The sequence below is a fragment of the Bubalus bubalis genome, chromosome 23 (genome assembly GCF_019923935.1).
Source record: "Bubalus bubalis isolate 160015118507 breed Murrah chromosome 23, NDDB_SH_1, whole genome shotgun sequence".
In the NCBI taxonomy this organism is placed as follows: Eukaryota; Metazoa; Chordata; class Mammalia; order Artiodactyla; family Bovidae; genus Bubalus; species Bubalus bubalis.
This window is the reverse complement of record NC_059179.1, coordinates 21,800,443-21,926,323: the sequence shown is the minus strand read 5'-3', so window position 1 is coordinate 21,926,323 and position 125,881 is coordinate 21,800,443. Positions and strand designations below refer to the sequence as shown.

Below are 125,881 nucleotides of genomic sequence, written 5' to 3'. Positions count from 1 at the left end.
ATCTACTGTTACCATATTTTTATTGGTGGCATCCTTTTCGGACCTATAATTTTCCTATTCAAGGCCATCACTAACATACATGTCCCTTCTGAGTAAATTTTAAATTAATTAATTAATTAATTTTTGCCCATACCATGCAGCTTATGGGATCTTAATTCCCTGACCAGAGATTGAACCCACACCCTTGACGGTGAAAGACCAGAGTCCTAACCACTGGACCACCAGGAAATTCCTTTGAGCAAAATTTTTTATAAGGAAGCCCCTCTGGCCAGAAGGATTGTAGAAAAGAGCTTCTTGAGTTGACAAATTACAGAATAGTGCTCTCTTTGGGAAGACTGATTAGTAAGGGTGTCTTCTTCCCCAAGATTTGATGCACCCCTTCATCAGAAATGTGACTTGGGAAGCAGAGCACTAAACGGGTTTTGGTTCTCACTTATGGTCCCCACACGAGACATCTTTGGTCAATTACACAGCTGTATGTGGTATACCTGTTCTAGTTCCTGTTTGTACTGGTTCCATGGATACACGGCACACCTGTCATTTTGGGTTTTTCCTTCTCCATAATTTTGGTGATTCCCCTCATTTTTCTCCTGTGTTAGATCTTTTGCTTACTGAGTTGCAAGTATTCCTCTTTCTTACTTTGGCCTTTTTTTTTTTTTTTTTTTTTGGCTGCACCATGTAGCTTGTAGGATCTTCATTCCCTGACCAGGAATGGAATCCAGGTCCATGGCAGTGAAAGCGCAGTCTTAACCACGGGACTGCCAGGGAATTCCCTAGTCATCCAGTAATTTTTAAGGAAAGAAAGCATGGGGATTTTTGGAAGCTTTGGAATTGTGAAAAATATTTTATTCTCACACTTGAGTGATATTTTGTTTGAATATAGAATTATACATTTGAAATCCTTTTTTCCTAAGAATTTTGAGGATATTGTTCTTTTATCTAATAGTTCCATTGTTGCTGTTGAGAAGTTTGCCGCCATTATTATTTTCAAATTGCTGTATTTCTCCTCTTTCTTTCATTCTGGAAGCTTCTTTTTAACTTTCGGTGTTCTAAAACTTTATTATTATGTGCTTTGATGTGGTACTTTGTAAATCCTTTGTGCTGGGTATTTGATTGTCCTTTTCAATCTAGAAATTTCATGCCCTTCAACTTGGGAAAATTTTTGGAATTATTTTAAAAATAATTTTAAACTTTTAACTTTAATGAACCTTTTAACTTTCATTTTCTCTGTCCTATTTTTTTTTTTTTTCTGAGAGTCCCATTAGATGTTTATACTTTCTGTACTTATCCTTTATTTTTCTTATTTTTTTCCTTTCTAATTTTATCTCTAAGACTATTCTTCTACCTTCTGGATATTTTCTTAACTTTACCTTGAAAATCTTCTATTAAATATTTTTACTTTTGATGTTATGTTTATGAATATACACCTATTCATATATGCACATATCAGTTCAGTCAGTTCAGTCACTCAGTCATGTCCAACTCTTTGTGACCCCATGAATTGCAGCATGCCAGGCCTCCCTGTCCATCACCAACTCCTGGAGTTCACCCAGACTCACGTCCATCAAGTCAGTGATGCCATCCAGCCATCTCATCCTCTGACGTCCCCTTCTCCTCCTGCCCCCAATCCCTCCCAGCATCAGAGTCTTTTCCAATGAGTCAACTCTTTGCATGAGGTGGCCAAAGTACTGGAGTTTCAGCTTTAGCATCATTCCTTCCAAAGAAATCGCAGGGCTGATCTCCTTCAGAATGGACTGGTTGGATCTCCTTGTAGTCCAAGGGACTCTCAAGAGTCTTCTCCAACACCACAGTTCAAAAGCATCAATTCTTTGGCGCTCAGCCTTCTTCACAGTCCAACTCTCACATCCGTACATGACCACAGGAAAAACCATAGCCTTGACTAGACGGACCTTTGTTGGCAAAGTAATGTCTCTGCTTTTCAATATGCTATCTAGGTTGGTCATAACTTTCCTTCCAAGGAGTAAGCATCTTTTAATTTCATGGCTGCAGTCACCATCTGCAGTGATTTTGGAGCCCCAAAAAATAAAGTCTGACACTGTTTCCACTGTTTCCCCATCTATTTCCCATGAAGTGATGGGACCAGATGCCATGATCTTCATTTTCTGAATGTTGAGCTTTAAGCCAACTTTTTCACTTTCCACTTTCACTTTCATCAAAAGGCTTTTTAGTTCCTCTTCACTTTCTGCCATAAGGGTGGTGTCATCTGCATATCTGAGGTTATTGATATTTCTCCCAGCAATCTTGATTCCAGCTTGTGTTTCTTCCAGCCCAGCGTGTCTCATGATGTACTCTGCAAAAAGTTAAATAAGCAGGGTGACAATATACAGCTTTGATGTACTCCTTTTCCTTTATACATAGGTATTAATATCTAGAAGTTTACTAATTATTATTATTCTCTGAATGTACCTTAAAAATACACAATTTTTGTTTCACAGAGGTCAGTTTCTTTACATCTCAGACTATTAATTATAGATGGTTTCTTTTGGGGGGGGGATTGTTTTTAGTTTTATTCTTTTCCCTGAACTGACTTTGATTCTTTCACATTTTTTTTGTGGTAGTTAATTCTGGCCTTTATTTCAAGTTAGAAGCTTATTTTAAATCATTAGTATCCTTTCTAGTCCATCAACACAAAAGTAGGGCAATAAAAGATTGAAAACACTGTGTGCATGTTTGAGATCTGTTGATTAGTAGATACCATTTAAAAGTGATAAGGTGGGGACCCAGATGTTTTGTGGAAGACCCCAATTGCCAGAATCTAGAGGTATTTTATTTTGGACTGGTCATTTTCTTCAGAATCTCTATCTTGGACAACTAAGCAACTGAATTTCTGAAAAGTCAAAAGAGAGGAGACAGTGATCCCCAAATTTAACTAGTTTATTTTAATATAAAAGTGGTTTAAAATTTTATTATTTCAAACATATATAAAAATAGAGAGACTAGTATAACAAGCACAACTAACAATTATCCATTTATAGCCAGTCTTGTTTTATATAGTTCCCCACCACTCCAACCCCCAGACTTGTTTCATAGCAAATCCCAGACACCATATCATATAATCTGTATATAAGTTTATATTTCTAAAATAAAATGACTTCTTAAAATGATCATCATTTCACTAGCACATCTGAATGTGTACTTTGTGTCATATTTATTTTTTCCTGATTACCTCGTAACTTCTCTTCCTAATCCTCTTCCTCTTTTTAACTACTTGCAGGATTCAAGTATATTGCAATTAGTGAATATGTTTCTTAAGTCTCTTTTAGTCTACCCTTTTCCCCCCTTGCAATTTCTTCATTGAAGAAGAGATTATTTGCACTAAAGTTTCTCACAGTCTGTGGAAACTATGCAAAGAAGAGCCTAGATCATAGGACTTCCTTAGTGGTCCTGTGGCTAAGATGCCATGCTTTGATTTGATCCCTGGTCAGGGAACTAGATCTCACATACCACAACTAAGAGTTTGAAGGCTGCAACTAAAGATCCCGTGAGCTTCTACTAAGACCCAGAACAACCAAATAAATAAATATTAAAAAGAAAAAAGAGAAGAAGAAGAGCTTGGATCAGATTGAATCCTTGCAATTTCTCTATTTGCTTATTTTTGGCTGTACTGGGTCTTTGTTGCTGTGCTCGGGCTTTCTCTAGTTGCAATGAGTAGGGGCTACGCTCCAGCTGTGGTACACGGGTTTCTCATTTGTGGTGGCTTCTTTTATTGTGCAGCATGGGTTCTAGAGCATACAGGCTCAGTAGTTGTGGTGCACAGGCTTAGTTGCCACACAGCATGTGGAATCCTTTGTGATCAGGTTTCAAACTCATGTCTGCTGAATTGGCAGGTAGATTTTTAACCACTGGACCACCAGGGAAGTCCCTTGTGGTTTCTTTGTTTATACTGTTTTCTGTAAAATAGTAGTTACAGCTAAAGGCTTGATCAGATTCAGGTTTTATTTTTTTTTTAATACTACTTTTAAAGATTTTTTTGTTTCTTTGTATTTTCATTAAGAGGCACAGAGTGTTCTGTTGTTTCTCTTTTTGTGAAATTAACAGCCATTGATAATCACTGAAATCTGTTACTCCACTGGGGTCGCAAAATGGTGCTACTCTAATTTTATCCATTCCTTCTTCATTTATTAGTTGGAAGACTTCTATAAAGAGAAACTTCCCTTCTTCCACTATTTGATTTCCTGAAGTACAGTTCTTATAAGAAACATAGTAGAAATGCTTGATTCCTTTTATCAGTTCCCCAAATAATGAGTTAGTTCCCTCCCTCCTCTAAAGAAGATCATGAAGATTTTTTATGAACTCATGGATTTAAATATGTCTGATGAATTTCAGTCAGATCAATGATGCTCAATTATCTCATTATTGGTCAATGGGAGCCTCTAATGGGCACCTAAGTCCTTTTAACATGATCCTAGTAATCTTTGATAGCTTTCTCGCTTCCTGTTATGACAAGATTTCCTTGATCATCTTGTCTATTAATTTTTCAAATCTGACATCTTCCATTTCCCCAAAGAGTCCTGGTTGCTTTTAGTGCAAAGTGGTATTTAAAGACCAGAGTCTAGGAACAAGAGGTGCTTACAGCTATCGAGTTGGTTAGTTTCTTGTCCTTTTCAGTGCACAGAGCCAGGAATTGCATTTTTTAAAAGATGAAATGCATCAAGAGTTACTATTAATACATCCAATTAAATCCAGAACTATGGGGATTTTACTTATCTTAATTGATCTTCCATTTGGTTTGTTTGTTTTTCCCACACCAAAAAAAAAAAAAAAAAACTCCAAGCATACAAATATCATTGCTTATTTGCTTAATCAGTGTATACCCCACTAGAGAATATATATTTGGTCAACTACTAGGTTTCAAATTACTTGGAATAATTTCTCTATATGTGGTTATGATACCAACTCAATAGAGAGTTAAGTTCATTTGTTTTATTTGGCTTTTGCTTTTGGGGGGATTGCTTATTGATTTAATTTTGTTGTGACATTATGTAAAATATTTACATGGTTCTAAAGTCATATCTCGGAGAAGGCAATGGCACCCCACTCCAGTGCTCTTGCCTGGAAAATCCCATGGATGGAGGAGCCTGGAAGGCTGCAGTCCATGGGGTCGCTGAGGGTCGGACATGACTGAACGACTTCACTTTCACTTTTCACTTTCATGCTTTGGAGAAGGAAATGGCAACCCACTCCAGTGTTCTTGCCTGGAGAATCCCAGGGATGGGGGAGCCTGGTGGGCTGCCGTCTATGGAGTCGCACAGAGTCAGACACGACTGAAGTGACTTAGCAGCAGCAGCAGCAGCAGCAGCAAAGTCATATCTACAATATAAGATATCAGTGATGGCAACCTTCTACCCTGTCTTCTCCATTTTGTTTCCTCCTTTCTTCTATAGATGAATGTTTTAAAAAACCTTGTTATCTTTCCATTTTGTAAAATGATACATTCATAAAATATGCATTCATATTCCTCCTTTCTTATATAAATACTTGCCTATTATACACATTTTATCCACCTTAATATTGACCTTTTAATAAAATTTATGTCTAGGAATATGTTACATATTTATGTTGTGATTCAACTTGTTCCCTGTTTTGCTTCTTACCTAGAGGGCCAAACTTCTTAAAGCAGATAACGCAATGTCAAGGGCATGGATGTACTTTAAAAGGGAGATGGACCTTGAATTCCAGCTCTACCCCTTTCTTGCCACATTACCACAATATAACTTCAGATTGTTCACCAGGAAGATCACCCATCATTTCCTGGTTGATATTAGTGAATTGTTGTATGGTTATCCTGTTTTGGGATTATGCCACTACAGCCCTACTGAATCACTTATACCTGGTGGCACATCTTTACCACATTATATTATATTAGGACCACAAGAACACACAGAACTATACAAACAGGTCTTAATGACCCGGATAACCATGATGGTGAGATCACTCACCTAGAACCAGACATCCTGGAGTGTGAAGTCAGTGGGCCTTAGGAAGCATTACTATGAGCAAAGCTAGTGGAAGTGATGGAATTCCAACTGAGCTATTTCAAATCCTAAAAGATGATGCTGTTAAAGTGTTGCACTCAATATGTCAGCAAATTTGGAAAACTCAGCAGTGGCCACAGGACTGGAAAGGGTCAGTTTTCATCCCAATTCCAAAGAAAAGCAATGCCAAAGAACGTTCAAACTACTGCACCATTGTGCTCATTTCACATGCTAGTAAGGTAATGCTCAAAATCCTTCAAGTTAGGCTTCAGCAGTATGTGAAACGAGAACTTCCAGATGTACAAGCTGGATTCAGAAAAGGCAGAGGAACTGTTGCAGGAAGGGGAACCCTTTCCAGGGCCCGAAACTGGGCTCTTGTCTAACACTAAGAAACGAATTGTCTGAGGAGACACATGTGTTGACAAAGCAAGAGATTTTATCAGGAAAGGGCACCCAGGTGGAGAGCAGTAGGGTAAGGGAACCCAGGAGAACAGCTCTGTCACATGGCTTGCAGTCTCAGGTTTTATGGTGATGGGATTAGTTTATGGGTTGTCTTTGGCCAATCATTCTGACTCAGAGTCCTTCCTGGTGGTGTACGCCTTTTGCAGCCAAGATGGATGCCAGACAGAAGGATTCTGGGAGGTGGTCAGACATATGGTGTCTCCTTTTGACCTTTCCTGAACTCCTCCGGTTGGTGGAGGCTTATTAGTTCTGTGTTCCTTACCAGGACCTCTTGTCATAAAATAACTCATGCAAATGGTTACTATGGTGCGTGGCCAGGGTGGGCGGTTTCAATCAGTGTGCTTCTCCTAACAGAACCAGAGATCAAATTGCCAACATCTGTTGCATCATAGAAAAAGCAAGAGGCTTTTTCTGCTTCACTGCCTAAGCTAAAGCCTTTGACAGTGTGGATCACAATAAACTGTGGAAAATTCTTCAATAGATGGGAATACCAGACCACCTTACCTGTCTCCTGAGAAACCTATATGCAGGACAAGAAGCAACAGTTAGAAACAGACACAGAACAATGGACTGGTTTAAAATTGGGAAAGGAGTATGTAAAGGCTGTATATTGTCACCCTGCTTACTTAACTTCTATGCAGAGTACATCATATGAAATGTTGGGCTGGATGAATCACAAGCTGGAATCAAGATTGCCAGGAGAAATACCAACAAACTCAGTCATGCAGCTAATACCATGCTAATGGCAGAAAGTGAAGAGGAATTAAAGAAGAGAGTGAAAAAGCTGCCTTAAAACTCAACATTCAAAAAACTAAGATCATGGCATCTGGTACCATCACTTTATGGTAAATAGATGGGGAAAAATTGAAAACAGTGACAGATTTTATTTTCTTAGGCTCCAAAATCACTGTGAATGGTGACTGAAGTCATGAAATTAAAAGATGCTTGCTCCTTAGAAGGAAAACTGTGACAAACCTAGGCAGCATATTAAAAAGCGGGGACATCACTTTGCCAACAGTTTTTCCTTCTCCTCCTCAGATCAGCCCTGTGTTTCACATGCATCCATGTTGCTGCACAGAGCATGCTTCTTCAGATCCTGGGTTTTGCTCTTTTAGCAAGTCCTGGCCATTTTCTCTACCATTCCAACCTCCAACTATCTGCAGCCTCCTGGGAACCCACCCAGCACAACTGACTTAAGTCAGTCTGATGGGCTCACAGATTGACTGAGTGTTCTCTGAGGGTTTCTCATCTTTCCAGCCACCCCAACATATCTTGGGCTCCCAAGAGAGGTCTGGCTCTGAGGAACATGGCTCCAGAGTCAGGCCAGGCTTAGGGCCAAGACAAGATTAGGCTTTTATTCTTTCATTTATTTATTCAACAAGTATTTTCTGGTTTCTATTAAGTGCCAAGCTCAAAGGATAAAGACATGGAGTCCATTCTCATGAAACTTAACATTTGGTGGAAAGAGAGAAAGTGCTGAAGTAGGGTGACATGTTGATGGATGGGTAACTTTGGGAGCTGTGAAATCTAATCACGGGTTCAGGGAAAGCTTCCTGGAGGGAGTGACATTTAATCTGAAATCTCAAGGATGAATAAGAGTCAGTCAAGTGGTGGGGATTGCAGGGTAGAAAGAACTTTTCAGGCTGCAAGAACAGTGTCTGCAAAGGCAGGAAGGGAAGGTCGTTGGGGCTGGAGTAGAGAAAGCAGGGGGGAAGTGTGCTGGAGGCAAGGCTGGACTGGTGGCAGAGGTTAGGACTTTGTGGCTTGCGAGTCAAGAGTTTGGACTTCACCCCCTGCAGGCCCATGGTGGTCCACCAAAGAGTGTTAAACTGTGTATGTGTGTGATGGCGGGGGAGTACACCAGAATATTATTTGCATTTTTAAAGATAACATTAGCTACAAGCAAGAGAGAGCAGGCAGAGTTGCTGAACGTGGTGATGGGGAGCTAGAAGCAGGTGGCCCAGATTTGCTGTTTCCAGGAGGCTGAACTGACAGGACTTGGATTGGCTGAGTGGATGAGGGAGAGGGAGGAGTCAAGGAGAACTGGTAGGGATCTGACATAAGCAGTTGAGTGGAAGATGGTGCTATTCTCTCAGATTAGGATCAATGGTTGAGACAGTCATGCCTTGGACTCTGCACAGAGAGTCACTCAAGATGGTTGAGGGTAATGATGGGGGCACATATGGGGCCTAATCCAGTCAAGGGGCCAGAGAAGCCTTCCTGGTTTAGACAGCTGATGGCAAGGCCTTGACTAAGTGTGTCTGAGGGTCCAGGATATGAGGTTGGGCCTAGGGTTGGGATCTGGGGACACCTGGAAGTTGTGGGGGCAGGCGGCCTGGAGACTGAAGTTGTGGGGGCAGGCGGCCTGGAGACTTGGAAGTGGACTTAGGGTGGCCAAGTCCTGGGTGACTCTAGCCTTGGTTAGTGACAGACGGCTGGGCTGGGCCGGGCTGCCCTCTCCTCCACTGATAATTAATCCCGCACGGGGGCCGCGGGCGATGACAGGGCTGTCTAGCGTGCACTTAAGCATTAAATGACCAATTTCTGTCAGACTAACTTCCCCAGCCTCCCCGTCCCCTCCTCTGCCGCCCACCCCCCGCCCACACCCCCTCCCTCTGCTCCCTGCACTCTGAGTTTTTCAGCAACTGATGGCTCCTGGTTCATTTCTGTGGAATTAATTGGTCCCTGAATGAATTCTGTTGACAGGGCAATTTATCATGTGTTTGGGCTGACAGTGCGGGTGTCGGGGGGTAGGGGGGTGGGGAGATGAATGGGGGGGCTGAGATGAAGGGGAGGAGGGGGTCTGGGTTGGGGTGAGTATTGACCGTAGATAGGGACCTGGGAGGTGCCAGCCCCAGGGTTTGGGGTGCCAAAGAGCACCCCCAATCATGGCTGCATGCTTTGCTACACATCCTTGATCCCACAAGTTTGAGAGAAAGCCCTAAATTGGAGAGGACCTCCAAACTTTATCTGACTTCTCCCCTACCCTTCAATCATCTCAAATGGGGTGTCTTCATTGGGGGAATTCAGCACCATGCTATGTTAATCCTCTGAAGGCTAGAATGGTGCTGGGGCTCTGGGATAGAATAAGGGAATATGTGTGTGTGTGTGTGTGTGTGTGTGTGTGTGTGTGTGTGCATGCTCATGCACTCAAGGAGCAAAGGGACTGATTAGTCTGGGGGGGTAAGGGGGCTGGTCCCCAGGGAGTTGGGCGCTCAGCCGGCCTGGCTAACAGGGGCCTAAGGGACTGGCTAATTAGAGTATTGGGATGATCTGGGCTGGGGGGAGTGTTGTGGGGAGGCAGGACATGTAGTTGGCCCCCAACAGCTTTTTTCTTTGTCTCCCTCCCATGTACCTTATTCTGAACCCTCAGTGGTCTCCACCATTCACCTAGAGATCTCTGGGCAGACACTGGGGAGAGAGAGAGGGAAAGGCAGTAATGACTCCCAGGTGGGAGAGATGGCAACAAATAAATCCATGCCTCCTTTCCTAGCTTAAAAAGTCCCCCATCCCCTTCCCTATCTGAATGTATCCAATCTTCTTCCACAGAGCTTTCTTGAACTCCTCCTGACCATAGAGATTAAAGGCTACCTACCACATATAACTGCAGAAGCTTAGAATGTCAAAGTGGGAAGGCATCCTAGAGGCCATCTGGTTTTACACAGGAGGCAAGGACAGAGACCCGAGGGGCTTGTTGAAGGTCACACGGTGATCACGGGAGCCAACTTCTGGGTTCATGCTGCTCTCAGCTTGGAGATGCCTCTGTACACACATGCTTTTCGTTCTGCCTAGAGGATGCATTTCCGGTCTGAGGATTCCTTAGGGAAGGGGTGGCTCTTCTATCAGTCAGTTCAGTTCAGTCGCTCAGTCGTGTCCGACCCTTTGCGACCCCATGAATTGCAGCATGCCAGGCCTCCCTATCCATCACCAACTCCCAGAGTTCACTCAGACTCACGTCCATCGAGTCAGTGATGCCATCCAGCCATCTCATCCTCTGTCGTCCCCTTCTCCTCCTGCCCCCAATCCCTCCCAGTATCATAGTCTTTTCCAATGAGTCAACTCTTCGCATGAGGTGGCCAAAGTACTGGAGTTTCAGCTTTAGCATCAGTCCTTCCAAAGAACACCCAGGGCTGATCTCCTTTAGAATGAACTGGTTGGATCTCCTTGCAGTCCAAGGGACTCTCAAGAGTCTTCTCCAACACCACAGTTCAAAGGCATCAGTTCTTTGGCACTCAGCTTTCTTCACAGTCCAACTCTCACATCCATACATGACCACAGGAAAAACCATAGCCTTGCTAGACGAACCTTTGTTGGCAAAGTCATGTCTCTGCTTTTCAATATGCTGTCTAGGTTGGTCATAACTTTTCTTCCAAGGCTCCTCTATAGGCCTCTTCAACCAGGAAATTGAGGCTGAGCCCGGGCACTTGGGGATGGACAGTCACAAAGATCAGGCTGTGGGAACATACTGAGATGCTGAGATACTGAGATACTGCTGGGGTTCAATCAAGCAGGGAGACCACACTGAGGAGGATGTGGGTCAGATGTGGGAGGGGAGAGCAGTGTAATCTGGGGGCCCTGAACCCTGGGTTCTGAGAGATGGAGCCAACCAGGGCAAGGGGAGCCCTGGATCAAGGCAACAATCTGCCACCCTCGTGTGCTCTCCTGCTGCAGACCGGCCACGTGCTCATGCTCTCACAGACCACCTTCTAAATCTCCCAGGTTCTTCCAAAGCTCCCTACCCTCCACAAGGCGGGACCCAGTCCTGCTCCCCTCACTCTCAGCAGATAGCAACTGTGTCACTTGCAAGCTTTCTGAGCAGCTTCTCAGCCCTATCCCCTCATGATCAGTTTCCCAGCAGAATTCTCTGATTCATCCCCACTCCTCAAGCTGCACCCCATTCTTTCAGGCCTGTTTCCATAAGCTCCTCAGTCCATCTCTCAATAGCCCCTCCTTCCCCACTCAGACTCCACCCTCTGCCTCAGCCCCCAGGCCGGTTCACATAGCCCTTAGCTTGAAAGGACTCTCCCTCGAGCTCACTGACCGCAGCATCTCCTAGCCCTTCTTGTGCCCCCTTCCCTTCCAAACTTTTCAAAACAATTGTTGACCCTCTGCCTCCATCTGCTTCCTCGGTTCTTAGCTACCCCTCCCCCAGCAGCCCTTCCCCCACTTTCAGAATGCACTAGCTTTCTGGTCACCAGGTGACCCCTATTCACCAAATCCAATAGCCTTTCCCTCAATCATACAACAAAAAAGCAAAGTGTAGTTTATTCATTGAACAATTATGCTTATATGTGTCAAGGATATGGTAGTCTCTTTACTTTTGTTTTAATTTTTTGAAACTCAAAATTACATTTCGAGAAGCATACTCACAGAAACCTCACCCTTACCTAGTCACCCATCCACACTGTTCCCTGCTCAGAGACAACCATTTTTTTAGATTACTATTTGTCTTTCCAGTGTTTTCATATATATATATATATATATATAAGCAAATGTGATAAAAATCCTTGTTTTCCTTATTTCCTACACAGTGTGTCCATTATTCAGCACTTTTCTTCTTTTACTTTAAAACTCTAATCTTGTACAGCTCCATGTTGGTGTCCTCGTGGGGCTAATCCTTAGTGTGGCCTCCATCATTTCCTGCCTGGACCACTGTGGTGGGTTTGTACAGGCCTCTCTGTGCCCATTGTCTCTCTTTGTATCCCACTGTTCATGTTATGGACAGAGAGCGCCTCCAAAAATGCAGGTCTATTACACCACTCTCCCTTGCTCAAAAACTTTCCATGACTCTCAATGCCTACAGCAAAAAAGTCCAAGGTTCTTAACAGGACATTAGTGCCCCCCCAGAACTATTTAACTCAGAACTTTTGGGTTACAACTGGCAGACACTCAACACATTTGCTTAAGTGATAAAAAGGAGAAGGTGCTGGCTTAGGACCCTAGAAGTGCCAAAGTGGCCTTGCTTCAGGCCTAGCTGGCTCCAGAGGCTCGAATGACACCAGCACAGCTCTCCTTCGGTCTGCCTCTCAGCTCTGAGTGTCCCAGCCCGACCCTGAGTGTGTCTGCACTGAGCTCTCAGGCAGGGACTCTCCACATGGTGAGGAACTGTCCCTAGAGATTCAAAGCCCTCATCATTGCAGCTCACAGCCCAAAGAAAGAAGGGACCCTCTCTCTTCCAGCCCCAATAACAAGACTTCTGAGAGGACTCTTCCTACCTTGATGTGCTTTGAACAGGGACGTGGGGGTCCCCATTGGACAGACATAGGTCTCAGGCCCACATCTATGGTCAGGAGCTCATGGGGCATTTTGACTGACAGTCCCATAAGTACTACACAGGATGGGGGAGGGACAGTTTCAAATGGAATGGGAGGTGCAGAGACCTTAAAGAAGTGGGGAGCTAGTCATGGGACTGCTTGGGGCACATTGAGAGCAAGTGTCTTGATGTCTTGAGAAGGCTCATGCTTGATGTAAATGAAGCACAGCATAGAGCCAGCTAGCTCAGAGCACAGTGAGCTGGGGGTGGTGGGGGGTGGGGGTACAGGGTGGACAGCCAGAACATGTAGGGCCTTATAGATCAGATTTAAGATTCTGACTTTGGCTCAGAGGGAGAAGGGGAATCACTGGGGGGCTCTGAGCAGAGAAGGAGCATGCTCTGCTCTACACTTTGGGGATCACTCTGCTGATGGGAGAGTAGACTGGGGTGGGTGAGGCGAAGATGGAAACAAGAAAGCTATTTTTTTTTTGCAATTCAAGGTGAAGGGTCATACTGGCTTAGACCGGAGTGGTACAGTGCAGATCATCAGAAATGGTCAAATTCTGTTAACCGTTTTTTTGTTTTTTTCCCCCTTTGGCTGCACTTTTTCATGTAATCTTAGTTCTCTGACCAGGGATCAAACCTGAGCTCCCTGCAGTGGAAGTGGGTAGTTTTAACCACTGGACTGCCAGGGAAGTCCCTGGATCCATTTTAAAGGTAGAGCTGTCTGATTTTGCTGGTGGATCAGATAGGGGATGGGAGAGACAGGAGCAGTCAGGAAAGACTGAAAACCTCACATTCTAGTTTGAGGTTTTGGCTTGAGTGACTGGTAGAATGGAGTTGTCCTTGACTGAGATGAAGAGGGCTGGAGAGGGCTTCCCTGATGGCCAGTGGTAAAAGAATCTGCCTGCCAATGTGGGAGGCATGGGTTCAATCCCTGGTTGGGGAAGATCCCACGTGCTGAGGAGCAACTAAACCCGTGGGCCATAACTATTGACCCTGGGCTCTAGAGCTCCGGAACCGCAACTACTGAGCCCACGTGACACAACAGCGGAAACCCATGAGCCCTGGAGCCCATGCTCCGCAACTGGAGAAGCCACTTTAATGAGAAGCTCGAGCACCACAACTGGAAAGTAGTCCGTGCTCTTCGCAACTACAGAAGAGCCCGTGCAGCACTGAAGACCCAGCGCAGCCAAAAATAAATAAATAAAACAAAGGACTGTGGAATCCCCCAGTTTCCACTGGGCTTTGACTATATATCACAGCAATGGCACCCTACTCCAGTACTCTCGCCTGGAAAATCCCATGGATGGAGGAGCCTGATGGGCTGCAGTCCATGGGGTCGCTAAGAGTTGGACACGACTGAGCAACTTCACTTTCACTTTTCACTTTCATGGACTGGAGAAAGAAATGGCAACCCACTCCAGTGTTCTTGCCTGGAGAATCCCAGGGACAGAGGAGCCTAGTGAGCTGCCGTCTATGGGGTCACACAGAGTTGGACACAACTGAAGCGACTTAGCAGCAGCACCACCAGCAGCAGCATGGTCAAATGGCCTTATTCGCTCTGCTCCTCCTAGTTTTGTGTCCTGAGAGAGTGTACTGATCAGCCTAGTTCAGTTTTGTGTATGAGTCCAATTCTAGTAAAGTCGTTGGTGGATATATGGTCAGGATGGGCTGTGAGTGGGACAGCTTCCTTAAAGAAGCCGTGAGTGATGGATACCATTTGGACATTTCTAGTGTCCTGACTTTCAGTCGCTTTTAAGTTTCATCTCTTGCCTCCTCTCCCAACCCCTTCTATCTTTCCCCAGGCAGCTGATAGCCCAGCCCATTTCATCTGGTATATTTGCATGCCTCCATGTCTTTGCTACTGTTGTTTCCTCAACCCAGGACAGTTTCTAATTATCATATTTGGTGAACCTCAGCTAGGAACTCTGTGGGAGCAGGGTGGGAACAGGGATAGCAGAATCAGAATTAGGTGAGTTCTGAGGAGCAACAGAGCTGGGGGAACAGGCCCTGTTTGTGTTTGGGACTGCATTTAGAACAGGCAACTGCTCAAGGATTGTAAAGCATGTTTTGGGCCCCTCAGGCTGATTCTAGGAGGGACTATTCCCCAGGAGGGACACATAATAAAAGTTTTTTTTGGGTAGAGGTGGTCACTGTTGACAGCAGGCCCTCAAAATCCAATTTGGTGTGAAGGAGACCCAGAAAGAGAACAGAAGGTAAGAAGTTCTGGTGGGACCCAGGTGAGAGGCACTGGCTCCCAATCTGATGAACTGAGCAGGACAGGGCTCCCATTCTGGGGCACCTGAAGGCAAAGCCAGGCATTGGGGGCCAGAGAACCACTCCACGTGATGTGTATGGCATTGCCTGGGCCAACCCAGTGCCCTGGCAGCATCCAGAATCCACTTGCTTGACTTCAGGCAATAAAATCAGGAGTTCTGCCACACTGGATTTGGATTCTGAGCAGGCTCTCTGAAGTGGGGTAAACATTTTTGAGGGGTTGTAAAATAATCCATTTAGGCATGAGAAGAGAACATTGGAATTTCTTTGTATTCCAGTCTCATCCTTTTTCTATTTTATGTCTTATAAGATTTTTAATATGTTAGTTGAGTTTTTTATGGAATTTGTGAGTAAGTAAATATACTTATGGGCTTCCCAGGTGGCGCTAGTGGTAAAGAACCCACCTGCCAATACAGGAGACATAAGAAACACTGATTTGGGTTGGGAAGATCCCCTGGAGGAGGGCATGGTACCCACTCCAGTATTCTTGCCTGAAGAATCCCATGGACAGAGGATCCTTGCCTACAGTCCACAGGTTCACAAACAGTCAGACACTGCTGAAGCGACTGAGCACGTATGCACAAATATATTAGGAGTACAAATTCAGAATTCTTTTTACTGCTAGGATGTATGATCAAAGTAGTTTAAAGACCATTCTTCTAAGAGACTGGTGATTAAAAGGAGCAGTAGGGGCAAGTGGAAGGTGGGGCTGTCATTTAGTAATATGGGATTAGGGAGGAGACACAAGTGGTGATGCAGAAGGAAGCCGATGGACTTGACTGCTTCGGGGCTGGTTGATTTGTTGGGGTCCTGCAGGATCACGAAGTGAGTAGGCTGGGAAAAGAGGCCTGGGGAAAGACAGGCCTGTTGAAATCCTGATCGGAGGTAGAGGTCTAGGAGACAGTGTCCCCAGCCAATGGGAAAGGTCACTCCTTAGTTTGTCTCCAAGTCCTGCTTGCAGCTGCCCAGCCACCCCTGGCAGCTCAGAACTTCCAGAGTATTTCAAGCGGGAGGAGGCAGAGATGGAAGTTGAGCTGGGAAGGTTTCCCAGGGGTAGCGAAGGAAAGTATCCTAGGGCAGAGACCAGGTGGAGGCTGTGGCCTTTGTGGGAGGGCTGGCGCTGGAGGTTGCTGAAGGGATGGAGGGCAGACCCCTTCCAAATATAACAGAAGTAGGCTGGACAATCACTCCATCTCTCCCCTGAACAGGACAGAGAGACATAGGGACAGACACAGTCAGCCTTCACTGGACACCTGGGCACAAGAACAGTCAGGGTGTCTGAAAAAACTAAGAGTTCTCCCATTTCCCTACCCCTAGACTCACACAGGAACATGCAGACCCACGCAGAACAACAGAAATGGGAGCCGGCGACCGGCTGCTTAATATGCGCCCTTAAGATACACCCAGACCGCACCGATCCTAGCGGCTGCTCGCCCGGGCGGGGACTGCGCAAGATCCAGGGGGCGCGCGAGGTCGCTTGAGCCCGCAGGTTCCCCCGGGTCTCTATGGGACTGGATGCTGTCCTGGCTAAGAAATAAATGCGCAGCGAGAAAACTGGTGGCAAGCGTTTGTGGTCTCTGGGCGGACTGGGGATAAAAACTGCGGCTGCGCGGAGGAGTGGTGGAAGCAGACAGGACAGCAAACAATCTCCCTACCACGCGGAGAGGGTCTCCGACGGCGAGTTGTGAGAGACTGCACCCTGAGTTTGGGTGTGAGTGGAGAGGTAGAGCGACCAAATCACTCGAAGTTATTCTCAAGTTTTGCAAAGCGAAAACTCCTTGCTCCAAGGGCGGGGTGGGGGTCGGGTGGGGGTGGGGATGGGGCGGGGGAGGGTGGCTTCTGATGCGCCGCCGATAGGTCTGGGCTAAGGGGTGGGAGAGGGGTCGCAAAGGGAATGCAGCTGAGAGGATTATTGAGGGTTTATTTGAGATCGACTAGTATGAGGGAAGGCCTGTTCCAGAGACAGGTAGAGACAAACTTGGAGCCATGGGGAGTGACATACAAAATTTTATTATTATTTATTAATTATTATTTATTATTATTATTTATTTGTCATGTGCACAGAAAAGAAAAGAAAAAGAATCAAAACGAACCGACGCGCTGAAGGTGGCCAAGGAGACCAGAGCCATCCGGGAATCTTTCGAGGGTTCGGCTGGGTCCTGGGTTTGGGCCCCTGTCGCGCCAGCCCTACAGGGACTGGAATGGGCCGGGCCTCGGCGTTTGAACCTCGGCTCCCTCGCCGCCCCGCTTGGGCCACTGGAGCCTGGCTGGGCACCGGCAGTTCCCTTAACTATTCTCTTTTCTCGTTTTCCTTTTCAAATAAAAAGGCTCGAAGGAGAGAGAGATCTGGGCGAGGACCCAAGCCTTTACGGATTTGTTCAAGGATTTTTATTTATTTTTCACTTTTATTGACTTTGTTTCTGTTATTTCGAGTCGTCACGATCCACGGGTGAGGAGACATGCAGGGCGCATCGCCGCTACCGAGAGAGCAACTACGGGGCGGGGCGGCCCGGCCGCCGGTGGCCCAGAACCCACGGGGCACGGCCGCGAGGGGCGAACCTAGGGGCGGGCGCTGCCACCTCTGATCTAGCCTCAGCGGGGCAAGGCAGCCGGGGCAGGGCTGGGGAGAGAGACCGAGGGAAGGACAGAGACAGAAAGACAAGAGAGACGAAGACTGAGAGAGACCGAGACAGAGGCGGAGAGAAGCAGAGACGAGAGCTGGAAAGGGGAGCGATGCAGAGAGATGAGGAGGAGAGAGCGAAAACACGGAATTACAGAGAAATAGCCAACAGAACAGAGGCGAGAGGAGTCCACAGGACCATGTTCGTCATTTTGCATAGAGATTTCTTTTCGTCATTTTTTGTAACATAAAAAAAAAAAAAAGCCCCCCTCCCCCAGGACGTGCTGTGCTTTAGTGGGCGTGTAGCTGTGTTCCCCCCTCCCCCCCCAGCGAGCGGCGACTCTCACAGCACAGACAGCGGGGCGTTATCTACAGGCAAGGCGGGCGGGCACCTGGGACTCTACCGGGAGGGGCGGGGCGGGAGGGGCGGGGTTATATACACGTGGGTTCGCCTTCACAAGACACACACCGTCTTTCTAAAAAGCAGCAGCCTGTTGGGTGTTTTTGTTTTCCTTTTTTGCAAAGACTATCATATTAAATAAATGTAGACTTGACTTTTTGCGGTTCTGTTCAGTTCCTGCCAGAGGAAGAGGATGGAGGTGGGTGGAGTGGGCAGCCCCCCACCTTCCACTCCGCGCAGCTCAGATGCCAGCTCACACCCTGCTCCTACCACCGGCAGATTGAGTCTGTGTCGGGGCGGGGGGCGGGGGTCATCGGGTAACTGCTTGGGGGACCAGTGCCGCGGCCTGCAGAAACTGGTCCTGAGGCAGGCACGGGGACAGACTCAGGTGAGGTCGGCGAGTTAGGGAGGAGAGATGCAGAGCGACGTGGGATCGGAAAAGGACGGGTAGGAGGAGGAGCTGCAAGGTGGGTAGATGGAAGAGACGCCGAGGTAGGGGCAAGGCGGGGGCTGAGAATCTGGTCACTAGTAGGGGCTGCCTGGGCCCTTGCGAACTGGGCAGTTCAGGTGGAGTTGGGAAGAGCCAAGGGTCGGACTCGGTGGGTGCGGGCTGCTGGGGCCTTGTGTGCCTTGGGTCCCAACCTTGGAAACGCCTGACGATCCCCAAAGCGCATCCCTGAAGCCCGGCCCCCACGCCCCCATTCCATTCCACCTTCTGGGCAGGGCACACTCAGAAGGTGGGGGCTATCTGGCTGAAGCCGGGATTCGGACATTTTCCCGAGGTCTCAGCAGGAGGCTCTTCCTCCTTCTGCAGAAAATCGTTTTGTTCTTCATTTCCTTTGCCCAGTCCCTCCAGCGAAGCCTCCCGGCGCTCGCCGGAGCGTCCGAGGCGGGCTGCTCCCGGGCTGGGCCAGGCTGCAGTCCGCGCTGATTGTGTGTCACAGAAGGGTGTCCCCCGCGCAGCGGCGGGCCCGGCCAGAGTCCGGCGGTGCGGCTGGTGGGCTCCGGGCCAGGTCGGGCGAGGCGGGGACGAACTGTGTCGGGCCCTCCTCGCGACGCGGCGCAGTCCAGCAGGCGGGAAGGGGCGGCGGGCCCGGGCCTGAGGGTCCCGCCCGCGGCGTCACTCGTCCTGTCCCGCCTTGGACGGGGTGAAGTGAAGGGCTGGAGGGGTCCTGGGAGGGGGGGTTGGGTCTGGGGCGGTGGCCGGGAGGCTTCGGGTCGCGTCGATCCTGCCTCCCTCCGGGGCGAGCGGTCAGACAGGGACGATGTGGAGGCCGAAGCTGTCGGCCTGAAGCTTGATGTGGTCCCCGCGGTAACTAGTGGCGGTCATAGGCAGCGGCAGCAGCGGCAGGGGCGGAGCCCCGGGGGGCGGCACTATAATAATAAGGGGAACCTGGAAGTTAACACAGGAGAAGAATGGGCTGGGTGAGAGGACAAACAGGAGAACAAAAAAGGAAAGAAAAGCAAAGCAGAGACCTCCTCGTGCTGGGGTCTAGCAGGATCCGTGCAGGGAGACCTTGGCTGAGTTGCGGGGCCGGTTGCCCTCAGGAGAACTGCATTCACCGAGTGGGAGAGGGACCCGATCGGTGACCGCCGCCGCCCGACTGCGGACCTCGAAGGGGGCCCAGGGTGGGGCGGCGCAGAGCCTTGCAGCCGCCGGGAACAGATAGGAGCGAAGGGAGGGGCGGGAGGCGCGGGCTTCCTCTAGGGATCCCGGGGCCTCAGAGCTGCGCTAACGAGCCTGCCCGGCTGGGCGCCCAAAAGTCCGGTGGCGGGCTGTCGAACCCGCGTCCGGAAGCCGCACGGCCGAGCTGGCGGGCTGGCGGACCGGCGGACCGACACGCTGAGCCGCCGGCCAGCCAGGTGGCGGTACTCACTTAGTAAGGCGGGGTTGCTGAATCTCCAAGCCTCGTTGTAGGCCGTGTACTGGGGGTGGCTGTACGGGTTGCCGGAGAACTCGCTCCCTGCGGGAGGGCGGGGGAGTGGGGATCAGACACGCGCAAGGCCAGGGCGGACCCGACGTGCCCGGCCAGGGGCCTCCCCCGGGTCCGAGGTGCAGATGCTTAACAATCCACCTGGTCCGCAGGGGAGAGCCCGTGGTGGTGGTGGTGGTAGTGGTGGTGGGGTGTGTGTGTCTGCAGAAGCACCGACGCGCCTCCCACAGCGCCGCGGAGGTAGTTTCGGGGCGCTCCCTCGGAAGCGCTCCGAGTCACCCAGGAAGGGCTTGTTCTGAGTCCAGGGGCACCTACGCCCTGCGTTGGGGACCAAAGCCTTTTTAGTGGAGACTCTGGTTCTAGGAGCCACAGCCCCACAGGGTGGAAGCGGGGGAGGATGGCGAAGACAGGCTCTCGGGACACTTTGTCCCAGAAAGTCCTGGGAATGGCATCTCAGCACGGTGCCATTGCGAGGGGTGGGGGCTCTGCTGGGAAACACTCCCCTCCCATCTTTCCCTCTAGAGATTTGATACGTGGGCCACGCAGCAGGGGAAGGAAGCGGCGGGAAGAGGCAGGTGGACTGCCCGCGGGTTCACAAGCGGTGAACGGAGGGCCCCGTGGGCTGGGAGCCGTCGGAAGCTGCTTCCCTCCCTCCGCGCGAGAAAGGCCAGGCCCCCGGGTTTCCCCCTCGCCCTTTCTCCTGTGTGATGACCCCAGACTGTTTACAGTGATCCCTAACCGCGGGTTAAGTAGAGGAGAAGGGGCCCTTCTCGGAGAGGGAGCTGGGGTGGGGGTGGGGGATGCAGCCACTGGAAAGCCTGTTTATTGACGAGGAGGGAAAGCATGCGTGCAGCAGGATAATGAGCTTCTGAGCTCAACTGTGACCAAGAGGAACTGAGCTATCTCCTTCCCCATCGCTAATGAAACAAGTGTAATTTCCTCATCAGCACTAGATTCTGTTTAACGACTCCCCCCTTGCCACCATGAGCTCTCTGCGGTTCCCCTCACCCCATCTCCTTGCAGACTACCCCCCCACCCCCATCTCTCTGAGACCTCCAGTCTCCACCTGCTCTCGCCTGGGACCTTCCCAGAAGAATCTCCTTGCACCCAACACTCCTGTTCCCCCTACTCTAAATCTGGGCAGGAATCCCCCTACTCACCCTCAACTCTTTTTACCCAGTTCCTCAGCCCCCTGTTCTGCAACACCAGGCAGCAATCTCCCCCTCTGCAATCCCCCTCCCCTAGTTCTGCTGATCAAGGGCTGTCCCTGAATGGCCCATCCAGGAATGGGGCCAGTCACCCTATTCTATCCACACTCCCCCTTCCATGAGAGCTGAGCTTCAGGGAATGGGCACACAGAGGGTGCCCAGCAGGACAGGATGCAGGGCCAGTGACTCTCATCCTCTTTAAGACAAGAGTTTTTTGGTGTTGATGTGAATAGGAACTTCAACTCTCTGGCTTCAAGCCCAGCTCCCAATCTGGGGTGAGGGGTTGGGGAGAGCACGGCCTCCAGGTGTAGTCACCAGATCCTGCATATGGCCCCTTTCTCTCTGATCCACACAGCCCAAACCCAGCTCCTCGCAGAGGGGGACAGGTCAGATCCCCCAGGAGCAGTGAAGGCCCAGGGCTCCTCTGAGACGTGGAGGCACTCTAGGTTGTCTCTCTGAAGCCAGCCTCTCTGGTTCCTGCCACAGCCTGTCTTCTGTTCCTCTCTCCTTAGGGACTGACTCCCTTCTCTCCCTGGGGTGGGGTTGGCTCCTGGTCTTCCCAGTGGGTTGGTGTGGACCAGGGTGGTTTTGTCTGAGATGTGAGTCCCTTTGACTGACATGCCCCTGCAAATGGTTCTTGGCTCCAAGTTTCCATGGAAACCAGGGCAGGCTCTTCCAAGCAGTGTCAGCTGGCTGGGGGTGGGCTAGGGCACTGAGGGTGGAGCTGAGGCTGAGTGCTCCCAGGGCACAGGCTGGGGTGGGTGGGCACTGCAGAGGGGCCAGGACATGCAGGGGGTACTTCTGCAGGCTCCCTCCATGGGGTGCTCAAGAGGGAGGGTGAGGGACCCCTGCTCCGGCCTCTAGGGAGACAGAGGGATAGAACAGCAGTAGTTTGTGGGAGAGGAGATATTGGGTCTCCCCCCCACCCCCAGTCTCAGACTACAGACCATGCAGCAGTTTACCCACAGTTCGGCTACCCCCACCTAAATCAGGCAGCTACAGCTGGGTCACATACCAGGCACCATTCCTGCCAGGGTGGAGGTGGGGTAGCTTCCCTGGCCAGTGGGGGGCACGTGAGGGGGGTAACCAGGCAGAGTGGTGCTCGCCATGTCACGACCTGGAAAAACACAAAGGGGGAAGGGGTGAGGCCCGGAAGAGAGGGGTCTGCCTCTGCTCACACCAGGGTACTCTGTGGGAAAGAAGTATTGAGTGCAGACACGTGGGAGCAGAGCTGAATGAGAAGGTCCAGGTGAGCCCTTACATGTATCTAGCTTGTCCCCTGAATGTCCCATGATCAGCTGTGTGTATGCACCTCTGCTCAGTGTAGCTCTTTGTGTGTCTCTGTGCATGTGTGTTGTAGAAGGCAATAGCAACCCACTCCAGTACTCTTGCCTGGAGAATCTCAGGGACAGGAGAGCCTGGTGGGCTGCCGTCTATGGGGTCACATAGAGTCAGACGCGACTGAAGCAACTTAGCAGCAACAGCAGCATTGCATATGTGTGTGTGTTTGCCTTTGCTTGTGTCTCTTTCTAGCCCAAACTCAGTTGGAGAAGGGAGGGAGATGACCTGGCTTTACTCTTCCTTCCCAGTGAGATACTCAGCTGTATCTCTCCAGTAGAAAAAACAACCTCTATCATCTTGCTCAGCTCTTCCCTCTCTGGTGCATATGGTTATTCCCTGTCCTCTCCAAGTGAAGCTGCAGGTGCTGGGCCTGGTGGGTGTGAAGAGCAGGGGCTGGCTGGTGGGCTATTTTCCTGTTAGTGTTTATGACATTTAAGTGATAGAAAACCATCTCCAAAGCAAATCAGGAGCTTGAGCCAGCAATACAAGTAGATTAGACCAAGTTTCAATGAGCAAGGTCTGCTCTGCCCACTAGCTGCTAGACTTCTGTCCCTGGAGGTGTCCGTTGCTAAGAGTCTGGAGAGTGGGAGGAAGGGCTTTCCTACTGTCCTGGAGTGAAGGCGAAGCATGCCAGTCTGAGGGAGATACCCATGGTCCACAGACATCTCTGGAACACAGCTGTCCCTGAATGGCTTTCCTTCCTTGCAGACCCCCTCCATTGCCATAAAGTGGTCACTGCCTCCTTTGCAATTTAGCATGCTCCAGTCTCTAACAATAATTTGCCCTCTCCCATACTTTCATGCCCTAGAGACTCATTCATCCTCTCCTGGGTCCCAGGTCCCATCTCTCCTCTCCATATTCCCCTTAGTCTCCTCTTCAGCCAGTGCCACTCTCCCACTCCAGTGCCTCTGTCCAACCCTGGGAAGAGGTGTGGCTGGAAGAAGTCACAGAACTATGCATCTCTGGCCCACTTTCTTCTCATTGATGGCGTTAGACCTCATCCTCCTGATGGCTATTCCAAAGCGCTTCTCTCTCTCTCCTTGACACTCTCCCCTTAAAGTTGACCTCACCCCCAACTTCCCTGAAATGTGTGAGTTTCCTCACTGCTACCTTAACACATCTGAGTGATTCATCCTTCCCTAAACAGACAAAGACACAGCTCAGGCCTTTGCATTCCCAGCTGCCTGTGAACCTTTTCATTAGCTGTCCCACCATCACCTCAAACCTGACAGGAATAAAAGTGATCATCTTCCCCACAGTCAGTTCTACTGACCCACTTGAAGACCATCAGACCAAAACCTTTGGAGTTGTTCTTGACATAGCTCCCATCCCCTCACCATATGAAGTCAGTCACTAAGTGCCGTCAGTTTTCCTTAGCAATGTCTATTACAGCCATTCTCTTTCCATTTCCTCCATTTCTGTTCCCTGCCTCCACATTCTTCTTCAGTCTATCCCACGTGTGGCTGCTTGGTTAGCCCTCATGAAACATTGCTTTCATCACATCACTTCCCTTGCAAAACCACTGCAGATTCTCTGTAGTCTATAGTTTGAGTGTCTCTCTGGCAGTCTAAAGTCTACCAGGCTTTCAAAGCCTCTCTGGTACTCTTCCCACTCAGCTTTCTCAGCTCTGATTCTCACCCCTCCTGGTTTCATTTGACTGCTGTCACTGGCTTGGGTGCTGTGAAATCTCTGCTTTTGCCATGTGATTTTCTTCTTACTATCATGTCCCTCTCCTTCCAGCTCAAGCCTTAAAACCCCTACTGTTCTACCTATCAGAGAAGTTTCTCTCTTCTGAAATTTTCTATAATTTCTGTCCTCCATGGTTTACCAGTCCCTATAGTTCACGAAGCATCAGCCCTATTGTTTGCTTCCTCAAACAGATCATAATGAAACCAAGGGCAGGCCCTGTCTTCTGCTCTATCTTGCAGTTGAAAATATGGTAGATGCTCAATAAAAATTTACTGATTAATTCTCTCTCAGTCTATTGGATTTAATAGACTTAATTAATGGACTTCATTCCAGGTGGGTTATATTGTTTTCTGTTTCATATACGTTGGTGTCCTTTGGAGAGGAAAAGCTGAGCAAAATGTAAATTTTAAATCTGCTTCTTCTGTACAAATAGTTTGAATAATGGATTATGAATTTTTATAAGATGATGAAAGATTTATATAGGATGATGAAAATGAGGGACTCATATGTTGTGAGTCAGCTTTATCATGCCATGGAATGATAGTCTTTCTACCTATCTAACATAGCTAATCTCTTACATTTCAAAACTGAAGAGCAGAACTGTCAAACAGAGATCACTTTGGACTCCCAGAGAGATAGAAGAATCTATGTTTGCTTTGTTGTGGGTTTTCTTTCATTGACTTCTATTGTCAACTAAATGTATGACCCTCCTTGACTATCTCTCAGTGGAGAGGACCAGAAGTGGACAAGTCAGCAACATCTATCAATTTCTAGGGAGATTAGTGATATGGCATTTTGTGGTCAAAAAAGTCCCAAGATAGAGGAGAGTTAGGGAGGATGTAGATAGAGGCTTTGGTAGCTCAGACGGTAAAAGCATCTGCCTACAATGCAGGAGACCCAGGTTCAATCCCTGAGTCGGGAAGATCCCCTGGATAAGGAAATGGCAACCCACTCCAGTACTCTTGCCTGGAAAATCCCATGGATGGAGGAGCCTGGTAGGCTACAGTTCATGGGGTCACAAAGAGTCAGAGAGGATTGAGGGACTTCACTTTCACTTTCAGAGGTTTTGAATTACAAAAATATAGAAGACCAATTCTTGGTCTTTGGTGGCCTAATGGCCACCAAACAGCCAGGAAAAGAAGGACGCTTCTTCTCAATAAATAGGAATTTAAATGCATTTGAATTTTGATTTTCAGCTGCATGGTTCTCACAGCTTGTTACACACAAATTCCTTGCACTCTAAGGTCCTGTCACACAATAGCTTACCTAGCTTCGGGAGAGAAGAGGAAGTGGGATAACCAGAAAGGCATTACCAGCTACCTGGAGGCACCACTATGCAGTGTTTATTTCCACCGGAGTTTTTCTTTTGCAAATGATCCAGCTTGCAGCCACAGAACTGTTGATTGAGAGGCACATTTCTAAATTCTATTTAAAAAAGACAACTGAATCTGGGAAGCGCTATTCAAATATTTTCGAAGTGTGAGATAAGACACCCACGATGAGGAAAAAGCATAGAAAGCTTCCTGATGTTGTGCACACAGCTGTGCTTCTACTCTCCTGGATTCTGTAACATCAGTATCACCACCAAGAAGTGCCTGTTCAGGACCCCTGAGCCAACAAAGGTATAAGCCACTGCATACAAAGCACTCTCAACGGCTTCATTAGCACACAGGTGACAACCGAAGAGCAGGAGCAAATTGACCAAATTCTTGCCAGAGCCATATATCCTTCTGGAACACCATTGTCAATAATGGAAAACACATACTGCAGGAAGTTTTCAAATTACTAAGACCATCATACCATTTGCCCAGCAGCATTCTGTGAGCAAGCCTCTTTCAGTGAGTGAATATGAATGGGTAATGGAATCTGTGCAAGGAAGAATCAACAGAGGACTGGGCCTTGCATTACTACAGATGAGTGGACGAGCAGGAGTGAAGATGGACTCTAAAACTGAGCATAACCACCTTCTTCAAACAAACAGGCAAAAGTGCAGAAAGAGGAGGAAACAGCTTCAGAGAAGAATACATGGCTCTAAAATATGTATTATTTGACAGACATAGGAAGCAGTCAAGCATTTGCTTTGCTCACTGGTGATGCCAGGAACATGAAAGTGGGGCCAAGCATCACACATGAATAAAACCGCACATACTATAAGAGGATGGGCATTTCTCTTTGGATAATTGTTTCCTAAGATGACACAGTTTTAGAGATGCAAGAGCCTTGGAGATGTTGGGTCTCACTTCCTTGTTTTAAAGAAAATGGGGGCACAGAGAAGCATTGTGACTTTCCTATTGCTGCAGAGCTGGTAAATGACAAAGCATGAAGCCCTATCTGTACCACACTGCCTTTCAATGATAACATGAAGCCAGATCCTCCCCAAATGCACCAAAGAAAAGGAAAAAGAAGTCTTCTGACAAGCAGAATCTCATATTGTCACCACTGCTATTAGGATGATGCAAGAAAAACAGGACACAAAGAACAAAATATTGACACTGAAAGTCTGCAGTAAAACTCCATGGGGTTGGGTATTAATCTCCTTTGAGAGTTTTCTGAAAAACAAAGAAGCTCTTCAAGAAACAGGAGTAGTTGAGATTCTAAAGTACCCAGAAGTGTTAGAAGCACTGTACTTGATGAGGATGTCTTCTCAGTTCAACTGCAGAAGTCCCTGAAGATTCTAAAGCCAATTTCTACAGCAATCGCTACATCTGAATCAGACAGTGCACTTTCGTCAGACACTCCTTACCAAATGGGCCAGATCAAATCAACTGTTTGGGAGAAACTAAGTGCAGTTCCTCCTACAAGTACAGAGAAAAGCAAAGTGAGGCTTTATTAAAAAAATTTCGGTCCCTGGTTAATTTATGCTACTTTGTCAGCTCTAAGATCCAAGGGCAGAGCTGTGTTTCTACTTGCACCTAGACTAGCTAGCATTCACTGAGCACCTACTAATTACGCTAGGTGTTGTCCCAAATATTTTCTATATATTATCTCATTTAATCCCAATATCAACCTATGATGTTGGTCTGGTTTTTTTAATCCACATTTTATAGATGAGAAACTGAACCTCAGAGGGGACAAGTATTATGTTCAAGATTTCACAGCTCATAGATGACAGAACCTGGACTACAGAACAAACAGTATACTCGGAAATGGGTTCTAGAATGACATTCTCAACTACTGTAGACCCAGAAATAGGTATTTGGTCCAGGAAAGTAACCTGGGATTATGCTAAGCAAATCCTTCCTATAATAGAACATTGCGTCACTTCTTGTTTCTTGCATATTTCAAGTTCTTCCATTTTCTACAGCAAGTGTTTTAAACTGGGGATCACCGGTCCTGTAGGGTATCATTGATGGGCTTAGGGAGTCCATATAAAGCTATACATAAGATGTCACAGTCATACTTATGCCATACTTAGATGGCTTTTTATCATGTTCTCAAAAGTATTCATGACTCAAAGATTAGTAGGCAGTTTTTATAAAAAAAAGACCAAAGACACTGATTAGTAAGAAAGACACTGGTTTGTTTGAAACCATTTGAATTGTACCAATAAACCAGATCATACAAAGAACAGTAGAATAACATGTGAAGAAACAGGAAGGCTTATCTCAAGTAAGACAAATGTCAGCATCCAGAAGACCAAGGAAATAATAAAAAGGAAGCCACCAAAGCAGCACAGATGCTTTCATTCACTGATGGCAGGACAACAAGACTTATTAGACACAGATTTATACAGTAAAAGTTATATTCAATGAGCTTAGAGATGCCTTCCCTCAGCATCTTTCTCTGAAAATGAGCACTTTTGCTATCCACTTGACACTACGGAGGACCCTAAGGGGAGAAAACATAACTCTTGTTTTACTATCCTAACCTCAAGTTTTGTCTGCTTCTCATACGGTAGTGAAAATGAAGACATTAGATTGCTTCAAGGTTGGCAGTCTGTGCTTGCATTTGACACAAGCGTTTATAATACTTTCAAGAATGCACAGTTATTAAACTTGTAATTACTGTCTAAATATACTGTACATTTACATTCACTACATCAATTATGATCACTTTAGGACCAATCCCAGTTATATAGAATACACCAAAGCAACAACTTTAAATCTGTAAAAGATGTTTTAATAGGAGAGGGGAAGAAATTTCTACCTATTTCATTTTGTTCTTGATTTTCCAGGTTTCCAGATTCTCTGGAAGGTTTCTCCTGGGGGTCAGAGATGCCTGTGTGAGGGCCTGCAGCCCCAGGCTCTGTCTTGGCCCCATAGCTCCTCATCCAGAGGCTGGCCTGCCTTGGGCTCCAGCAGAGGGGGCTGTTTCTGCAGCTCAGGGCGGCTGCTCTCCCAGCCAATCTGGCTTCCCACCCACAGCTGGACCTCTGTTCCCTGGGGTGTCCTGGGCAGGGATGCCACTCACAGCTATGTGGGCGGAATGAGGCCTGCACCTTGACAGCCAACCTGCTGGACACAGTCAGTCGTGCTGTTACTGCCCTTCTGCCAGCACACAGCCCAACTGGGCCACGCCAGCCTGCTGGCCCAGGGCCCCACAAGAGGTGCTCCTATAACTCAGCTGGACCATGGATGGAGCTGCAGCCTTAGGATCCTGGGAGAAGGACAGGGAGTGCCGCAAGAATCGAATACTCAAAGGACTGAAAGGGAACTTGACTATCCTCTAGTCGAAGTCCCTCATTTTGCAGAGGAGGAAAGTGAGGCTCAGAGAGAGCCTCTCCTCTTTCACTTCCCCAGGCTACCACCTTCTCTGGCTCCACTAGCAAGTCACAAATGAAGAATGGAGTCTTTAGGTGCTGGCACTCTGGAGGCTGGGCCTGGCCTCGCTGATGGGCTCCCAACCCCTCGTGCTGGGTGGGCAGAGGTTAAGCCTGTTTGCACAGTCTCTTGATGCTCCAGGTCTCCCAGTTCCTCTCTGGCTTTATTTTGTTCTCTGAGATTGCTGAATTGTCAGTTCTAATCCTTCCTGAAAGCGCAGCGTTTTTCAGGCACTCTGTGTAAGTGAGACCCTAATCCCAAGGAAAACGGCCACTTAAGCTGCCAGAGCATTAGGCTGCTCTCTGAGCCTACTGCAGGATTTCCTCCCTCCCCAGCCGCTCCCCCTCCCCACTACACAGACCAGAGGAGGAGAGGGGGAGGATTTCAGGCTGAAGGTGTGCAAAGCCCTCTCTGAAGTAACAACAGTGGCAGGGCTTGCCTCCCAAAGCTCAGGGCTGAAAAAGTGCTGGTTTGTTTGTACCGAAGCTACAGCTCAGAACCTGGGAAGGAAGGGTTCTGATTACCCTGGGGTGGGGGTCTTCCTGTCACCTCGTTAGGGTGACTGGCTCTATAGGAGAAACGGCCTTTTACTTAGGTGATTCCGAGACCACCAGGGACATTTCTGAGTCCTTGGTGCCAATACATACCTATAACATTCACTGGGACACCACTATTTAGGCTTTCTGGTCCTTCAGGAAAGGCTGGGCTGGCTGACTTCACTTTTACTTAGCCAACCTCTTCTTCTTAGTACCGAATAATGGAATAAATAGGTTTAGTGCTGGGGGGTCCCTCCTCCCACCTTTGGAGAACTCTCCTTTGGGACACTTCAAGCATCTCTAAATATCTACAGCAGCAGAAAGGTTCCCTAAAACCCAGCTAACCATGAAAACAGTGCCCAGTGTTCTCTCTCTCTCTCTCTTTGGCTAGGTCACGCAGCATACAGGAGGATCCTAGTTTCCAGACCAGAGATCAAACCCTCGCCTCCTGCACTAGAAGCATGGGGTCTTAAACCACTGGACCACCAGGGAAGTCCCCAGGGAAGTTTTCTACTAGGCCACACTTTTTTTTTTTTTTTTTGTAGTTGGCTACTACATGCATTTGAAATAAAGATTGTTGCTCCCTCAAAAATATTTTGATTTAAATTCAAACTGTCCTCTCTCCTTGATCTCTAAATAAATCAGTGAGACCATGCTGTGGAGGGCCAAATACAGTCCATTTGGCATGCTCAGCCTTTGGGTCTCATGGATGGAAGGAGGAGATGAAGGGAGGAGTCAAGAGGAGAAGCCCAAGGTAATGGGCCAAATTTGAGCTCAACTTAGAAGCCCATAGAATTACATCTTTGCTAAGATGCCAGAGGGCCCTTTATAACTTCTTCCTCTTCCCCATGCCTCTCCTTCCCTCAGTGGCTCCATTAGCAGCCCAGGGGGTTTTGTCCAAGGCACCCTGCTGGGGAGGGCAGCCCATCACTGCTGGGATAGCTGGTGAGCACAGTCATGGGTGTAGGATTGGGGCTGGAGATTAGGGTGGCACAGCTTTTATTGTGTTCAAATTTGACCTGACTCTCCCAGTCCTAGAGTAAATTAATGACTTTTATTTGAAATATCTTTTCCCTCTAGAGGTGGACTGAATGAAGGAGGAAGGGAAGGAGCCCTGATCCAATGACTCCCTAGCCTGCAGACCCACAGCACCCACATTATCTGTCAATGTCTCATTGCTATGGAAATGCCCCCATAATTAAATCAGAGTTGATGTCTGGGGGCTGGTGGTCCTTGGGGATGTGTCTGGAGGCCTCAGGGATGTTTGGAGGAGGCTAGCCTTTTATCAGTGGGCCTTCTCAGCTGAGGAGAAGCCCTCTTGGCTTCATTCAGCCGCCACAGCACAGGCTCTATGACTTGCTATGTGTCTGAAGTTACCCTAGCCCTCTCCTTTCAAGGTTGGAGAGAAACTGATGTCTGTGCCCTAAATTCCTCTAGCTAATCAGGGGCTTTGAGCTGACAGACAAGGCTAGGAGACTCCTAGCCTCCTTCAGAAACATTTCTCAGCCTTTATTGCCCTCTCCTCCCCCAAGGGGCTGGCCAAGGGCTAAGCTGTTTGTTTTATGGAGGGAAATGCAGTCGCATTGGAAGGGGGTTGTTAACTACAGGAAAGAGGCATTTCCTAGAGGTCCTCAGGACTCCTGGAGCAAGAGGAGGGTTTCCCAGGGTCCACACCTCTAGGCCACTTTCGCTCACCATCCCAGCTGTGGGTAAGGAGGCTGAACTTTTAATAGTCCTCAACCTTTTCTCAGAAGCTGAGCCCACACAACTCTCTCTAGGCCCCAGGGGCCAGTCCCTGGTTTGCTTTGAACTTTGCCTTACTGGTTTCCTCCACCTCTGCTCAAATTTACCAGCTTCCAGAGGAACCCCATCTTCTGCTCCCTCCCCTGCCGTGGGTGGTATTTCCTGCTTAGGCAGCATCTCCTCCCAGATCTCAGCTACAGGTTCCTGTAGACCTGCAGTCTCTAGGCATCAAGAGAAATTTCCCTGAGCTCTTGAATAAAACCAGCTTATCCCCACCAGGGTGGGGAAGCTAATAAGGCTTTTTAGAAATTTCCCCATAAGGGAGGAATGGACCATCCCTGCTACAGTTGTCCAATGTTCAGACATTTTTCCTAAAGGGAAGATTCTCTGCTGAGACTTAGCAGTATGGGAGCTTGGATAAGAAGGCGACAGGCTCTCTTTCAGGGCTGCCTGGGGGTCCTCTCTTTCCATGCCTCCAAGTCCCCAGAGAACACAATCTAGGTGTCTTCTTTGCCTTTTTAAGGTCACTATTACCTGACTAGTTGCTGAGCAGTGGTGAGGAAGGGGATGTGGGATCCAGATCTGTGATTAACACAAAACATACTTTTAGATGGAGGAATAAATGGCAACCCACTCCAGTATTCTTGCCTGGGGAATCCCCATGGACAGAGGAGCCTGGCGGGCTGCAGTCCATGGGGTCGCAAGAGTTGGACATGACTGAGTGAGTAAGCACATCCACCCACACTTTTAGAAATAATTTTTAGAATTTTAAACACGCTTACTATATAGTTGCTTTTGAATTGTTCTGGATAGTTTTGGATTGTTATTATCTCTAATTCTTGGGGGGTACTAATTGTTCTGCTTATTACTTCTACTAACTCTCCCTCATAATGGTCTGTATTTATATGAGGTCTGTCATTTGTTGTACTGAGCTCATCTGTAGTGGTGGACTTGTTTCTGTGGGAGTCCCATGTCCTCTGGATTGTACAATGTCTCTGCAAAGAAGATTTGCCCTTGTCCTGCTGGGGTTTCTGAGTAGGTTACTATCCTGGATAAATTTGTATGTAAGTTCTTAGCTGGGAGTTCCTGCCACATCCCCATGGTGTAAATTTGGACTCAGGGTTAGGCTTGGGGTCTCCACTTCTCGGAGAGACATTACTTTGCCCTCACTTGTTTCCGTGGGCCCTGGGGATGACTGCGGTTTCCCTTTCATAGACAGTGCTGTCCTGCTTTGTTCCTGACTTTATTTAGGGGAATACTCAGTTCTAGTTGTTGCTTCTCTGGGGCCCAAGATCATGTTTTCTGTCTGGTATGTTACAACCCCAGCCTCCCCCAGTTAGGGTCTGCCTCCAGTGTGGCCTCTCACACTTTGCTCTGGGTTTGAATCTCCCTTTGTTTCTGATACCAGAGGGTGAGGTTTGGTTGTATATTAGCAATTCTAATTGTTATTTATCCAGCTGTGTTTTGGTGAGTTTAGCTTGCCTTGTTTCTGGACTCGATCTCATTTATCTGTTACCCCCTGGGACTTAGAGGGTGGGGAGAACTTTACTTGCATAAAGCTCCCTAGTGCTCAGCACTGAGCCTCACCAGAGGCTGTGAAGCCCACTCACTCAGGGCAGCAGCTCTGGGGCCCAGTGTATCCCTTGGGTTCTAGAGTGAACATGGAGAGCCACTGTACAAGCCCTGACTTCCTCCCACACCATCTTGCTCCACTGGGGCTCCCGGGCAGGGAACTTGCTCTCATTATCAGGGTGGATCTTCACCAGGCAAAGGGACTCTCTAAATGCTCAGAAGCATCTGCAAGTGACTTTGGGAATCCTGAAACTAGTATTCATCTTACTCTTGCAGATCAACATCACTGCCAAGGTCCCTTCACACTCTCTGCAGCTGCAGACCTGGCCAGGCACACAAGAGGAGTCACAGTGAGGAGGTCACGGGAAAGCTCTTTTCTACCAGTGATGGGAGACTTGGAGGCATCAGCACACAGTCAGAACCAGAGTCCTCACTGAAAAGACTCTGACTCAAAGGCCCTTGGGACCACTGAGGGGTTGATGGCAGCCCTGCTCTGAGGTCCTTTGAAAGGGTAAGAAGGTGGTAGAAGGTTGCTACAGCCAGGCAAACTGAGGAAGCTTGGGGCTAGAGTGCCCCCCACCCACTCTCTCATCCAGTTGGCCCCCTTTTCCTTATCACTTAGGAGAGACTCGGCTCTGTTCCAGACCAGCAGCCTAGAGCAGTGGGCTGGAGAGAAGAGATGCTGCTGAGCTGGAGCGGCCCAGCGGCGGAAGGGAAAGTGGGTGATAAATTTAAATAACCAGCTTGACTTGGCAGCTTGCTGAGTTGTGATGCGGTGAAATTAAAATCTCGGCAGAACTTGCAAACACTACCCAGAAAAATCCGTCTCCCTCTCTGGTTCCATGATGGAAGGTGGGGAGGGGAGGCGTTGGGGCCAAGCCCCAGCCTCCAGCAGCCACCCTTGCTTGCAATGTGATTAGCTGTGTCCTGGCCCACTGCGCTCCACTCTCCCCTCCAAACAATAGTCCAGGTTCCTCTCTCTTCTCAGTCCTGACCTTGTGGAACAGCTGCATCAAGTGGCTGGTGAAGTTTGAAATCAGCCTCTAGTGCCAGGAGGTGGCAGGAATATCAATAAGGTCGGCTTGTCGGGTTGGGCTAGGGCTTCCTGAGCTGTTTCCTTAGGACTCACTTGCAGAGGTTTACAGCCTCAGCTGCCTGTCCCCTGGGAGGAAGATGAGCTGGGAGTTTAGTTTAGGATATGGGAGGTGAAGAAGGCTCCTCAAACACCTGAGCACATTCAAGCCGGACTGTGGCCACAGGATGCCCTCTCTTACCTGGAGCACACACATGGCCAGAATCACCTGCTGGAAAGCTCCAGCCCTTTCCTCCCTGACCAAAGCCCTTCATACTATCCAGCCAAATAAAATCATCAAGAATCTTAGGGGAGAATTTTTTCAAATACACCAAAAGCCATTCCTGTATCTGAGCTGTGCTTGGAACCCAGTTCTAGATACCAACATTCTTCTAGAAAAACTCACCCGAAATCCACCTCTCTGATGTCCGCTCTCTTTACATCACTGTTCACTGCTACCCACAAACTCCGGGCCTGAAGGCCAACTTGCTGGACCCAACTCCTGAGATGGTCCAGGAAACCTCTGGGCACTGCCCTGTTTCTCACCTTGACAGTACCTCCAGCAAATTCTGTTCATCCCCATAATAAACACATCATGAATCATACATCTTTAAGAGATTATGCAAATTAGGAGGACATAAAATCAACAAAGATCAATAACTGCAGCCGTTTAATTGCCAACAAAAACATTTTAAGAATGAGCATAATCTGTAGCCCTTTCTTGGGTAATGGCACCATTAATCCAAACCTTGGATCTTGGCCTAAGTGTAGAAAAATCATTCCCTGCCCCCTTACCTCCTCCCATGGCCCCTCCCCCACTTCTCCACACTCTTCTCTCTTTTTGGTAATTTCCAGTTTCTGAGCGAGTTTCCCCGTCATTACCACTGGTGAACAGCTCCGAATGTTAATGGTTCTGCTTTTGTTACTCCTCGCTTGATTGAAATGTCGCATACAGATTGAGATGTTAGTGCTAACTTGCCACCTGGGAATGTCAAGCTGGGTCTGAAATGAACTTTTCTCACACTTGGATCCAGATGGATCAGCCGGAGATGTTCCCAGGCTGAGCTGGGACCGTTCCAGGGCCATGGGGGGGAGGCAGGCGGGGGGATGCTCAAGGTGGAGGCACTTTTCTGCACCAGCCTGAGTTCTCCTGCTGTAGGAACCCTGCCCCAGAGATCCTTATCTCCACTCCAGAAAGCCTCTACCTTCTGGATGGTGGCCCTGGGCCCAGGGAAGCATAGCTGGGGTTAGAGAAGTCTCTTGGACTCTGATTTGCTGCTGCCTTGGGGTGGGCCACCTTTGGGAAGTGACGACTGTAACTCTCAGCAGATCAGAAGAAACGTGACCCATCCTAGGCCATCGCTCTTCCTTGGGTCGGAACGCCCACAGCTCAGAGAGCTTCTGTACTGGGCGATGGACTGTCTCCTGCTGAGGGCCAGTGGGTCCTGTGTTGTGTCCTGACCCAGCTTTTGGCTGTCACTCCCAAAAAGCCTGTCCAGAACTCAAACTCTGACTGCCTAGCTTAAGAGCTCAACTCTGTCCAGCCTGGAAACAGTGGGTCTGGGACACCCCTTAGGGAGAATATGGAACAGCAAGCATCAGGGCTCTCCCAAGCTCCCAGGCAGAAGACGGTGGCCGCTTGCAGCCTGTCTCAGACCTGAGCCGCGTTCAGAACAGCTCCAAGTTGGAACCTGTCCTCCAGTGGGGCCAAGCCCACTCCCTGTCTCTGCTGCTGGCTGCTTACAGCTGGGCTGCCAGGTCCCCAGGCCACCTCCGCTCGCCTTGCTCGGCAAGTAATGCCTCAGCGTCTCCCAATCCCCACCGAGACCCTTTTCAGTCATTCTCTCTCCCAAGGAACAAACGGCACATTGGCTTTATTGTCTCCAGAATAATTAGGTGAATTTTAATAACACCTCGATGTGTGTCTCTCCCACTTGGGCACTTTCCTGGCCCGGAAACCCTTTTCTGCAGTGCCAGCCCGCAGCTCGGAGGCCAGGAGTGTCATCAGCTGGGCCCTCCACTGCGCCGCACCTCGGCCTTCTTCCCCTCTAGCTGCCTCTGCTGCTCTGCATCCACCTGGATTAGGTGCCCCGCCCCCTGCATCGAGGGACGGGACCCTGTCTGGCCTTGAAATCAAGCCTTGGTCTCAGTGATGTCTCTGAGAAGCTGGAGAAGGGCTGAACTAATTGAGCTTATCTATTACCACAGAACCAGATGCCATGCCCTGAAGCCCAAAGCCACAATTTTGGTACTCCCGGGCTGCCCAGAGGAGAGGGACACAGGTCTTCCAGGGGACTTGGGGACATGGGAGTGTGGAGGCTCAACATTGAATGAGCACTCAGGCTCCATTCTTGCTGGCCTGGCTTATTTACCCTCCTTCTCCCATGTACATCCTAGCGAGAGGCTCATAATTCTCACCACCTTGGTAGAGGCAAGAAAAAAAGGCACAGAAAGAGGCAAAAGGATGGGCAGAAAGAACCAGCTATAACCTCTCCTGGCTTTGACCTTTTCAGGCTGCAGCACACAGAGAGCCTGCCGATGGTGTTTTCTCCCACATCTGTACACATCTGTTGAGGAAGTGCCCTGGCTTTTGGAGACTCGCTCTTTCTACAGAGATCATGGCAGGGAGCCCACTTGTCACACTGGGCCCCAGATGGCATAGGCTGAGGCGCCCCCACTGAAAGCAGTTTCCCCACCCTCCCGGAAGCCCCCTTACCAGTCACAACAGGGTATGTCTGCGTGCCTGACACGTTGCTGCCCAGCTCGGGGTTGGTGGATGCAGATAGACTCGACTTGACTTCATCAAGCCCAGGGGTCAGGGCTGGGAGGGAGTACTCATTCCCCTGGGAGGAGAGAGAAAAGAGACAGCTCGCTATTGACGCACACATGCGGAGAGGCCTCGGTGTGCAGATGGGGAGGAGGGACGGGGAGTCCTCCCAGATGGGGTGGAAGGAGCTGGCCAGGCAGAGGGCGGGGAGGGTGGGAGGGGTAGGCTCAAGGGATGATGCAGAGTTGTGTGTGGGGGAGGCAGACCTGACTCTGGGAAGTTGAGGGGCAGCCCGTCCATTCTTGGTGGGTATCCAAGCACCCTTGACCTCTCTGCAGCCTTTCCTGCTTAAGAAGCCCCCAAGGGTGAGAGGTAGCAGTGGGAAACCCCCTGGTAAGAGGCCAGGGGTGTTTTCAGGTGCCCAGGGGTAGGGAGTCTCAGGGAGGAGAGATGAAGCCTGATGCGATAGCAGAGGCAGGAGCTGGGGGGAAGGGCCTAGTGGGGCCTCCAGCCTGGCACTGCTGGGCTGCTGATCGGGTGCTGGCGCCCCTTTTTAAAAAACAAACAAAGACAGCCTCACGGGCCCCTCGCTCTCTGCCTGTGCACTGGGGTATGAAATTGGGGAGGGGGAGAGTCCACATGGCTAACAGAAGGGTGGGAGGGGGCCAGTCATTGACTCTGAAAGGGTGTCCTGCCTGAAACACTCCGGTAATTGCCTTTTTATTGCAGCTACCGCCAAGCCAGACCCCAGAGCTGGGCCGACCAGGAGCCCGCACAAAGCAGGAAAAGTTGCTCTGATTAATATTACGTTAAATTAAAACTGATTTTCTGTGCTTTCGGGTCCGTTTTTTTCTCTTCCGCTTCCTGCCCCCCCCCCAGAGGACCCCCTCCCCTCCTTGGCTGGACAGGATTGCCTCGTCATTTCCAATTCCTTCTCGTATTGATCTTCCTGTAGAAATCAGTTTTGTAATTAGCTGCAAATTAGGCCTTCTACTGGGGGTGAAGCTGCCCCCTGATTTATCACCAGAGTAATTCGCTGTGATCGGAGAGAAATTAAAATGAACTCAATTAGGCTTCGGATTTGCTTTATGGGCCCTGCTCCGAGTTTCAGGGGGAAAAATGACTGTGCTGGTGTTTAATAGTCTAATGAAAGTAAATAAAGGTTATTCATTGTAATACAGCCGGGGACTCGGGGAGGGTGCACCAAGCCGCCCGCCTCGGCCGGCTCCTCCTTTGTTGGTTTATGGCTCAGGGCACCTTAAAAAGACTTTTGATTTTTGTTTTATGAAGACAAACAGCTTATGGGATAAAAGGACGGGCGGGGAGAAAGGCGAATGGCTGAGAGCTGTTGGAGTCCCAAGTAGAACTGTGCTGTGCAGAGTCTGCGCGGCTGTGCTTGTGCATTGTGTGCAGGTGTGTGCTGAGTGTGCAAACATGTCAGGCTGTGCTGTGCCCGCTGTGGGCCTGGCCCGGGCCGCAGTGTGGGGAGAATGTGTGTGTGCTCCCGTGTCGGGGCATGCACGTGCAGCGGTGGGCGGGGGGCTATCCTATCTTCTGGGTGAAGGCGGGCATGGAGGGGTGCTGAGTTGGTGGTCTGGGGGAGGGCACACCAACTGGCTGATGGGCTGTGGGGGAAGGGGTGGGGAGGGAGCAGGTGGGTGGTGGATCATCTGTGAACACATGCACACATGTAAGTGTCAGGAGTTAGGAGATGTGTTTTGTGTGTTGTGCTGGGGTGTTCTGGGTTGTTCTGCATCTGTGGGAAGTACTGGATCTGAGGGGTGGGCTGTCAGCCTGCCTGGGGTCATGATGGACAGCCGGGTAGGGGAGCAGGAGGCGGGCACTGGGCTCTCTTCCTGACACCTCCTGGGGCAAGAAGAGTATCCAGGCTTCCTTAGAATTTCTGTAGGACTCTAGGGGCATTTAGGCAAAGGCTGTTCCTGAGTACCCTATGCCAGGAACACAGGATGGCAGGGCTGGAAGCGACCTGTCAGGTCTTCCGTCCAAGCCCTTCATTCTATAGACAGGGAACCTGAGGACGGGGCTGAAACTGAGACGGGGTAAGACTTGCCTATGGCCATACTTGCACCCAGAACTCACCGTTTCTAACTGCCACATACCATGATGATTTTCTCAGCTTTGTCATAATGTCCTCGTGTGAGGGTGCTTATAGGGTGCGCACACACGGCACACCTACAGGCAGCACATGTGATGCTGGGTGTGCACCTGGCCGACCTGTATGCATGTCCTCCAGAAGCCTTGCTCTGCCCAGTCCCTCTCCCTTCTCCAAGCAGAGCGCTCCTTCCTCACCTGCTCTGATTTGATGTGCTCTGATGCCTGGAAGACGTCAGGGTAGGAAGGACGCTCAAAGACCCGATCCAAAGCTTCCAGCTGCTGCTGGGTAAAGGTGTCGGCCCGCAAGTGCTTCCGCAAACTGTCCACGCCACTCTGGGAGTCTCCATTGGGGACTGAGCCCTCGGACACATCTGGAGGACACAGGGGCACTTGGGGCATGAGCGCAGGTGAGCAGAGACACAGAGCAAAGCAGTGGGCAAAGGGGGTGGGCACTTGGCTGGGCCCCCGGGGCTCTGTACCCCTTCTAGGACTCCTACGCCCAGTTTTGAAGCTTGAGGGGCTGACCCAGGGGCTGGCCATGCGTCAGAGTCCTGATTGAGGGAGCCAGCGCCCCCAGAACGACCTGGGAAGACAAAGGGAAGGTATCACAGCTGGGGGTGGGGGTGGGAAGGACTAGGCAGAGGTGGGGGAGCCAGAGGGGCTCTTGGGACATATCTCCCCTGAACCCCTCCTGTCCCTCAGCCCTGGGTCAGCCTGGGGGGAGGAGCTGGGTGTCTCAGGCCAGCATTACTGAGCCTGTGGAGAATTGAACTTGGCTCTGAGATGAATTTCAGTTCCACTGACTCCAAGGGTGGAAAATCATCAAATCTCCGAGGCTGAGTGTAACACAGAGACTGGGTGAAGTAATTAACTTCACCACTGAGGGAGGAGGGACTCGGGGCCCAGCGGAGGCGCTCTTCTTACGTTGGGTCAGGCCTGAGACTGGAGCAGGAGGAAGGCAGGTGACAGGGAGCCAGGAAACACAACTAGGGCAGAGACTGAAGCCCAGGTCCTTGCAGATGCTGCTGTGCTCTGAGGTAATCGCCCCCTCAGCTTCTGTCCTTGACCTGAACTCTGGCTCAACTCTGCCAGAGGCCTGCTCCTTGGCCACTTGCTTCCTCCTGCCATCTCCACAGAGACCTGAGACCCACCCCAGGTCTGAAATACCAGGACAGTGCCACAGAGTGCCCACTCCCTGGGGCTGCAGGCCAGTCCCATCTGTGTGCTGCTTTCCCTGGGCCTCCCATCACTTGGCTACCCCTGCCTCCCTGGCCCTGCCCTCTCCATCTGACCCGCGGGGGTTTTCAGAGTGCACAGTGGGCCAAGCACCCGCTCAGCCCACATTCCCTGAACCCCTGCCCCTCCACTCCCCGGGCCCAAAGCTGGGTCCTTGCAGCCACCGCGTGGCCACTCCTTTGCTTCCCTCAGCCCAAAACCAGCTGGGGAGTCTTGGGCCTGGGGCCAGCCATGCTGGAGGCCCCAGGGTGTTCCTCTGGGACTGTTATATATATCAGTTTATAGGTGATTATATGATATGATATAATCAATATTGCATTATATACAGTAACACCATACAGTATCATTCAGGAGACCATAGAAAATATTACATATTGATTAACCTCAACCTGAAGCCATCGTCTCTTGCTGGTCTCCCAGATGGAGCAAGGGGATCTGCTTTCCTAATGGGACTTCCTGTCTTCACTCCATCCTGGAGGGGGTGGGAAAGCAAAGAAAGTGTGTTGTGTGTGTGTGTGTGTGTGAAAGAGAGAGAAATGGAGACCAGGATGATGTCTGAGGTAGACAGACAGACACAGGGACAGCATGAATGATATTTCTATGTTCCCTATGTTCCTAAGGCCACAAAACTTGTGTTTTTTCTGTGTAAGCCTCTGGAATGATTTTCTGTCTTAGAGGGAGTGCGTGCTTCTCTCTATCTGAGTTAGGTGGTGACATATATTTATTTTCCCCTTTTGAGTATCTTCTGTGTATATGCGTGCATTTGCACACATATACACATCCAGGTAAGCATCTGGGTATGTATAAGTGGCAGCACAAGAACCTTTCTGAAAAGGTGTGCATGTACGGTGTGACTGCACAGGGAGTGTGAGCCCACATCCCTATGTTTCTCCTGCGCCTGCTTCTCTTTCAAGGACGTGCCATCATCCTAAGGCCAGCCCTTGGAGCTATTAACATCTGCATGTTTCATTGTGTCTAATCCTCTGTTGCTGGAGTCCTACCTTTTTGGGAAGCCTTTCTGTCAGGGCAGAGGGAGACAGTGAGTGTCTTTGTGTGTGGTTACTCCAGTGTCACCAATGGGTCCTGGGGAGTCAAGTGCATTTGTCTGTGAACACAGCCTCACATGCTACATGCATGGGTGCTATGTGCAGTGAGACTCATACTATGCCTCTCTGTAGATTTGTGTATATGCCTGTGTGTGGTTTGGCTCAGCCCGTGTGTGTGTGTGTGTGTGTGTGTATGTGTGTGTGTGTATGTAGGGGCTGAACTGAAGCTTTGTCCTTAGGTCACTGGCTGGAGGAGTCTCTTTTCCTTCATTTATTCAGGGGCCCTTCAGATCTTGACAAATCTGTCACTCTAAATTTGCGAGAGATTATGGTGCTCTCTCCCCAGCCCGCAGAGAGGTGATATATGATATCTGCTGCCCCTATTGATTGCCTGATCTGGTGGCAGAGGCCGGCGAAATGAACTTGAAATGAACATCATGCCTCAACTCATTGTGCGTATAATACACTACTTAATCCCACATTTTTCAGCCGCTATGGAATTCAATTGATCAATCATGTTCCACTGATAGTACTGTTTTAGGGGTTATTGCTGCTCCCTCCACTCACTGACCTTTTTATTTATTTATTTTTTTTCGTATACTCAGGCCCTGGTGATAAGACAGGTTACAGAGGCAGCCACAGAAAGGGGAGGGAGGGAGGAAAGAAAGGTGAAAGGAAGGCTGATCCTGGAAGAGGTGGTGGGGAGACTGGGAACGGGGAGAAGGGGAGAGGGAAGAGGGGTGGGGTGGGGAAGAGACAGAAGGTGCCAGAAGGGCAGAAAAGCAAACCAGGGTGATGGAGGCATGAGGCTGCCAAAGGCTTGAGGAGACCCCCCCAAAGGAGAAGGAAGGTGATAGGGAATGGGAAAGACAGCAGTCGTGATGAATGGCGGAGGAGCACAAAGAAAGTTGTGGGGAACAGGGTGGAAAGTCGCAGGGGCAGGGAGAGGACAGTGGCATTACTGGTGGGAGACAGGGAGGCAGTGCCCCCCGGGTCAGCCCGCGGGCCCACAGGCTTTCACAGGCTCTCCCCAGAGACCAGGGTGGTACCCTTCCCTCGGCTAGAGAAGGGAGGCTGGAGTAAAGGTAGGAGGAAGGGTGGGGAAGGGAGGCAGGCAAGGAGGCCTGGACTCAGAGGTCCAAGGCGGAGGAAGCTCAGTGAAGGAGGAAAGCCAGAGGCAGAGACAGGGCAGAAAGAAAGAGAGGAAGAAAGGGAAGAAGCTTCCCGCAGCAGATGCCTAGAGAAGCACAGGCTGTGCTGAGGGCATTTGCCCACTTGCTGCAGGAATGAGCCCAGCTGGCTCTGCTTTCCTGGAAGCTCGGGGATCCAGATGAGGAGCACAGCCCAGAACCTGGGTCGGGGAGGGGCTGGAGGGTAGAGGACAGAGGAGGAAAGAAGAAAAGAGTAGAGGAAGAACAGAGACCATGGAAAAAGAGAATTGAAAAGGAAGAGAACACAAAGCCATTGCCTGTACCTCCCACTGGCGGGGGTGCATCCTCAGGACGCGGAGAAAGAGGGCCCGGGTGGGCCTTCCCAAGGGTGGAGTCTCAGAGGTGGCATTGGGGAGGGGTGGGGCTGGGCTAGGAGACACTGCCAGGCACTGGACAGCTCTCTGGGGCAAACATGGAGGAAGAGGCAGAAGCGAGTCTTGATCTGGGCTTAAGAGTGAGCAAGAAGGAAAGTGATTAGACAGCATCCACCTTGCCAAGGAGCCAGGCTGGGAGCTCCTCATGGGCAGGAACCATGACTAGTGTGTCTCTATAGCTGCAGTGCCAGGCACGGCGCTGGGCACAGAGTTGGTACTCAATGAATGAATGAATGAATGAGGCTGTCCTGAGTAGCATTCAAAGCCAGACCCCTAGCAGAAGGTCTCTGAACCAGCCACCTGGCTGACTTGGCATCCCAGGACATCCAGTCACTTGTCAGGCAAGTCCCACGCAGCCCCAGGTGTCAGAGGATGTGAGAAGCCCACAACCGGCCCCTGCATCGACTCACACATATTCTTCACCCGCTCCACTGCTTGTTAACTTCCAATAGCATCAACTCTGGTCCCTTCCCACTCACACCAACACCTTCCTGCCTACCTACAGTACCTCTGTCCAAGAAACAGAGCACGCTGTGTTCCCAGTTGAGTGAAACTTGACCTCGGAGCTGCAGATGCCATCTAAGGCAGCCGGCAGAGGCTGCTTGAGAACAGGGCCCAGAGACGGCCCTTACGTTGGACTCCCCGCACCTCGGCTCTGGTCAGAAGGTGTGGGATAAAGCGGGTCTACCTGCTCATTTCTGGTTCCAGGGAAGTCCTTCCCTAAATGACACAGTGGGCCCTCAGCCTTCATCTTGATGGGAAAACTGGCCCAAGCCTTGTCAGGGCTCCAAGAGGAGGGCAGGAGTATGATGCCACATGTCCTGGGCTTTCTGGAGCAATTCTGATTTCCAATATCCTTTCCTACTCTCAGGCCCCACTTTCAGATTGAGGTTAGAAAATGTGGTTGCTGAAGGTTTAGTAACCTTGCCCCCTCCCCCAAGGGGACACCCTGCACTTGTATGTGGAGGGTTCAGCCCTGTTCTGCTGTCCCTGCTCAGCCACCATCCATTAGCAGCTCACAGCACTGAGAGCTTGTTCCATTTAACCCTCCATCTGATCCTCCCAACAACCTGTGAGGTAGATGCTGTGATACCTCTTTTAAAGATAAGGATGGGACTTCTCTGGTAGTCCAGTGGTTAAGAATCCATCTGCCAATGCAGAGGACACGAGTTCGATCCCTGGCCCAGGAAGATGCCACTTGCCGCAGGGAGACTAAGTTTGTGAGCCACAACGACTGAGCCTGCACTCTAGAGTTGGTGCTCAGCAACGAAAGAAGCCACCTCAGTGAGAAGCCCACACACCACAATCAGAGAAAGCCTGCAAGCAGCAGCAACGAAGACCCAGCACAGCCAAAAATAAAAACATTTTTTAAGAAAGGAAACCAAGGCAGAGAGGTTAAGTGGCTTATCCAAGGTCATGCAGCTGGTAAATGAGTTGAGATTTGAATTCGGGTCTGTTTGAACCCAGAGCCTGCCCTCCACATCATTTCATTCTGCTGCCTGGGTTCCAAACCCAGGAGACCCAGCTGAGGGGCCGCTGACCCCATCCAGGATGCTGTGTCCCTCCCAGGGTCCCCCTTTTCCTGATTTGCACCCTCCCTACACTGAAGCTACAGCCTATGAGCTGCTGAGCCCAGACGGTACGAAGAATGATGAGGGGACACTTGGTCCAAACTCCTCATTTTAAGGTAATAAAACCCAGCAGGGTGGGCGGTGAGGTGGGGGAGGGGAGGTGACTAGTCCAAGGTCACAATACGAGGCAGCAGGACTCTCAGAACTGGAGGCCATTCCAAGTGCCGTGTCCACTCTGGCATGAGCCATAGCATATCTGAAGGAGAGTGAGCTCCCGTAAGTCCTTTCCAGAAGGAGACAGCATATAAATAAATTAATTAAACAAACTGCTGAGTTAAAACTTTGACGCAGATTATTCTTTCAAAGGGAACAAAGGCTTGTATTGTCTTCTCTGACCGCTTCATATTTGCCTAGCAGTTAACAGAAAGCTTTCGTAGATCTTATGTTATTTGGGCTTCCTAACTACTCTCTAGGAGAAGGCAATGGCAACCCACTTCAGTGTTCTTGCCTGGAGAATCCCAGGGACGGGGGAACCTGGTGGGCTGCGATCTATGGGGTCGCACAGAGTAGGACAAGACTGAAGGGACTTAGCATCAGCAGCAGCAGCAACTACTCTCTAAAATAGCTAGGGATTATAATCCGCTTTTTACTGGTGGCTCAGATGGTAGAGAATCCGCCTGCAATGCGGGAGACCTGGGTTTGGAAGATACTCTGGAGAAGGGAACGTCTATCCACTCCAGCATTCTTGCCTGGAGAATTCCATGGAAGGAGGAGCCTGGAGGGCTACTCCATGGGGTCCATGGGGTCGCAAAGAGTTGGACCCGACTGAGCCACTTTCACTTTTTACTGGTGAGGAAACTAAGGTTCAGAGTAACTGAAGTGCAGGTTAAACGAGGATAAATGGCTAGATTAAGGGTGTATCTACCAGGCTCTACCAGGGAGCCTGGCACACGGAAAGTCCCTGTGGACAGTTGTGGCCTGAGCAGCAACGAGTAGCAGTATCTGCCGGTCCAGCCCACAAGTAGGGCTCCAGCAGTTGGGCCCTGAACTCCACGCAAAAGAAGAGAATTGTAAAACCAAAGATCACCTTGACCAGGAGAGCCACCCACAGGGTAACAGTGATTACTCCCTGATCATGAGCAAATGCTTTACTTCTCATCTAAGTTTTTCCATATGATCCAGGCTTTGTACAAGAAGCACATACCACTTTGAGAATCATTAATAAAAATGACTTTTACTCCTCAACAAAAAAGGTGTTATCTCCTCATTCACTTAGCCTCGTCACTCCCCATCCATTCCTGGACTGCGTGGGAACACAGCCCTACCTCCCACCCCTCTGATCCCAGGCCAGATCGCTCTGGCTGGCCAACCATGAATAGGGCTGGCCAGTGAGGTCTCAGAATCTTAGGGAGGAGGGCAGGCACTGATCACCACATATTAGGGATGAGGGCTCGAGACAAGGGACAAAACACAAGAGTTCTGTCTTCCTTTTGTGTTGACACTGTACCTGAATTCCCCAATGTAGGTGGGGGTGATGGTAATAGAATAAAATTATGCCATTTCCTTGGTTAGAAAGCACCAAGGTTCATCAAAGTCAATGTGGAATGAACAGGGGCTGTCCACTGAACCCAAGGAAGTAGGAATCAGGCATTTGAGAGGAATTCTTTTAAAGTATAGCAAAGAAGTATATTAATGTCAAATTAACCCAAATACACATGTCTACCCATCTATAGGGAAACTGACAACATCAGGGCTTCCACATACACGCATTAATCCATTCAATTTTATTAGGTATTTACTATCACTATTCTCATTTTTTCAGATGAGAATATTTGTTCAACATCTCCCAACTAGAAAGTAGCCAAAGGCTGGATTTGAACTCAGGAACGTCTGACTCTAAGGCTCTCTCCACTCTATCAGATTTGTTTTCCTTGTCAAAGATCATCATCGCAGCCATTTACTGAGCACTAACTCTGTATGAGGCAGGCTCCAGGTGCTTTCCACACATTATCCCTAATCCCCCACAGAACACTTGCAGAAGAGATACCATTAGTCTAATGTTACAAACGGAGAAATAAGCTGAAGGAGAGTAAAAAACGTGTGTGATCACACAGCTAACAAGAAGCAAGCTCAAGGAAAGTAAGCCTTACTTCACCTGTAGACTAAAAATGACCCGGAAAAGTGATACAGGAAGAAAAGAGAAAAGTGTGGAGGAAGTGGGGACACTAAGTGATGGACCTCGGCCTCTAGGGGATTTGGGGAGCAGGAGCAATCAAGGGTACTGGGTCCAGGTGAGGGCTCTTTCCTGCATCCCATTCTGGTTGGTGGCCTCTACCCCCCTTTCTCTGCCTTAGCTCCTCTCACACCACCTTCTTCCTCTGCGGGGTTCACCCCCAGGCCACCCCCAGTCTCCCCAGCTGCCAGTTGTTGCAGTTTCAAACTCAATTGTTCTCCTCGGTACTGAGGCAAATGGAGTCATTAATTACCTTCTATCGGCTGGGCTGAGTTCAGAACGCGATCAATATCCCCGCTTGTCATTCAGGGCAGCCCGCCTGTGCAGCCCCAGCCCCACCCCCACCCCCACGGCGGCCAGGACCAGAGGTCTGGGCTGCCACCCTCGCCTCCCCTCTGATGGAGGGCCGGGAGAGAAGTCAGAGATGCTGAAGAACCAGGCTGCTCTCCAGACTGGGAGAAGAGCAAGGATTCAGAGAATGGAGAGGCGAGTGGGAAGGAGGAAGGAAAAGGAAGGGGATGAGGGGGTGAGGAGAGAAGGGCAGGAGACCAGAAAGGAAGGAGAAAGCAGGAGAGCGGAGCGCCACATGCTGGGAAGGGGCTGCAAGGGCCGGGTGGGAGAAGGCGCTGATGTAAATAAACACTATCCAGGGAGGTGGGATTACATTCTGGAACCATGGCCTCTCGTCCTTATATTAATACTAGACAATCCGTGGGACTGCCCTGGCCAGGCACCCCAAGCCAAGTCCAAGAGGACAGCATAAAGAAGCCCTTGGAAACCTGGCCTGAAGCTTTGGCTCTGAGCAACAACAGCTTCTGCCCAGCCTTCCAGCCCTGGCAAACCTGCTAATTGTGACCAGGCTCTGCTTCTCAACACTCCATGTGTTCAGGACAGGGTGGAAGACAGGGGGTGGCTACCTGCCTGCCTGACCTCATTCTTACTGTGCCAATTTACACCCATGTGTCTCTGGGGACACGAACTACATCTGTGGTCCTAACATAATACTGGACTAGGAGTAACATTTTGCTGGGCTGAAATTCTACTTTTATCCCTCACCTGCTATATGTCCTTGGCCACGTCTCTCGAGCTTTTCTAGACTCTTTCCTCAGATGAACACCAGAGGGTTGCTAACTCCTACCTCAGCAGGATTCACTTCTATGTTCTCTGCGTTCCAACAAACATCTATCCAAACCTCTATTGTAGAAATAATAATAACTAAAATCGATCCAATTCCTATTATGGTACCAGACACTAAGCCTAACATAATCCAATGATTTAATCCTTACAATAACAGCAGCTAACATTAAGTGCTTACTATATATTGGGCACTCATCTAAGAAGTTTACATATATTAACTCATTTCATTTTCACCAGAACTTAAAGCAGGAAGCTTCTATTATTATCTCCATTTTGTAGGTAAGGAAATGGAAGTGCAGAGGTTCAGGAACTTTCCTAAGGTTACATAGCTAACTAGTGAAGGAGGAGGCAGAAGCAACCCAGGCGACATGCCTCTGGCAGCTGAGCTCATAACCTGGAGAAACTGAGAACTAGCGAGGTTGGGTAACTCGCTCTAAAGCACTCGTTCCAGACAGTAAGTGGCAGAGTCAAATTTAGAATCCATATGTACTTAAGGTTTTTTTTTTTTTTTTTTGATGTTTGTTTTCTTCACTAAACTCTGACTATTTTAAAGCCAGGGACCCATCTTTTTTTCATTTTTGTAAATCTAGCCCAGAGCCTGGCACATAGTAGCTGATAAAAGAATGCTGGCTGCTTTGTAGTATAGAATTCCAAAAGCAAAGATTGATTCATTCTTTACTTGCCTTACAGTTTACCTTTAGAAGGAAAAAGCAGCAGCATAGGACTTTACTAATTCACATAGGAATTCAGTGTTATCACATTTTATAGCTAGAAAGTATCATGGAGATAATTTAATCTGATGGCTTCTTACAGATTAAAAAAAAAAAAGAGGCTCAGAAAGGTTGAGTGATTTTCCCATGTCACACAGCTAGTTATCCTTAGGATAGGAACGAAAGCTCTCAGTCTTATGCCCTTTTCCAGTATTCCAGGCTGCTTAATTCTGATCAAGAAAGAGGAAACTGATCAAAGGGAAGTACTGGGGATTTGGGAAGAAAAGAACCATGTCTAGAGTTGACAGTGGCAAAAGAAGAGGACTCGGGCAGAATCCGACTCGAGGAAAGCAAACTGCTATGCCTTGAGGGAAAGAATGGCTGTGTGCACCCACAGCAAGAGATTCTAGAGGGGAATATAATTCCATGAGGACAGGATGCTCTAAAAATGAAATTCCACTGCCACAAGCTCAAATAATCAACCTGACAAAGTAAAGAGAGTGGGAGTGGGGGAGGGGTGGAAAGAGAGGGCATTTAAGGGAAATCGTTGTTGCTGCACACGAATGAGCTTTAAAATATGATGAGCCTAGATTTTAAAAGGACATGTACATGGAACAGTGGAAGATTATGCAATCATTAAAAAAATCATGTTTTCAAAGAATATTTAATGATATGTGAAAATGGTCCTATATAATGTTAAGTGAAAAAAGTGAGATGCAAGCTGTATATACAGTGTCATTCCAATTTTGATAAAAATTATACATATATATGTAATATATATAATTATACATAATATAAAGAATTATATACACACAGGAGACAAAAAGACTGTAAAGAATATGCCAAAATTCTAACAGTTGTTATCTCTTGGTGATGCAATTATGGGTAATTTTTTTTTAAAACTATTGTATCTTCTGAATATTTTTACAATGAGCATATATCACACTTAGTATCAGACAAGTTATTTTTTTCTTCTTATAAAGGACAGGAGGGAGGAGGGGACCATAACCAGGGATAGATATGAGAGTAGCAGGAGCCTGTCAGGAAGACAAAAGCTCAGAACAACTGAAACAACAAAAAGGGCCTTGGCAACCACATTTGGAGAAAGAACAAAAAGGAAGGCAGGCTTAGGCTCAGTGCTCAGGAAAGGAGGTAATACTGAGAGAAATGAAAGAGAAGGCAGAACTACTCAACCCCTGGCTTGACTTTGTCTTCTCCATCAAAGAAAAGAATCCTCAAAATGAGACCAGCAGGAGATGCCCAGGCAGGCGGGAGCCAGGTCCGTAACTCTTAACCATTTCAACTGAGTTACCTCTCCCAGGCTCAAAGAACTCAAATATCAGGACCTCAGGTGGGGCAGGGTGGTGGGGTGAGGTGGACAGGATCCTAAATTTTTTGTTGATAATCCTTGAGCAGTCACAATGAAAGGGCAAGGCAGTGACAAGATCAATGCCATAGCGAAGAAGGGGGACAGGTAAGCTTATGGAAACAACACTCTAATATATTTACTATTAGGGTCTGGAAATCTTTAGAAGAAATTATCATGCAGGGGCTTCCCAGGTGGCACTAGTGGTAAAGAACCTGCCTACCAATGCAGGAGACGTAAGAGTCATGGGTTCAATCCCTGGGTTGGGAAGATCCCCTGGAGGAGGGCACGGCAACCCACTCCCAGTATTCTTGCCTGGAGAATCCCATGGACAGAGGAGCCTGGTGGGCTATGGTCCATAGGGTCTCAAGAAGTCAGACATGACTGAAGCGACTTAGCACAGCACACACAGCATATCATGAGTTAATTTATGGGCATTAGAAAAGAGGGATACCATGGAGGCTGCATGCACTCACCAAGAGTAGGTTGTAGCAACCTAACTAGTTATCATTATTTAGGTCAAATGCCAGCCCCACCAAGACTTCCTCCACTGCCGTGGTGAGAAGCAACTGACCCCTTCTTTCTTGACATTTATCATTAGCACTTTATACGTTGATCATAGATCTATCACAATCTGCTTGTATAATGGTAAGCACTATCTATCTATCTATCTCCCTACTAGACTAGAAGGTTTTTGAGGTCAAGGACAGCGTCCTTCCTGTTTACCTTTGTTAAGTCAGTTCTGTTATGCTTTATCCATAGCAGACATTCAATCTGCTCATCAACTTATATTGGATTTTTTTAACTGATTGAGAAAACACTGCAGATATGGCAAATGTTAACATTTCACAGAAAATCTTTCTAAACTTTATGAACAAGATGAAGAACAGCAAAATGGGTGACGGCTGTTGGGCTCAATAGTTCCTAAAACAGCCAGGAGGGACAGCTCTACTGGTGTGCCTTGTGGCTCTCCTTTATTTTAAAGGAAAATAACTCTTTAAAAAAAGCTACTTGGATGATGACATAGAAGACATCCTTAAGATCTTATTCGGGTGAAATTAAGAGCCCAAACCAACAAGATGAAATTCAACAGGGATAAATGGAATGCCCTGTGTTTAGGGTTTTAAAAAATCAATTACACAAGTGCAGAATGGGGTAGACTTGGCTTGATAGCAATTGATGTGAAAAAGATCTCGAGGTTTTCGTTGACCACGAACTCAATATGAGCTTCAGTCTGACACGGCTGCTAAAAAATCGAATGTAATCTTAGGCTACATTATGGATGTAGACTCTCCAGATGGACAATGGCAAGGGTTCTACTGTACTTGGCTTTGGCTAGACTGTCTCTAGAGTTCAGTGGTCATTTAAGAGGGATTTTAATGGTCAAGAATGAATTCAGAGATGGGTAACCAGGATGGTGAAGGACCTCCCTTACGTGCAGGGACCACACCATGTGAGAAACTGAAATCCACCCGCGGCTCAGCCCAGTGTCTTTTCAGATGCTCATTAAACCAGATGGAATGAATGGAAGGGAGGGAGGAGGGGGAGAGAGGACTGTCGCATCTTGGCCTCCATTCTGTGTGGTAAGTGTTCTTATCTGTTTTAAAGATGAGGAAACAGATGCAGAGAGATTATGTAATCAGCCAGAGCAAGTAAGGAGCGGAGATGAAGCCCACATCCAGACATCGAGATCCCAAGTCCCATGCTCTCCCCTTACCACCACACTGACTCAGTACAAAGGCCATGTCGCTACCAGTGACAACTGTCCATCTGGGTCCTGTGTCCAGGCAGGGGCCGTGACCTGTCAGGAAGAACTGCTGCTGCGGAGAGTTTTATGTGCATGGCAGATAAGACCAGATGACCTTTAGGAATCTGACTCCTCCTTGTCACCACTCTCAGCCCAGCCACTGGCCTCCCTCCATGGGGGAGACAGCCCTAGGGACAGCCTCTCCATATTTCAGCCATTTCCAGCTTCAAGTTCCATTTCCTGCCTGCTCTTCTAGCCACTTGCCTGGATTCCTACTGAACGCTCAGCCACGTGGCTCAGCATTGAATTAACAGCTTATCGTCTGATCTAGGGAAGCCTTGCCTCTCCAAAGACTGTGAGTACTGTGAGGTACACATCTTGGTTATTTGCTTCTCTTATACATCCCAACAGGGTGGGAACTTCCGCCCACAGAGATCCCCAAAGAGGTCAGTGAAAGCTTTCTCAGTATCCCACAGGCTCTCAGTTCTCTGAAACTGTTTGTGGGAAATATGCCTGTGGACAGAGGGATGGACTGAATGATCATTTAGGGAGAAGGGGGATATATGGAGGAGACCTAGAATCCCCGAGAATGATACCGGTACAGTTACTTTCCCTGTTTTGGATAAGTTAGCCTCCAGTTTGCAGAAAAGAAGTGCACAGGCTCCCGCTGCCAACACACTGCTAGCGTGGTGTGCGTGACCTTCGGTGGAGAAGCAGGAGGGTGAGCAGGGACAGGTAGGGGAAGGGGAGCAAACAGGTAGTGGGAGAGAGAACAGCTGCAGAGAGGAAGAGGAGGGGTGAGTTTTGGGTGGATTTGGGTGAATTCCCCACAGTGATCAACTTTCCTGGCCAAGAGTATGCGCTGTGCCTTCCTGCTGGCTGCGGGCAAAGGCTGGGACTCTGGGCTCACTGGCCACTGGAGGGGAAGGAGGGCTGGCTGGGGTTCTGTTTGGGTGGGACCTGAGGCCTCCTTCGGTCCTGTTTGGGCTCTCGGGAGGGCTGGGGCCTTCTGCCTGGGGCCGGGCTCCAGCTGCGGCCAGAATCAGTTAGAAACCTCTCTGGAGCCAGAAGGGAAGGGGGCTTTGTTAGCTCAAAGGACACAAGCAAGGCGAAAAATTACATACCAGGCCGCTCTAAGTATGCTTGTTTAGAGAAACTGCTTGCATTTATGAAGTCTTTGGTGCGGAAAGCAGGGTTGCAAATGACTGCATCAGAGCGACAGTAAAGGCCATTAATTTCCTGTTATGTTTTCCTGTGTTGGGGGCTTTATTAATTTAATTTTACACTGTTGAACAACAACGAGAGCTGACACTGCCACACCGCCACGGCTGGGGTTTTCTTTTTGTGTGTGTAGCAAGGCTTTGCCTGACATGCAAATCAACGCTATTACCAGAACCAATAAAGATGTGTGGAAGCAAGAGGGAAGGGATGAGGATGCGAAGGGAGGGAGAAGGGGAGAAAAGAGGAGAGAAAGGGCAAAAGCCATCCCTGGGCAGTTTCTGCCTCGCTCCATGCCTCAGGTCTCCTGGCTTCCCAGAGCATCCTCCTCAATCAGCGATTTCTAGCCCCTCTTCCCCTTCCCTTGTACCCCCTCCTCCTTGACTTCCTGCCTTCAGGTGACTCCATCTCTGCTGTCTTTCTCTGTCCCAGCTCCTGGAAGAACGTGAGTAGGGACATGAAGCTCCCAGTAAGAGAGGTGTATGTGGGGGCGGGGGTAGGCTTCTCCCCTTGCCCATTCTCAGCCCAGGCATGTCAAGGAAGCACAGGGACAAGAGACTGGAGGTTGTCCTCTGTCCCCTCCACCTCTCCCCAGCCAGAGGTAAGGCCTCTGCTATATAGTTCCCTTTCCAGTCATTTTTCTTCGCACTCCCCTTTCCTCTAAAGCTAAGGATTCTGGCCTACTTACATGTTATTAGTGAACACACACATGAACCCATGTGCTTGTGCACATGATGAAGAGTCTAGAAAGTGACTCCAGCTTGCTTGTAAGTCCCTCTGAGCACTCCCATAGCCTACCTGGTCAACCATTTATTTCCTTTGAATTCCCAGAAAAAAATACTGTCTCTGATTGTTTCTCCTTAAGAGATTCTTAAGTTTCTCCTTCAGAGCTATCTTCAGTAGCCGCGAGGTATTACATTGGTCTAGACCAAGTTGCCAAAGAAAAATGGATCGCCAGTATCAGAAATACAGGCAGGTTCCTGGGAGACCACTTTTTGGTCCCTTTTCTTTCCAGGACCTCAAGATCACCCACACTGCCCTTCTCCCAGAGCTGCTTCCATAAGCTGGTTGCTCCAGTGGTCCACACTGCACAAGTGATGGAGATGGGGGTGGGGAAGTAAGAGCGCAGGGAAGCACCCGGGGACCCTCCTACCAAACACTTATCCGCATCCCTCATCGCACGCAGGCTCTGCCGTCTGCTGGGGCTGAGAGGGATCTGTGAGAGCCAGAGAGAGAGGGGGAGAAATAGAGTCCGTGCATCTTGCCCTCTGTCACTGGCTTGCTCGCACTCCTGCCTGCACTTTCTGCTTCGGGAGCTGTCTGGCAGGCTTGGAGAGGCTGTTGGACAGATTCCAGCTCTCCCCAGGAGGAAAGCATAAACTTCATAAACTGCATTTACTTTAATGCAGGTTCCTGGGGCTGCTTTCCTCCAGCTTTTCTTTCCTCCCCTTGTCTGCTCTGTCTCGATCACATTTTATCTCTGCCCCTGTGTGCACCCGGACCACACACACACACACACACACACACACAATGTGGCTAGTGCTCCTGAAAAAGCTGAAGTCGGGGCAGGAGGAAGACAGGCATGCATGTTGTAAAAGCTCTGTCTGCAGGAGAAAGCCTAGCCCCAGAGAGACCCTGTGAGATGCCCACACGCCTGTCTCCAGTGGAAATGAGCACAAAGGGTGCTTTGAGGCAAGCAGGCAGGCACCCCAGGGGAGGGAGGGATGCTGGCATTTCGCTGGGATGGCCAAACGAGGAGCCACCTGAAGGCTGGGCCACGGGCTCCGAGGCCGGGAGGGAGAGAAGGCGACGCCTCCACACAGGTTGAGGTCTGTGAGGCCTCCCTTGTCTGGGGCTGTCAAGGTCAGCAGGTTTGGGTTCACCGAAGGGTCAGGATGGTTTGAATTACTGGCTCTGCAGCAACTCTGCTCTGAGGCTCGTGATCAGTCTCTCAGCCCTCCCCCAACCCTCCTGGAAGAATGGGGAGGGTCCCAGAGACCCCTACTGGCCACCAGGGCCCTGAGGAAGGCAAGTGATGGTGGGCGGAGGCTGGGGGGAGGCTTCCCTGGGCCCCAGCGCCCCTCTGGAGCAGACACCCATGGTTGGGAGTTTACTGGGACCCATTCCTCTAGCAGGCTGCAGGGCTGGGTCTCCCAGGCTGCCTTTTCCCTGACCCTTTTTCTGAGGGATCCTCTAGGACCCTGCCCTTCTCATCTGCCCGTGGGCCTGCAGAGGAGACGGTGCCTGGAGGAGGCGAGCCTTCCTGCAGAAGGGCCTGAGGAGCAGCCTCAGGGCCCAGCTCTTCCCTCCATGGCCCCGCCTGAGGGAGAAGGGCAAAGCTGAGGCAGCGGAATTCTTGCTTGGTGCCCTTGCCCATGGGGGAAGGAGGACAATGCCTACCTGCAGGGCTTGAAGGGAGTTACCGAGTGAAGACATTCTGACAAGGTGGGTGTGCATACACAGACGTGGCGGTGGGAGGACCCGAGGCCTCTGCCCAGTGCCCTACTGTGCTCCTGCCACCCCAGTTTCCAGTGGTGGAGGGTCGCACACAGCCCCTCCAATGCGAGTCTGTGCATTCTTTCCTGGGGAGTGGGGTCGACCTATCCATTCTGACCTTTTTGACACTTTACCAAAAAAAAAAAATACATGCTTTTGTGCTAAACCTTAACATACTTCCTCAAACAACCAAATGTAACTCTTCATCCACAGCAGCATGAACTGGCTGGGAAACTAAGGCGGTTAATGACTCAGCTGCATTCGCTGGTATAATTGCAGGTATTTATGTACAAATTCACGCACCTACGTCAGCTACACACAGTCATGGTTAAACCCTGGTTCCTCCCTACTGAAAAAGGTACGTTCAGGTGTACACAGGGCCCCAGGCAAAGGTCTTAATAAAACCTTTAAACCTGCCTCTGTATAATGACCTGGTTGGCGTTCAACAGGCTCGTAGCCAACATTACCCTGAGAGTTTAGCTAAAATATGTGATCCAACTATGATAGAAAAATTCCCCGCTTAGGTATGAACGGTCTAATTTCCCAGGTTACTAGGAAGATATATTCATAACAATGAATGTGTGTTCAGAAGTGGATTTTTCGGGGGCGTGTGTGTCTTAGTGAATGCTGACCTTTGAACCTTAGTTCGCTCTTGGGCTGGATGGACAGCAGCCAGGTTTTGAATATTTGTTGGAAAATGAACATAGGCTGAGCTTTGTTCACGCAAGGTAAGGTCAGGTACCTGTCTGGACGGATGATTCCCTCTATGGAGATCTGGTTTCTGAACTTTCAGAGGACCTGGCTCCTGGGGGGTCAGAGTCTGTGACCTGTGCTAGGTAGCAGGTAGTGTGTGTGAAATCCTATCATTCCAGCAATGATCCACAGAAGCACTTTCCTTACAGAAACTCAAGCTCTGCATGACTTCCCTCTGCCAATCTGTCTTCATGCAGTGCCTGGTCGGGGCCTGGAGGACAGGAAAAGCCAAAAAGGCTCTGCCACGCTCAGCCCATGATGTAAGTTCACTTCAGAGGTGTGAGAGCCCAGAACTTCTGGGTCCATGCTCCCGGGTGGGTCTTCTCTAAGAAGGAGCTGTATGGCTGGGTTTGGCTGTGATTTTAAGGGTTTCGTGGCAAAAAGACATAATTGCGCCCAAGTACCGAGTTTAGGTTAAGGAATCAGTGCAACCTGCTTTTGTTCACCCAACATAGTGCAACCTCACCTTGCCTTCTGGGCCCTCCTAGATCTGCGGACTCAGCAAAACATCCCTAAGATCTTTTCATGAAGGGAGCACTCAGATCCCTCTCTGCTTTCGCCAGCCCCCAGCCTCTGAACCAAAAGGTCAGAGAGAACCGGCCCTGTGGGCCCCAAAGAATTGGCTCCTGCCTCTGCCTCTAGATGTCCACCCGTGCAAACCTGCCACGGAGAACTCACCTGCTGACCCCCTCAACAGGACTGCAGGTCCAGGCCATGGACACCCAAAGAACCAGAGCCTGGCAGCTGGCCAGGGGCAGTCTCTCCTCTCTCCTGGGGTCCTCCTCACCTGCCTTTTCTGACACCAGCACTCCTCCCACTGTCCCTCCAGAAAGACAGCGGGGAAGGGAGCCGGGTGACCAGGGCATGCCTGGTTTACATTAATGAGATACACCGAGGGTAATCCAGCCATGGAGGCAGCCTACAAAAGGAGGTGATCGCGGGCGGCCAGGAGCAGAGCGGCTCAGGTAATTGGTTTATCTATCTGGAAGCAGGGGGAGCAATCTCAGCACAGACAGACTAGCAGTAAAGTCTCTTCCTTAAGGCTATTTCCTTTGTCTTTTCAATTGCTTGCACATCCATGTGAGAGAGGGAGAGAGTGTTAAAGAGAGAGGGAGAGGGAGAAATGTTAATTTGTGAATTAATGGCTTTTCTCAGCGGAATTGTAAATTCAAATGTCACCTCACACGGTGACACCACGGCTGGTCTGCTGAAGAAGCAATGATAAGATCCCCCACCTCCCTCGGTGCCCCTCCCTCCCCAAAGATAGCTGCGGAGTGGAACATGCTACTTTTAATTTGCAATAACAACACAACAGAGGTATGTAGTAATGACTGCCTTCTTCTCCCCTCCTCCTGGCTTCCTGCACCCCCCCAGTCCAGTTGGCTCCCCACTTCCTCCCTCCCACCCCTGTGCTCTTCTGAAACAACACCTCACCTCACTCTGGCTCACCCCCCCCACCCCACCCAGGCCCTGATCACATGGGGGGTGTGTGCCTTTGGAATTGACGATGCTGCAACCCTCTCTTCTCCTTCAATAATCAGGGAATTAATGACCCTGAAGTTAAAGTGAGGCTGATACCGAGGCCCTGCCCAGCGTTGGGAAAAAGCCTTCATTGTTTTCAAGCAGGAGGCGGGCAGCAGAGAGGGAGATTCATGGATGGAGATTGAATATGCAATTTTCTTTCACCTTGCCAAGAGCTGCCCCTGGGCTGTGCCTGGCCTAAATTTTTCCTTTTACCATCTCTGCCTTATCCGGCCCTCCCACCTCCCTTCCATTCTTTCCAGAAAATTACCTTCAAAATTGATTTCCACTTTTACAAACAAATATAATGGGAACACAGGAAAAAACTTGGGCCGTGATGAATTAGGGCTGTCAGGTGCTTCCAGGTCTCCTTTGCTTTTGTTTTACTACCCGATCTGCTCTTTGTTTTTCCAAGGGCTGGAAAAAGTGCCCCCATCCACTGAGGGCCTGACCCTCCAGGCCACCAGGGCCTCAGCCCCCCAATCCAGTAGGGCCCAAGGCGGAAGTGAGCCAGGCCCTGAGACTCCGTTAGCCTTTGGTTTCCAGTGGAAGCCTGGGCCACCTCCTCCTAGTCTGCTCTCTGACCCTTAGGAACCCACTCACTAAAGAGTCTCTAACCGCCTCCCCAGCTCTCTCCCCTGGCCCCCGCACCAGGTTCCCTCTGGCCCCCATACCTCTTAAAGTCCAGACCAGATGCAAACCTCCACCTCCTCTAATGTGGGCAGGATCAGTGTATACCTCGACTAGAGCAAATAAGAGACAGACAGACACTGAGAGATCGCGAAAGGCAGGCAGGTCAAAGACCAGAGGTAAATCCAGAGACTGGGAGATCAGGCTCCTCTGTGAGGGTCCCCAGCCTCAGTCTCCCTTGTGGTGGGGCCCAGGCCCCGCTGGAGGCAGGACCAGGACAGACCATCCTTTTGCCAACATGGTAATGCTGACATGGGCCTTTGGGCAAAACTCTACATGCACATCTGTGTCTCAAGACCAGGCAGCCTGAGCACACCCAGGCCTGGCTCAGGACTCTCCCCATCCCCTGGCGCTGGTGACAGGGACACAATCATGCACCTGCTCACATTTGATCATCTCTCTGCCTGTATGCACTACCCAGAAAACTGTGTGCCTGCCCAATGCATGGCATCCCATGTCCCCTTTCACCCAAAGGTATCAGAAAGGTAGAAAACACACAATACCCACATCTGCATAAACCATGTGAGAAAGCACCTATGTGCACAAATCAAACACACATTTCCCAAGGTAAATAAATAAACGTGTATGTGGGGGCAGAAATACACAGCAATGGATGGAGGGAGGGAAGACTCCATGTTGGGGAAGAGGAGGTCCTGGGTTTATTTACACACATCTGAAACACCTTTGGAGGCTAATAAGAGATGATACATGGCCCAAGCGGATGGCCACAGAGCAAATGTGAAAACAGAGATGGACAGAGCTCCTCCTGGTTACACAGGGAGGCTGGCATCTTTCCTTGGCTGCCCTGGTCCCATCCAGGTTGGTTTATCCAGCATCAGCTTCCCTAGGCTGCTCTGTTTAAAAGGAACCGTACCAAGATGAGGGTGCTGGCACCCACAAAGTTTCCTCTTGACACAACTTCATTTCCCCTTGAAACATAAACCTGCCAATTTTTCCTTCCTCCCCAGACACACAGTGAGCCATCTTCAAAGATGGAGTTGGCTCAGCCCATGTCCGTGATCTCATGTAGTCCTCTCCATGGTCCCCGTGAAGTCAGTGCCGTCACTATCTCCATTTTATAGAGGAGAAGACTGAGCTGATGAAGGCCAAGAGGCTTGCCCAAGGCGCTATGATGCAAACCCAGCTGCGCCTCCCTCCAGAGCCTTTCCCCACCAAGTCACATTGCCCAGCCCAGCCCAGCCCAGCCAGGGATTGCCTGCTGGCCTCTCTACCGAATCCTCCTTCTACATGGGGCCCTTAGCAGCCTTCTCTTGCTTGAAGCCTGGGATCCTAGTAGGGCAGGAGCTGCTCCTTCCTACAGCATAATCCCCTCATCTGCTCCAAGTCAAACCCCAGCAACACACAAGGGACTTCAAGGAGGGAAACTAAGGAAATCACTTCTCACAGTGACGGCTTCAGCCAAAGCAGAAGGGAGCTAATAAAGGCAGTGACAGGGCTTGGCTGCTTGCAGCCATGCAACCTGCTCTGCCTGCAAACGTACAACTGCACTGCCTTGGCACCACTCAACTGCACAATTCATTGTGCACCTAATTAATGGAAGGCAGAATCATGGCCCCTGCATTCCCATGCATCAAAGGATAATACCGACACACCTCCCCTTGCACAGATCTAAAGACTCACACCATACGACTTCATTTGGATTTTTGGACAAGTGATATAATTGTTCTGGGCTTCACCACCACTGATGGACGGCAATGCTTTAAACCATGGCCAAAAGCAACTGGGTGAAGGCAAAGGACTTTGGTCCTGGAAAAATACAAGAGTCCCTGTTCTGCAGTCACATCAGCCAGCTCATGCAATGTTCCGTGATGCAGTGTCCCTAAAAAGGACTCTAACATACCCACCCAGAGTTAGAGCCAAGAAGAGGGACAGATTTCCGGAGGGTACTGAATGGGAATCTACCTTCTCAGACTGATGGATGGCCTGTCTGCCAGGTGCTTTATGACATAACTTCCCCATCTATTCCTGGTCTGTCTACCTGTCTCATTCCAGGATCTTCTGGACTCTTGGGGGGAAGGGGGAGGGTCAAAGCTTCTTGACTAGCACCTTTCTCAAAGGAAAATTCTGGAGATTTTTCCATCCTTCCAAAGGCCAGGGCATGAGAGGGCGTCTCAAGCAGGCTCACAGTCACTGTTGGTTTCCTTTTTCCCCAGAGTCACAGCTGATCGGTCCTTTACTAATGTCCCCACAGATCTGATTGCTGCAGATACTAATAACGCTGTCCATATTCTGAGTGCCAACGCCAATAATGCTCTGGGTATTATCACTGTGAACACCAATAACTACTGCTGAGATTGTGTCCAATAATGCCAGCACACGCCGCAGCGATTGTCCTCGCTAATGCCCACCACCGTGACATTGTTAGAGCTAAAGAATAGGCCGCACACTGTACCCATAGGCAGGAGCAGGAGTGGCTTCCTTGAGGACAGAGACGCTCACAGCTGGCCCCTGGGCTATGACACTGCCAGGGAGATGCCCCCCATGTGTGGGGCCAAAATCAAGCTGGCCTGGCAGGGGCACAGGGCCCTCCAGTAGGAGACCTGTCCCTCCACTCCCTCAAGGTCTAGTGCCTTGATGAGCACCCTTGTTCCCATCCCAGCCCCCCTCAGGTCCCTGGGCCAGCTCTCTCTTTCGCCTGCAGTGCCGGCGGCCCGGGAGCTGAAGGACACACCTGGGTGTCTCTGCGGCCCATGCCCGAGGCTGCCTCCTGCGCCCGGCCTGCCAGCCGCTGTGCTACCTTGGCCTGACTGCAGAGTTGGGCTACATCATCTTGACACTTAATTATCTCCCCTGTTCTTAATCATCTGAGCTGCTCCCTAATGCAAACTGGGCCTGGCTGCTTGGAGGTGCCCGGAGTTGGGGGAGGGGGTGGCTGTGGAGGGTCTGCCTTTCCTGTCCTCTCCCTTCCCACCTGGCCTGATGGATCAAGTGTGTGGATCATGTGTGGTGTGGGGTGTGTGTGTGTGTGTGTGTTGTGGCACAGGATGGTCAGGGAGAACTGGCTTTCCTCATAGGTTCCGGCCTCCACGAGGGAAAGGACAGCTCCATCTGGCCTGGCGTTGGTCAGAAGGAAGGGTGAGTCAAGGCAAAAGAACCTCCCCACCTCCCCAAAAGAGAAGCAGGGTCTCTGATCCTCCTTGCCACTGAGCTAGGCCTTGGGGTACGTATTTATGCAATAAGAGTAAATTTAGAGACTGCCATTACCTCTCACCTAGAATTCAACTGCTTCCTGAGGTGTCTCCCCGCTGCCATCGCTACCACCATGCTGGACCCAGCCCTGCTCTTGTGCCCTTCCTGATCAGACACTTTTGGTGGCTTTTCATGTCTGCAGGCAAAAGTCCCATCTTGGCCTGCTCTCCCATACCCCTAACCCTCCACTTAGCCCTACCTCCACAACTTCCCCTCAGGCCCTTTCATCCGAGCCAAAGCACCCCTGTTTTCTCCGCACAGTACCTTCTGGCCACCAGGCTCAGTCTGTCCCATAGAATTTCAACTACCATTGTCTTTGAATCATGCCGCTTGTCCATCCCTTAAGCCCCTCCTCAGAGGGCAGCCCTTCCTGGGGGCTCACTCCTTCCTCTGTCTGAGTTCCCACAGCCTGCAGCCCAGACCTCCATCACAACACAGATATCCAGATACCTGAGGGGCCTTTCTGCTCTCTGGGCTCATGTGTTTTATACGCCCCCACTAGACTATAAGCTCCTTAAGGACAAGAATCATATCTTGTTTTGCTCTGGGAACCTAGAGCACCAAGCCTTTTTTATGAGTGATGCCCAGAAAAGGTTCACTGAATTGAATTGACTTGAAACAATGAATGTGATCAATTGCTCAGAGAGGAGAGCACTCTGTTCTGCCCACCTGCAGTGGCCACAGCCTCAGGCCAGTGCTTCTCTATCTCCAGCCTCCTTCCTTGATCTACAGGAGTCCAGGAAGTAGTGGACATGCTTGACCCCAACTTCAGACCAGTGGGAAGGAGTCCAAAGGGGGTCCTGTGGCCTCCCCCAGCCCCCTGGTTGTCTCACAAGTGCTAAGGGTTTAAAGGAGAAATCCTCAGGGTCTGAGGCAGACTTCCAGATTACTCAGGGTGCTGGGGAGCTTGGCGAAGACCTGAGTATGGGGAAGCCCCAGGGAGAACTGAGACGCAGGCCCTTTCACACAGCCGCCCCCTGCCCATCAGTGGCTATTGCCAAAACAACCACAATGAAATTTAGTGAGTGGCAAAGGCCGTGGCAGCCAAATGTGTTTGGATATTTTGGAAGAAGGAGAAATAGAGCCAGACAAGCTGTTTTCCTGTGAAACGAGGCCATTAGGGCTTCTGGAAGGAGGCCAGACCCGGGTCATCACTGTCTTGCCAGACCCAGGCCTCTCCTACACACTGTCCCTTTCTGCTGGAGTCCGGGGCTCTCACACTCTCTTTACCCTCAGCCTGGGCCTAGGGAATCTCAGCTTTGTCTCTTTTCTCTGTTCCTTACCCTCTAGAGCTGTCCCAATCAAGGGCTTCTCTGTGCTTGGGATGACTGCAAGATTTACTGTCCAAATAGGACATTTTTGAGAGAAAAAGGAGATGCTGACTGGCCAAGATGCAGAGACAAAGGCATAAATTGAGACTGTCTGGATGAATGCGATATATGGTCCCCCACCTATGTTCATATTTAGAGGGTTCTATTTCATGGGAGATACCCTTAAAAGTTCACCCTCTCTAGACCAGGAAGTTACTGCTTCCCCAGCAGGGACGGTAAGATCAGGGCAGGAAGCAGGCTCCAGACACTGGGGTCTCCCTTTGCCTGGGCCTGCCAGCCCTGCGCCCTGGCCTCATGCATCAAAAGAGAACCAGATGGTCACCAAGGGACCCTTAATGTCACAACATTTGAAAAACACCTTCCCCCAAGCTCATCGCCACCACTCTCTCCTCTGATTTTCTTTCCCTGCTTCTCCTCCTCTTCATCCCTCTCACTCTATAACTCCCTGCCCAACAGCTAGCTGCCCCCAAGGAATTACAGGGAACGAGGGGAAGGGCCAGAGAGGAGCCTTGAGGGTGTCTTCTCCCATAGCAAAAAGCAGAGAGGGCCCATGCCCAGCTTCCCTAGTGGTTTGAATGGGCACAGGGTCAATGTGTTACAGATAAAGCGCAGTAGGGTCAGCTGCATGTGACATAACTCCCCCATTTCCTGATGGGTTGAGATCTGGGGAGGACAAGTCAGTTTAGCTTTTCATCCCCAGGTCAGAAACCAGCTGTCCCCTAACCTCCAAAACCTTCCCGTGGTCCATGGTTCCTGCTTTTCCTCCTGGCATCCCACAGGGATGTTTGGGGTGAATCCCGGGGGAAGGTGAAGCAGTTGGGGCTGCTGAGCAGATGGTGAAGCTGACGGCCCCACCAGCAGCCTGCCTCCCTCTCTCCAGGAGCCAGCAGGGTAGTGGAGGGACCTGGGCTTTGCTACTAAAAGTGATCTCACAGCAAAGCAGCTGCGAAGCTGGGCCGAAACTGGAGCTCTGAGTCCAAGGACAAAGCATACACAGGGGAAGCCAAGCCTCTTCCCTCCTCCCTACCTTCATCACGTTTCCTCTTCTCGCCATTGGAGCGAGGGATCCCCAGGATCCCATTGATGGAGTAGGATCCCACTGGATCATTGGAGGCGCTGGAAACAGGAGGGGAGGCCGTACTGGGAACTGGATGGGAGGAAGGAGGATAATGCCATCAGGATAGTGGTTGTGATCGCAGGCCAAAGCCCCAAGTCTGGGGGCAGAGAGAGGCAGAGGGAATGAGCGGGGATGGGGAGCCCATAGTCTCCTTTCTCTGAGATTTAAGGGGGAACGAGTTGCTGCATACAGTTCAGGCTCTTCAGTGCTGTCCACCCTGGGCTTAGTGGGGACCAGTCAACCCAGGCCTTCTCTGCAGACCTGGAGATTTCATTCACTCACTATAGGTTGAACCCACTCTTGAGGATGGATGGAAACAGCAAAGCGGACTCAACCTAGAAAGTGGTTCAGGGGTCCTGAGAGCACAGCCGCTTCTTGCACAGCTCATCCCCGGATCCCTGGGGCTGGGCAAATCCGTTTAAACAAGTCCCAGCCCATTGTTTCTAGTCTCCTAGGCAGAGTCTTTCCCAGTCCTGATTTAGAGTCTGTGGCTTTCTAAGATCTCTCTGATTCTCTTAGAGACACATGAATGGGCCTGATACTCCCCAGGGGTATGAAGCTCTTCACTCCCACCTGTTGCTTCTAGTCTTGAAATCACCTGAGAAGTTCCTAATTTCCCCTTCAGGGCACAGAGTAGTGAACACATTCACTTGGCAGTGATCAACTCAGGTACAGCTCGATCCAACCCTCCCCCGCAGCACACGCTGCAACCCAGGCCTAGCAAACAGGGCTCCTGCCAATTCCCGGAGGGCTGGGACCAGCCCTTTTCACTTTCTGCTGGTCCAGAGAGAGGGGACAGCTGCCAAGAGGGACAGCAGGAGAAATTTAACCACATCCCAGTCCCTCAAGCTCTCACCTATGGCTTCGGCAGCACTGAGCGCCCTTGGGTCAAAGGGAAGACAGTGCGTGGGAGGGAGGGAGGGGGTGCTGGCAGGTGTTCTGGTGGGACTGGTCGTGTCTCTGCAAGGCTGTGAGCGAGGGTCAATAAATGAGGGGGCTGGAGAGGGCAGAAGGTATGGCAGATGAGAGAGAGAGACAAAGACATCAAGTGAGATGAACTGAGAGGAGAGAGGCCATGAGGAGGGAGGGGTACAGACAGAGGAAGAGGTCCAGGGCCACCTGGACAGAGAGGAGAGGAGAGGGAAAGACAGAAGGGGGAGAAAGAGGAGAGAAGACAGAGGAGGAGAGAAGAGAGGAGGAGAATCTTAAAAATTAACAAAACAAAAATGGAGTAAGCAAGTAGATATGAAAGAGAGAAGGACAGAGAAAAAGAGATGGAGCAGGAGGAGGATGGGAAGGAGAAGGAAAGCTAGAGGAAAGGGAGGGAGAGAGACAGACGCACAGACTGATAAAGGCAAGGAGATGCGGGCAGGAGGCACAGCGCGGTCCTTGTGAGCTGGTCTCGCAGGCAGATCCTGCACCTCTAGAGAGCACAGGCCTTGGACCTCAGACAGTGTGCATTCCCCAGGGCTGGAGCTGCATTGCCCAGCTCTCAGGGGGCCCAGCATTCCCCCTTCCCTAAGTCCTCTTACCAATGGTGTGGCCAGGGGCAGTCACTCCGGTCCCGGCTCCATCCGGCGTTGGGTGGAAAGGCTGCTGAACTTTGGTCCGGATGATCCTGCAACAGCATCACCAACAGCATCACACGTCACATGCCCTCTGATGCCCTGGCCAGCTCCAGCCAAGCCCTATGGAGGTGGCTCCCCCAAGCTCCCTAGCTCCCTCCTCCCTCAGCTGCTCTCTGCACCCCCGCCCTCCCTGACTGCTGCAAGGCAGGAGCTTGCCCTCCTGTTGGCTCTGCGGATCCAGGTTCAGCGCATCCCTGGGCCAAGGCAGTCTGCATTCTATCCTGCAGTGCATTGATCAAATTGCCGTTTGACGTCTGGTAGCAAGGATCAGGGTAGTGGAGCGAGCAGACCACAGCCTCCTTCCCTTTTCTGGGAGTTGGGGCTCCCCTGGTGACTTGCTGTCCACCCTTCCCTTCTGGAGATCATTTTGGAGCTGGCTTTCCTATTGGGACTGTATCACAGTCCTCCAGAGTCAGGGAGGGGGTGACATCTCTCCATTTCCTGAGCTAAAGACAGAGTCAGGGAAGGGCTGGGTCACAGTAACCCTTTCGTCTCCAGGGTTCCAACACAGCACACAGTCCCTCTCAGGCGCTGAGCAACTCCTTGAACCACTTAGTGCTCTCACACCCCACAAAGCCCTGTTGCTGCCCAGCTCGCTGGCACACTGGCCTCCTTCCCAGAGGCCTTACTTGAATCTCAGCTTCTTTACCTGATTGGGTGAAGAGACTGGTGCCTTCCCCATGCACTCCAGGTGAGGGTGGGGGTGAGGGCTCCAGATCCAACATTGCAGGGCTGAGGCCTGTCAGTGATCCAAGGGCCCAGGGCTCAGGGATGCAAAAGACCAACCCTAGGGCCAGCATTGAGGAACATTTCCCTCCACCCACTGGTCCATCAGGTGCCCTTGGAAGCCACTTTTCTGAAGGCAAGTCCCCCTCCCCGCAGAGAGGTGTGTGAGCCAAGTTCATCTCAACCAGCCAGGTGAGTCACAAGCTGTGCATGGACTGGAACACTCACAGGTGGCCAAGATAAGGTCTCTGCCTCCCAGGACTGGTAATAAAATTGGGTAGGGAGGTCACACCCTGAGAAACCTAAGTCACCCCGAGGGAGGGAACAGGCAGTAAGTACCAGGAAGATGCAGGAGAGGAGTCACCTGCTGTGCGTGGGGCAGAGGAAGGGGAATGGGAAAAAAGACACTGAGGAGGTGGAATCTGGAATTAGATGTAGAGCCTCCAAGCAGTGTAAGGCTGAATACACACACACACACACACACACACACACACACACACACGAGCCAAAGGCACAGAGGATAGTGGAAAAGTCAGTGGGCCGCATGTCTAAAGTCTTGATTCTGCCATTAATTGGCCGCATAGCCTTGGCCTCATCATTCACCTTCCAGGCCTCAGTTTCTTCAGTTATAAGGTAAAGAGGATAGATGACAGGCTCTCTAAGGTCTCTTTCCCCAGTGAAACAGCATGCTCTTAACGTGAACAAAGAAGTGGGAAAGAGGTCGTTATAAGCAGATGCTGGAGGAGGGGGATAGAAAAGCAAGGGAGGGAGCAGGGGGTGAGGGGGTAACGCCTATCCAGGAACGCTGGAGGGATGTGAGGGCCTAAGAGGAAATGAGGCTGAAAAGCCAGAAGTGATGATGACAGCCCTGATTTTTCTGTTTATTGAGTGTCTACTATGTGCCTTTATTACTGTACTTATAGATTTTTAATTCTCATAACAATCTTCAAAGCAATACTATTATCCTCATTTTGCAGACTTAAAGTCAAAACTTAAAGAGGTTAAGGGGCTTTCTGAAGATTACACTGTCAGCTTGTCAGTGGAGATTGTCAAAGAAGGGCGTGTTGGTTGGGATGAGAGGCCTAAGGAGGAGTCCCTGGAGGACATCTCCTAACAGAGGCTAAAGTGGAGGGCTAAGGGCAGGGGTGGAATGCAGTCTGAAATGTGTACTTCTCATTACGTTGTCAGACCTCCCCCAGTATATAGGAACCAGGTTACAGGGTGTTAAGCCATGAGTGATTTCTAAATGAAAGGAGACAGGTACAAACCGATGCAGGTAAAGCAACAGTCAGGCACAAGGCCGTAAGGGGCTGGTCTCAGGAAGGAGAAGGAAAGGAGGGGGAAAAGGGAATTCCTTGGTGGTCCAGTGGTTAGGACTTGGTGCTTCCACTGCTGAGGGCCCAGGTTCAATCCCTGGTCGAGGAACAAAGATCCCACAAGCCACTCAGGGTGCCCCCCCACCAAAAAAAAGAGAGAGAAGGAAGAATTTGCAAGACACAGTACAGGCAGAATGGCCAGGATTTGGCAACTATCTGGAGTCAACCATGACTCCACTATTCTGCGGCTCTGAAACCACAGTGGTGCGTAACTGGAAGGCTGGTGGTTTGTCCAGCTCTCAGGAAGAGGACGCAGCATGGTGACTGGCTGGTCCTTGACATGCCTCATTTGAGGAGGCAGGTGAGTGCCCAGGCAGAAGATTGTTCACTACCCAGCACAGCAGACACAGATTTAGGAGACTGTCAAAGAAGGGCGTGTTGGTTGGGATGAGAGGCCTAAGGAGGAGTCCCTGGAGGACATCTCCTGACAGAGGCTAAGGAAAAGAACCTGACCTTGCACAGCGCTCAGAATTGGTCGTACAGGAAATGGCAGAACCAGGATCAGGCAGTGTTAGTCAAGTCAACAGAGAAGAACACTTCCAGAAGGAGAACATAACCCACAGCCTCCATGATGACACCATCCATAGTGACATAAAGTTTGAAGGGAACTGGAAATAAGAAGAGGCACAGATTTGGGGATTTTGGGTGACCACTAATGACGTTGTGAGAGTGGTCTCAATAAAGCAACTGAGGCAGAAGCCAGACAGGAAGAGATTTGGGAGTGGACAAGAGGAGAGGGAGGCAGTGAAATAGATCATTGCTTCAGAAGTTTGTAGAAAAGGAGAGAGATGTGTGGAAGCTGAAGAAAGCAGGTGAGTGGAGGGAAGCCTGTTCAGGGCAGGAAGGGCCTGGACATATCTGTAGGCCAAGGAGAAAGAACTGATGAAGAAGGAGAGGCTGAAGTTGCCAAAGAGAATGTGGATGACCTCCAGACAAGGCAGAAGAAGGAGAGAACAGAATGGTGGGCACAGGGAGGAGGCAGCGAGAAACGGCATGTGGTGATGTGGCCCAGAGTTTCTGGGTTTGGAGCATGATCACGATGGCAAAGACCCGACAGTCGCTAAGGGCAGTGTAGTCGGGTCTACAGGAGAAGTCTAGAGGCTGAGCAACTCAGAGCAGCTGCTCCTAATTCACTGCAGCAAAAAGTTTCTGGGGTCTCAGGGGGCTGGTAAGTGGCTCTGATTTGAGGGCTGCTGAGCTGTGGACAGAGGGAGCCCCCAGACTGAGGCTGGGTGAGACAGACAACCGGGTGGCCTCATGCAGCTGCTGTCTTTGTTACCCAAAGCCTCTGACCCCTGGGGCGCTGGTGCAGATTTAGCTGAGGCAGCAAGTGATGGAAAATCACTACTTCCTGACAGCGGCTTGGTGGTGCACAGGAGAGGAGCTGGGCAGGATGCCTGCTGTGACTTACTAATGTCCATCCATGCCCCCCAGGCGGTGGACACTCACCAGTCCCCAAAGCTAGATCTCAGAATTTAAGGACCAGGACTGTGGAAACCTGATGGTCATCCATCACCCTCCTGCATCCCATACACAACCCAATGACTCATGGGAATATCCCTAAGGGTTAAATGGATACAGAGGTTGCTTTGGGTGACTGCCTGACACTATTTCCCCCTGTTTCTCTTCCTGTTCCTTCAATTCTTTTTCATTCTTGGCCCCATAAGACAGCCAAACACATGTGTAGCCTCCGCAGCTCCAGGCAGAGTTGGCCTGGAAAGTCAAGTTCCCACACATGCATCCTTGGAGGAGACAGTCAGGAGCACATTTACTGGGGGCCAGGAGGTGCCATTTCCTGCAGAAAGCCTGCCCTGCCAGGGTACCTGCTCTCCACTTCTCCTCCAGGCACACTTTCCTTGACAGGGATGCTCTTTCTCCCCCATCTTCCAGGGAACCTCCTGGACTTCACCTTGGCTCAGCACAGGGCCTGCAAGTACTCAGCATCTCCACTCATGAGGCTGTGAGCAGAGCAAAGGGGAGTAGAGGGTGGGCTCCGGGCTCAGTCTGCCTGAGCCCAAGTCCCAGTTCTGTTACTTATTGTCCGTGGAATGAATCCCAGGTGTTTCTCATTCTCTCATCTGTAAAATAAGATGACACTATCTACCTCATAGGACTGCTGTGGGGGTTAAATAGGATAATTCCTGTAAAATGATCAGTGTGATGCTTGGCTCAATAAATGCTAACTGTAACTACTACTACTATTATTCCTGTGGGTGACCCCCAGGTCAGGCTGCTCTCTATGGAGGGGCTAAACCAGGTGCAGGCGAGGAGGCCACTGAGGCCCATCTGCCCCTGCCTGGTCAACGCAGCTGCTTCCAGGACCCTGGGAGGCGCACTGAGAAGACAGGAAACAGGAGCAGCAGGTGTCAAGCCTGACCTGACAAGAGATGCATCAGAGACTCTTGGGAAGACAGACTGGGGGCCCCGTCTGGCAGCACTGGGAAGGGTCCATAGACAGTAGGAGCAGCAGCTCCCTCAGGACCCAAAGATGCCAGGGGTTTGTGGTAGAGCTTTGGAGTAAAGGAGGACAAGGCAGGTGAAGTCCCTCCCTCTTTGGTTAAATTCCCAGGAGGTCTCCACCCCTGGCCATGCTGGAGATCCAAAGAGTCTCACGAGGGGGGACTTCCCTGGTGGTCCAGTGATTAGGACTCTGCTTCCACTGCTGGGAGTACGGGTTCAATCCCTGGTCAGGGAACTAAGATCCTGCATACCCTGCAGTTATGGCCTAAATAAATAAACAAATTTAAAACCAAACCAAACCAAATTAAAAAAACAAAACAAAACAAAACCCCAATCTCAACTGCTCTGTGAGTTAGCATGAAATCAGGTAATGAGGCTCCCATTAACAGTTTGTTAAACTCACGAAGAAAGAAAGACACTCTCGACTCTAAGAAAGCGCTGGGGGGGATTCTTCACTCCTGTTCTGATTTTCTTCCTCCTCTTCCTCCTCCTTCCTCTGCATCTCATTCTCTCTCTCCCCTTCCTATCTCTGCCCTTTCTCTGTCTCCCTTCCCTATGTCTGTTCGTCTGTCTCTTGGCACCCTGAAGTCCCACTGTGGCTGTGTGAGCTTATTGATTCCTGGGAGCTGGGGGAAAGCGGGAGGCAGGGCTGGGGTGCAGGCTCGGGGATGGAAATGGAAGGCTATAAATTATTTGTGACAGGAAAGCAATAGTGGCAGAGTGCTGAGCACAAGTCCTGTGTCACTATTAGATTCCTTTTAGCCTGATGACACTGTAAAAAAGGTTAAGTGTCTGCTGGAATCGTACACCTGGGGGGCCGGGGCAGCCTGGGAGCAGAACAAGCCACTGAGAGCAGGTATATCAATTCTCCAGGCCAATAATATTCCTCTCATTGATCGCCACGCAAAGTTCAAAAATCTCATTACAGCCAGGCAGACCGGGAACTTTTTACAAATCAATAGAATGATATAATGTATGTATACTTAGTACAAATGTATCTATTCATCTATCCATCCATCCACGGTCCGCCTCAGGGTTTCCAAGTTAACCTACCCATCATATTATGTTATGTTATGTATGATATTATATTGCATTATATTATATGATAATAAATGATGTGCAAAAACTCCCCCTGAGGTGGAGACAAGAAGAGGCCCTATTAGCATTGAGGTGACCTCAGACAGCTCACCTTGGAGGGAGTCAGGTGGCAGCATTTCCAGGGCTGGGCTGCTCAGGATTTCTGGGAGCAGTGCTTCCTTAGCAGAGACTCCAGTAATACAAACCTATTGTTTACTGAGTATTTACTATGAGCTAAACCCAGGTGGCTCAGTGGTAAAGAACCTGCCTGCCAATGCAGGAGATGTGGGTTCAATCCCTGGGTCGGGAAGTTCCCCTGGATAAGGAAATGGCGACCCACTCCAGTATTCTTCCCTGGAAAATCCCACGGACAGAGAAAGCTAGAGGGCTACGGTCCATGCAGTCACAAAGAGTTGGACATGAATGAGCGACTAAACAAGAAAAAACAATGTTCTAAGTGCTTAAAACAAACAGTTCATTTAATCCTCACAACAACACATTTTGCATATAAGGCATATAATAACTTGCCTAAAGTTACCTATTTAAGAAATGGAAAATCTGGGGTTTTAATTCAGGCAGACTAACCCCAAGACCCCTACCCTTAACCGTGAAAACATACTGCCTCCAGGAAAGAGATACCGCAAAGCCCAGGATTCCATGGTTCTGTTCTCTTGTTCTATTGTGTTTTGAGAAACGAAGGATAAGGGACTCCCTGGGATTTAGCATTCCTTTCTATAAAATGGGAGTATAACGCCTGCTGGGACCAGCTGCTGACAGCATGATACACACACGGGACCTCCCAGCGTGTCCCCACAAAAGCCTGCCCAGCTACCTAGAACAGACTGCTTTCTCCACTTTGGAAGTACTTCTTAGTAGAACCACAGGTTGGCCCAGGGCCTGGTCATATCGCTGATTTGCTGAAAGTGTCTTTGGAGCAATAAGTCAAGTATTAACATACATGTGTTGTGTACATATATAAATCAGTTTCAGTTGCCTACTTCTAGAGGTTTGCAGAAAATGTTTCATCTCTGGTATGGGGAAAGTCTTTCCTGATTGAGTAAATCAAAGGAACTCCAAGGTAAAGAATGTTTCAGAGGAGCTGGCCCCATTGATTGTTAAGAAAATGATGGTGGGAGGGGCCTCTATCAGGGACTTTGAGCTGCCTGGGTATTACAGGCTGGATCATTCAAGAGCACAAAATATTTGCTTCAGCAAAGGGTATTTTGCACAACGAATGCAGGTAATTGATTTAACTCAGGCCTTTGAGAGCTGCCTTCAGCAGGCAGGAGTCCCTGGCTCTGCCCTGAGGCAAATTAGAGCTACAAAAACAGCTGGAGACTTTTCATGGCAGAACCTCAACTGAGATCTCATAGATTATTCAGGAAAATTTTGCCCTTCCCCAGAACAGTTCCTACATTTCCCTACTCCTGAGAACTCTAAGGAACTGACATTCTCCACTCTGTACATCCCAGGAACTGAAGAACTGAAATTCATCCCCTTCTCCCCACAGGCACCAAAAGCAGACAGTAGCCACCCAGCCCTCCCCATGGGTAGTCTGGAGGTCCTTCACATGAAGTCTCTTTTCCTAGGCTCAGGCTCTACATTTGGTGCAGAGTTTAGAGTTGTTTGCCCACACCCGCTCGCATGCCCCTCGGGTTTCAGTTTGGACAACTGACCATATGGTAGGCAGGGTTCTGTGCATGAGGATGGCCCCTGATGAGTGGAACCTGAGGGCAGGCCCTTCCATTCTAGCTGCAGTAGGGATATAATTAGAATACACAGGTTTCCCCTAAATGTGTCAAGAGTTTCTGCCTCTTTTGCTACTTCTCAGGGGTCATAACGGAGCTCCAAGAGATGACAGTCCTACCTAAATGCTTACAGAAGGTTGTCCCCAAACTACCATCCTTGAGCCACTGGCATGAGAATCCCCTGGGGTGCATGCTAACATACACATCCTGGAACCTCCTCCAGACCGTATGCATCTAGAATTGCTGATGGGATTGGGCTCAGGAATCTGTATTTAAGAAATTCTCCAGATTACTCTTAAACTCTCTGATATTTGAGAAACCTAGCTTAAGCCAAGGGGTAAGGAAACCATTCTCGAGAGAGCGGAGAGAACATCTTAGTGAGCTGAAGGTTTCTTATTCACATTCTAGCAATGCACGTCTCCCTCATCAGCTAATTCTGACTCCATCTGACACAGTAAACAAAACTCAAGAGGCTATCAGTTCCTCTGTGGAAACAAACAATAAGCCACAAATAAATATAATTTCAAAATAGTTTTTGGTACCTTCCCAGGCTGATGGGTTCCCAGTGGGTTGCTTAGATGCCAGGCATACTTTCTGCATCAGTTTAGCTTCCTAAGACTGGCACTGAGGATGATAATCCTTCTACCACGTGTCCCTGGGAGCCCAGGCCAGATACAATTTACCAGGCTAGATGGGCCATGGGCTGGCCCAAGGGGGCAATAGCGACGGTTTATATGATGAATGCTAAGCATATGGATTGATTTAACTTCAAGATATGCATAGGTTTAAAAATTAAGGGGCAATGTGATTAACTAACCATTTGGAAACCAGTCTGCAGTGCATGCCAAGCTCAGAGCGTGACCAGACTAGCTCCTCTCACCACCGGCCATGCCCTCATCTGTCAGGGCTGCCCTGGGCTAGAGTTTGGGTCTACCAGCTGTCCACCGCACAGTCCAGCGGCTACAAGACTGCCTAATGTGATGGTGAAAGGGGTCCCTGTAGACTCGTTGCAGGGACAAGACGTCCCTATCCATCCTTCCCAGCCTTCCATAGGCAAGCAGAGGGGAGCCTGGAGAGGAGAGGTCTTCAGCAGCAGCAGCCAAGGTGGGACCTGCTAGCTGCTGCCTGGCCTGCCTCTGGCCCCTCCCACTGCTCACCTTCTTACTCCATATTCAAAAACAATCCATTGGTCTCTCTATGCCTGCTCCTGAAAGAATGTGATGTGGCTAAACCCAACTATTGCTTCCTATTACCTACAGGATAAATTTAAAATTCTTCAACCTGGCCTTCAGAATGTTTCCCAATCTGGCTCTGCTCTGGTTTTCCAACCTATTTCTCTCTGATCCCCTCTTCCACGTAGGGTCCAGCACAGAGCTGAAACCTGTTTTTTTGTTTACTCAATCCATAGTGAATCCTCCTGTGGACTCTGAGCTCTGTAAGGTCACATGTGACGCCTATTTTTCTCACCATTGTATTTCCCGCACTTAGCAACAGTGCTTGGCATGGTATAAGTACTTAAAAACTACTTGTTGAATAGCAAGTGAATGTTATTACTATTAAAAATAACAATAACATAATCTTAAGGGACATAGTGAACTAATATATGTTCGCTATGTGCCAAGGCACTCTGCTGAGTAAATGGATTCTTTGTTTTTCGCAACTCCTTATGAAGACTATTATCCTGTTCTGCAGAAATGGAAGCTGAGGCTCAGACAGGTTGTGTAACTTGCCAAAGGTCACACAGCTGTTAAGTACCAGAGCCAGGATATTTGAACTTGGGAGCCTGACTCCAAAACTGATGTTGCTAAACACTAGGTAGAATAAGTCAGTCAGATCAAGAACAGGTGGTAAAATCTATGAGAAACTGGGCCTGGATAGAAGAATGCATATAAAAATAGTAAAAGCAATAAGTATCATTTATTTCATACTCATTATATGACTAGCATTATAACAAATGCATTTTCTTATCCAAATCCTAACTATAACTCTATCAGATGGAGATGTTTTCTATTTTCCTAAGGAGACAACAGAGAGGCTAAGCACCTCGCCCAAGGTCATGTGCTTAACAGCACTGGAGCCAGACTTTGGGTCTGTGACTCCAATGTCTATAGGCTGAACCATATCACCTCTTCTGGACATTTTTGTTATTAATATTTCTTTGTATTAGTTGTTTGGGCATAAGCAAATTTTTTTCCTTCAGTCTTTTCAAATCCATGATCTGGACAGTTGTGCAAATGCATGTGTAGACAATAAACAGAGACTGAAGGTAGCTGTAACTCTAAACATACCTACCCTCTCCTGTGCACGTGCCACGGTTGTATTTGAGAAGCATCTTGTCTGTGTTAGCCTCAATTTCAGGTTAAGTGGTTATGGTTTCACTGTATTTTATACATGAATACATTGGTATGTTGGAGGGATAGATTTTCTAAATTCTTTGTATCTATCTATCTTATCTGTCTACTTTCCCAATCATGTACACAATTCTGTGGCGATGCTGAATACAAATGTGTTTGTCAGTTTCTAGAAACTATTTCTATGATTACTGTATCTTTATATTCATGTCTGCTCTAATGCATTGATCCAAGATTTATAATACTGGATATATTTATCAAAACTCTCCTCATGAATTCTGCCCAGTTATGCCTTTCTGTCAAATCTGTAAGCCACAGTCATACATGACTCCACACACATCACTGTTCTCTTCCCAAGGTGTTTCAGATGCTCACGTCACAACTGCGTTTTTATGTTGGTCTGTGCACCGATATTGATGTGCATAAATGTGCATTTGTATACCTGTGTATCTTTCTGTCCATGGCCAGGATGGGGTGGGGGTGGGGGACTGTGGAAATGAGAGAATTATTAAATGCCAAGTAGATGTGCAATAAATTCCATTGATTTTATAAACTCCTACTTGTCTTCAGTCTCCTTCCATTCTTTATCCTGGGGGCATTACAACAAAAACCTATTTTAAATACCTTTACTCCCCCCTCCCCCTCCCCAAAAAAGTGTCAATATTTTATTTGGATTTTTAACTTCGCTCCATAACAGTTGTTTGACCTCCTGACTCGTGCAAGTCACATAAATTCTGGGACTTTATTCAGGAGCCATGTTCCTGCTATTGAATAAGCAATTTGGGAGGGTGAATTAATGACTTGTGCTGTTGCTGGAAAGTCCCTGAAGAAATATTAAAATTGCTTGCAGACTGAATCAATACTCAGTGAACACCCAGCAAGAGGGCTTCAGCTCTGGAATGGCCACAGGAGGCAGGGCTTGGTGGAGGAAGGGGAATTCCCGCACCCAGCCTGGCGAGCCCCCTCCCAGGCCACCTCGCTTGCCCTCCATCCCTGGAGCTCTGTCATTTTCAGTATCGGCCAAGTCTTATTAAACCCCAACCAGTAGACCACTGATTTGTCCTGTCTCGGGAAGCAGGCTCAGGGGACAGTTTACTCTCTTACTAGCAACGAGAGCCCGGAGGCTTTATTGGAGGTGATGGTCTGGACACATCCACCTGCTGGAGAGATGGGAGGGCGCAGCTGCCGTCTGGCAGGCTGCACTGTGCTGGGGACCAGAGAGCGCTGGGTCTGGGGAGGCAGTGGCAATGATCTCTGCTGGGTGTGCAGGAGGGCTGGGTATTGTGCTGCTGGCTCCATCTCCGTGTGTGCCCGACCAGTGTTTACTATCACTCAGGTGGCCACATGATTGCAGCCTTTGTGCATGGGTGTGCCGGTGGGATGGAGTGCTTGAATTGTGTGTGTTACATGTATTGCTGACACATTCTGGCAGTTGGCTTAAGGTTTGTTACTTGATGTTTTGTGGTATTGTATTAAGGTGACTGCACTTTGTGTAACACTGAGTTGGAGGAATTTGATTATTGTTTGGTGGCAATGTCTGTATTTCTGCTTTGAATTATTGCATTCGTTGATCATATCAGCATCTTTCTCTTTCATAATGTATGTCTCAGAGCTTAGGTTAATGGGTGTCTCCTTAGTGATGTGGGTTGAGTAACAATGTTGGATCTGGGTGGTGGTGTATGATACGGTAATTACTTTCTTGGTGGAGCTGTGGGTGAGAAGACCTATCCTTTAGCTTTTTTAGTTCACTCTGGCTTGGTCATTTGCCCTGCTCCTTTCCAGGAGGAGGATTCTAGAGATGCAGGACAAGTCTCTTCTTGATGACCATTTCTACAGTTCTATTATTCTTGGAAGCATGCTTTCTCTGCTCAATGAAACAGATCTGATCTTACCACGGTGACACAGGTTCTGGTGCCATCTTCCCTATATCGGTCTAATTTGGAGAGTTAAACCCCAGGGCCAAACCCTATGCCTGTCTAAAATCTAGATCCCCGGTAGAACTAGAGGAGGATGGATGGGACTAAACTCCCCAATCCCGACGGGAATAACAACACGAACTCTAGTTCAGAGAATCCCCGGTTCACTCCACTCTGTGACTCTGGCCATCAGCATCTTCCTCCTTCCCAGCATCCCCAGATGATGTGGCTCAGCTGTGGCTTACATTTACAGGGACACACACACACACCAGGGAAGAATACAGAAACTCATACTAGGCATGACTTTCTATTAGGTGCAGAGCCTTTGTTCTGAGCTTGTAAGTAGAAGTATAAATACATCCCTGGGCATGAGACTGCAAAATATACAGAGCTGCCCAAGGAATGCCTGTACTTCCTTTGATCCAAAGCTGATACGAAGTATGGGGTAGTGGAAAAGCACATAGGTTTTACAGCCAGTATTGTAGGAGTTCAAATCCTAGTTGTGGTACTTAGCATGTGACCTGAATTAGTTACTCAGCTTCTCTGGACTCCAGTTACATAATCTATAGACAATCCTATAAAGCCCTATGGGGTTGTTTGAAAGTGAAAATGTTAGTTGCTCAGCTGTGTCCAATTATTTGCAACTTCATGAACTGTAGCCCACTAGGCTCCTCTGTCCATGGGATTCTCCAGGCAAGAATACTGCAGTGGGTTGCCCTTCCCTTCTCCAGGGGGTCTTCCCAACCCAGGGATTGAACCCCGGTCTCCTGCATTGCAGGCAGATTCTTTACAGTCTGAGCCACCAGGCAAGCCCCTATGAGGTTGTTTATGAGGTTTAAATCAATTAATATATGCAACATGCTTATAACAGTTCCTACTGTAGTAAGTACTTGTTAGCTATTATTATTGAGAACATAGGACTTACCAAGTAAAGTGGCCATAAGATTGTCCTAATCATGTGTATAACCACATATGTTAATGTGAATAAAATCCAAGATAAGTCAAGGGGTGTGTGTGTGTGTGTGTGTGTGTGTGTGTGATTAAGGCAGAGAAGTGCAAAAATTGCAGTGTGAAGGCACTTGGCTTTCTATCCTTGCGGAGAGTGGCAGGGGTTGGGGGTTGATAAGAGTTCACCACTCCCCATCTCCATACTGAGGGCTGTACCCAGGTGATGAACAGGCAGAAAGAAAGATGGTAGCCCATATACATTTGCAATTATAAAAAAAAAATTCAGGACGATTGAGCTCTTTCAAGATTAAAAATATTTACATGTTAAAATATTATTAACTCATTAAAAATATTTACTTTCTAATTTTAAATATCAGGACTAACAGCTAATAGGTGTCAGTAAGGAATAATGGAATCTAGGCATTAAATTGGGAACTAAAGAAGAGATAAGAAAAGAATCAGAGGAGTAAATATTAACGCATTTGGTATGGATTTTACAGAAGTCCATGGAGCTGGACTTGTTTACCTAACTAGGCCCGAGGGGCAGAGAGAACTTGAGGCCTCAGACTTATTCCACAGGCTTTCCCATAAAGATAGCAAGCCAGACTATATCATGAGTTTAGGAAATGTCAGTTTTCATTTTTGCTCATGGGCACAGATTAAGTAGGAGAAGTCACAGAGTCCAGTTACTTTGAGCCATTACACTGAGGACTTTAAGCCCAAAGTGATTTTTTTCTCCTGATTTTTAAAAATTCTTTTACCCCTTAGTGGTGGAATAACTGCAATAATTATCAACCTCCCATGATTCCCTGGAATATCCAGGTATGCAGGGCCACAGGAGATAGATTTGGTTTGAATTTGTCAGATACTTGCTCAGTTCTTCCTCTCCTCTTTCTTCATCCTTTACCTTATCTTCATTTTCTCTCCTCTTTTCTCCTCCTCCTTCTATTTATCTCCCTGTCCTCTCCCCTCTATGACATTTGAGAATCGGAGGAACCCTTCAAACCCATCAAATAAGGATTTTTCCCCCCATAACCATTTCGTCTTTTAAAAAAACTACTAAATGCAAAGCACCACAACCCATGAAAATGCCATGAAGCCCAGAAAATGCCAACCTTCAGCTCCTCAAGCAATCGTAGGCTCGTTCCAGACAAGGAGTGTGCAGTCATTAAGTACACATGCACACACACACACACACAGGCTGGGCTCTCAAACTAAGTGGATGAAGGGGGCAATTATCTGACTACTTCTGTTCAATGGTCAGATAACAGTCATAAGGGTTTCTATTTTTCTGGAAGTACACAGAGCAGATCCCCTTCTTAAATCCAGCTGGGCTTGCAGGGAACCATAATTCTCACTGGCATTCATGATACACAATTCTGTTCACGGAATATCCTTTTGGCTCCTCAAGCTTTTTTATTTCAAAGATTTCAGTGTTTATGCATGCACAAGCCAGAACTCATGTACACTGACAGACACATAACTTGATGATTACTATTGCTGTAATAATAACTAACATTTATTGAGTACTTGGTATCTGCCAGGTGCAATTCTAAGCAGGTTTATGTGGAATAATGCATTCAACCTTCACAAGAACCTATGGCAGTGCTATAGCTACATGATTACCTTCCATATGAGATCAGAGTAAGGAAACTGAGGTCCAGAGAGGACACTCCCACAACCACAGAGCCAAGGAGTAGGGGAGCTAGATCATCAACACAATGGACATGAGTTTGAGCAAACTCTGGGAGATAGTGAAGGACAAGAAGCCTGGCACACGAGAGTCCATGGGGTTGCAAAGAGTTGGATAAGACTTAGCAACTGAACAACATAACAACAAGGGAAGCTAGATTCAAACTCCGGCAATCACTTCCCAGAGCCCCCTTTCTTGTGTTCTCTGTACCACACATGTTTATGTCTGGCACATAAGTCTTTGCTTAGCAAAGACTTTCAGAATGGGTGAATGAAAGAACAAGTGAAAGATGGATCACATCTTAAGAACCTTGACATGCCCCTAAGATGGTGCAGTGGGTTCCCTTATGAAGCCAGGCCTATCAATAGCTTAAGCTTTATTTGGACAAAGTAATTTGCCCTCCCAAGCAATTTTCCGGGGAAAGTGTCCAGCAGCCATGCTTGCTCAGATATTAAATGTTCCTGACCACCAGCTCACCACTTGACTTTCAAGCCAAATCCAGACTCCCTTCAAACCAGATATGAGACCCAAATACATCAAAGATGCTTTCTAACATTTTGTTTCCTAGAACATTTCCCTCCAAAAACGGGTGTTTCCCAATGCAATGAAACACCAGTGAAATGAAAATGGGTGTTGGTGCTGTGTCTGGATAAAAACTAAGAAATTCAATCAATCATGCCAACATCTCTAAATCCCCAGATATTTGGCATCATACTGACAACGTTTATAGATGATTGTCTGAAGGTTTGAGTTTTCCTCCAGATGTTTGGGAGTTGCCACAGTCATTAACCTGTTTGTCAGCCAGTGCTCATGTATTTCTAAGAGACATAAGTGAACACTAAAGAGGGAAAGAATAACCCAGAATAAAACAGACTAAAGAGGAGCGGAGCAGCAGCCATTCGATGAAACTAGTCAAGCAGACTCCGTTCCGGGAATGGGCTGCTGCCCTGGAGATCCATTAGACTGTGGATCCAGCTCACCAGAGACTTATGTGCTCACAGACCTTCAAAAACCTCATAAGACTGTATCCTTGACTGTCTATCAAACCCTACCCCCACCAGATTGCCGTGTGGCAGGGCGGATGGACCAGTCCCAGCATCAGCACAGAGAGTTCATGTTGTGGGCAATCCACCTTCATACCAACCCAGCCTCAGCCACTCTCCTGACACCTCATACCTGTGTACGTAGTATGTCTATGCACTGTCAATCCAAGCCACCGACTTACACAAAGCTTGTCGTAAATCTGGTTTGTGCCTTTGTTCGTTTCCCCATTTGTGATTTAGCGCTCTGCCTTTTATCATCTCTCCTACCTCCATTTTCTTTCCCTCTCTACTTTTTAATGCTATTTACAACTTCCTTAGCCATAGTGCAGCACTGCAATCTTTCAGTGTCTCTACTGATAAACCCAAACGATGTTTCTTGCCCAGGTTTTCTCTCTATTCAACTTAATTTATGTTTTGGTAAATAGGAACTTTAGGTCGTTCCATTCAACAGCATTTAGAGTTACCACTTTTATCAGAGGAATCAGGGTACTAAAGGACTCCCTGCAAGGGACATTTGTTTATTCTCATGAGTGATCAGCTCTCCCTACGTTCGAGAAGGCTGCGTGCGTGCGGGCGTGCATGCACAGCGTCCTCGGTTAGAGCCTCTATGCTCCACTGCCCTGTGTCAATGCCGCTTGGCACTGGCAGGAAGAGCCCAGTGGAACCATTATGTGGACAGCAGCCGGCCCTCAAACTGCTGGAGATAAATCCAAGCCCTGGACCCTTGTCTGCTGATGACCACTTGGTTCTTTGAGGAGCAAGCCCACATCTGCTGGCAAGGCTGCTTCTCCAAACTCTCCCTCCCATATCCGCCCTTCTTCCCTGAACTGCAGGGGAGGCTTGTCAGGACATTACTCACAAGCAACGTCTGGGGTCCCTTCTCCTAGAGGTGGGTGTTGGAGGGGGAAAGTGGGAAATGGGGACAACGCCTCTCTATTTCTGGGCTATCTATTGTCTTTTTCTCCTTTTCAATTCTTTCCACACCTTCCCCTCTATTTCTAACTCTATTTGACCTTGAACTCTGGCCTCTCCCTTCACACTAGAATGTGTCCCAAGGGTGACAGAACCTCCAAAGGAGCAGTTACCTGGCTTGACAGGCCGGGAGACCAGTAGCCAGAGGGGCCAGCCCATCACTCCACTCCTGGAAATAAATTCCATTGTATTTGCATTTTAATTTTCCACATAAACAAAGGCCCAGAGTACTCGCTTGGGCAGCATCACTGGACGAATTTAATTAGAAATGAAAAGTTTATAGGGCCCTCTTTAATGCGATTAATGCTCAGTTAACATTTATCACATTCGTATGCTGGAATCGCCTTTTTTAAGCAGCCACTGGCCATGAAATGAATTTCTCTCAACTTTTTTTTTGTATCCAACCTGGGAAGCCATCTCTTGAGGAGTCTGCACTGCCCTCCAAGCTGTCTCCCTGGGGTCAGGAATTACTGTGTCTTCAAAGCCAAGTTAAAGGGAGACAAGGATAGGGAAAGAGGCATACATGTACTGGATTGGGAGGGCAAAGGGTGGGAGAGTGAGCGTGAACACAATTTCTAGGAGGGCTGTACCCTCTGCAGTGAGCTGAGTGATCAGCCCAGCAGACTGGCTAAAAGATCTCAGAGTCTCTACCCCCACCCCCACCCCCAAAAAAAGACACTCCCCCGACTCCCTTCCCAACACACATACTCAGGCTTTGGCTCTAGCTTCTTTCCATCTCAGCCATCTCTCTTCTACCACTTTTCTCCCTCATCCTGGGCTCTCTTAGACTTTCCTCCCCAGGCCCATGGTGAGCAGGAAAGGCAGCCCTAGTCTCAAGCCCAGGGATACACCCTCTTCTCCGGCTCTCCCAGTCACAGTCTGCAGGAAGGCGACTGTCCTGGTGTGTCAGCTCCTCCAGAGAGGCAGAGCAGAGTGTGCGGAACACGAAACCTCTTTTGGTCCCTAGAGGAACGATGGCCTTCCTGATCTTATCGAATTCTCTTTACTCTTCCCTTAGAGTCTACTGAGATTCGCCGCCTAACTCAAACCAGCTAACCTGAGTAATGTTGAGGAAGAGAGAGAGAAAGGAGAGGACGAGGGATGCGGGGAGGGAGGGGAGGTACCCACTCCACAGATGATAAAAGGAGATAAATAGCTTGACCTTTGTCCCTATCTAAATGTACACTCCCTGTGAGGACCTCAGCAGACACCAGCCAAGCAGCTGCTGCTAGTATTCCCAGTAGCGTGTCACACACACACCAGTCCCGCATCGCACACGGCTCCACACCCTCACCTCCAGCAGAGTAAGTGCACACGTGCCTGCACACAGACTAAACTGTGCTGGGACCCTCTGTGCACCCGATAGGGCCCCCCTCATCCACCCACTGCGACGCTAACCATCTCATCAACCCCATGATTTTCAGACAACATCCCAAACAGGCGGGCCATCCTGGTGAAGGCAGAGACTTTTGTCCTGGAAACCAAAAATGCCTTCAGCTGGAAACCCTCTGAAAGGCAAACCAGTTTGCTGTTGCCCACTGGACAAGATGGGCAGCTAAAGCCTTTTAAGAGCTCCTGGTGATGCCAGGCCCTTTGAGACAGCTTCCCAGGGCATGAATGCAAGACTTGGCCATATGCCACGAGCCCACCCACTCTTTCCAAAACAGAGCCACACGGAGACCCCCAACACAGACGCACCAACCCCTCTCAGTACCACACGCTAGGCGGGCACCATCTTGTCCTCTAGAATTAGGATGAAAGGTCATGGGATACAGGGCAGAATGAAGGCCTCTTCCCTAACCCTGTCGGGCTGGGGGCTGCCCACAGGCTCCTGGTCACCCTAGGCTTCCTCCACCAACCCAGCATGGGGCCATGAGGGCGCATGAGGCCCGGGGGCAGCTGCCCCAGTGCTCGCTCCCATGTGTTCACGCTGGGGGGCCCCAGCACTCTCCCTTCTGCCCTCCTCCAGGCTCCTGAGTCCTTCTTTTCATTTCTCCAACTGACTATGCCTACAGTGGGCACAGCTCCCCTTGCAGCCTGCTGCTTGTCTCACAGCCCTTTCTCCTCCTGCTGCCAGGAGCTGCCCAGCTCGTCCTTTGGCTTCCTCTGTTCCTGAATGGCTTCGGGAGGGGTTCACTGCAGCGGAGTTCGTGCTGGGCTGAAAGCAGGCAGAGGAGTCCAGAGCCAAGTGGCCAGGGCTCCCAGGTGGAGGGGGCTCTAACCTGGAACACCCAGGAAGCCGGCCCTCCCTTCCTTCCTCTTGGCTTCCCTCCCACTGTCCCTTCTGCCAGGGATCAGGCTGGAGTGACCGCACTGCAGCAGCCCCGCAGCCGCTGCCCGCCTGCCTTGCCGTATGCTCCCTGGTACAGGCAACCGTGGGCTCCAGGTCTTAAGACTTTAGCTCCCACACCACATCCTTTGCTCCGCCACCTTTCTCCTCCCAGGCTGGCCTTCCCTTTTCTCCTTAACAACCTTCCGAGCCTCTCCTGGAGGCCACCCCAGCAGCCTGCTCTACCAGCCGCTCAGAGCTCTGGCTCCCTGCAACCTTCTCACATGTTCGGTCCCAGGCAAGCCCAGCCCGGCGAAGCCAGGTCCCAAGCCTCTGCCTTTCACCTCTCAGCCTCATCACCTCCTTCCTCACTCTTCCTCCTCATTCTTACTTTTGTCCTTCCCTTTCCACATGCATCACCCCCTCCCCTCCTCTAGCTATGGGGACTTAGAACTCATTCCCTTCCTCAGGGGCTCCAGGACTCAGGGGCTCTGGAAATGTCACATCCCCGATACCCACCCTGAGGTGACAGTTCTGGTCTGAAGCCGAGAGGTAAGTTATGTCCAGTTACGCAGACCAGGGGCTGCAGACCAGTGACCCATGAACTGAATCATGCCCAGAGATGTATTTTATTTGACCAACACAGAGTTTTTAAAAGCGAAATCTCAGCACCTCTAGGCTGGGCCTGTGCAATCCAGCTCCTGATTGTGTGGCTCTCACCACCTCTGTCCCAGCCTCCTTGGCTCTCCCACTGACCTTCCTTGTGGGGTCCTGGAGGCACCTGTCCTCACGACCCCTGCAGCCATACAGCAGCTCCACTAACATGTTTCTCACCAGTCTGGACTTCAGGGCACTGCTTTCCTTCCCGCATAGCCCCACAATAGACCCCAGCCTCTTCAGAATGCCAATAACTCTGTTTCTCTCTCATGAAAAACTCAAATACCTTCTTATCATATTATCACTCAAAACCCACAAGAGTCCAGTTCTTTTTGTGGTTGTTGAGGATGAGCCACAGAGGAGCCTGGCTCCGCAGCCTCGCCCATCTCCCTCCTACGTGCCTTCTCCTCCTAGCAGAGAGCTCCCAGGTCGACACAGGGCCATGCTTCTTCTTCTCCTGTCCCAGGTCATCCTCCTCTGGTTTCCCACACCCTCCATAGCTCCCCTGCACCCAGACCCCAAGCATCTGCCTCTGCCATCATGCCCCGCGGGGTTTGGTGTCCAAGCCCTCTCTGGTTCCCAGCTCTGTTTCTGCCCTCCCCTCCCCTGCCCCGCCCTGCCCCAGCTTCTTCCTTATTTCCCTGGCACCTGGATTCCTGGGGCAGGATTTGGAGGCTGGAACTGAGGCCTGGCACTTGGGAGCTATGCCCATGACCGTGTCCCAGTGCTGCTGCCATGCTTCCTGCTGGGGGCATGGTGGACCTTGATGGGCCACTGCACCATAACTCTGCAGCAAGGGGGTGCACCAGGAAGGGCATCTTCTTAGCTGCTTTTGCAATTGGTCCTTTACTAGTTCTGCTGACAGGGCTGGGACTCAAGTGTCAAAGTAGAGATGGACAGTGGATCACACAGCTCTCTATCATAAAGGAGCATCACTGTAGCAAAGCCCTTCGTATTGAGGGCTAAATAGAGTGCTACAGTACACATAAAAATTGAAGAAAAACTTGGCCCCAGTTTTTCCAAATTTGGCATGAGGACTCCTCAACTCAGCCCTATGACTGTTGCCCAGTGGCCTGATGACCGCATCAACGATTGGCCTGATGGTCCCAGGGACAAGGTGCTCAGTCTGTCTGTGACTGCAGGCCACGCTGTGTGGGCCTTCCTCTGTTTTCTGCTCTTGACCTCAGAGCCCATTTACCAAGGAACAGACACAAGTAGGCACAAACACACACAAATCCACACACCCTGAAGATAGCAACCTCTGTTGCCCATAAACCATCATGAATGTATTCAAGCTGCACCTTCAGAGCACCAAAACAACGGGAAGAAAAATATTTCAACAACCTGCTCAACGGGAGAAAAACATTTCAACCCAGTAGTTCAGTGGTAGACAGATAAACCACAGTGATTTAATTTTAAACCCATTCAATACTTGACCTGTTACTGGGCACTGGTTGTGAGACACTGTCCCACACCCCTGAGATCTATCAGAGGCCCTTCTCTCTTCTCTAGGCTCACCCACGTGGCTGGATGAGTGGCACTGGGTGTGGCTGCACCTGTACCTGTTTCCCCAGCATGAATGCAAGAAACTCCCCCTTGGAGAATCTGACTAGGGGAGGGCCGGTGGAGGGAGTGGAGAGTGAGGTGAAACAGCAGGGATTCAGGGAAGTGGCAGGCCAGGTTCACACCCTATACTACATTCTTTTAAAGAACAGGAAGTGAGAGAGGAATTCTTTCCAGTATACAGTTTCCTCTTAAAAGAAGAACTCCAACTCCAGGTAGCAACAAGGAAGGGCTAAGAACAGACCTGAACTTTAAGAGGTGAAGTTTCAGAGCAGTTGGGGTTGGAGATCTAGGGAGCTGGGGACAGAAAATGAAGCCCCTGGTTTAAGGCACTCCTTTGTGGACTCAGAGGGAGAGAGTGCAGGCTGGGGAAGGTGGGGAGTGGGGAGGTTGATTCATCTTCCACACCAGTTACTACTATCGCTATTCTTTCTATGCAAGCATAACGTTCTAGTCCACAAACACACCATCACATATACAACCACACTGTCTCACATATTGGAACAAGCCTACTTCCCAACTGTTCCCTAGCACCCCAGCTTCCAACGGTGCCTCCAGTCCCCTGGGTCTACTTTGCACAATAATTCCTTCCTATATGCACACAAAGGCATTGCTCCATCTCACTCCCTCCCGAATATTCCCTTCACTAGGCACCCTGTCTCCCTTCTCCAGGGGCTCCTCCTGTCTGGTCTATCTCCACTTGGCTAATTCCCCCCGTGGCCCCTGTATTGAACTGTTGTGTTGTCCATTTCCCTGTGACAAGGGCTCTGGTTACAGAGTTATTGATTGGTTTTCATGCAGACAGATGGGCCCTTCCGAGCTCCCATCGAAATCCCTGGCTGTATGGGCTGATTGTTGCCTCTCGGGGTGTAGGATTGCACTGGAGACCACCCTCTACACAAGCTCCTTTGCCCAGACTGTGGACGGTAATAAATGGAGGCAGCCTGAGCGATAATAAAAGCAATTGAGTAGGTTACCTGTGCAGACACAAGATTTATGCCTCTTCATATTTGATGTGATTGTTTTATTGAGTTCTCGGAATAGTTGGGACACACTTTATTTATTTAGGGTTCCCCCCTCTAGTTTCCTCTTTGAATCACCCTCCAAAATGCACCTGGAGCTTTCGTTACGGACAACCCCTCCTGTCTTCCTCTTTCCTAGGGTTGCCAGTGGAGGTAAGAACTCAGGGCAACCAGCCATCACTCTCACCTGAAAGCCATCTTGTGGCCTGACCTCCCACTCGAAGCCTGCCCACAGGGAAACAGTTAGACCAATACAACTGCTGGCCAAGACATCTAAAATAACTAAGTGAACAAAGATGGCTTTTCAGGGGGACAACTCCAGCTCATTTAAAGAAATAAGAGTGCCAGCAGTCGTGACTATTTCACGTGTTATTCTAATGAGGAGAAGCCTTGTTAGAAGCAGGAGACATTCTCTGGCGAAGGACAGGTAGGCAAGGGTCTTCCGACAGAAACTGGCACATCTGTCCCTAGAGGCGGCCTGATCCAGAAGACCGAGGGGCACACAAAGCAAGTCCTTTATCCTTATTTTTCCCATTCCTCTGTGGGGAGAAGCCTTCTTCTTAACCTACCTACTTGCCTTGGCTCTTGGCCACGAGACCAACAGCCCTGACCACCAAACAAGTGCAAGGGTACAGAAATGTGGTGGGCAACGCAGCCTCTCTGGTCCAGCTTTGTGCCAAACCAGGTCTGTCCAAGAGTCAAATATGCGATGTTCTAGAACCTGAGTCTCAGAAAAGACACAGACTCCAGCCCTGAACGTGTCTTCAGCATTCCCTTGGCTGGGATGAGTGGCTCCCAGCTTCCTTGGAAAGACCTCTGAATGAACAGCTAGACCACCTGTCACCCCAGTGCCAGATTCTGACGAAGACCTGCAGATGACACGAGATGGAACTGTTTAACAGCCCTGGGGCTGGTGCCTTCTTGAAGCCAGTGTTGCCACCGCTAGGAGAATACATATGCTCACTTATAAGCCAAACAGGTAAAGGAAGGGTGTGGGTAGCAGGTGATTGGTGGGAAATTGACTTTGGGAGGGTCCACTTGAAAGATCTAGGAGCTGGGAGTGCCCTGGTCCCACATAATATAGTGCCGGCTGAGAAAGCTAAAAGATCGATGGCCTCCTTGTCAGCTCAGTCCAAGACAGTACCCTCAGGGGATCTTCAAGAACACTTGACTCTCACTGGAGTCTGCGCCTGTGCCTTCAAAGGAGCTACATTACCTTCCCAGAGCAACGGCCAAACCTGAAGACGTTGGCATATAATCAGGAAAATCCTGCCTAGCCAATTGCTCAGCAACGTAACTAGGTAGGCGACTGGTAGCAGGGTGGGTGTCCTTCCATCTCCTCCCCACTCTGGGCCATTTCCCACATGAGCATTCAGTCTCAAGTCACCTGTTTATAAACACCCCCCCCCCACACACACACACACACAGCAGCAGTGTTTAAGCACAAGCTGAAGAGCTGGCAACTCCACACTCAACGACCAGTAACCCAAAATTGAGAGCCATTCAGATAAATTCCACATGCTAAACAATCCAGTTCAGCCTCCGGATTTTGATGGTGGTTTCTGGGAGTGAGGGTGAGATTGGGAAGGCCCCCCTTACCTACTCCATTGGCTCAGAGAGGTACTGCTATGAGGATTTGCCAATGGAGAAGGGGAGTTGGATGTCCAAGCCTTTATCACGACAGGATCAGAAAAAGCCAAAACCATTTTTAAAGCAGGAAAAGCAATGTAGTTTATAACCATAATAGCATATTTCAAGTGCGGCGACAGCCTCTGTCTGGGGGAGGAGAAGATGAAAACCCTTGCGATTTGGCTCAGGTGGATAAGCACGTGTGGACTTCCTTTCTTGCCAACAGCCAGTACAGACACATCCTTGACTATGAGTATTATAAAGTGCCCAACACAAGCGGCACCTCACCCACAGTAAAAGTCTAAACTCAAGAACCACCCAGTCCCCAACACACCATACTTTCGACACAGAAGAACATCTCCAGGTTCCTCCTACAGGGAGTGAGAATTCACAAAGTTCCTGGCATCAGCAGTACCAGCAGAAATCCCACTTTTAGAAGCCTTTAGGGTGAAGTAATGCATCTCAGATAAACCTTCCCCTTCAGAGCAAAGCATCTGGAGGCATAATGCTAAGGGCATTGGGCCCAGATGCATCCCCCCAGACCCAATTCAGCACCATACCAGGAAGCTCCCAGAATTCTTTCTCACATATGAATCACAATGCAAAATCAAGAAAACTCTGACCAAGCCTTGTTGACAAAGCCAGCTAGGAAGCCTCACTGCAGACCCAGGGCTGGCTGCCCATGCTGCCAGCGGCTTTCCCGTTCTCTTCCCACTCCCTTGCCATCTCCAGCAACACCTGCCCACAGATGGCTATTGTTCCACACCCAAAGGTAGCCTCGGTGTCCCTCCGGTGATCACGCTCTGTGTTGAGCAAATTCTGCTGCTGTCAGAGCTGTTAAACCGAGGTCGTTCTCCCACTCTCATCCGGCTAGCAGCTCACTCTTCTACTTTCTCCCCATTCTGGTGAGTGCACCTCAAGACCTCTGGAGCTTGGTCCTGGGGTCATCTGTCCCCTGCTCTCCGTGGCTTTTCAGGATGAGAGCATTCCCAAACTTTTGCATAAGCCAGCTTCCCAAAAACATCTTAGCCAGTGAGGGGTGTATAGTGGGGAGAGGGGGGAAGAAGGGGTGCTAGGCAAGGGGTGCTGCCACCACACCTACGTTGACTGCCCCAATCTTCCATGCCCCCAAAGCGAAGCACATTGCTTTAACCAAACATATCTTGGGCTCCTCTAAAGGCTTGCAAATCCTATCACAAGATTGCTCCAGAACACCAGCACCCAGTCCCAGCAACACTGCTCCTCAGCAGGGCTTCTCTCCTCCCAAGACCCCAGTTCAAACCCACTCCCTAGACCAGTAACCAGCCTAGAGGTTGAGAGGAGACATTGCTTTGTACCCTTCCCACTCCTGCCCCAGCCCCAGAGCTTCTCCAGCCTCCTCCACTGGCTTTTAAATGCAAAAGACTCATTCCTCTCCCAGTGCAGGTTGGGGGGTGGGGGAGGGCCCAGTCTTTCTCCAGCTCCTTTGGAAGGTGTCTGAATGTCAAACCGCTATGTTCTCAATACCTAGCTGAGCCAGGCCCAGGGAGCTGGAGGGTTTTCGGAGGGTGTATAATTAGCTGATCAGTATTATGTTACCCTGTTCATAACTGAATAACCATTTTAATACAGATGGCACACAGTGGGATAATTTCTGGGGTCGCCTCGCAGTACGTTACAGCACAAGTGTGGCAGAGGGAATCTTCTTTAGCCAAGGTACATTCTACCAGCTAATTTTACCTGCTGTTTTCAGGATGATTTGGGATAATTCCATATCATTTGCAAAATATTAAAAAAAAAAGAACCTTGATACGTGATGCCAGTTTCAGAAAAAGGTATCAGCTGAATTATTAGTTGCTCTGATAATGAGCCTATGAAGAGTGTAAAGAAAAACACAGGTATGAAACCCTCAGCCTTCTTCTCATTTGGGGATTTGCCTTAAAATGCAAGGGGCCGGGGTTGAAAAACTGGCCAAGGCTGTCTGGAATTTGCACAGGGTCTCTGCTGATGTCAGGTTGCACAGTGCTGTGATGGGAAAGCCATCCTGGGTCCCCATCTCCAAGTGCTCCTGTTATGTGCTATACCTGCCACCTGTGTACACTGGCCTGGTGGGGTGGTAAATACGTGGAGTGTGCACGTATCCTGGAGAGCACACTGGAGTGGCTCGAAGATTGGGAGACTAACTTGTGCTACTGTATATTGAACTGACTCCAGCCTGAGTTGTCACCCTGTGCCTGAACCCGTCATCAGTGCAGCCTCAGGCCTGGACACAGGTACTCCTGGTGGTTGGAGGCATCTCCTGAGGTTCAGCCTCAGGGTCCAGAGTTCTCCCTCCTGACTTGGCATCCCACTCCTTGTCTAGCTTCTCTGCTCCCTGCCAGCGGTTTGCTGGTCGTTGGTGTTTGCTCCACAGGCCTGGATACTGGTGCTAATAGGCCAGAAATTTGTGTGGAGCTGGCTAGCAAGGCCTGGGTTCCCAAGAAGGCTACCTTTATAGGAGTCAGCAGAGATGATGGGTGGGGGGAGGTGGGGAGCCAGGACAGGTGGCTCCTGGGGAAGGGAGCATGCCTTTAGAAAGGAAAGTCTGTTTAGAGGCGATGAATAGGACACTGGTCATTTTAAAGGCTTCAGCTGTGGGCTGTGATTGTCTCTAGATACCGAGGCTCGTAATCTTGGAGTCTTAATTACCACAAACACTTGGATTCATTTCCAGGACGCCGGCGGGAGAAGCCTGGCAGAAAATACCCAGTCCTGAGCTGGAGACAGCCCTGTCTGTCTGTCTGTCTTTCTGCCTCCCAGGTCCCCTCTCCCTGCCCAAAGGACCTGGGGGCCTAGGAGCAAGGGCAGGCAGGGGCTGAAGAAAGAACAAAGCTGGAGCTGGGAGAAACTCTGGTGCATTGGAGCTGGGAGAAACTCTGGTGCATGGGAGCTGGGAGCTGGGGCCCCACCCTGCAGCCCAGCGTAGCTTACTCACCTGTTGATGGAAGAGACGCTGGGCACTGTGTCGTTGTCACAGATGCCCTCTGCCAGAAGCCGGTCCCGGATCTCCCAGGCAAACATAGTTGGGTTCTGTCGCTTGTATTCAGCAATCTTGTCCACAACTTTGGGTGTTGCCACTTTTGGCTTGGAGCCGCCGATCACTCCGGGTTTGATGCTGCCGGTCTCGTAGTACCTGCACGGGGAAAGCCAGCAGGGTCAGTGAGAAGCAGGTGGTGGCAGAGAGTGGGGGCCGCAGGCTCTGGAGCCGCTGAGCCACTCTCCTGCCGCAGGCGGTGGTGCGGAGGGAAAAGACCTAGCGTGTCCGAGTGGGCTTTCAGAGCCACTCGGCTAAGGCAGGGATACATCGGAGGATGAGGGCAGGGACAACAGGGACGCTCTCTCCCAGAAGGTGGTCGTACCAAAGGCTGCACACACAGCAGCTGCAATAGGCGATGGGGGAAGCCTGGCCTTTCATTTGAGAAGAGCGGGAGGAACAGCACTTGGAGGCCTCCCGCCCATTCCCACTGAGCACAGGGCGCCTATGGGAACCAGAACTAACCTTGCGCCTCTCAAGCTGATTCTTCTTTTCTCGGGGCACCCATCTTTACCTTCACCCTATTCCTCCAACCCTCCCTTCCAAAGAGAAGACCTGTCCTTCCGTTTCTGAAGACAGGAATCCGGCTCTCTCCCAGGGAGGACGCTGGAGCCTGGCAAGCGCGCTGGACGGCGCTTCTGGGGCCGCAGTCACCACCTGCGTGCCCTTGCCAAAAGGAGCCGCTCTCCAGATAGCCCCAGTCAGGGATCTCCCATGCCCGCTAGCAACCTGCACTTTTAGCGAAGCCCTCGGCTGGAGACCCAGGGCCGTCCAGCCCGCGAAGCAGACGGGGGCATCTCTCAGGGGCGGCTCCGCGACCCTCACCTGCCCAGGATTTTGCTGACACAGCCGTGGCTGACCCGCAGCTGCCGGGAGATGTCGCAGGGCCGCACGCCCTGGTGGGCCAGCTCCACGATGCGCTGCCTCACCACGTCGGGTAGGGGCCTGCCGTTCACAAACACCCCCCCGAGCTGGTTCACACCCCCGTGCCCTGCTGGGGAGAGACAAGAAAAAGACACAACACCCCACACACAGCAGGGACCGGCCATTAGTCAGGGTCCGCGCGCGGCCCAGGATGGGCGAAGGGAGCAGGCAGGGCGGAAGGGCAGGTTCCTGGGCTCGCGGGCGAACGGCGGACGCCGACCACAATGCAGGGGATTAGGGACAGGGAGCCGCGGGGCTGTAGAGACGCGGAAGCGCAGAGGCTGGGCGGCGGGCTGGGAAAGGACGCGCGACTCGAAAACCGGTACGATGCCAGGGAGAAAGTGAGGAAGGGATGGGCCGCGGGGCGAGAAGGGGGAAAGGGGGAAGAAGGGGAGAAAAGCAGCCAAGTGGGAATTAATGCCGGCAGGAAAGAATGTAGGCAAGAGAGGGCCGGGCGGAGGACGGTGCGGAATCCCGCCTGAGCCGCAGGCGAGAGGGAGTTGTCGGAGCGTGCTTGGACGAGGATGATTCTGGGGTGTTGGGTAGGAGAGGAGCTAAGTCCCTGACATTCTCCCCTCTGCTCCCTACCTCTTTCCTTGTATTTATTTGGAATTGGAGTCTTCCTACATCTTTCCCCGTGTTTTTATTGTGATTTTTTTTTGGGGGGGAGGGAGTTTTTCTTTCATGTTTTCTATCTTTAGGTATTTGGGGAGCCATATTTTCCCCCCTGCCTAGTGTTTAAAGTTCAAAGAAAGCCAACTGAAGGAAGGGGCTAGGCTGTAGAGGCAGGGGCCCAGAGTCTGCTGCGCTCCGAGACAGGGAGGCAGTGGAGAGCGGTGAGGTGCTCGCTAGCAACCACAGAATGCAGACTGCTTGGGTTCATCCTCCTGCAGCGCTGCGCCAGGCTGGGGACCCATCGCCTCGCCCAGGACGCATGGTACAGGTCGCCTAGGTGGGCTCAAGGTTCACAGGGCACCCTGTGCAGCCAGCCTCAGCCAGCTCGCGTCCCTCTGACCTTTTAGACCTCCGCTGCCACTCAGGAAAGGGAACAGCAAGGGCGTTTGCTCTCCTGGGCAAGAGGAGGGTGCTAGGTCTCCAACCTGACTCCTGCTGCAGGCGCCCAACCTCGGAGCCAAGGTGGTCGCCAGATGCCAGGCCTGAAGGCGCTGCCTGGCGCCCCATTCTCCCTGACTCACAGCAGTCAAGAAATCCTGCACCCAGAGCCATCAACACGCAGTCGCAGTTTCTGAGCAATCCAAGCACAGAGTTCTAGCGGCAGAGTCCGACCTGACCGGACCAACAACCTGCAGCCCTGTCCTGCTGGCCTCTGGCGACTTTCGGAGAAAGCGGGGACACCTGCACCCGGCTCGCTGCTCTCCCGTCCCCTTCTGGGGGCACTGAGAATAGGGGCCGGCTAAACCTCTAGGGAGAGGCCTCCAATCTCCAGGCCGGGGGAGGCCGAAGCCTCTTATCCTACCCCTCACCCATGCGAGGTTCCCTACCTCTAGCCCCACTCCTCACCCCTTCCCTCCCTCCAAAGCCGACCATCAATAATTTAGGCCCGGGGAGAACTCGCGTTACCGGTATGAAAAGGCGGCAGCTGCGGGCAGATTAAAGATGAATAATTCAGCCTCCCCGGGCTCCGGGCCCGGCCCCTCGACCCCAATCTAAGGGGTGGGGAAACAAAGGGGGTACCGCGGGAGTCCAGGGCTGGGGCCGAGGGCCGGTGCTGAGTCGGGCCTAGACTGCGCCACCGCCGCCGCCGGCGCCGACTCCGGCTGCCGCTGCTGGCCGGCTAGCCCGCGCCGCGATCTCGCCCTTCCTTCGACCACCTTCGGCTCGCCTTGCTCCCCTTTGGGCTTCAAAGTGGTACCCAGTGGGCGGCCAGGACTCGACAGATCACCCGCGGAATCGGCGAGAGAGGAGAGAAAGAGCAGAGGCAGCGGGGCCAGGAGGCTGGCTGGCTGGGCGAAGACGGTGTGGTACCCGGTTCCACTCCCTCCGAAAAGGAGACAGGATTTCAGGCTCGGCTCGCACAAACCGGCGGCAGCCGGAGGTCTCTGGCTCGGATTTCCTGTGTATGCTTGTAAATTATTTAGGGAAATATATTTTATCCCAGGAGTACTTTTAAAAGCATATATATACATATATATGCTAAATAAATGCTTAGAGAAAAATGCAGCTCTCCCTCCCTCCTGGGCTCTCTTGTCCAAAGCACAGATCCAAGCCAGCTCTAAAAAGTTTCCTTGTGAAAAGTTACAAATCATCCTTGATTATTAATCTACAGAGAAGTTTTCTATTTAGACTCTATTTACTTTTGGGGGGAAAAAAAGCCTGCAAAAAAAAAAAATCTCTGAATTGTTTTCCAAGCTAAAGACATAGGACAAGAATTAGATAAATTCAAATTTAATTTAAATAGTTCTCCTTTCCTATTTTAAATTAATTTTCTCCCCTTCTCTTTTTTCCTGTAACATTTTTTTTTTCTGTTTTCTTGCTCTTTCTTAGCCCTGGTTTTGGTTTCTCTCTCCTTTCTCCCCAGCTTTGGCATTTGCCTTCCTTTTGTTCTTCCCACCTCCTTTTCTCCCTCTTTTCTGATCCCCTGGCCAGGTTACTGGCTGGATCATCCTTACCAGGGAGTGGGAGACTGGCAAGGAGTGTTTAGAACTAGAAGGAGAGCAAAGCTTTGGGACCGCCTGGAAGGCTTTTCTATGTGATTCTCGCTGACTTAGATTTCTCCTTGGAACCCCTCTTTGTTTTTAGAGCATCTCCCCAGGAAAGGTAGAGAAAGATGACCACCAGGTCCGGCCAATCTCAGACTCCCAACTCCAGGACACCAGAGGGGAAGTAGGATGGAAGGCAAGAAAGAAAAGATGAGAAAGGAAGTATTTCAAACCAGCCCAAATGAAGCCTTGCCTGGGCTGGTAGGGCCAGGAGAAGCTGGGAGCTGAGGGTCAGGAGGGGGCACCCCACCCCCACGCTCTTCTGCCTGATTGTCCTGACACTGAGGCTGCCTGTGCTGGGAGTCTTCTCCTGGACAACCACACTCTAAGTTGGAGAACGGTACAGATGAGAGGAAGAATGGGGAGGCAAACAGAGAGAGAAAACAAAGTAAGCATAACACAAAACCCTAAAAACTGCCTGCCCATTAGTCTCCCAGCCCCAGGCAAGAGGGTGGCCAGGGGAGCGGTGGCTGGAGCCAGGGTCATGGGCTGTGGATCCACTATTTAAGAAGAAGCAGGTGAAAGGAAGGAATAAAGGATGGGCACCCGGGAGGTAGGAAGGCAGGTAGTAGGAGAAGTATGAGTGACATAAGGCAGAAGGAAGAGAAGGGTCTTTAGATATACCGAGAAATGGGAGAAAGAGGAAGAACGAAAAGGGGGGACCAGGAGAAGCCAGGGTGGCCTCCAAGATGTGACCTGAGCATAAGAGGCCAGAGACGCCTCAGGACAGTACAGAACAGGACAGGACATGCTAGGGTGGGACGGGGAGCCCCGAGCTGGGACAGGAGCCGGGCGCCGGTACTCACGGTGCATCGCGGAGAAGGGGTCTGCTTTGCAGTGCATATCCATGGGGAGGCAGAGGAGCGGGAGCAGCGCGGCCGCCGCCGCCGTGTCGCCTCTCAAACTCAACTTCAGGACTTGAGGAGAAAAGGGAGGGACGGGGGGGAGGGTGAGTGGGCGCCCGGCTGCGACCCGGCGCTCGAGAGCGGGGGGCGCTGCGCTGCGCTCCCCGCGGGGACTCCTCCCGGGCCGATCGGAGCTCGCAACCGCAGCGGCCGCAACTTCCCACCGTCGGGGCGCGGGGCTGGACGGTCAGCAGAACGGCCCCAGGGCGGCAGGCCGAACCGGGGGGACCTGGGGGCGCATGGCGCGCGCGGCAGCTGCGGCCAGGGCTGAGGCTGGGCGGGGAGACGGCTCGCTCAGCTCCCCTGGAACCCGGTCATCCAGAGGCGGCAGTCGGGAGTGGGCGAGGAGCAGGGGCGGCCCGAGGGCGCCGGGCGGGGAGCCGGGCCGCTCCAAGTGCCGGTGAGTTGAAGAAGTTGGCAAAGAAGTAGCAATCCTCGGGAAGTCCGAGCCGGCGCCTTCGGGAGGGGAGAGCGCGAGCCGGGCCCCCGCCCCCGGAAAAGGCTGGCGCGCGCCGCCGCGGCCGAAGGGCCGGGAGGGAGGGAGGGAGCCGAACAACGCCGGCAGCACTGGACTGGCCCCAGGTGGGTTTCGTTTGCGAGAAGACTCGGCCGCAGACTGGAGCCTGGGCTCCCGGTGTGTCTCTCTCTAAAAGCTGCAAAGCCCCCTCCAGACCCCCTCCCCCTCCCCGCGCTGGGAGATGGATGACTTGTCAGACAAAGGCAATAGATTCCACCACTCTGTGATTCGCCAGCGCCGGAGCCCGGAGCTTCGGCGAGGAGGGCCCCGCGCCTGTCACTCCGGTGCCGGCGAGGGGAGGGCAGGGGAGGGGGAAACGGGAGGGAGGGAGAGAGCCGCGGGCGAAGGAAGAGGGAGGGAGGGGAGTGGGCCAGGGGGAGGGGGAAGGGGAGCCTGGGATTAAAACTACACTGAGAAACGAAACTCCCGATAAGATAAACGTTAGATAAGGATAAAGAACGGCCAGTCTAATGAATATTCAGGCAACGACAGAGGGCCGCAGAGCGCGCCACGCTCCGAATCCTGCTCGAAGTCTCAACTCACCCAGCCCTGCCATCCACCGGCCAGTGCCCGCATGAGCCACGGAGCCCCCAGCTTGGTCCGCATCCCTAGTCCTCTTCCCCCCCGCTACTCTCAGCTGAGTTCCCTTCCGTTCCTCCTGGTTCTTCCTTCCTCTCTCTGGTCCTTCCCTTTCGCCTGTCCCTCCTGAGGTACCTCCCCACCTACACACCCCCAATTCTCATTCCGGGGCAAAGTGTCCGGCAATTTGTCCTCTCCCGTCCCACTCTCGGCTGCGTGCAAGGCTTCCCTCGTCCCCTTGCCTAAAGGGGTCTGGACAGTCCAGAACGCTCGGTGTAGAATCGAGCTGGAGACCTCCGGCGGGGACCCACCTGCCTCAGTGGGACCCAACGGACGGTGCGAGAACCCGGGGACTTGGCTCCTGGACCCTCGGGTGTCCGGGGAGGGGGCTTAGGGAGACAGTGCAGAACGACCGGTCGCTGGCGGCAGAGGAGGCGGGAGATCGAGGCTCTCCTCGCTCTCCCCGGCTGGGGAGAAGAGGCTGCGAACGAGGCTGAGCGCCGCCCGCTGCCAGCTCGGCGGATCCAGAGCCAGCGCAGGAGGCGCTGCGCGCTCGACCCGGCCCAGCCGCCGCAGCCCTCGTCCGCACTCGCTCCCTCGCTCGCTCGCTCAGGTTAGCTCTCGCACGCACCAGGCAGGAGAAGCCCTTTGTCTCCTAACTGGTTAAGTACAGAATATCCGGGAGATCTTTATGAAATATTTTCCCTCCTCTCATAAATCATCTTGGCACTTCAGCTGATGTTTTAACTCTCTCCCTCCTTCGCTCTCTCCGCACCCCCCACCTTCCTGGGTCTGCGAAAGGGCGGCTCAGGGAAGCCCGCGATGCGCTCTTGCAGCCGGTACTGGAGGCAACTCTGGCGCCTGCCTGCTGACCCTGGCGCCTGCAGAAGAGCCGCGGACTCGCGCCGCTGTCTCTCTGTCCGGAACCTAGGCTGGGCTAGGTTGGGGGCCGAACGCGGCGGCCCCCCCTCACCCCCTGCTCCGACTCAGGTAGGAGGAAACTCCTATAAGGCCTCTTGCACGGGGGTTTTCAGAACTCCCTTCATCCTTGGGCCAGTTTGGGCCAGGTTCAGACCGATAGGGTTTCAAGCTCCCCACTCTTTAGGAGGTCGGATCTGCTGGGATCCTGGCATTTCCTCTCCTTCCTGGATCCTCTGGAGCCCAGTTCGTTTAATCCACTTGCGGAGTAACTTCTGGAAGGAAAAGTCCCCTCCCCACCTGCCCCCTCCTTCCCAGCTCTCAGCCCCACATCCCTTGGGCGGCCCAGCTGGTTCCCTCCGGCGGGAGATGAAAGACGCAGGGTCCAGCCCCGAAGGTCAGTCTCTTCCTCTCGAGACCTGCAGATGGCGCTCCTGGGTTTCCTTTGGCCTCACAGCCCCACGAACACGCATTAACTTGGTGTGGGGATCGAGAAAGGAAAACCGTTCCTGGCAGCCTAAAGGGAATGGCTCTCGGGCCTGGGAGCAAGGGGCTCTCGGGTGATACTAGCTGGTACAGCCTCGGGCTTCTTTCAGGGAGGTAATTAAGTCACAATTGAGATGAGGGGGCCCCCCGCATGGAAGAAGGGTCTTCTTCACTGAGAAGGAGCTCAATACTAAAGGAGCCCTTTGCCCCAGGTCTCCTTATGTTGGTCTAGGAAGTTGTCTTAGGGAGTCTGAACTCTTGGAAAAACTGGACAGTGGACAGCACCCCTGTCTGCACAGAGACTCAGATTTTTCTAGAATCAGCCAGCCATATCCTTAGGTTACACAAACTATGAAGAAGTCTGGGTGCAGACAACAGGCTTTTTTTACATACCAAGGAAGAGGGATTTTCTTCTCTTGTAAAGAAGGAGACAGTGCACAAAGTGTGCTGGAAGTTACGCTCACACACCTATACTTGACATGTACCCCCTGAGAAGTGAAGACCCTTCCATGACAGTCCAGTTCCCAGGTAGTCCCTGAGACTCCAGAACCCCACTCTCCCTGCTCCTGAGACACTTTTCCCTGCACTACGCCAGCTGGACATCCACCCTTCCACCAAGCCAGCCCCTGGCAGCTTCCTTTTTGGCTCCAGCCCATTCAAGGACCTAGAAAACCAAAGAGCAATATTCCATGATGATTAGAAACCCTTTTAGTCAAGCCCCGGCCTTCTCCCAGGGCTCCAGGCTGAAGGGCTGGCACAGATTTCTCTCCAGAGGCGCTGGTCTCTCCCTCTGATGTTCTCTTTCCTGTTCTTCCCTTTCTTCTTCTATAGTCTTAGTAGAGGAGGAGCGGGGAAAAAAAGCCAGAAAGGAAAAAAAGGAAAGAAGAGGAAAAGAAAGAAAAAGAAAGAAAACAACCCAACCCCAAACACAACCCGGGCTCCGACCTGTCAGGGTTGGTTGCTTTTCCCGTCCGCCTCTAAATGAACCTTTTCTCTCTGGTGTTTTCAAAGCGGCCCTTCCACCCCCCAACCTAGGGGCATTTACACTTCAAACAAGGCGCCTGCCTCCCTGCGGAAATTTAAAGGCAAATAAACTTTTGGGGAGTTGCTCTGATACCCATCTCGGGATTTGCTTCATTAGCCGCCTCTGTGCATCTGATCTGCCCAATAAATCTTCCTTGTGGATCTCTGCTCCTTCACCTTCTCTGCTCCCTTCCCTGCCAGGCTCGCCCGGCGCCTGGCGCCCCCGCCCTTGCCTCCTTCCTCGCTGACGAGCACTGGCCGCCTGACTCTCTGGCTGTCTCCTGCCTACTCTGCCGGGTGTAGGTGTCCGCGAAGCTATGGTCTCCACTGAGCTTCTCTCTCCTCCCCCACAGCATACACATGCAAAGGCGCCCCAAGCCAAGAGCAACTAGCACCCAGAGCTCCCAGATGCATTTCTGGGTAGACTGTGCTTGAACTGAAGTGCTCAAAATCCTGTCCGCTACCCCTAATTGCACCCTCTCCCTACACAATCGTTCGGCTCCTTTTCACGTTTCCCATGTAATTTCTTGGACTGAATTCCCTAGTCTGGCCCAGTGCTTTCTGCCCTGGCGAAGAAAGGCTGAGGGTTGGCTGCCTACCCTCTGCAGGCAGGGCCCTGACCCAGGGCCTGGATGCCTGACCTGGAGCAGTTGGGGAAGGTGGCTGGGCCTCTGAGGGGAGGGGTTGGTGGGGGCCCAGGGAGCACCTCAGTCATGCCCCTCCTGGACACCTCGTCCAGCCTTCCTCCTTCCACTCCTTCCACCTCCAGGGGAGTGGCAAGGGGAGCCAGGGCTGGGGCTCTGAGTGAGGGGATTAGAAATTCCGAAATTAAATGTATCTCCCTAGGAAATGCTCCCCACAGTGCGGACCAAATTAAATGCATTAAAGTTCAAGGCGGGGAAAGCTGTTTAGAACCAAGGGGGAAAAAAAACCAAACTAGTCCAAAGGGAAGAAAAGCGAAAACAGAGGAGGGAAGAGAGGAGGGTGGAGCAGAGCATCAGCTCCACAGCCAAGCTCCTTTTCAGAATTATTCCTAGTTTTGGAAGTCACCACCACCAGAAAAAAAAAGTTCGACTGACAATCTAAGTCTTGGACAGCCAAGGCCCACTGGCCCCCAGGGTCCCGGGGTGCCCCTGGGGCGCATCCTCTCTGGGACCAGGTCCCAAGCGGCCGGCTTACGCACTTGGGCCCCACTCCAGCTCGCCCTGACCAGCTCCGGCCCGACCCTTTCTCCTCCTCCTCCCGCTTCTCTCCCCGCCCCTCCCCCCTTCCTAGCCCTCTGGTCACGTTGGAGGATGGGTTTTTTTTTTTTTTTTTTTTGGAAGAGCTTCTGGTACAATATGGAGCACCATGGGCTGCAATTTCACACTCCACGGCACATTCCCCCTAAAGCTACTTTCTTTTTTTTTCATCTAAGACCCCCTAATTTCTGCTTCCTCGCTCCCTCCCTTGCTCCCTCCCTTGCTCCCTCCCTCCCTCCTGCGCTCGCTCTTCTTTCCCCGCTTTTGTTCCCAATATTTGGGCTCCCTGCGTGAAGCCCGGGGGGCCTGACTCCCGGCTGGCCCCGCCCGCTCTGTCTGTTGGTCCTGAGGAGGCCGGGCGCACGTGCTGCGCCTTTATCCTCCCCGGCCCCTCCTCCTTTAACCCGGCTTTTCCTCACAAGAGGTCCTAGCGACCTGCCGGCCCTTCACAGTCCCTTTGACGAGAAACGACAATGCAAGCCACTTGGCCACCAAAGCGGCCTCTTAGCGGCACGGGCCTGCCAGGTGGCTGCCGCCAGTGGGCCACCAGACTGGGCAGCAGGAAAAAAACAACAACAACAACAACACAAAAACTGTCAAGCCAGGAGAAACTGGGCCAGCAAGGCTATAGGGTAGGAGGTAAGGTAATGAATTCTCTGTACAACAGAGAACAAGCTAGAAGGTGGTGAGGGGGACACAAGAGGCCCAGTGAGGCTCTAGTACTCCAGGACACAGCCTGCCCTCCCCCTCTGCTTCTAGACCCCTGCACAGCTAAGGGGCCACTCACCCAGGGAAGGAGCAATAGCTGCCACGTGCACAGTCCCTTGCCTCTTTGAGCCTCAGTTTTCTTGCCTGTAAAATAGGGATAATTTCACCTGTCTTGCTACTCCATGGAGTTAACCAATAGGAAAGCATTTTAAAAACCAAACATGTCTACAGTAGATTGAGGAATAAGTGCCTAACTTTCTGAACACTTAACCTTTCACAAAGAGGGAAGAGAGGGATCTAGGCACTCGGGTAGGGCAGGGGGTGATGTTTCTCATCCAACTTCTATCCTATAAAGGTAAAGAGGATTCCTCACTACTTTCCTTTCTGTGTTCCTCCCGTTCAGACTTTTTTCTTTCTGTTGTCGCAATGCACCCTTGTCCATGTTCTTCACTCTACTTTTTTTTCCCTGCCTTTCTTCCATTCCCACTTCTTCCTGCACCCCTCTCCCCACTGCAACTGCTAGAGGATCAGTTAAATACCCACCCCCCTCGGCCAATAGCCCAGGTTAAGTGTGGCCTCAGGCGTGGTCCCCTTTGGGCAAAATGGTTGGGAGGAAGTGGCTTGCTGATGGAGACAGTAACGAAATCCCGTCCAGTTCGGTTCCAAACAAAGAAAGTTGTTCCGCCCAGGACCTGCAGTCAACCTGCCAAAGCCAGAGCAGAGAGAAGCTGGCAGGGGAGGCCTGACCAAGGGTAGGAGTGGAAGAAGGGAGAGAGGAGGAAAAGAGAGGGATGTGAAAGGTGCTGAGGGACCAGAGAAGGCACGTGTCTCTGGAAGGGCCGAGGAGGCTGGTTGGGGCCAAGCGGAGGTGCCCACCTGGCCATCTGCCCTCTTCACTTCCTCCCCCAGGGTGAGAGAGTCCCAGTGAGGCTGAGGGTCTGTGGCGAGTAATAATTAACCCTCTTCTCAGCCAGGCCCTGAGCCCTAAGCCTGACCTGATTGGTGAAGGGCGATTGTGCCGGCGGACCTCGGACGTCCCCAGCGACACCTTCCAAGCCACCGCCAAGAAGGGGGCTGCGGAGGAAGGGGACAGAAGGTAACATGCGGAAAACCAAAAGGCAACGGAGTACAGGGAAGGGGGAACGCAACTTCAGATGCTGGGCAGACCAGGGAAGTGAAATAGCCACCGCCAACGTACAAGGAAAGGAAGGGGCCAAACGCGGGCGAGGGCGCGCGGCTCTGAGGCGCTGAGGAATAGTTGAAGAGGGGCGGGCTGAGTTTTCTTCGAGTTGCAGCAAGCACCAAATCTACTCTCTCGGATCCGTCCGCGGCGCTCCCGCCCTCCCTGCCTCCTCTTCCAGCAGCTGTGCGGACATGAGGAGCAGGCGGAGAACGCGCCGGAGCCGAGAGCGGGTAAGGAAGGCAGGGGGAGCCCCGCCAGCCAAACAGGGAAGCCAGGGGCAGGGCCGCCCAGGCAGGGGCCAGGCTGCTCGGCGCCGCTAAGTGGCCGGAGACAAAGGACCGGAGCGGAGGGGAGAGGGTACCACGGTGGAGAGAGAAGGGCTGATGAGACAGGGAGAGTACCAAGGAAAAGGGGTCTCTCTGGGGACCGGCCGAGGGTCGTCTGCCCCTGTCGCCTCTGCCCACACCAGCCTGGAAGTGGGATGTCCCGGGGGCTCACTATCACTTGGCTTCCAAGCCGGAGGGCCTGTGGCCTGGAATCGGGCAGCGGGGTGTTGCTGTGTCTGTGGGGTCGTGTGTTTGTGTGTGTGCGCGCGCGCACATGCGCGCGCGCGACAAGGTTTAAGGAAGGGGGGAGGGGTGGAGAGGGGAGGGCCTTCGCCTTTGGGTCAGACCCCTATCCCTGGCTGCCACAAGCCTCCGCCCTCTATCCTGCGCGGTCCAGTGCGGTCCATCCACCGAACTTGAAACAAAAGGGCTTAACCGAATCCCTCTGGAGTCGGGGCACGGACTCTTTCTAGAGAAAGTGCTTTGGTCTGAGACTTTAAGGGTTACCTGCATCCAGGATTGTTTCTTAACTTTCTGCAACTGTTCCTGGGAGGAGGGGCGGGGAGGGTGGGGGGAGATGCAAAGTAAATTTCGGACAGAAAAAAAGCCCAGGTCTCAGTAGTTCACTCCGGCTATCTCTGAACAGGCTGGTCGGGAAGTCTCAGACCTGCGGGTAACGAAGGTAGAGAAGAAACTGATGGAGAAAGGAAGCCTCTTTCAATTTCTAAATCTATGGAGAATTTCTGATGTGTCTCCTTGAGGGCTGAACGCCTCTTGGTGAAGGGATCCTGTGAGTGTGTGAGTGTTGTGAGGGTGAGAAAGATCTGTGAGGCAGGTGGAGTAAGTGTCTAGGCAAACAGCTGTGTCCCAGGCAGGGCTGAGATAGGCGCCCAGGACCCATACCCAGCACCTCCCCCTCCCCTCTCTGCCCTCAGCCGAGGCTGCACCGAGGCCAAGGCCTCCGCAGCCTCTTCCAGCGGGGCCGCCAATCAATCCTGCAGGTCAACACAGCAATTAATAAACGGGGTGAGGAGGCCTGGCAAATGAGGGCGGGAGGCGTCAGGCTGTGTCTCCCCCAGGCCCCGAGGGCCCGGCTGCAGGAGTAGGGAGTAGGAGGGGTGGGGGTGGGGGATAAAGACCCCTGAGAACTCAGCGTGGGCCCAGAGCCACAGGAGGGAGAAGCAGGGGACCAGTGACAGGGAAGCAGAGAACCTGCTGGGTCAGGCCAGTGGAGTAAAAGGAAGGTCATTAAATAAAGGACTTATTTTTATGGTTCTGAGAGTAGAGGCGTCGATGGCCAAAAACCACAATTGACCTGATAGCCGATCCTTTCCAGTTACCCCCTCCCTCGCTTTATCCTGGTGGTCTTCGCTGTTTCCGGACAGGCTCAGCGATACTAAATAAAACCCGCATCCTTCGCAAACCCGTCTGCGCCGGTTGCGCCAGCGCGTCCTCCAGGCACGCTCGCTCCTGCGCTTCATTTTGAACCAGCCGTATGGGTCTAAGAGCGGACCCGGGGCCCTCTAGGGCACGCAGAGTCCTGGTTTGTGGTGTGCCTCGGCCAGAGGTGTTCAAAAAAGAGGGGAGAGCCGAGGGACCGGAGGAAGGCAGTGAAAAAAGAGTGAAGGCGCCTTGGAAGGGAAACATTTCCTTGCTCAGACCCAGCCCTGCCTCCTGCCCTGTTCCGCAGCTCTTCCCTACCCTTCCCCAAGGCCCGGCTGGGCTGGCGGGAATGTGATCCCCGCGTCGGCCAAAGCGGGGAAAGGAGGGAAGGGAAAATGGGAATGCTATGCGCAGCTGGTCTTCCCCGGCCGCCGGGCCGACCGCGCCGGGAGAGCGGATCATCGGGCAGACGCAGGTAGGCGCAGGCGGCCCTGGGTAAAGCGCCCTCGACTCTTGTGGAGTATCCCCAACGCCAGGAAGCTTGAGATGAGGGCCCGGAGAGGTGCCCAAGGATGCCCCCACCGCTCTGCCTTCTCCTTCCCGAGGCGCTGGGGATTGGGTCGGGCTGTGTCTTCCGGGAGACTTACAGGGACGGGGAGCCAGGTCCACACACCCCAGGCCTGCGAGGCAGTGAGAGCCGCCTTCCACGAGGGAAAAAGGCAAAGTGGGAGTGTCGTGAGCCTGAGCAGACAGGACCGGGAAGGAAAGAGGGGTGGGGGTAGGAGGCGGTAGGAGGCAAAATAAATAGATTCAGACAGAGGGAGAGAGAAGCTCTGTGCAGGAGGGGAAGAAAGGGGGAGAGAGGTTCCCAGGAAGGCCCAGCCATTAGGTCTGTCCTTGGGCTGCATATTTATACGGTCGAGGGGGTGCACAGATGGGCTCTCAATTGAATTCCATCTTCAACACCATCAGAGATTGATTTTGTACTCGCTTTTAATTTTGCCATAATTAATTAGATCATTACAACTGTTTGCTATTGATCTCCCTACTTAAACCTCTGGTGTGGAGGGGTGGCCCAGATCCCTAAAAGCCCAAGAGGCCCCAGTTGACACTCTTGGGGGCCCAAGTTCCCCCAGTGAGGACAAGGCCCCCAAGAGGGAATGGAGGTAGCGGAGGGACTAGGCCAAGAAGCTACAGGAAGGGCAGTGCTGAGGGTGGATAAGCAGTTGAAAGAACTAGAGCCTGAGCTGGTAGATGTGGGGAGGAGGGAGAGGAAGAAGGTGATTTGGAGAAGGAGAGGAGTGAGGCAAAAAGGTCTGGAGTTAGTCCTTGACCCTCTGTGGTATTATTTGAAAAACTCTTGGAAACCTGATCCAACCCTCTCCCTCCTTGACAATCTGAAACTAAACTTGGGTCCCTGGCTTTGCACTCCGTGCTACATCAGAAGACCTAGTGGGCAGACAGTGGAGGTGGCTGGACTGGGGGAGGGAAAAGAGAGAGGGAGAACAGCCTTTCACTGCCTTAGCCCGTTGGGTAAGAGCTTCAGATTCTCCTCCCTACTTGGGTCCCCTGGGGCCTGCCATCCCTCTTCTTGTCCCAGGCCTCCCTGGAGTTGTTTATTTTGGGAGCAACCTTCTCTCCACACACATTATCTACACCAGTGCTTACACTCTCGCTCATACTCAAGTACACAAGACCCTCACACATGTGCACAGACACTTGTGCACACAGCCTGTCCCCACCCACTAGCACACAGGCACATGCACCCACATTCCATCCCCACTAGAAACTAAGGCCTTCCCAGTGCTCCCAACTTGGGGGAAGTCGGGTAAAATATTTCTACACTGAAGGAAAGCAAAGCGGAAAGATCAAGTCCTAAACGCAAAGCAAGAGAGCAAAGGCCAAATTCTGCCAAGAGACCAAGAGAAGTTGTAAAACTCACGTTTTCTGGGTGGAAAGTTTTTCGTCGGTTTAGAGGACACTGGGACGGAAGGCGGGAGGCCTCAGCGGTGGGAAAGAGGCCCCAGGGCCCCAGTCCCCAGCCATGCCTCCCGGCAAACACCAGAAATAAAGAGAAGTGGAGTCCTCAGTTGGCCGCCCCCGCGCGTTTCAGTCACCCCCTTGCCTGTGGCGCCTCAGGGTCCTCCTCACTCTTACCTGCCCGGCCCGCGCGCTGTTCCATGCTCTGCTCCCCGCCGCTGCCGTCTGGGCCTGGGTCTCGCTTCTCGGCTTCTCTGCGGCCCGACAGCGCGTCTCGCCTTTGCCGCCGCCGCCCTGAGATCTGGGCGCAGTCACCCAAGACCGAGCGGCTCAGATAACCTGGGCTGCCCGCCGCCTCGGCTGTGCGTTCCGCTCGCGCCCGCGCTCACCCAGCCGGCCGCGCCGAGGCACAGCCACGCGCCCAAGAGCCCCAGGCTCTCCGTCCCGCGCACACGCGCGCACACGCACCCCGGCCCCGAGCTCGCCGCAGGCAAGCCGCCGCCGCGCTGCCGCAGGCACCCAGAGACCGAATCCCCAGCCTAGACGCCGGCACACCCTCTCACCCCACCCTCCTCTTCTTCGCTGTCACTCGCTCCCGTCGGTCGCCAGCCTTACACGCAGGGGCGTCTTCACTCTCATGCGTTCCCCAACTTTGTGCGTTCCCCTTCTCCACGACGCTCAGCGTTCGCCCCCTGCCACTTTCTCCACCAGCACTTGCTCCGCCGCCTGCCACACACGCCTTAGTCTTAATACATGTTTCCAAGATTCCTACAGACGCACCCCAACTTTCTTGGGCGACATAATCACTCCTTGTCGCCAATACATTGTGGAACTGCTCGCTAAATCCCTTACAAGCCTCTCCTGCTCCAAGTTTTCTTTCCATTCTTCATTAAAAAAAAAAATCAGAATAAAAGGAAAAGGTTCTGGCTTCCCTGCCTTCAGGAGATGAGGCAGGCTCAGAAGAAAGGGAGAAAGCCCAGAAACCTCCCTGCCTCCGGCTGTGCTCAGAGGCCCACCCGTCTGAACCACCCCCTTCCGCATTATTCTGGTCTTCTCACTCCAAGTTTCTTGGACCCTCAGATTCACACCTCTCCAAGCACACTCATGCTTCCCATCCCTGATCAAAGGCTCACTTGAGCTTTGTCCCACTTCGGGCTCTCCCAACCTGGAATTTACACCTCTCACACCTTGGTCACAAGTTCTCCCTCAAACTTCTACACCACTTTGCCCACACACCCCCTCTTATACTCCTTCTTACACACTCACACACTTCTCAAGCACCACTACTCCCACTTCTACCCCCCAGGAACTCTTTTCTCATCTGCCCCATTTCACACTCCCACTCACTTGCTCTGGGCCTCCCACTCTCTTGCAACCTTTGCTTACACATGCTGAGTAACACTGAGAAGCAGGCAAGGTAAGTGCTGGGTGAGCCCCAGTGTGCAGGCAGAGGTCTGTGGCTGGTCCCATCTCCTGCACAAACACCTCCAGGCTCCAGGCAGAAGGCACCAAAGCAAGGACCGAGGCCCAGGTCCGAAAGGCCTACCGAGACCACTTAGCAATGGATGCTCTTTAGTGAGAGTCCCAGATACTTCAGCTGAAGTTCCTTCAAAAAGATTGTGCACCTCAGGACTGGAGAGGAACAGGCACCCAGAGGCCAAACCCATATAATGGCTCCCCAACTTAAAAAAAAAATTTTTTTTTGCCATGCACAGGTTTTGGGATCTTAGTTCCCTGACCAGGGGTTGAACCAGGGCCCTTGACAATGAAAGCTTGGGGTCCTAACCACTGCGCCACCAGGAAATTCCCCTCCCCACCTTAAATTTAAAAAAATCATCCTCCAGGACCATGAATCTCTACTCTTTCAGGCAAATCATGGCCGAGTTACCATCTAACCACCAATGTGTAATTTAAAACATCAGACTTTGCTGGGGTTTCTTTTCTTCTTAACTTCTTTTTTAAAAAATCAAACAATGATTTTCCAATATAAGCGTATGGAAACTTAGAAGTAAAAAAAAAAAGAAAAAGTTTTTGCTTTTTGTTATACACAGAACACTATTCCCAAGGACAAGGATAGGAGAGCAATGTGTATAAATGAAACCCTGGTCTCTCCCCTCCCCCCAATGCATTCTCACGCTGTTATTCCATTACACACAAGTGAGATGTTCACACACATAGACTCTCTGTCACCCACTCACATGGGCCATGACCTGCTGAGTCACACCTCCTCTGCAAGGCTCTTTGTGCCTTTGTTACCACTTCTAAAATAGTGATTATAATCCTTGCCCTTCTCCCATATTTCTCTTGAGAAACTTGGGTGAAAGTGATTGATAGAATGTAAAGTGTGACCACAGACATATTCATTGCTCTTATTCCTGTGTTTTCAGAAGCAGGAACTGAGACCCAGCATTACACACACACACACACACACACACACACACAAGCAGGGAGGCACCCAGTGGGGAATCAGGTGTTTTGAACTGGGGACACTCACACACACAGCTTAGTGTCCCTGCCGGCTCCTGAGCCAGCTTGTCACAGTTACCTGAACACAGGGCCCAAGGTTGGGGCAGTGCCAGGACTGGGGCCTAGGCCCAGGGGAAGGCAGCTGAAGCCATTGTGCTAAGCAGCCTGTCGCATACCAGGGGGACCAACAGGAGGAAGGAGTTTTCTTAGCTCTTGGCTCTGATACTTTTGGAGCCTTGGGAATTCTGGAGACCTGCAAAGTGATGCCAGTCAAAGGGCAGGCCCTGTACCTTAGCCTCCCTCCAGCCTTCTCTTTGTCTCCCAGGCCTCACCCCTGTCCCACACAGTCTCTCAGGGCCCTCCTGCTCATTGCCCGCCCCATTGATTGAAAGTCTCTCTCAGGTTCTCCAAGGAGTCCCAGGAAAAATGATCCGCCAGCCTATTGATTCTTCATTAGAATTACATTTTCATGTGTGCTAAATTGGTTTTAAAAGCTTTTTCTGTTGTTATTGTCTTGTCAGACCCTGCGGTCCGGGGCAAACCAAGTTAAAACGTTGTGGCTTCTTAGAGAAAAAAAAATCACCGGGGCCAGGTCTGTGATTACTTGCTTTCCTGCCTTATTGTTGTCATGATGACAATTGTGATTTGCTTTAAGTATCTTTAGGAAAAGAGCCCTGCAGGAGGCCACTCTTGTCAGACTAGGGCTGGCTAGGGGTGTGAGGGGGTGGATGTGTGTGGAGAGGGCTCTGAAGCCCATGGAGGAAGGACACAAAAGTAGTTTTTCTTTCTTTAAAAATTAAACTTAGCACTTGAACCTGTATTAATTGCTTCTGGGACAAGAAGAAAGGTGAAAGTTTTAGAAATCACTTTTATTTTCTCTATCTCCTTCCAGATTGAACACAGGAGAAACAGAAAACACAACCTCACTTACTCTAGCTCCCTGCCCTTTCCCCTAAATAACTGGAGAGGGGGTGTCAGTATTTCACAAAGTGCTGAGGGCGAGGTTGCAGACTTCTGCTTTGTCGTGGGGCAGAAGCCCAGTCACAAGGATGCTTTTAATCATTACACTTTGTGCTGGGGGAGGAATGAATCCAAATGAGGGTAGAGAAGAGGGAAGAGAGAGGTAGGGACTCCTACAGAGAAAGGGGGCTGGGGGCCCAGACTATCAGAGAGACACACACAAACAGACACACGCAACCCAGAGTCAGTCTGATGGACTATTCCTTGCAGAGAAGCAGAGGATAAAGAAGAATTCAAGGGAGGAAGAAAGGAGGAAGAAAGAAGAGGGAAAAGAGGGACTGAGAAAAGGAAACGTATAGAAGAAGGGAAAGAAAGTGAAAAAGGTAGGCAGAGGAGCAAGCCCCGGGGAGCTGGCAGCCCCTCCAGCCCCGCCTTCTTCCTGGCCTGGCAGCCGGAGGCTGTACTGGGGTGTGGGTACAGGGCGGCTGCGGAGCCCAGGCAGGAGAGCCGAATGTCTCCGTGATGTGTTTATCCCCTAATCAGTTCATTAGTTATAAACAACATGACATTAGAAGTTAGGAGGCAGTTGATATTAATTTTTATTTAACTAGTTGATGTTTAATCCGTCACGCCAGGCTGGGTAGCAGCGAGAAAGATCTTCCTGACACAAAACCAGTTAGAACTTCATAAGGCGCAATCAGTGTCCGCGCGTTGAAACAAACAAGAGAGACAGAGACAGAGAGATAGGGAGAGACAGAGAGACAGAGGCTGCCTCGCTAGAAATGGAGGCTGCTAGGCGGCAGGGGTGGGGGAGGGCAGGAGAGAAGTAAGCTGGAAAGGCTGAGAATACAGAGAGGACTGCTCGGGCGAGTGGCTGGCAGTCCAGAACTGAGCCCCAGGCCCAGCACTGCCGGAGGCAATAGTAAGGGGTCAGCGCCCCCCGGCATGCCTGCTCCCAGGAGCGGTGGGGCCATGAGCTAGGGGCCCTGCCAAGCCGGGCCGCGGCCACCAGCAGCCTTCGGCCATGCAGTGCTTTGGGTGTCCGGCGGTCTGGAGGGTGGTCAGAGGCTAACGTTCCAGCCAGGCGAAGCCCAGACTTTCCCCAAACGGTCCTCTCCGAAGCCCAGAACGCCGTCCTGTCCTGCTCCAGGAAGAGCGGCCGGCAAGGAGGAAAGTAGGGAAAGGCGAAGAGCCTGTGCCCAGCGGCTCAAGTCTGACAAAGTTTGTTGCGATCGCAAGCCAGAGCAGGATGTGTGTGTGTGTGTGTGTGTGTGTGTGTGTGTTGGGGTGCTCGGCGGTGGCAAAGGGCGAGGAAGCGAGCGACAGTCTAGCGATTCTGCAGGCGGGAAAGGGTTTTCCTCCCAAGTTGGCCAACCCCTCCAAGAGCGTCCCCGCGTGCTGAACTCCCAAGTAGAGACCAGGCTGTGTCGGTCGCGGGTTCCTCTGGTGGCCTTGCCCAGTTAAGCTCCCTTCTCAACCCCGCCCCCAAGCACGAGCTGTTCGGCTTTTTCCACCTTCACCCAGGGCACCGGCCGGGCACTGGCTCGGTCACGGCTCGGTGACCCGGCACGGACGGGGAAGGGGGGTGGCTCGGGCTGTAGTTTTCCGCCCTCGCGAGGGACACTATTTGGAGGGGCCGAGGCATCCTCACCCGCGCGCAGACTCAAGCCGAGCATCTCACCATTTGCATGTTAATCTGCCTCCACCACGAAAAGGAAATCGCTGAAATTCCGAAGAAAATTGCCTCTCGCCAGCGGTTAATAGTTAACTCAGACGGGAAAGTTCCCAGGGAAAGGCGAATGCTGGGGCGAGTGGCGCAGGGGAGGCGGCCTGGGAAGGCTGCGGCCCGGCTTCGGCCTCTCCCCTAGCCCGGCGCGCCCTCTCCCTTCGCCCGGCGCGCCTCCCCTCCTCGGGGCGGCGCGTCCCCCACCCGGTAATTAGCATCGTTTAGTTCACAAAACCCTTCCTGGGAGAAATCTGTTCCCTCGTTCCGGGGCTCAGTTCAGCACCTGATTCCGCCGGGTGAGGCGAATAAATCACGCGGCGGCGGCGGCGGCGGGAGAGCCCGACCCGAGCCCGCCAGACTGGGGCAGCCGGGAAAACGAAAAAGTGAGAAAGAGGCGGCCAAGTCAGGAAAAACGATTTAGGGAGATGGTGCAGCCCTCGCGCAGGGAAAGCGAAGGGTCAGGGAGGGGAGATCCAAAGAAAGACAGGGACTCAGAGGCAGAGTCGGGACCAAAATAGAAGAGGGAGGTACAGAAAAGGACCGAGAGAAGAGAGGCAGAGACAGAGAACGAAAAAGCGAACGAAAAGGAAGGGAAAGGGGGAGGTTAGGGAAGAGGGAGGAAACAAAAGAATAAAGGAAAGAAAAGAAATCCAAAAGATCAAATGCTTTTGTTGTTATATCAAAAAAAGAAAAAAACAAAACTCCCCTGCGAGGCTCAGCTGTGGAAGCGCGCCCCGCGGCGGCCAGTGCTCCCTGCCCAAGGGCCGAAGACCCGGGAGCGCAGTTTGCGTCCTCGGCGCTCTAGGCCGGGTCGGCGTAGAACCCGACTCCCGTTTGAAGTTCCAGGGCACGGGGCGCACAGGAGTATCTGCCCTCGGAAGCAATGGAGTTTGCGTGTGGGATGTCCTCCTGGATAGATGGCCGGGAGGGGATGAGTAAATAAAAGGCGCACGGCTCTTTCTTGGGCGCGCACTGGGCATCAGGATCTTTCTGCCCCAGCGCGAAGGGAGGCAAGGACTGGGAAAGAAGAGGCTTCTGCTGCTTAGCTCAGAGCCCAGCTTTCCCGTAGCTAGACCCCCCCTCCCACTACCACACATACTCTTTGGCAGGGTCCACCTGCTCCACCACCCGCTCCCCCACCAGCCCCCTTACAGATACCTAGCGCCCAGGCGGGCTCTCAGGGGCACAGCTACGAGAAAAAAGTAACGCGTCGAGAACCGCGACCCGCACCAGCGGAGGGCGCATTTCCTGACCCTCCTTCCCGCGGCTAGACAGGCGCGGCGCAGGTTCAGCTGGCTCTAGGGGCCTGGCACGGCATTGGGCTGCCCAGGCCAGAAGCTGGGGAGGAAGAAAGGGAAGAAGAGAAAGAAGCGGGGGAGGGGGTAGGGAACGTGCAGAAGAGAAGCAGAGAGAAATGAAAAGTGGAAATGCGGGCTGGAGGGAAAGGCAGAGCAAGGGTGTTAGGGAGCGTCTCCCCTTCGGTCTGACCCTCGTGGGAGTGCTCCCTCCCAGGTCTCAGTCATTTCGAGCCCCTGTCCTCTGGCCCTTCCTCAGGACGCCAGGCAGGAGACGGAGACCCGGAAAGGCCTCTGTGCGCGTGTGAACAGAGGGTGAGGAGAGACAGGCTTCCCTGCCAGCCGGGCGGACCATAGGATGACAAGCATTCCCCAAATTTCCAACCTTTGGGACTTCCGGGTCAATGTGGTCCAGCCCACTTCGCCCCTCCTCCGGGCTTCTACCCCTCCCTCCTGTCTTGTTCCTCTAGCCTGCTCAGCCACTGAGCTGACTAGAGGAGTTGGGGGGTGGGGGTGGGGGGCGGCGGGGGACGGGGGTTAAATAACTCCAAGAAGAAAACCGGTAATTCAGTCAATTCCAACTTTTTCACAGGGACAGGAGAAACTGATATCTAGACCAGAACACTTTGGGCTGGGGAGGAGGCAGTGACCAAGCTGACTTAAGTGGGAAAGCACTGGTCAGTCAGTCAGTACTACGTGGGGCTGCTCTGTGATGGACACTGGTTTTATGGTACTATACCCCAAGTTCGTATGCCTGAGGCACAGTGAGGCCGAACAACACCAAAACTTTGGGAATTCGGAGCAGAAAAAGGTTTATTGCAGGGCCATGCAAGGAGAAAGGGTGGCTTATGACCCCATCAAAACCCTGAACTCTGAAAGGTTTCAGCAAAGCATTTTTAAAGGCAAGGTGAAGAAGGGGCGTGGTTGTTTGTTGCAAACTTTTTGGTGGTGGAATCCTTTGTTCTTGCAGCTGTCCATGTAGGTCAGGTCTCTATAAATCTTCAACAAGGCAAATGCTATTCTTTGTTCTGCAACTTTGTATTTCTGTATGAATGGTAAAGTGTTGTACTTTAAAGACCAGAGCCTTGAGAATGGGCTATCCTGTATATTTCAGGCTACAGGCAACATTTTTAACTCAAAGCAAAAGCAATAGAATACAAAGATTGAAGTAAAATAAACATCTAATGTGGAGTCGGATTTTTTTATTCCCTATTATTCAGTTCAGTTTAGTCGCTGAGTCTGACTCTTTGCCACCCCATGGCCTACAGCATGCCAGGCTTCCCTGTCCATCACCAACTTCCGGAGCTTGCTCAAACTCAGGTCCGTCAAGTTGGTGATGGCATCCAACCATCTCATCCTCTGTCGTCCCCTTCTCCTCCTGCCTTCAATCTTTCCCAGCATCAGGGTCTTTTCCAGTGAGTCAGTGTTTTGCATCAGGTGGCCCAAGTATTGGCGCTACAGCTTCAGCATCAGTCCTTCCAATGAATATTCAGCACTGATTTCCTTTTGGATTGACTGGTTGGATCTCCTTGCAGTCCAAGGGACTCTCAAGAATCTTCTCCAACACCACAGTTCAAAAGCATCAATTCTTCGGTGCTCAGCTTTCTTTATAGTTCAACTCTCACATCCATATATGACTATTATATTTAAGTAGATAAATCACACACTGGCTCTGCTTTTAAGGAGGATATCACCTGGTGGCAAAAAGAAAGTTTTTGCCAAGAAACTCCAGAAAGTGTCACAATACGGACTGGAAGGATGACTGAGACACAGGGGGTGTCAGAGAATGCTTTGTAAACAAATGAGGTCTTGCAAGATGATGAAATGTACACCAAATGCAGGGGATACCTGGCTGAAATATTCCCAGGCAGAAGATCAGGAGCAAAAGCGTGGGGAGGGGGCAACAACCCACCTAGCTGGGAAACTGCAAAGGATTCTGTGAGGCCAATGTGGATGTGAGAGTTGAGTCAAGGGGAGCAAGGTTGGGAGGTAGGTAGGGCCTAGATCAAGGAGCACTTTTGCAAAGGAGTTTTGATTTCTCATTTAGGCCATGGAGTGTCATTGGAAGATTTTATACAGGGAAGAGAAAAGATCTGATCTGGAGAGGAAAGACCACTGCAAATGTAGATGGTGGGCTGGAGGTAGAAAAAGCAGCAGAGACTGGGAAAACTGTCTCAGCAAGAGAAGATAAGAGGTCTTGGAACAAAAACGTCTGAGGGAAATAAAGAAGAGAGGGTAGATGTGAGACATGAAGGCAGGATGGTCAAGACTCAGGCACAGATTGGATGTGTGTGTATATGGTGGGGTGAGATGATAAATTAAGGTCTGTCTGGGTCTCTGGGTAACTTAAATCTCAACTCTGATCCCTCGCCTCCCCCTCCCCTTTTGTCCCCTCCCCCTCCACCCATCCCCTTGCAAACCCTTCCCTTTCAGTGGTTATATAAGTGGAAACCCCATGTATCATATCTGGAGGCAACTCTTTTCCCCTTGTCTCATGCACCTTTACCAGGCAGTCCCATGTGCATCACAGGAGAGGAAATTCTCATTAACTCTAAGACAGAGAAAGCAGCATCTAAGAGTGAAAGATGGAGCTGAGGTAGACCCCTCCCCTCTTTCAGTTCCAAAGCATACCAGTTTTCTGGTCTTGGGCACATCCCTTGAACTCCTTGTGCCTAAGTGTTCACGTCTATAAAGTGAGGACAGGGTATTTGACTTGGGGAATTATTGGGTGGTATTAAACATGGGGTATAGTAACCACTGACATATAGAAGCCCACCCCATGCCCAGACCTCTTGGCAAACACTGATTGAGCATTGTCTCATGCACAGGCACAGGGTGTCAGCGGGTATAAACAGCAGTAATATAAAGATATTCGGGGAAGTTGTTGAGCCAGAGGGAAGACCAGGTGTCTGATTGGAACAAAATAAGAAAACTCAATATGTCTGAGAGCTTACTGCATGTCAGACATGCTTTGCATACATTAATTTCATGCGTTCTGCCTACTATTTATTCCTAACTATTTTAAAGATGAGGAAACTGAGGCACAGAGAGTTTCAGTAACTTGTCCACAATCACACAGCGAATAGGTGGCAAAGGTAAGATCTGTACCCAGATACTGCCTCCATAACCTATGCTCCTAAGCACATGCTATGCCAAGTATTCCTAGGGCCCACTGCGGAGTCAGAGAGAAAAGAGACACAGGCTGTGGTTCAGAGGTTGGGTGGGTCTGAGAGGATTCCTTCAGCATATCCAGTTGGTGAAACCCAGGAACCCTTCTCCCCTCTTCTTCCAAATCCTCATGCCTTTCACCATCTCTATGCTCTTCTCTCTCCTCAGAGCCTTTGAATCTGGAAACCCAGAGTTAGCTCCTGTGACCTGGCCAGCCAATTCTGTGAGGCTGCAGGGCCAGCAGCCCTCACCCAGCCTTGCAAGAAGCTGGGAGCCCCACCCTAAGAGTTTTCCAGCCAGGCCTTGTCCCTTCCCATGAGACCTCAGGCTTTTCCAGCTTCCAGGCCAGCAACCTCAATATGGGGTGGGGGTAGGGGGCTCCCTGCCACTGGGCTTAGCCTCTGATCGGGCCTCGTGGATCCTGATCCTGAACACCAGCCATGGCAAGAAATCCCTGGATTGAACCTGATACCCTCCACCTACAAGCCTGACCTGGGTTGTCCCATTTGAATCCCCATGAGCTGGGCCAAAGAACCCTGGGAACTGCAGAGGAGCATGAAGGACCCTACTCATGAGCCCATCCTCATTACTGGCTCTTTTGGGTCCACAGAACAGCCACTGTGACAGGTACCTTTCCCCTATATGCTAGAATCATCCTATAGTCGCTCTTTTCCCTAAGCCCGCAGAGGTCTGTCTTTTTCCTCTTAGAGCAGGCGTTATCTTTGCCAAAGGCAGAAACTGAAGAAGTTCTGGAATAATCCAGGACTGTGGAAACTATCTTTAACCCTTCCAGTAAGAGTGAGACAGAAATGAATGTGTGTGGCAGGAGGAGGGTTTTGGGCCTTTGGGTTTGGAGGGGTCTCATTTTTTTTTTTTTTTAACTGGAATTTAACCAATTCCCCACCTATTACACCAAATGGCCTTTTCTCAATGATCTGTGAGTTCTTTAAAATACTCACTGTGGCCAGGCAGATATTATACCCAAAGTGCCAGTGCTGTGGAGCAAAACCATTTATGAACTTTTGGGTGTCTGCCTTCCCAGGTTGCAGCCCAGTCTTTTGAAAATCTTCCTCCAAGATGGACAATGTGTTAGGCAATACGCTGGGTCACCCAGAACAGACACTAGGAATGAAGGTGACTGCATGGATGTGAATTAAGAGAGAGGAGTTTTCTCTGTTGTTCCCTCCTCCGCTCTCCACCCCCCACAGCACTTGGTCAAGGGAAGCTGTCTGAGGGGTGGCGGGGGTGGGGCGGAGAGAAAGGCTGCCTGCAGCATCCTTAAAGTAAATATATCCCCTCCCAAGAACAAATTATTCTCTTAGTTTCCTCCTCTGAGTGAGGAGGCTCATCCATTCTGCCCGGGGAAACTAAAGAAATAAAGCCCCCAGCACAGCTCCTGGCACACGTAGGGGCTCGCATAAATGCTATTGTTCTTTTCGTTTGTCTCTAAAGGAGCCCCGCACTGCATCAGTCACAGGCTTGGGGTTGACGGGTGGGAGCTGGGAGCCCTGAGGGTGAGCTTCCTGCCGCAAAGCCGCGCCTCCTGAACCTGGGGCTGCGGACCGGACTCGTTCCCCCGGCGCAAAGCTCGACTTTCGGCTGCGCAGGCGCGCGGACCAGGGCTAGAGGTTGGACCACAGGTCAGATGCGGGATGGAGATGAGGGATGCGGACTGCGCTCGGAAGCCTCTGCATCCTCAGCCAGTCTGCAAAACGGTACTGGTGGCCGCCGCCGCGGAGCCCTCCAGGCTTGGAGCTGCCCGGGAGCCCAGCGCATCTTCCGCGCTTCGAGCGCGCTTGCCCGCCGCCGGCTCCGCGCCGCTCGCCGAGAGCCCGCACTCGATTAATAATCATAAACCCCCCGCTCACCCTCCTCTTAAAATTAATAACTCTGTAATTAGAGTCATTTCAGAAGCCTCCTGAGCCGCCGAGGCCTGCCCGGCCGCTGGCCGACCCGCGCTTGGCCGAGAGGTAGAAAGAGGCCCGGCGCGGCGGCCGCGGCATCTGCAGGTAGAGAATGAGAATTAAAATCGCTCTCAACAATCCAATACACTTTTTATCAGCCATCTATCTGAGAGCCGGGCCCATTCATCATCCGAGGCATTCTCCCTGAAAACAAGACCCATTCAGATTTTATACAAATTATCATATTTATCATCGTCTCCAACTCCGGAGTAACATCTCCGCAAAGTGTCTGCCGTCTCCCCGGGGAGCCGCGCGGCTCGGAGCGCCCGAGCGCCCGCCCGGCAATTCCCCCGCCGAGCCCCCTCCCTTCGCCCCTTCTTCCCCCTCCCCCTTCTCGGGTCTCGTCTCTGGCCTTTGATCCACTGTCTCTGCTTTCCCCACCGCTCTTTTCTCCCCACTTCCCATCAATCTCTCTTTCTCTCATCCCTCTCTCTCTCTCTCCTCCCTCTCATCTCGCCCTCTGGCCTTCGATCCGATCCATTGTCTCTCGGCTTTCCCCTCACCTCCTAGAACACTTACTCACACACTCTTCCTTGCACCACCCACCCCTGGCCCCCCAGTCCACCCCGTGTCTCACACCTGGTCTCAAGGGCCTGGTCAGGTCTTTCTTCTCTTCCTATCTCTCTGTCTCCATTTCGGTCTGTCTCTCTGGGTCTTTACTTTCACCCCACCCAGCATCCCCATTGCCCTGCCAGAACCAAGCAGCAGGAAGGGCCCTTTGTGACCGCAGCTCATGCCTCCCCTCGTGGATGGAGGAGGTGTTCCACAGTGGGAGTCCCCAGGTTGATTCCAGGTGTCAACTCTGGCCCACATCTGGGAGCATGAGAAAGTGAAGCAAGGCCACAGGAAAGACACAGCCATCACACACTACAAACACACACACAACCCACCACACATACACACACTACACACATGCACACACATAGCCCCCAATACACTCATCCCCTCACCACAGACCCACCACACATGTACACCCTCATACACACACAGCCCATCACCCAACACACACAGCCTCCAACCCACAGCCCTCAATACACACTCCACACATACCTCCTAACTGTAATTGTGTAACTGATCTCACTACACATAAAGCCCCTCTCATACCACACACAGCCCCCAATACATACATAGCTCCCTACCACACACCTGGCCCCCAATACGTACAAACATAAGGGCAGAAAGTCACAGCTTCTAAAAATCTAAGTGTGCTCACTATATGCTCTTGTCCTCTTACCCAGATTCTCAGGCCCTGTCCTCTACCTTCTGTTACCGTGGTTTAGGCAGGAACAGATCAGGCACTACAGCCTCTGGAAACACCTTCTAGCTTGGGTGGGGAAGTAACCAGCAAGAACTTAGCCCCCTCAACCAGTTACTGAAGATGCTCTGCACTGACCCTCAGGAGTTAATGAGGCCTCCCCAGTTCAGACCCACAGACATTGGGGGCATTTCAGAAGGGGCTTTTATTCAGATTCTACGGAGGGAGACCTCACAATGAGTAACAGCAGGAATGTTGAGAACACAGGTTTCTGACTCAAAAAACCATCTGTGAGTGATTACTTCCTTTCTAGGCCTCAGTCCTGAGGGGTGACCCTGCTGGCCTCTCTGGGGACATTGAGGCTCCAGTATTATACTGAGGTCCTCCATGACCCAGCCCATCCTATTTCCCCTTAAAAACCTGCCTCAGTGGGGTGCTGTGGAGGAACCTCTGGCTGTATATCCTTTGGGCCCTTGGTTGGTTGATTTATTTGTTCCTCAGCCATTAGTTCAACAACCATTACAGAGTGCCTTCTCTGTGTCAGTTCTGTGGTTGGCGTGGGGTCATGGTGATATAAGAGATACACAGCCCCTGCCTCCATGGAGCTTACAGTCTAGAACGATGCTGTCCAGTGGAATTTTCTGTGATAGTGCAAATATTCTGTATCTGCACTTCAAGATGGTGGCCACTAACCATATATGGCAGTTGAACACTTGATAATCTGAGGAACAGATTTTAAATTCTATTTATTTAAATTAACTTTAATTGAATTTAATTATTTAATTTAAATGTGGAAAATGGCTACTATATTTGCCAGCACAAGTCTCACAGGCAGGTAAGTCTTAATTTCTTTCAATGGAGCAGTGTATGTATGAAGGAATTTCCCTCCTCTTCCAGAGCTGTGGAAGGTTTGTGAGCAAGGGGCCTCTGAGCATGACTCCTCTTCCTGTTTGGACCACCAGTTTCCCACATGCAACAAGAAGGCACCCCAGCCCCACATGTGTGAACATAAGAACCTGTGCCCCTAAGACAGGCCCATTTGAAAAATTGTAGATGAGTAATTCCCCATGAGAGAGTAATAATAGCATTTTTTGGCTACCAGACACTATTTGCACATGCAATTTCATAAGTCTTACTGGGGGTTCATAAACACAGATGCCTGTGGGGGCAGAAATGGCTGGGAAGACAACAGGCAGGGGGACAAAGTTCTCTCTAAAGGATGGGATTGTCATGCTGAAGTGGGGGCCAGTGATGGCTAGCTGTCTAATTTTTTAAGAGTAATGAGGAATCTTAGTTTTTCTTTGAAATTCATTTAGAAATTATTTAAAATTTTTTAAAAATGTGACCAGGCAGATGACCAAATGATGGATGTGTAAGGATAGTCACTGTGGTTTTGCTTGAGAGTAGAAGTAATCTTAATGTCCACTATTAGGAGTCTGCTTGAATGTCATGAAATATTTATTCAACGGAATACTAGGCAGCCATAACCAAGAATCAAGTGAATCTTTGTACATAGGTGAGGAAAGATCTCAAAGGTGAACTAAGTGAAAAAAGTAAGGCATAGAACAATGTGTAACAGACCATTTATTTATTTTTTATGTTGTTAGGTACCATTTATTGATAAGTGCTTTTTTTTTGCCACATAGCATGTGGGATCTTAATTCCCCAACCAGGGATCAAACCATGCCCCCTGCATTGGAATCATGGAGTCTTAACCACTGAACCACCAGGGAAGGGCTGGGACCATTTATTGAAAGAAGAAGAGGCATACATATATATGAAAGTGTTAGCTGATCAGTCATGTCCAACTCTTTTCAACCCCATGGACTATAGCGTGCCAGGCTCCTCGGTCCATGGAATTCTCCAGGCAAGTATACTGGAGTGGGAAGCCATTCCCTTCTCCAGGGGATCTTCTCAACTCAGGGATCCAACCTGGGTCTTCTGAACTGCAGGGAGATTCTTTACCATCAGAGCCACCAGGGAAGCCACATATACATATACACACACACATTTGTACCTGCACAGATTAGCTCTGGAAAGATATACAAGAAACTGGAAATAGTGGTTGCCTCAAGGAAGAGGGCAGGGGTGGAAGGAAGACTTATTTTCCTGTGTATACCCTTTGGCACTAACTGCATGATTATGTATTTACAGTGTAGGCTGAGAAAATCTAGCTAAAGGCCAGCTGTGGCTTTGGGGTCACTTTATTAAAGTCTATTAAATCTGTTACAATCTTGCTTCTGTTTTTTGTTTTGGCTGTGAGACATGTGGGATCCTAGCTCCCTGCTCAGGGATCGAACCCACACCCCCTGCATTGGAAGGCAAAGTCTCAACCACTCATGGGGTGTCTGTTTGAAGTAGATGTTACTGACCCTATTATATAGATGAGGAAGCTGAGGCTCATTTGGATTAAAGTTGGTCAAGTATATGTAACTGGTTAGTGGTGGAACTTCGATTCTAACCAGGTCCCTCTGGCTCGCTAGCACCACATGGCCTCCTCCCAGAAGTGGGGAGGAATGATGATGTCAATAACATCATCACTGTCAACAACAGTGTTTATTGGAAACGTTATATGCCAGGTGCTGTGATAAATATTTCATGTCTCATTTAATTCTCGCAACAACCTTATGAATTAGACATCACTATCATTCCATTTTATAGATGGGGAAGCTGAGACTGAGAGGTTAACTTTGCTCCCAGAGGTACACTGGCCAGAAGTGGTGGAGCTGAGTTCCCTGCCTGGGTATTCAAACTCCAGAATTTGGTGCTTAATCATCTCAATGAAAAAAGTTTTGTATCCTGGCAGGCGCTCATCCCCAAAATACTCTATCACACCTCCCTGGGGCCTGCCATGAGTGTACACTATCTCCTATAGTGTGGACCTGTGAACACATTTGCTCAAACACATCTGTCCTGAAGCATATGTCCTTAGGGGATAGACTTCTAGTGTTATCTTTCATAGTGAGAAGAAATGGATATCTGTTAGCAATGGTTCTTTGGATTCCTGGTGACTTGCCCTTCCTACCTACACCTTTGCACTGCCCTTTCCTCAGAGTGGCCAGAGTTGCCTCTTTTCTCCAAGTAAATGTGTGTCTGGCTCCAGGGCCCAGGCACTGCCAATACTAAGTGATTGTAGAGCAGGTTTTCTTTCGAGTCTCTTAACATCCATTGAGGAAGGCAGGAAAGGAGTATTTATTCCTGTTGTGTGGATGAGGAAAATGAGGCTCACACATACACACATACCTGCACATACTGGTAAGAATGAAAACTATATTGTGGTGCAAATTAATCCACTTACTCCATTATCTCATGGCAAAGTCTCCAAAGTCCCTGCCCCCATCTGGGAAACATGCGAGGAGCATTCTCCAGGCAGGCCCAAGCTGGAGGTGAAAGAAGACAGAAAAAGAAGCAAAGAGCTAAGGAAACAGCCATGGCCTTCGAGCAAGAAATTCCCCCATTGGTGGCTTGAGTTCTATGGTTAAAATTGTGGCTAAGTGCGACTGACAATCTGGTGTAGCTCTCTGTGCCCGAGGATGTGTGTATACTCACTCCACTGGCTCTTAAGGCACTTGCTTCCCACAGTTTCCCTTCCCGCATGACAACCCTGTCCTCCTGCCTAGTCTGATCCAAAGAGCAAGTGAATGGGAGGGTCTGAAGATTCTCAACCTGCCCCCTGAGCCCCCTCAGCCACAGGCCTAAATGCATGTGCTAGCCCCAAGCCCAGTGCATGATTCAGGAAGAAGAAGTAGGCAGACATTGAAGGAGCATCCCCTCCACCCTCCAAGCTGTGTCCATGTCTATGATGGCAAAACACGTGCTCTGGCAGGATCCAGAATCTTGGAGGGTCCAGGGTAGCCAGAGGCAGACTTACATGTAGATGGCAAATCTGGCGACTGATAAATTAGGCCTTTCCTAGGGCCTCAATAATCTCCTCTGAGGGATTCTTTTTAATATTTATTTATTTGGCTGTGCCAGGTCTTAGTTTTGCCACACCAGAATGTAACTCTTGGATGCAGCATGTAGAATCTAGTTCCCTGACCAGGGATTCAAGCCTGGCCCCCTGCATTGGCAGCTCTGACCCTTAGCCAGTGGACCACCAGGGAAGTCCTGCCTCCTCAGAATTTAACAAATACTTAAAAGGAATTCCCTGGTGGTCCAGGGTTAGGACTTGGAGCTTTCATTGCTGGCTGGGGTTCAATCCCTAGTCAAGGAACTAAGATCCCATAGGTGTGTAGTACAGCCAAAACAAAAACAAACAAACAAAAAACAAATACTTATAATGTATATGCTGTGTATTTGGTTGGCACTCCTGTACATAGTTTTACAAGGGCGTTAGTTTCCTCCGGCTGCTGTAACGCTGCTGCTGCTGCTAAGTCGCTTCAGTCGTGTCCAACTCTGTGCGACCCCATAGACAGCAGCCCACCAGGCTTCCCCGTCCCTGGGATTCTCCAGGCAAGAACACCGGAGTGGGTTGCCATTTCCTTCTCCAATGCATGAAAGTGAAAAGTGAAAGTGAAGTCGCTCAGTCGTGTCCGACTCTGGCGACCCCATGGACTGCAGCCTACCAGACTCCTCCGCCCATAGGATTTTCCAGGCAAAAGTACTGGGGTGGGGTGCCAAAACAACACATTTATCAGCTTACCTTTCTTGAATTCAAAGTCTAAAACAGGTCAGCAGGCTATGTTTCTTCTGGAGACTCTAGGGGAGAATTCGTTTCCTTATCTTTTCCAGTTTCTAGAAGTCATCCACATTCCTTGGCTCATGGCCACCTCACTCTGATCTTGCCTTCTGTCCTCACATTTTCTTTGACTGCTATTCCTGTTTCCCTCTTATAAAAACCCTTGTGATGACATTGGGCATGCTTCAAAAATCCAGGGTGATCTGCTCCTGTAAAGATTCTTAACATGATCCTATCTTCTAAATCTCTTTTGCCACGTAAGGTAAGATAATCACAGATTTGGGGGGTTGAGATTTGTGAGGTAACCATTATTCTGCCTACTACAGCAAGTATTCACTCATCTAGTGCCCAATGACAACTCTGTGAAGCAGATGATATTACTATTACCATTTTGCAGATGGGGAAGCTAAGGCAACCAGAGGTTCCATTTGCCCAGCGTCGTACACTAAGTACATGACAAAGCCATAATTCAATCCTAAGCAGCTTGTCTGTAAAGCCTGTGCTCTTAACCACCAAACCACAAGTATTTGGGGGCTTGATAAAAGCACATGCTCTGTGACATCCACAGACACTCCATATACTCAGACATCTCACATAATGTCTATGCATTATTCACAAACATATGACATACACTTGCATATGCCCTTCACATATATGCACTCTGCTCACATACATACACTCCATAGATACTTGAATATACACAAAAGACCTGGACACATGCATTCAAAAACATCCCCTCTGCTCATGTGTACTCATATTGCATGCATATACACACGCCCTAAACACATACATACACATTTATGCACACTATCCCATACAGAGATTATGCATAAATACATATTCTGCATATAGAGCAAATGTACTATACTTTCTATGCTATGTGCATACACAAACATCCTTTCACAACCACAAAATGCCCTGTGATACATACATCTTGCACATGCATGCACACTGAGCCAAGCATGCATAAATCTTCTTTAAAACATATTTTTCAAAAAGACACATAATGTGCCTGTGATAGCAATCATACCCCATACATGAATACACCATGAACATGCAATATACTCAGCAAATACCTATCTGCTCTAGACACATATGTAACCTACACATAGACTCTATGCATTTATACCTTATTAGAGTCTCACCTGACATATATACATATTTGAACATACACACCCTGAACCCCAAAGTTCTGTACTCTGTGTACCCTACCTACATATCTATTTACATACCATACATATATTATCAAGAACCACCATACACACACAGATAGAGTGGCCCTGGGGACACACATCTTGCACACGCACACACAGCCCACCTAGAATGCATACATTCATGCATATATACAATTCTTTCTTAATACACTTTATATGCACATCTTGTAGTTACAGAAATGTACATCCTATCCATCAGGACTAAATCCACAGTGAATTGTCTGCTTTGAGTAGCACTTCACACACAAAAATAACCTCACAACTGTACAGCCAGATCAGAGAGCTTCCTTAGGCATTCCCTGACCCTTGAGGGGGACTGTTATCCCCATTTTCCTGGAGAGGAGGCTGAGGCTAGGAAAGGGCGGGGCTCGCCCAAGGGCGGCCCCGCCCCCTCCCACCCTCGCCGATGTGTGATCA

At 50.6% G+C, this 125,881-nt stretch overlaps 1 protein-coding gene and 1 non-coding gene across 5 annotated transcripts; one reads left to right on the top strand and one right to left on the bottom strand.

Moving 5' to 3' along the window:
• Positions 1 to 18,084: 18,084 nt before the first annotated feature.
• On the bottom strand, positions 18,085 to 107,670 carry PAX2 (paired box 2). 4 transcript variants are annotated; one of them, XM_006053185.3, is made up of 12 exons: positions 106,916 to 107,670; positions 96,296 to 96,406; positions 92,671 to 92,839; positions 91,747 to 91,944; positions 65,248 to 65,333; positions 63,626 to 63,745; positions 58,042 to 58,110; positions 38,944 to 39,119; positions 36,583 to 36,709; positions 22,169 to 22,270; positions 19,889 to 19,975; positions 18,085 to 19,385 (listed from the first exon to the last, which is right to left on the bottom strand). In XM_006053185.3, the coding sequence occupies exons 1-12, from the start codon at positions 106,938 to 106,940 to the stop codon at positions 19,264 to 19,266; spliced, it is 1,392 nt and encodes a 463-aa protein (XP_006053247.1). In that variant the 5' UTR covers positions 106,941 to 107,670; the 3' UTR covers positions 18,085 to 19,263. The 4 variants fall into 4 exon arrangements, with proteins under 4 accessions (XP_006053247.1, XP_006053255.1, XP_006053252.1 ...); XM_006053193.3 differs by lacking the exon at positions 58,042 to 58,110 and having other exon boundaries at positions 18,085 to 19,404; positions 106,916 to 107,663; XM_006053190.3 differs by lacking the exon at positions 58,042 to 58,110 and having other exon boundaries at positions 106,916 to 107,663.
• TRNAG-UCC lies at positions 67,422 to 67,494 on the top strand. The gene has a single exon. It is a non-coding gene; the product is annotated as a tRNA-Gly (tRNA).
• Positions 107,671 to 125,881: the final 18,211 nt, after the last annotated feature.

Coding starts and splice junctions, on each gene's coding strand:
- PAX2 (XM_006053185.3), bottom strand. CDS start 106,940: ATGGAACAGCGCGCGGGCCGGGCAG. Junction 65,334..91,746: donor AGCGTCTCTTCCATCAACAG/GTGAGTAAGCTA, acceptor ATGCTGTTGCAG/GATCATCCGGACCAAAGTTC. Junction 39,120..58,041: donor TCTGGTCTGGACTTTAAGAG/GTATGGGGGCCA, acceptor TGTGTCCTCCAG/ATGTGTCCGAGGGCTCAGTC.